General features: G+C 38.9%; 9 protein-coding genes and 4 long non-coding RNA genes across 21 annotated transcripts in view; 7 read left to right on the forward strand and 6 right to left on the reverse strand.

Annotated features, from left to right (window-relative positions):
* The first annotated feature begins 206 nt into the window (after positions 1–206).
* LOC110041672 (sodium/hydrogen exchanger 9B2-like) lies at positions 207–8888 on the forward strand. Its single transcript, XM_020746980.2, has 8 exons — positions 207–920; positions 1953–2140; positions 2775–2881; positions 3858–4010; positions 4783–4891; positions 5378–5514; positions 6313–6393; positions 7658–8888. Exons 1-8 carry the CDS (start codon positions 337–339, stop codon positions 7841–7843), a joined length of 1545 nt encoding a protein of 514 aa, XP_020602639.2. The 5' UTR covers positions 207–336; the 3' UTR covers positions 7844–8888.
* LOC110041668 (von Willebrand factor A domain-containing protein 7-like) lies at positions 7823–21090 on the reverse strand. The gene is made up of 9 exons (XM_089282904.1): positions 20234–21090; positions 17404–17561; positions 16443–16547; positions 14931–15548; positions 14241–14465; positions 13149–13729; positions 11748–11925; positions 10711–11321; positions 7823–9839 (listed from the first exon to the last, which is right to left on the reverse strand). The coding sequence occupies exons 1-9, from the start codon at positions 21088–21090 to the stop codon at positions 9372–9374; spliced, it is 3801 nt and encodes a 1266-aa protein (XP_089139030.1). The 3' UTR covers positions 7823–9371.
* Positions 21091–21213: 123 nt separating this feature from the next.
* On the forward strand, positions 21214–31054 carry LOC110041768 (uncharacterized). Of its 3 annotated transcripts, none has more exons than XM_089282906.1 (8): positions 21214–21333; positions 22903–22995; positions 23434–23640; positions 26407–28149; positions 28662–28793; positions 29403–29480; positions 29996–30074; positions 30404–31054. In XM_089282906.1, the coding sequence occupies exons 1-8, from the start codon at positions 21249–21251 to the stop codon at positions 30618–30620; spliced, it is 2634 nt and encodes an 877-aa protein (XP_089139032.1). In that variant the 5' UTR covers positions 21214–21248; the 3' UTR covers positions 30621–31054. The 3 variants fall into 3 exon arrangements, with proteins under 3 accessions (XP_089139032.1, XP_089139033.1, XP_089139031.1); XM_089282907.1 differs by lacking the exon at positions 21214–21333 and adding an exon at positions 21781–22255 and having other exon boundaries at positions 29403–29485; positions 30404–30538; XM_089282905.1 differs by lacking the exon at positions 21214–21333 and adding an exon at positions 21783–22255.
* Positions 31000–33101, reverse strand: LOC110041669 (EEF1A lysine methyltransferase 4-like). Its single transcript, XM_089282908.1, has 2 exons — positions 32477–33101; positions 31000–31328 (listed from the first exon to the last, which is right to left on the reverse strand). The coding sequence occupies exons 1-2, from the start codon at positions 32915–32917 to the stop codon at positions 31023–31025; spliced, it is 747 nt and encodes a 248-aa protein (XP_089139034.1). The 5' UTR covers positions 32918–33101; the 3' UTR covers positions 31000–31022.
* A 4121-nt stretch (positions 33102–37222) lies between these two features.
* LOC110041788 (beta-1,3-galactosyltransferase 6-like) lies at positions 37223–40074 on the reverse strand. The gene is made up of 2 exons (XM_020747120.2): positions 39232–40074; positions 37223–38384 (listed from the first exon to the last, which is right to left on the reverse strand). Exons 1-2 carry the CDS (start codon positions 39930–39932, stop codon positions 37883–37885), a joined length of 1203 nt encoding a protein of 400 aa, XP_020602779.1. The 5' UTR covers positions 39933–40074; the 3' UTR covers positions 37223–37882.
* Positions 40075–45101: 5027 nt separating this feature from the next.
* LOC110041756 (uncharacterized) lies at positions 45102–55401 on the forward strand. Of its 2 annotated transcripts, none has more exons than XM_020747070.2 (4): positions 45102–45288; positions 45913–45975; positions 50515–51193; positions 51930–55401. In XM_020747070.2, the coding sequence occupies exons 3-4, from the start codon at positions 50531–50533 to the stop codon at positions 52845–52847; spliced, it is 1581 nt and encodes a 526-aa protein (XP_020602729.2). In that variant the 5' UTR covers positions 45102–45288; positions 45913–45975; positions 50515–50530; the 3' UTR covers positions 52848–55401. The 2 variants fall into 2 exon arrangements, with proteins under 2 accessions (XP_020602729.2, XP_020602726.2); XM_020747067.2 differs by having other exon boundaries at positions 45103–45288; positions 45913–45966.
* A 2330-nt stretch (positions 55402–57731) lies between these two features.
* LOC110041750 (uncharacterized) lies at positions 57732–68103 on the reverse strand. 2 transcript variants are annotated; one of them, XR_016205602.1, is made up of 2 exons: positions 66472–68103; positions 57732–59009 (listed from the first exon to the last, which is right to left on the reverse strand). It is a non-coding gene; the product is annotated as an uncharacterized LOC110041750 (long non-coding RNA). The 2 variants fall into 2 exon arrangements; XR_016205603.1 differs by having other exon boundaries at positions 57732–64293.
* A 93-nt stretch (positions 68104–68196) lies between these two features.
* Positions 68197–68619, forward strand: LOC149117228 (uncharacterized). Its single transcript, XR_016205601.1, has 2 exons — positions 68197–68376; positions 68505–68619. It is a non-coding gene; the product is annotated as an uncharacterized LOC149117228 (long non-coding RNA).
* An 8626-nt stretch (positions 68620–77245) lies between these two features.
* LOC149117229 (uncharacterized) lies at positions 77246–80519 on the forward strand. The gene is made up of 2 exons (XR_016205606.1): positions 77246–79836; positions 80076–80519. It is a non-coding gene; the product is annotated as an uncharacterized LOC149117229 (long non-coding RNA).
* A 2097-nt stretch (positions 80520–82616) lies between these two features.
* Positions 82617–99248, forward strand: LOC110041641 (lysophospholipid acyltransferase 5-like). Its single transcript, XM_089282909.1, has 17 exons — positions 82617–82744; positions 83448–83506; positions 85614–85662; positions 86029–86135; positions 87173–87266; positions 87843–87880; positions 88578–88637; positions 88898–88945; positions 89741–89811; positions 91225–91333; positions 92885–92971; positions 93284–93403; positions 94016–94062; positions 94622–94769; positions 95562–95720; positions 96794–96906; positions 97575–99248. Exons 1-17 carry the CDS (start codon positions 82648–82650, stop codon positions 97591–97593), a joined length of 1425 nt encoding a protein of 474 aa, XP_089139035.1. The 5' UTR covers positions 82617–82647; the 3' UTR covers positions 97594–99248.
* Positions 99249–99990: 742 nt separating this feature from the next.
* On the reverse strand, positions 99991–101788 carry LOC149117230 (uncharacterized). 2 transcript variants are annotated; one of them, XR_016205605.1, is made up of 4 exons: positions 101352–101788; positions 100588–100653; positions 100440–100505; positions 99991–100104 (listed from the first exon to the last, which is right to left on the reverse strand). It is a non-coding gene; the product is annotated as an uncharacterized LOC149117230 (long non-coding RNA). The 2 variants fall into 2 exon arrangements; XR_016205604.1 differs by lacking the exon at positions 101352–101788 and having other exon boundaries at positions 100588–100890.
* A 1428-nt stretch (positions 101789–103216) lies between these two features.
* On the forward strand, positions 103217–118050 carry LOC110041640 (lysophospholipid acyltransferase 5-like). The gene is made up of 17 exons (XM_089282910.1): positions 103217–103666; positions 104452–104510; positions 104611–104659; positions 105571–105677; positions 105862–105958; positions 106229–106266; positions 106456–106515; positions 106923–106970; positions 109676–109749; positions 110495–110603; positions 111403–111489; positions 112049–112168; positions 112811–112857; positions 113460–113607; positions 113970–114128; positions 117091–117215; positions 117654–118050. The coding sequence occupies exons 1-17, from the start codon at positions 103567–103569 to the stop codon at positions 117679–117681; spliced, it is 1455 nt and encodes a 484-aa protein (XP_089139036.1). The 5' UTR covers positions 103217–103566; the 3' UTR covers positions 117682–118050.
* An 8040-nt stretch (positions 118051–126090) lies between these two features.
* LOC110041639 (intermembrane lipid transfer protein VPS13D-like) overlaps positions 126091–142276 on the reverse strand; it is an 85374-nt gene continuing 69188 nt past the window's right edge. For 2 of the 4 annotated variants that reach the window (XM_089276873.1, XM_089276867.1), the window contains exons 64-76: positions 142112–142276; positions 141245–141442; positions 140045–140104; positions 138922–139080; positions 138171–138319; positions 137143–137324; positions 136386–136459; positions 135589–135756; positions 134881–135087; positions 133908–134164; positions 133219–133385; positions 132505–132623; positions 130762–131984 (exon numbers count right to left, since the gene is read on the reverse strand). The exon at positions 142112–142276 is cut by the window's right edge and continues 2 nt beyond it. In XM_089276873.1, the coding sequence (XP_089132999.1) occupies positions 131892–131984; positions 132505–132623; positions 133219–133385; positions 133908–134164; positions 134881–135087; positions 135589–135756; positions 136386–136459; positions 137143–137324; positions 138171–138319; positions 138922–139080; positions 140045–140104; positions 141245–141442; positions 142112–142276 (1998 nt within the window). In that variant the 3' untranslated portion in view covers positions 130762–131891. Of the gene's footprint in view, positions 126921–128005; positions 128062–130761; positions 131985–132504; positions 132624–133218; positions 133386–133907; positions 134165–134880; positions 135088–135588; positions 135757–136385; positions 136460–137142; positions 137325–138170; positions 138320–138921; positions 139081–140044; positions 140105–140387; positions 140870–141244; positions 141443–142111 lie in introns of those variants that run through there. The other 2 variants (XM_089276877.1, XM_089276880.1) reach the window with 2 other exon arrangements.

Raw genomic sequence — 142276 nt, forward strand, 5'->3', positions numbered from 1 at the left:
GTTGTTGTGCGAACTTGAAAGCAACATCTGATCTAATATGACAGCTATTTCTATGGTAATTCCGACCAATAATTAGATCTTAACTTTGAGCAAGTCAGGTTCGCATGAGAACAGAGCTAGAATGCGTGATAACAAGCAAAGAAACAGCAACTCTCTGGTCTGTGTCCTGTTTAGCATGGTGTGCTATGTAGCATGGGGTCCTGTGTACATCGATGTTGCGCGGGGAAAACTGGGACAGACGAAGAACGCCTGACGCAAAAAGTAAACAAGAGAAGCAAGAGGGCAGTGAGCTCTAGTAAGCTGTAGTTTGGATTCTTCTCGATCCTTTTGTAGATTATGGACGTCAAAACTGCAAGGGAACGTGATGACGAAGGAAATAACGGAGATTCGCCGTCAAAATCCAACACGGGAAAGTTTAAGAAGAGACTTCTGTCGGCAGGTGTGACCATTCCGCCATCTGGTTTTTTTGGACGCGTCTTAACTCGGGGACTGATTGTTGTTTTAATATGGGGTGTGTTATGGTCTATCATCGGTACAGATGCTTTACCGGATGGAAACATTTTTGGCATATTCATAGTCATCGTTTCTGCAAGCCTTTGTGGTTTTCTCGTGTGTAGAATACCGTATCTTCATCTCCCACCACTTCTAGGGATGCTTCTAGCGGGATTTCTCCTTCGAAATGTTCACGGTATTGATTTGGCTCGTCACATCGATAAACGGTGGTCTTCAACGCTGCGAAGTATGGCTTTAGTCGTCATACTTATTCGTTCAGGACTCGGGTTAAACACATCAGCGCTCAGAAAACTGAAACTTACTCTAGCTAGATTGGCTTTTCTGCCTTGCATATTAGAGGCAGTTACAGCTGCGATTCTAGTGCATCTTCTCTTGGACATGAAGTGGCTTTGGGCCTTTCAGCTTGGGTAAGTATTATCGTTCGGTAGGCAAATGTGAATGAATTGAAATTGCTTGCCCTCATCAGCTTGTAGATACATCTACCTTTACTGAGCATTGTCATGGGACAAGCTTATGACAAGTCTACAACACATATTGTTTTCATATACATGTAAACCAAACTTGCATGTGCATTGCAAGTAATGCCACAAGATTTTGAAACATTTAATTAAAATCCTATTACAATTTATTGTTGAAGCCTCAGGCAAAGTTAAATTATGAAAGACACACAATGTTGCATAGACCCATTTCATAAATGGCTGCCAATTTAAGATTCTTTTGTATGCATTTAAATAAGCCCACTTAACCTGATTTGAGAGTAAAAGTTCTTTTGGATTATCAACTAAAAAACAAGGTTAGTTGGGCTAATTTTTATATTTACAAAAGAATTTTTAATTTGCAGCCATTTATGAATGGGGTCTATGGAGTGAGCTGTGTAAGCTAAAAAAAGTTGTATGCAACAAAGTTGTGCAGTCTATTAGGCCTTTAACTCTTTCTAAAATTGGTAGTGACTATCCCTGTCACTTTTACACAGGGCTCTTAGCCCCTACTCCCCACCCCCACCACATTGGGTGGAAAGCGATAGCAAGGGCTGATGTAGGGGGAGGGTGCAGGAGGTGTGCAACCTCCTTGACATGAAGCCTTCTTCTTCGTATTTGCTTTTAAAATTTGTTCACCTCACTAGTCAGTTATGCCACTCCTTAGTGGTCCACTCCCTCCTAGGAAAAATCCTGGATCCACCCCTGGGTAGGTAGCTGTGTACAGTCAACATGCAGTAAAGGGCAAGAGAGGTACATGTATGAGCATAAGATGAGTCTATAACATCTAGTTACAGCAATAGCAACTTAAGACATGTTTCATATAAAAGTTGCAGACATGTATGTATTTTTCCTTTTTAAAATTGGTAGGGTTTTTTATCCAGTTTACACAATCATACATGGTGTCTGACTCATTTTTTTTTAATTAGTAATTTACATAGCCACATTATTCTTTCCTGTTAGGTTTGTCCAAGCAGCTGTTTCTCTTGCTGTAGTAATACCTTGTTTGTTGGAGCTACAAGAGCAACATTATGGAGTGAAGAAAGGCATACCTACCCTGGTTATGGCAGCAGCATCCTTTGATAATGTTCTCTGTATAAGTGCATTTGGAGTTTGCCTTGGAATAGCCTTTGATTCAGGATCTGCACTGAGTTAGTTATTTGTTCTTAGTTGTCATTAAAACATTTTATCATGACCTCCAAGTCTAACAAATACCAGTACTCCAAATTAGTAAACTACAAGTAGGAAGTATTGTACAACAAAAATATTTAAGGTCAATCAATTGACCAGTATCCAATTCGGCAACTCCCTGCACTTGAGAAAGAAACCTTTGAGTTACCTGTGCCATCTTTCTGATCTTGATTTGATATCTTGTATACTGAGCTACTTTTGGTTTTAATTAAGATGTTGACAGAAATGGAAACAGGGAAAAATATTTTTAACAGTTGAACCTCACTATCTTGAACTTCCCACTATGTCAAACTCAAATCATATTTCCGTAGATGTACATGTACTTTATTAGTCACTTACTCTCAGCTATCTCAAAATCCCGATATCTCGAACTGTTTTCAATTCCCATAAGAGTTGGCTATCTGTTACAGAAATTCCAAGCATACATACTTATTAAACCTTTTAACATGTACATTAAAACAATCTGTATTCACAGAATTGTAAAATGGATCAAGAATAACCAGCTGGACCCCTTTTGAATGGCTGACAATGAACCTGTTATGCAAATTTGTTATTCTGTTAACTTTGCTCATAATTTTTTACTGATTCTTTTAGAGGATCTGATATTCAGTATATTTCGTGGGCCAATAGAGTTGGCACTGGGAATAACCCTTGGAAGTCTTGCTGGTGCAGTGTGTTGGTTCTTTCCCAATAAGAGTGAGGTAAAAATCTCCTTGTTATTACTTAGTGTAAGTTATTTTTCTTACTGTTTTGGGAATTTTCTTCAGATTCCCCTGACATGTAGGCCAGTTCAGATGCTGATCATTTCCTGAATGTTTCTTGGACCTCTAGAGACTGGCACTAGTTTTCATTCTCAAAGAATTGCCTGTTAGTGCAACACAAACAGTTCCTTTGCTTGAGCCAATCAGAATTACCAGTATATATCAGCAACATATGATCCAAGCGATGTTTATTTTGATGCAAAAATTTAGCTTCTTTTGTGGAATTCGAACTAAACGTCCCTCTTGGAGAAGCTTGTAGTGAAATTGCCTGCTGTTTCTTCGACTAAAAAGACTGATTCATACCAATTGCGAAAGATAGAGCAAGAAATATCCCTTCCACATGGACGATAGGCTGAAGATGCAACTGTGATAGATCATCTTCGAACATCCATTGTGGACAAGCACCTTGAGTCTAACTGTCTCTTTATCGCATTTTATGCATAGATGTTTAATTAAATTTGTCTTTGGAGTAGCCCAAAAGTGGTTTTAGCTTCTTATGAAACCTTAATAGTAAAATATGCCTAAAATAGCTCAGTAAAAATCGCATAATTTGCATAATTTATTGCATAACAGCCCGTTCTTATCGCATAATCTGCCCTGAAAATTTTGCATAATTCCTGGTTTTTTATTGCACCTTATCAGAAGGCCTGAATTATTATGGCCACTTAAAGGTGCATCATGTAAGGAGTTGATACAAATTTTACCCTCAACATTGTTTTGTCTTGACTGACAATAAACTAAGGAATTTTATGATTTCCAATGAAGCTCAGTTCTATCTTTAAAATAAGCTCCCCCATTTCCAATATATATTAAGTGATTTCTCCATTCTTCAACCCACCCTAGCCATATCCCTCTGGAAAAACATTCAACACTAGAGGCAAGATTTATGGTAATTAGGTTCTTGCATTCTCTTTAGACCAATGTGGCTCACAACAGACTAGTGATATTACTCTCATTGGCATTACTCTCTGTGTTTGGCAGTAACGTGGCCAAATTTTCTGGTGCAGGAGCTCTTGGTGTATTAACCATGTCAACTGTAGCTGCATATGGATGGACACAGCAAGGAAAGGTACTTGATAAATATGTTTCTGTTAACATGTGTGTAGAGTAAATCACTGAGTATTTTTTAAGACAGTTTCAAATTCTTTTAGTGCCACATGGGTATCATCAACCAGTTGACCAACTTCCTTCGAATTTGAAGCAATACATGTATCTACAGGCTCTGACAGTATTATCTTTACCTCTGCACGCATTGCAGACCTCAACCCTTTTCTCAGTGACAGGATTGTGACTAAACCAGAATCAAGGTTGTCCCAGGGTCTTTCTCCTTCTATTCTGCTTTTCCAGTCTCCTTAGTATACATGTATATTTTGCCGCATATTGGAAAAAATAATGCAATCGTGTACATGTATATTCTTATCTCACTGAAAAAGAGCAGATCTATAGACTGTTTTCTCTGCTGAGCTTGCTCTAATTTTACGTGATTACTCTAAAGATATTTTGGCCATCCTGTTATTAATAAAACTATGTTGGTGCAAAATTTAAGTTATTTGCTTGTAACCTCTGTGCGCTCCATGTTGTAAGTGTGGGAGCCCATTTTTCTCCTTTTAAATCTTTTGTGACATTCTCTGGGAAATGAGAGTTTTATTTGCTAAACCATCAATCCAACCCTCATGGATCAGGTTCCCAACAAACGAATGCTCAGAATGATAAATTTGTTAAGCTCTTTAAAGTCGGCATTAGCTTGCATGAAGTAAATTCAAAGCAAACTATTTATTTTTAAGCTGTTTAATCTGAAGACAGGGTATGATCTTCTTTGTTTGTTTGTTTGTTTGTTTTAGGCTCCTGTAGCCATGGTAATGTCTCTTGTGTGGCAAGTGTTTGAGCCTCTCTTATTTGGTCTTGTTGGAGCTGAAGTCAGCGTTGAATACATGAACACCAAAGTTGTTGGTAAGTTTGAATCCGACATCAGAGCGGATTTCAAATGACCAGTGTCGCGGTCACAGTCTTCGTTTGAAACTATGTTTTTGGAGCTTAACCTTCAAATTCTGATAGTGAACATGGTGTAGGAGACAAGTTCAATAGCTTAATGTCCCTATCATGTATACGAGGTTAACACTAATAGCTTTATTAATATGTCAGTCGCTTTAGCCCAGAGAGAACCCTTTACTAATAGAGAACACAAAGTAACATACCTAAAACGAATTACAAAACCTGAAAATAGTTTTCAAAACTTTGCCGATTAATTGAGCTGAGCTGACTTTGACAAGTTTCTCGATGCATGACAAGCATGAAACTTACCAGTTATATTGATCCTGGTTTTTGGTTTCACTGGGATTTACTGCGCTCCAATTAGCACCTCGCTAACTGAGCTAAACGTACAATTCCTCTATGTGTGGGATCTGGATATTTTCGTTTTTTTTTTGTTCCTTAAAGGTATGGGTATTGTAAGTTTGGTCATAAGTCTGGTCATACGGCTCATCACTACTTATCTTGGTTTGCTTGGAAACGACCTGAACTTGAAAGAGAGACTGTTTATTGCAATAGCATGGCTACCGAAAGCCACGGTGCAGGTAAGCTAAATGGCAAAATCATTTCGCGGATTACTCAATCCCTTAAGCTTTTTTAACATTTGCAGGCACTGATGCCTTCTCTAATCATAGCTACTTGCTAGTGAGGTACAATGAAAATGATGACGCTAGGCCCAAGCCCGCAAGATTCTGAAGGTCCGCCTGCACATGGAATACTTTCTTTGGTTAAAGTTGCGTGCCTTTTAAACAACCCCTACCCAATTCCGCGTTCACCAGCAGCCATATCGCCAGTTGAGACTTTAGCCTTTAGTCTCAGAAGAGAGGCGCCTTTCTCCGCGTGTTTGTTCCCCCGCTAGAAATACGTCTAAATTACGACTGCTAAAGACGAAGCTCTTCAGAGTTCAGTGAAGCCTCTGATTGGCTGCCTATTGAGTAATTTTGAATCTCTGCGCGTAACAGCCAATCAGACTCAACACGGATTTTTTCAGTTTTATGTCATCAAACAGCGGATAAAATGCGCATGCGGAGAGACAGACGTTTGTTTATTCAAGCTTGGCTGTTATTGACAGAAAAACTGGATAAGGCAGGGGAGCTTTAAAGAGTAAGAACATTCATGTTTGGGCAAACAGAGAGAGGTAAAGTTTGGTTAAAGGAGAATTGAAAATATCGTAATTGACCTCTCATCCTGTAGGCTTTTGAGGGCCTATGTATAAAATGCAGAAACACACTGAAAAAGAACATGTCCTGATCAATCCTATATATTCCCTACTGGCAGGGGATAGATCCTTATTAGTATGATCGCCATTTATTAACGAGATTATTTGCTTGCCTCTAATACAGGCGGCCATTGGTTCTGTGTCGTTAGATATGGCACGGCAGAAAGGCTTAACGGGACAGATTGAGGAAGAGTTTGGAATTCAGGTATTACTACCCGGTATAAACTGTTTTTGAAAATTGAAATAATTGTCTCTTGTTAGCTCACGCTTTGTACGTGGACGAACAAGTACAACTTTATACCTGCTCTCTTATAACCTGCTGAGGGATTTTAACGCATTCCAGGGACTTCCGAAGAGCTTGCGAAACCTTGAGTTGGTAAAAGAATGCACAAGCAGTCATACGGATGATCAATTGCGTGCTTTATTATTGTTGTTGAAAACTGATATATCTTTGGAAATCGTTGTCTTCAATTTATGGTCCGATTTCTCGTGTACAAGGAGAATTTTAAATTTTGTTTCTCTTAACGTTTGGAAAGTTCTTCTTGCTACGTAAGGCAAAAAACTACATTTCTTAAAGGTCCAAGAAGTGAGGTTGTACGACTTTGCACAACAGGCCAAAATTAATATTTTGGGTTTACAATGTCGAAATTTTGTATTTCGCCTTTTTGTTACCATAAATATTTTGAATCGAACTCATTTGGTCATAAATAGAGAGATAGAAAACTTGTATCAGGTTGATACAAGCCAGATTGACAAAACTACATGAAAACGCATTGTGTAACTCTGTTAAAGTGGTTCTTTAGAGTTATTAAAACAAAAGTGGAAGGTTTGGGAGAACGAGAAATTCCACAGTTGTTTTTTTCGACTTTCCTCGAGCGAGTGTTTCAATCGAACAATGTTAGACTACGAGCCCGAGTTTTCTACGAGAGAATAGTGAACGAGGTGCAGCCGAGAGTGGACAGTGAGTAGCGTAGCCAATCAGAAAACGACATTCTCGTCATCGAACGTTAATTAACAATTAGATTATGAGCTTGGGAATTCTATCGCATGATAGTTGACGAGGGCGCAGCCCGGGTCAACCATTTACGCCTAGAAATCGAGAGCGAATAATCTAATTGTTTTAGTATAAATCTACTAGTCATTCAAGTCTTTCATCTAAATCTTCTGCACAGACACTTCCAAAACGCAAAGAATTTAAGTGCCCGCTAGTTTATTAACAAGCGCTGACTGCTACCCTCTCACTATGTAGAACAGAAAAGATAGCGGGTAGCGTCGCCAATCAGAGAATGCCATTCGTGAATAGAACGCTAGTTTATTTATACTATCAGCAGATAGAAAACCGTAACAGAGCCAATCAAATTCATGGATTCACAATAGACTACCGACGGTAAATTTACCCTAAACCTCGATAGAAACGCGGAGAAGAGTGTACACTTTCTCACAGGGTATTTTCTAAATATTTAAAATAGATTCTGACCATTGCTGTGCTGGGAATTCTCATCACTTCGCCCATTGGAGCCATAGGAATCGTTTTGGCTGGACCAAGAATGTTAGAACGCAGTCCTCCTCCAGTAGTAGAAATAGATGGCATTCTCAAGGACTCTGCAGAATCTTCTCAAAAACCAGAGAGTCCATTGTTAGAAAGTACGGTCTGAGACTGGTAATTTATTTGATGACTCAAATATATGAATGTTTAAGAAGTATATTCGCGACTATACGCTATTGCTGGTTTTCAGTGTCACGCAATTCAAAATAGATCAAAATAAAAATCAAAACCGGTCAATAGATAAAGTCCAGAATCTGAGAAATGAAGGTAAATATGCAAAGACTCTCGCCAAAATTCTGGTCACAGCAATTTTTCTTATGTGAGATATGCGGAGAAATTTTTTACCCAAATTTATAGGGATTTGTATGGAGACGCCATGCTGGTGCCCATCCGTATGGGCACCAACATGGCGGCCGGAAACCAGCAGAAACATCTGTCACTGAGTTTTGCTACAAAAATGTGAATTTATCCCTCGAGTAACTCTAAAACATTAAAATAATACTTTTTCTAAGACATGAACTGTTCAGATAGCCACGTTCCCCGAAATAAGTCACTTTTTAACCATCATGACAGCTCTCTAGGCCGTCATGTAAATGCCGCGTCACGCAAAAGCTTAGAAATTCAAGCGTAGTGTATCAGAAAAACCAAGAACCCATTCGGAGTGAAAATTTGTATGAATATTAGTTTTCAGCTGCTCTTATACATCATTTAAGTAAAATCTCAGGAAGATCAATAGTTTTGTAGTTCGAATTTTAGTGACGTCATGTGAAAACCAGCTATTGGTTATGTATAATGACTTATGAAAAGTAACCAAAAAATATCGATCTTTTTTTCTTTCATCCCAGATATATTTAATACACAGTATTGCTGATTTACTACACACGGTTTAAGAGTTGTGAAGAAAAAAAGTCTCATCTTCGTTTACTAAGAAAAACAAACTTATCAAATGTATGCGAATATTTTGCATTTGTCGTATTCCATTTAACATGTAAAAAATGTTCCCCTTCTAAAGAAGGAATTATCTTCTACTATAGCTATTAGCTTTTCGCGTCATATTACTATGACTCTAAACGTATAGATAATAATCATCTCAAGATAAATCGTTTATAACAATAAAGAGAGTAATAAAATTTCTAATTATATCATATATACAATGTTGTTGACATTTTCAAAAAGTAGTAAAAAACGTTCTCTGGTTTAAAAGATTAAAACATAAGCTTTCGACTATCAGTCTATAGCCTTTAACGAAAGCCATACACTGATAGCCGAAAGCTTATGTTTTAATCTTTTTAACCAGAGAATGCTTTTTACTATACTTTTATAAAACATCTCCTATTCTAGTTACAGCTCTATTTTTACTCGTTGTTGACATTGTTCAGTAGATACAGCGTTCGTTCTTTGCTCTGCTGTCATATGACTCCCGAACTCGTAAGTAGTAAAGCTTTATTACATAGGCCCTTCCAGTTCCTGGTTTGAAACAGAAATTCTCCATACTAGATACCATATACTCCTTTAGTGCTAGCTAGTTGCGAGGATCACGACACATCTGCGTGACAAAACGAGTTCTCAGTGCAACCGTGCCTTGTTAAAGTATGGAAGGGTGCCTTTCTACGCTACAAAACAAAATGTCAATTGCTTCAAGCGTAGTTATTAACGATCACATCATCGAAGTTATCGCCCTGATGCTGGTTGCTAGCTCCGTGATTGCCATTAAAACGCCTAATTCCCCGCTTCTTGGACTCACGATCCACTCCGCAAATCACTAAAACTGTAACAAGAAGGATTGATAAAGTGACCGCACCGATGATCAGACTAATTTGCCACTTTTCTAGCCTTTTTCCCTTTTCTAAGTCTTTGTTTTCCAACTCATCGTTCTTAACCAGAAGTTTACGATCGGTAGTTACTGTCAAAGAGAAGATGCCCAACTGCTTGTTGTCCGCGTTGTGTGACGCAGGCGTTGCTGTCACGTTGACTTGCGTGACAGTACCGCGAGAGGCGTCTCCTTGAGAAGTCAGGATCAGTAGGCAGAGCGCGGTTTGTGTTGTTTCGAGAGAGACTAAGGATGGTTGAACTCTGCCAGTAATTGAAGATTGATTAGAGAGTACCTGAGGAAAGTTACAAAATCGAAAGTTAAATGGCTGCTTTTAGACGTTACTCAACATTTCATGAGAAAATTGACGCGAAAATGGAAACATTTCATAAACATGCATGCGTTGAGAAACCTTCCATGAACAACGGACGCCAGAATTATTAAAGCCTTGGCAAAGGCATTCTTTGGATATGTGCTATTGATTTGAACAAACTTTACACGGGGGAACTTTCGACTCCAGTTGGCGCACTGGGACTGGGATTGAGCCTTTTACATGAACCAATCAGATTAGTGATCGAATTTTACCAGATGTTCTCACCCGAGAAGTGAGAAGATCTGGGTAGACTGGGTAAGATCAATTATTGCTTTTCTACGTTTTGGGGACTCGTTTGATTTTTAGACAACATGGCGGCTTGATCCGGCAATTTCATGCTAGGCCACTTAAGCCGGCTCGGGCGGGGGGGGGGGGGGGGGAGAGATTCCTATAAAAAAGGATGGGGGTGCTCGTCGTACCTTTTACGGGTTGAAAAAGCAGTTTTTGTACCTCTTGAAATGTTAAGCCCCAAAAGGTACCTTTTAGCGTACCTTTACGGTACCTTTTAGCGAAAAATAAAGTTGTTACTTAACGTACTTACTAACATATGACAGGAGATAATTTGTTTTGTAAGAATTGGTACCTCTGAGGGGAGAAAAAATTTCAAGCCACGCCCACAAAACAGGTACCTGGTACCTCTTAGGTGTTCTTTTCAGAATTTCTGACAAGCACCCCCGTCCTTGTTATATGGGAGCCCCCCCCGCGGGACTTAAGTATATGAGTAGTTTCATAGTGAGGCCAAGCAAAAAAAGATAACACAGAAGAACCACCATCCTACGCAAAAAAAACTTACGTTAAAAGTGAAGGTTTCAGTAGCTGCCAAGTTCGTCACTGTAAAGTTCAACTCTAAACGTGCTCCTGGTTTTATAGACTGCTGATTGTTAGGTACAACAGCCTCAAGACGTATTTTTTTCAGGGCTGGCGTGGTAGGTTGTGTATCGGACAAAACAGACACCTCAATATCAAATAGAGTAACCTCCTTGACATTAACAGTATCTGACTGCGCTACGGCTGTCACGGTCAACTTCTCAAGCTGTCTGTTGCCATCGCGTGACGCAATAACCACGTGACCAGCAGCGCTGGCGTTGGCATCGAGAGCGAGACTAAAGGGAATAACGTAGCTGATGAGTGAAGACATCTTAGTCACGCGGAACGAGAACGACCCTTTGGATCCGAGGTTGGTGAGTGTAAAAGGAACCTTGGTGGTTTCTCCACCACGGAGGGACACAGCTGTGGTATTCGGTTTGGCACCAAAGGACACGATATCGGGGACAAGGCTCACAGAGCAAGTTCCCATGTTTCCTACACGGTCGAGACCGACGAAAATAACTTTAGGATGGCAACAGTTGGATTTAAATGATGCTTGGACTGACGTATTGACTGCTCCTTTGTTGAAAGCTCCGACTGAAAGAAACACAAGAACAGATAGAATATTAACAGAGGCAAGCAATAGAGAACAGTTCAGGTCATCACTTAAAGGTTCTCTCACTATTTACCTTATTACAGATATAAACTTTAAATTCTACGTCAGATAGCAACGAAGTAACAAAAGTCGATCCAAACGCTGCAAAACTAGTTGTGGGTATCAGAAAGTCAAGAACGAAGGGAAGTCTATGGAAGGCTATAAAAGGGCGAACGGAAGGCAGTACCCGAGGTGGCAGGAACTGAGAAAAAGAGGGAAAAATTGAAACATTACAGAATATTTTGGAACTAACGAAGCAAGGATAGTCGCAGGTAATTCACTAAAGAAGGGACGAGAACCGGAAGTAAAAGTTACAAATGGGCGTAAATTTCCCCTTCTCCTCGCCGCTAGAAACGGTTTCCTTTTACCTGTGAGAGTTCCATAACGATTTTCTCGTGAAGTAATTGACAGGAGTCCTTCTCCGATGTCACTGAAGGTGACATGTGCAAACCACGTGCTTGTCACGCACTCTGGTCTACCGTACACTCCTGCGCATGTTCCAGTCTGGCTTGTCACTTTGCACGATGGAGGATAGAGATCTGGGTTCTGTTGATTTCAAACATGGTTTACATTTAGAACAATTAACGACGATGGTTTCTTTTGTTAACGCGCACACGTTTTGCGCATCACGGGAAAGCTCGCCACGTATGTTTACTCGTTTATCACTTTTGCCGCCATGGCACGCTACATCTTTACCTTACTTAGAGCGAGTCTATCTATCTGTCTACATCATCATACTTTTTCAGCGGGAAGTCGATAGGAATTCGATCCCACCCCCAGGGGACTTCCATATGAAAAGGTCGGGGATGCTTGTCGCCTCGCTTAGGAGGTAGATCTCACTTGGGGGAAGGTACGAAACGCTCTATTTTCAGCTGTGAACGTATCTTTTAGGTTTGCACTCGATGAAATGATAAAAAACGCTGTCTGTCTGTTTTAAAGTGATATCTTTTAGGGGCATATTAAAGCTGGAGCCAGATTGGTCTCTCTTACTGGCTTAATTCAAACTTTCCAACGACCATCCTTATCTTTTCACATGAAAGTTCGACTGAGACTCTACCGTGGACTATTTGTTGGGGGTAAATTTTGTAGCCACAGAAATACATTGACCTTCCAGATTTCCCCCGGCCCATTTCCCCGGGGGGTACTTTAGGAATTTCTGGGTGGGGATGTGCCGCTGGGACCCTGGAACCCTTAGCCTATACCAGAGTTAGTTCAGCTGAATTTTGCTACCCTAAACTGAAGTAACCAGCATTAAAACCACCGATTTCCGTCTGAATCCCGATTTTTGACAGTTGATAATATCCAGTAGTGTTTTATACTGTAGCCATCTATCGACGCTGTTGAGGCTGAATTGCAAAAATTTAAACTTGCCGATTTCATTTTTTTATATTTTTGAGTGTATTTCAATTCCTTCAACCAACTGGTCAGTTTCGTGAAAAATGATACCCTGTGCTAGACCCAAACGCTCTGATTTATATTTCCTATGCTGGAGTAAATTTCTTGAAAACCATACCCTTCACAGCGGCACATACTTATATAGTCCGTATATGGCAGTACCCCTCCACCCCCCCCGGGCCCATCCCGCTCCACTTTTTTATCTCTGTCAAGACTCGTGTCTTATCCATGACTTTTTTCTCTCGCGCTGAATAGTTGCATTTAAGAACGGGAAATTTTAGTATAGTTTTTAGCAATTTGGCTATTAAAGATTGTTTTAAAAGGGTTTTTTCCTTTCTCTTATTTTTCTGTTCCGTCCCAGTTCAGTTACTCACCTTCGACGTCACAGTAACAAACAAAACCAAGAAATTAACAACTTGGGTGAAGTCAGAATTCTGAGATGCGAATACCGTAACGGTGCTTGTCACGCCATACGTTGCGTGACTAGGAGCAAGCAGGGTCACTCGTAGAGTAACCGAGTCATTCTTTCCCAAGGTGCTTCGGTCCGGATTTATGCTGTTAAAGTAACTCAGATCATCCGATGCTTTGAAATATAACGTCTGCGTATCCCCAGAGTTTTCAACATTGATTCCCAACTCCAAAGTTTCTCCTGGGAAGATGGCGTTTGAGTTGTTGCGGATGTCGACGTTTTGGGAAAGCTTTACGTCCCCAAGTGTGAATAAAGTTGGTTTAACGCGCTGAAAGCGAGCTCCACTCGTGTCAAATCCTGTAACTTTGAGTCGGAATCTGTCCGGTGAAGGAATAAATGTGACGTAATAGGAATCTTGGTAAAACCCTTCACCTTGAGTTATGTTAAAGGTTTCGAGCTCTCTTCCGTCAACGCCAACAAGAGTCAGATTGCTGACTGCGTCAATGTCTTGGCCAACGAAGTCCAACGTGAGCAACAGCATTTGTCCTGCAATGAGTTAAGAAAATAAGATCATGGGGAAGTTAGCTAGCATATTATCAGTTTTACTGTATTTTTTTCTCTTGTCGTAATAGTGCTAGTTCTATTTCTGACAAATGCTAGTGTTCATTCGTTCATTCCTTAATTCGTTCATTCCTTCATTCCTTCATTCCTTCATTCCTTGATTCCTTCATTCCTTCATTCCTTCATTCCTTCATTCCTTTATTCCTTCATTCCTTGATTCCTTGATTCCTTCATTCCTTCATTCCTTCATTCCTTCATTCCTTCATTCCTTCATTCCTTCATTCCTTCATTCCTTCATTCCTTCATTCCTTCACTCGTTCACTCGTTCAGTATCTCCGTTACTGCTATTCTCTGCATCCATTGATTCATTGTTATTGCACTAACTGCCCTCTAAGATTGTAGACAATGCCAACAAGAGAGGATTTTAGCTCAGTCACCAATCCGTAATTTGTTCTACGAGAAATAGAGTCGTAAACTGGTCAATATGTTACTTTACCTCTCAAGGGATTTCCAACAACCCGCCTTGTAGTCCCTCGTTCCATGTCCTCCACGTCCAAAAGCTGGTATGTAAAGTCGATAGGACTGGACCCAGTTACTTGCAGAGTGTACGGGCCAGTACAGGAAACTGTCAGTTTCAGGGAGCCACTGACCAAGTTAGTAACTTCTTTTATGAGAAGTTTACTGGAACTTGTTATGTCCTTTTCTTGCATGTTTGAGTTTCCTGTGAAACAATCGATGTAACTGAGGATTTTTTGGATTCGGTTGAAGCTGGGTGGCGGGTGAGGGTAATATGAAATAACATATACCAAACCAGTGGATAGGTGCTTTTCGCGCATTCTGATTGGCTACTCTAACTCGGAATAGTGTTCGCTATTCACTTCCCAGCTCTCGAGAGTTGTAACTATTATGGTTTCGTGGCTTCGTGACATAACAGAAGAAGAAATTAGACGTTAGCAGTCTATTAAGCAGCTGTCTCTACTAACACAAAGGTTAGCAGCAAAGTTCCGTTTCCAAGTTTTCAATCCTCTTTTTCTGATTATGATGCTAAATAACTGATGGGTTCCTATAAGTTGTCAAGAATTATATTCACTGGGCTTTTACAAAGTGGGCGGTATTTTTCAGTTTAACTTGAAATTATACAAACACACAATGGCGCTGTCTATTTTAACTTTACTCTCTCGCTTACCTTGAACGCTCGTGATTTGTAATGTAGGTAAACTTGCAGCCGTGAGTATGAGGACCAAACTTTCCAGCGTGCTGTCAATATCCACAAAGTAAATGTCACCACTGAAGGACTGCGCTCGAGATTCGTCAACGTTCAGCAATCCAACTTCTTTCAAATCTGCTGATGAGTTTGAGAAACTTACAGGATCGATAACCTTTACAATCTCAGCTACTGCAGCCTTACTAGTTTTCAATACTTGTCCTCCTGTTTGGGTAGCGAGGTCCTGGTACAACGCTTGACCTTGGACACTTCTCCTAGCCCGGTGTGCCACTGATGAACGCTGGGTGCGGCTTTGCGACAAATAGCGTCTGCGTCGACGACTACATTGACCGGTTAGAATGAATTTGATCCTTGCTTTCTTTTCCTTAGCTAGGGATTCGACTTCGTTTTTTCGCGACTCGTCTTTTACGTCAGCATCGGAGAAGTAAAGGATGTTGCTCTCGGGTAAGCAGTGGAGTAGAGCCTGGTAAAGACCCGTCATGCCTAGCTCTGGGCAATCTCCTCCACCTTTTGCGGATAAATTGTTGACTGCTTCAATCACTACTTTCGCATCGCTAGTCACAGTCACAGGTCCTACGTCTATAAGGAACCAAAAAGAAAAACAAGAAGACATAGCTTTGTTAAATACGTATAAAGGCGCTATCATGGACTTCTGACAAATGACAAGAACAGTTCTTCAGCGCCACCCAATTATACCACGCGTCGTCCCTCTTTCGCTTTGTCCGTCGTGCATGACGTGAAAGAAAACTGCAAGAAAAAGCAAAGGCAGCGTGAAATCCTGGCCCTAGGATTTCGCGCGGCCATTTTTCTCTCGCAGTTTTCTTTCGCGTCACTCACGACGCACAAAGCGAAAGAGGGACTGCTCGGAGTCTACCACCCAACGAGCTAATTGCATAAGATCCATCAGCGAACAATATTCTACTGAAAGATTCTCTTAGCTGTTCCACACTCTCAGGGAAACGTATCCAGCCAGCCAACAACAAATCATTCTCTTTATTTCTAAAATCTCAACAAGAGATAGTATTAGGTTTAATTTTACACGTTAAGTTGGCATATCAGTGACAAATTAAGCTCTTCAGTGGGGAGATGGGGACCCAAAATTTTAGCCCTTCGTTAGGGATTAGGTCACAATGTGCCAAAATCTCAAACCAAACGACACACTAATAGTGTCGTTCTCAATTCATCTGAAATCATTCCTAACAATTAAACCTTTTGCCAGCCAAACAAATATACCTCTAATCCGAGAAAAAGATGATTTTTTTTTTTTCTTTCAGCCAGCCAAGCCGGGCACCCGGCCTGTGGTTTAATTATGTCTTTGTTGACAACCGCACACTTTCTGTTTGGAAGCGTCATCTCGTGTAGTTGATATGGCTAATTTCGAAAAAAGCAAGAGAAATCGAACCGGGTTATTCATACCATCGGTAAGCATCGTTATTGCTAAAAGGCAACATTTAACATCTGTCTGGTACATACCTGGATCGCTAAACGGCACAAGAATATAGGTGAAAGACGCTCCTTTCTCTTCCAAAGTTTTCCGAACAAAGTCTTTGGACATTTCCTTTACGTCACTGATTTCATCTTAAAGGAAAACAGATAATAAGAAATCTTCTTCAGTATGATAGTGTCGGGCCAATGGGTTGTGGGATCTTCTCAAGATCACTTTTGCTCCCGCGTGGATGAGGGGATCAATTATTTGCCGAAGCCAAAGGCTTAGGGAAAATATCGTCATCTGCGAGACACTGACAAATCACGATGTTTTGCGATAACCGACTTAAATATTTGTTTTATCATTCGATCACCAAGTTTGTTCTCGTAATTAAATCGCTCCCTGACAACTCAGCGAAGTGACCATTTCGAGTCACACAAGAGCATGTCTACAATTACGCCGGAGCAGAAACCTATTCGCAGCAAAAATGCAAAATACATTTAGACGGCATTAGGCATGAGCAGACCATTATTTGTAAGTAGTTATCTGCAGGTCAGGTAGTGGGCTCTGGCCAATGAAAAGGGAGGAAAAAAGGCATCGAATGATAATAACCCATATTTTACGATTATCAGCTAGCTTTCATGCATGAGTTAACTGTTGTTGTTATCTATTTTTATCTGTTTTATTATTTTAAGGTACTAGTTTTGTGTATGTATTATTTAGGAAACTATTGAGACAAACCACGTCCAGTCATTACTCGCATTTTGGGACACATTTCCTCCTTACAGTACACGGTCATTTTAAAAACAAGTAGAGCTAAGATCGTTACTTCGCTTATATTCAACACATTTAGAGATCACTTGTATTCAAACTTAAATGAGCTCGAGGTTTTCTGAGAAACAAGAGCGTCATTCTACTTGCAAATATCAGGTAGACTATTTATCTAATCTGTAGTGAAACTAGACATCCCAAAGGTATACCATGAAAACGTTACACGTTTAGACTCACCACGCATGCTTCCAGATACATCTATCACCAAAGCCATGCTGTTCTCAGACCTCAGGTTCAGAAATTTGGCGAAGGTGTCGTCGCCAACTGCAGAACGAACGTCACTTAGAAAGGTACTGGTAGCTTCGATGGCCATGTCAGCGGCAACTCTATGGAGGCTATAAAAAGGGAAAGGACCATTAATATATTAGGCCCCGCACCCACACTACGCCGGTGTAATTTGAAAACGTAACGGAGGTTTCACGTTCTCCGAAAACGCATCAAGTTTTTCCGTCCACACTACGCCGGAGGAATTTAAATGGATCACCCTGCGAGCAGAGCCTCTCTTTTTGCTTTATCGTTTATTTACAAAGCATATGTACCGTAAGAAAAGGCTCTGCTTGCAATTGCAGGGTGATTTTGGATTTGTTTTTGAGGAAAACTCTGTCAGGGAAATCACATGATTATCGTGATGCCATCGTTTTCGAAAAGCTCCGTTTTCAAAATGTTTTCCTTCCACACGAAAACGAAAGTCCGGCGTTTTCAAATTTCTTCAGTTTGAAGAGCGTTTTCGGAAAGCTGCGTTTTCGTGACGGATTAGTGTGGACGGTAGGCCTAACCGTAGAAAGCTGCGTTTGTTAATTTTCTCCGGCGAAGTGTGGAACTGCTTAACCTTTGGTGAACCGCTATTCTTCTTGTCTAATTAACCGCGAATATAACCCACGTGCAACCTATATGTTTACGTTTGTAACGCCTCAGTGCTTCTGAACAAGAGAAAATGGGTTTTGTTCGGAATCAATGTCATCTTATCTACTTAGTTAAGTAAATTCTACTTCTGGTTTTTAGTATTTCTTGCCAAGTTTATTACGCCGTTCTGAGTAGCAGAATTTTTTTCCCTCCCATCCCACCTCCCCTTCGGCAAAGCGTGCTACCATTTCCCTCTCTGTCTTATATTACATGTACAACCCTCTGCCTTTGCAAAATCTTGCCTCGCATAAATTGGTTTTTCGTTAAGACACTAAATAAATCTTATTACCCAAGCGCGAGGACTGTACCAAGAGAATATCGGCCCCAGGTCTGTTAAGAAAAAAATGCTACGATCACTGACTGGAACAACATCGCAAGCTTTAAGCGGGCAATTTGATTGGGAGCCGACTAGACGTATACTCACGTCTAAAGTTAAACACACCAGAAAAGAAAGAGAGTTAGAAGTAAAAGAAAAGAAGTATTTTATGCTGAAGCAAGTTCTTTCAGAAACGTAAGTCATAAAACTACTGAAAATCTTCAAGAGTGATCGCCCGGGATCATTCGGGACAGTGCCCGGTCACTTCGAGAATATTGGACCGGCAATGGAACAATTAACAATCTGATTGGTTGATTTTAGTTATTAGCCCTCTGAACTAACTTCGTCATATAATAAAAACACGCATTGACAGGGAAAATGGTTTACTATACAAATTATTTCCAGCTATGGTGCGGGTTGGAAGTCGTACTTACGGGGGCCACGATTGGTTAGCAAGGTTTTAGCACCCATATAGACTCTCAATGAAATAAACCAATTGCACCGACTACATTTTGCTTTGGGGGTAAGCCTATCCAAACTCTCTCCTTTGCAACTTTGGAAACAATACAAAGAAATGCTAACAACGGTAAAATATGATAAATTGTCAAAACATTACGTGGGCAAGTTTGAATGGAATTGGTTTACATAAATGACGGGTTTTGGGCAGCCTGAGACGTCGCCTGAGACATGTGTAATGAGGCATGGAAAAATAATGGAGCACTTTAGTAGAAGACATACTAATGACTGCTCCCCCTACCTCCTTATCTGCACTGACCCCTAATGTTCAAAACACTTAAACAATTTATAAGTAGTAATTAGTTCGAAAGGGTTTTAGTGGCTGCGAAAAATCTTTATATTTTTTATGTTTGCGTTTTTGTCAGATCTGCATAAGTCGTGTGTTGTGTAATAAAGGTTTGGATTATCGAAGCAAAAGCAGAATGAAGGGAGGCTCCAAAAATAGGGTGAAAGGTTTCGACTTTGACCCCTTTTCAGCAAAAAAAAATGTTATTTGAAAATAAAGCTCTTATACAACAATGGCCCATAACAAAGGTACGTCATGTCTCTTGTAGCACGAAATACTTCCTACTTCCTGTAAAAACGTTAACGTTGCACTTTCAGTTTCACTTGAGTATCTGTTTACAACAAGTACGTACGGTAATAACAAACAAGAGAACTGTCTAAACATCCTAAATTGTTTAACTTTTCTCTGCTCAACAATTTCTTTAGGAAACGAATTATGCCCATTTACCTGGGGATGTTTTCATCAACAACATGCGAGACTGCCCATACAAGGAGTTTTACCAGGCGTAAATCTATCCCTCACTGCGTTTTTATGTGGTGAAGAAATTTAACACTAGGAAAGATTTCCACCAAGAAATTTTCATATTTTTTTCTTGCTTTTTCCTGGCATGAAACACAAATGCTATTTGTAATAAGAGCGCTTATACCCCCGGGCGCATACACAACAATAATTATTATTAATGGCCTATAAAAAAATGTCATGTAATAGAATACTTACTTCCTGTGAAAACTTTGAACTTTATGTACCACTTAAGTATTTTTTTTTTTGCAACGAGTAAGCAACTGTCTAAACATGATACAATGTTTAATTTTTCTTTAGGAAATTAAAGGAATTGCTCCTAAAGCAAGCGAGGCAGCTCATAAAAGATGCTTTTATGGGTCTTTTTAATTTGTCAGGCGTAAGGCTTTCTTTCATTGCGTTTTATGTGGTGTAGAAACAAGGAAAGATGCCAAATAAATTATCATGTTTTTCTTTCTATCCTTTACCTGGCATGCGGTGACTCACGCTTGGAGGAGGAATCTTTATTAATTCCACCGGTAGCTGGCTTTAGGCGACTGTCGTCCGTTTGGCCGCCATGACTACATTTTCCAATGTTTACCGGCTTCTTGATGTCTTGTCCTGAGCGATATCCACTGGTGAGTTTCACCGTGATCAAGTTATTTTCGCATGTATCGGTGGACAGATTGGATTCTTCCTCTGAAAGGCAGTCTCTACAAGTTGGTTCTGTTGTGCCTGCAATGATAATTTCCTGCGAAATATCACTTCCGGGTTGCCCCAGAGCATTAAACGGCGATGCATTGCCGAGTTCTATCCAGTTGGAGCGGCTGTAAAAATCCTGCAGTGTGTGTAAGGCATTTCCAGCCAAGTTCCTCGCATGTTGTGATTTATTGCCATTATTAAGCGATGTTATCAGCTGTTGGCGCAGGTCTTGGAGCCGCTTAGATCCCTGCAAGAACTGCTCGCCGTCAAAATGGACAGCAGCGATACTGTTCGATGGAGAAGAGTCCATTTCCACGTTGGCGCTCTGAATCTCGTTCATGGCGTTGATGAATTTGATCTTCGCAGAGATGGAGTCTATGGTAGTTTTGGCCGCGTTTGGGTTCTCTGACAAGTCACGTAAGATACCAAAAAGAAAGTTTGTCAATGTCTCATTCCTTAGATATTGCGGATTGTCTCTGAAGAACAATATTGATGTCTTCAACAAACCGTGTCTTGTGATCAATGTATGATCTTTCGTTTCGGATTTCCCCGATGCCAAATTAATTCTGGGAAGAAAGGCTTTGGCAGTAAAGGAGAGGTAAGCCACCAAAAGAAAGAATATTAAGGGAATTGAAGACTTCATGTCTCCTAAACTGCAAGTGTGCTACCTGGTTCAATGGCTGAGTATAGCTGGCTATGTGCGTCAAGCGTGCAGCAGGATTTCCTTAAACCATCAATAACCAATCAGGCTTTCAAGACATAATAAGCGCACTGAAGCGTCAACAATGCCTCGTGTCGTCTATGTCTGGATTTGACTATGACTCATTTTTAAAGCGTTCGATCAAGAAAATAATCTGCATCCGGAAACTTACGGGAGTAATTTTGAGTGAGTAAACATTTCAATGCCCATGATGTGGATACCACTTTCGGTCGGAATTTGCTTCTCTTTTAAATTTCAATTGTTAAAAGTCGTATGGGTCTGTAGGTGCTGTAATCAAAGGATGAGGGACAGACGGCACTCAGGTCGGTGCACACAAGGGGACAAGTCCACGGGACAAGTCCACGGGACTAGTCCCTTGAAGGGTTCACACCTGAGGGAACAGTTGGAGGGACTTTTCCCTTGCAGTGTTCACACATGGGGACTAATTGCACAGCCGGGAACATAGCAAATAGGGGCAAAAGGTATCATTCTTTCCCCTCTGTGGCTTTCCCGAAGTAAAATGAATGGAATTAAAAGTAGCATTCCGGAAACTGAAATCAGCACAATAAAACTTTAGCTTATTCGGCTAAATTATTCAGCGCTGTTTTCGATTTCCGGATAACAGAGTTGCCGATTGTTTTTTTTTTTTTCGTTTCGTTAAACTCTATCGGCCTCCCGAGCTCGTAGGGAATTATTGGAGTTTGTCGAGTTAATCATACGGATCTGTTATTGGATTTCAATTTGGTTACGGGGACTTGTCCCACGAACAGCTCACAAGAATGGGTTTTAAGGGTAAGTCCAAGGACTTCTACCTTCAATTCCAACCGGCCAGTTTGAATTCCTGTGTGACACGCAGGGACTAACTTTAGGTTCCTCAGGACATGAATTTTTGACAAAACAAGCTGGGAGCCAAGCTGGGACTTGTCCCCTCGTGTGTGTCGACACCGACCTGGGACGAGAATCTGTTTATCCCACAACCTCCTATTCAGTTCCCAGTCCTCTAAGAAATCCAATATGGCGGACGAATGTCAGCCTCTAAGACTTGAGGATTTATGCATACTTTTCGTGGGTACAAATGGGAGCCACTGGAACCCAGAACAGCTTTTTGGTATGTTTGTGTAGGAAACATGTGCTTTGTTATGAATTAAGATACTATACGGGTCCGAAGGCCACACGAACATTTCCGAACATTTGGAAATTTTGCCAGCGATTTTTTCGAAGGTTACCGAAGATTTCTGAAAATAACCGAAGATTGGTGAATTAAGTACAATTTAAGGGTCAAATATGATATCAAACATTATGTCATCGATATCATCACTGTGACAATGGAATTATCAATGGTGATTTTACGCTTTTCTCAGGGCTGGAAATCCTAACAACACCACAGTTTACAAAATAAAGTGTATTTTTCTTACATGTAAGGTTAATATAATATTAATATACAAACTTTAAATCAAAAATAATAAAAACATTTATCAAATGATAGCCTTTTCGTTCCATGCATGGCCACTAAAGTAACAATCAACTGATCAGAGGTAATACATGTACATTATGTGTCATATGGACTTAAATACTTGTAGTGAATTAGCTGGCATCAGTTTAGAATGGTGTTTTTTCTTGTGTTACACATACATGTGTGCACAGTATATGTACAACACTTTGGCGGTGCATTTACGCTCTATTGTTAGTAAATATTATTGTCTTCCTAATGCGTTTTGACTTGTGTTACTTATTATGCTTTTCTTTAACTTTTAGGAATCCCTAGACACTTGCTTATTCCAGTTTTGAAGAAGTTTCATCCTTTTGATGTTGAAAGGCTTGAAATCTCTGGTGTTTTCCAAACCATGGGTTTGTAGGACATTCTTATCTCTGGTAGCATTTGTAACCATTGACTCTTAATTCTACAATGGTTAGTTGTCTGTCAGCCAGCTGTACATAAGAGGTAGCCTGTCAGTAACCTGTTTGGCTGACAGACAATCAACACTCATTGTGGGGTTACCGTTTTTGGAATGCTTGACTTACATGTCTGCCTCCAGCTAAGTTATCTGAGAATTCACTTTTAAAATTTCATGCTCATTATAATTACGCCACAAAGCTCTATATAGAATAAGCAATATTACATGCTCTCTAGCAAGTACACAGATTAAGCAGTTGACGGTAACTGTTGTACTGAAAACCCCTTGAGACAAAGTTTTAAAGGCTTCAAGAAGATTCCAACCTATGATATTGCTTAATTAAAGTTTCTTCTTGAGTTTTTATTTGGTTTTGTTTGATTACAATTGGCAGGAATTAATACAGACCCTCTTTGGAAGGGATTTTACTTTGATTCCTGGCCTAGAAAGAATAAATGGCCTGCGGTATATTTTAAGACAAAGGGAATTGCAAAGGGAAGACAGGGTTGGCGAGTTTGTTACCTCCAGAGACATCTACAAGATGCACTCAACAGTCATCAAATTGCCCTCAGTAAAGAAACAAGCTGCTCATCATCTGAAGGTACAGTGTTTTAAAAGAATTATTTGTTTATTACCTCAGATTGTTTAGTTACTTGATTATTAATTTTTCAAAGTGGATTTGGAAGAGTTGCTACATATAGTTGGAGTTGCAAGTTGCAGATTTGCTTTGCAAGTTGCAACTTACAAGTTGCATTAAGTTGCCAGTTGGAGTTGCAAATCATCAGCCTGTAATCATCATCATCATCATCATCATTATCCTCGAAGACCATAACATCAGGACACCAACAACTTGCTTCAATCACACAGACTCCATTCATGATTGTTGCTTTAACAGTTCAAGTGTGTCCTGCTAAAAAAGGTTCTCTTGGATGGAGGGGTAAGCAAGATGAAAAGAGGTTTACTGTACATGTACATCACTGCACAGCATTAGTGGTTCCCACTTTCAACTGTCTTGTCAGGAGTGTGCAACCCAAGGAGACAACCAAAAATTTAGAAGTACTATATCAAATACGAAAGACCGTGTTTGACCACATTTCCAACCACCGAGGAGAGAGTTGAAAATACGAGTAGCAGCAGAGTATATTTGACAAAGTTTGAGGTGTTTGGAAATGTGGTCAAACACTGTCTTGAGTGTTTGATAATCTTCTCAATCAAAACTAAAACAAAGGAGGAAACGGAGCCGTAAAATCATCACAATCTATACAAATTAAGATCAGATATCCAAACACTGTCACGGTCATGATTTCCTTTGGTTAAACTTGATGAATTATTAATGAGTTTGAGAAGCTATATTGATAAGACTTTGTAGGAGATGTCATACTTCTTCATTTCGTTGCAACTAGACTAGCTTCCAACTCCCAACTCCAACTGGCAACTCTACATATATATGCAAAATACCAGGTCCTTTTAAAATTTACAAATCATTCTTTGCTTGTTGGCTGGATTAAATTTCTTCAATCTTCACTTACAAGTTGGCTTGAAAATATTTCAAAATGTTGAAGTAAGCAATTTTTAATTAATCAGTTTTTGTTTGCTTTTACTCATTGAATGTTACTTGTCTTTGCGAAGCAGACATTATTATATTATTTTGTATATTTCTTTAACGTTTGGAACAAATGAAAAATAAAACATAACTGGTTCAGTGTTTCCGCCAGACCACGCCATTGCAGGAATCCCATGTTGCAATCAGAGATGGCCCCCAGAAAATCAGAAAAAGGCCCATTTGGCCCTTTCCTTTCTCAAGGTTATAGGCTTAACACAGGCATAGTATTTTAAAAGTCAATTCCCAGGGCTCGAATTTGCAACCAATATGGTCACCAATGCAACTAGCATTTCTCGCAAAAATTCTGGTTTAGTCGCTATAATGGTGACTACATTTCTCTGTGTTGACGATCAATGACGGTTATTTTGCACACATTATGTCCTCCTAGAAAATCATATTGAAAAATCTTTGCTTCTAAAACATTCATCATAAGAAGAGAAGTCAATCCATTTTTTTTGCTTTGCTGTATTGATTCTCTCACATTGGAAAACTTCCAAGTTTGAAGTGGCCCTATAATGCATTGCAAACCCTCGATCATTGACTACATCAGGTATGCCCCTGGATTGTTCTCTTGTAATACGCGGATCCTCAGTGTTTCCGCCAGAGCACGTCATTGCGGGAATCCCGCGCTGCAATCAGCGATGACCCCTAGAAAAACGAGAAAAGGGCCAATTTGGCCCTTTCCTTTTACTAGACTTCGGGCTTAACACAGGCATAGTATTTTAAAAGCCATCCCAGGGCTCGAAATTGCAACCAATACGGTCGCCAGTGCAACTAATAATCCATCCCTGGCAACAAGAAATTCTGGTGTAGTTGCCATAATGGCAGTAATGGCAACTACATTTCTCTGTGTCGACAATCAATAACAGCTATTTTGTCACACATTTTGTCCTTCTGGAAAATCACATCGAAAGATCTTTGCTTCTAAAACATTCAACATCAGAAAAGAAGTCAATCCGTCCTTTTGCTTTACTGCAGTGTTGATTCTTGGAAAACTTCCAATACAAATGGCTGACCGTGTATGAAATTGCCATATAATGCAGTGCAAACCCTTGATCATTGACTACGTCATGTATGCCTAAGGATTGTTCTCTTGCAATACACAGATCCCTCATACTAGTATCTGATTCAAAAGAAACTTTATTAAGTAGAAACACTTCAAAAAGCACTTATTAAATTTTATCATAGACCCTAACAAACTGCTTTATTTTCCTTGGTACCCTGATGCATTTTTTCCTTCTGTAGCTTTCAATTTATTGGCCCCTTTCCTAAAAAATTGGTCCCTAAAAAAGATTTTCAGGGGCCACTTTGGCCCTCAAGTAAAATTTCCTGGCTGAAACACTGGATCCTTCATGTCTGAACAGCCAGGCATGAACAAAACAACAAATGCCACATTCTGATTCAGAAAAAACTTTACTGAGTGGAAACACTTCAAAAAGCACTTACTATTAAATTTTATCATAGATCCTAATAAACTTCTTTATTTTCCTTGGTACCCTGATGCATCTTTTCCTTCTGTAGCTTTCAATTTATTGGCCTTTTTCCTAAATAATTGATCCCTAATTTAATAGGTCTTCAGGGGCCATTTTGGCCCCCCAAGTAAACTGTTCTGGCTGAAACACTGCTGGTTGAAAAATTTAAATGAACTCAAATTTCAACTGCAAATAACAAGACAAGTCTACATGTATCCCTTGTTTACTGAACTTATGAAATTTTATCACAGATTAAACTTGCTTGAATTGTGTTTCTATCCTTTTCTTGCAGCAAGTGAGAACCTCCAAAACCTTGTGTCCACTTGTGGAAAATATGCCAGCTACTTACGTCTTTATAACTCAGCATGTATTTTGATGGCTGAGAATTGGGACATTTGGCAACAGCTTGCAGAGTACATAGAGTTTCTTGAGGTATTCATTCTCAGAGACAATGGTGTTGATCCACTCTGTTATCTTCTTCAAGTGTTAGCATCAAAACGATTGAAATCCGTTGGATTTTGTTTCTGCAAAGTTTCAAGCATCCAAATGTGGGACAAAATCATTGACTCCTTGTCAAAAGGAAGCTATCAGAAGAATGTAACTGACGTAGCAGAAAAGCACATGATTGCCAGCACTCAGACAACTACATGTGCAGGTGAAGTTTTGACTACAAGAGGAATCAGTAAATCAAATGAGTTTGTTAAACAAACCTTAAATCAGTTTAATTATGAACAAGAGGAAAAGAGTTACTCAAAACAGGATCCAGTAGTTGAATCTGGCATGATATCTGATAACTGCAAGTTGAATGAAAATGTCAGCTGTGATTCTCTTTATGGGAGTGATGATGTTGACATTTATGAATTCACAGACAGTGGTGGTGCTCTGTCTGACGTACAAGAAAGTATGGGTACGTTACGAAGCACTTGTAAATGTAAGACAGAAGCGAGACAATGTGATGGCAGTATTGTGCAAAGTGTTCATATAGATCTCTATAATGATGTTTTTGGCCACTGTGCTAACTGTGGAAATCCAACTGAAGCCCTGATGGAAAACAGGCAACAATTCGCAGATGAATCTTCAGAAAAATGCAGAATTTCACCTGGAATTTCCAAGTTGGAATGTCCATTACCCAGTTTTTCAAATCCTAGTATGTGCTTCTTGGTTCATTTTGAGTTGACAGCATTTTGGCTCCACCCTGATCTTCTTGTGTTCTTTGAACACACCTTACAAGGATGGTTGGCACTAGAGACCCTCGTCCTTGAAGACAATGCACTTGGCTTTTTGTCATCACCTGGCAGGGAGTTCATAAATACCCTCTCCTTTCTGTGCACTAAAGGAAGGCTACAGTTCCTTCAAATCACCAATAATCCTGTAAATGATGAATTTGCAAGACTCCTCTTTGAGAAACTAGTAGCTGCATTCTGCCACAAATGCAAGAATAGAGGCAACAATGCTAGATCTTTAACAAAACTTAAATTTTCTTCCCACCAAGTTTCACCAGCTGCCGCAGTCTATTTGGGGAGAGCAATAAGAGATGTTTGTGTGTGTAAATTAAGTAGTACCCAGTCTGCTGCAAGGATTTTGGAGTCTGTGTCTTCAAAGAGTGATTCCAGTACAGAAAATAAGGATATTACTGCATGTTCATGCATGCAACCAGGTTGCGGTGAGCAGAAATATTTGTGTATAGGTGGTTGTGTGAGTTGTGATCAAACAAGTGCATGTGATAACGTCCAAGAACCTCAAGTAAGAACCAAGGGAAATGCTACACTGGAGTTGCACATCATTGGTAATAAAAAGATGTGTGGTGAATCAAGTGAAGATTCTTCCCAGGACAAGAAGCCTTTGCCAATTACTGTTTGCAGTTCTAATACATTTGCTGCTATCCAAGTGCTGAAGTTAAGATGTGTGGTTGGAGAGCGAGGCGCTAGGTTAATTGCAGATGGGCTCCAAAGAAACAGCACCCTGTATTCCTTGAGTTTGGCAAACTGTGACATCAACTCTGCTGGGCTGGCAAGCATTTTTCAGGCATTGTCAGGTGAGAAATGCAGTTTGTCTGGAGTAGAGTTTCAGCTACAGGAAAAGATCAACTGAAGGCCATTTAAAAGAAAATGCTGATTGATAAGCCATGAAATTTTACAGTGACCAAACATTATGTAGTTCTAAGCCTGTACTCTACACACAGATACTTATAGGACAAGATACAAACATGTAGTAATAGTATGGTTGTAGGTAACTGTTATTTGCACCAAATACATCATGTCATACAAGGGCTTTTTTTGTTTATCTTTATTTTTCTTCAGTTGATCAATTTACCTGCTCTTTAAAGGTCTATGTCATGCATGCAACCTCTGGATCTCTGTAAAACATGTTGAATGTTGTACAGAGATCAATTTACTTTTGTTTTTGTCTTGTTTTTTAATTTTTGCGTGCACAGTAACTTAAACAGTTAATGAGTTTCAAACACTAAAATTAATGGATCTCATTAGAGCTACCTAACTGGCGTGAAACTGTAGTCTTTCACGTAAACCTCCTCTTGCTTTTTTATAGGCAACAGATATGTCAGACAGCTGTGTGTGAAAGGTAACCATTACGATCCGAGTAACAATGACAGTCTTGCCGAGATGCTAGCATCTAATAACACATTAACTGACCTGAACCTTGGTACTTGTGATCTCAGAGGTAAATGAGTAGAAGACACAATTTGAGGATCATTGTAAATATTTCACACAGGCGTCTCCAGAAAATCTAAACCCTTTAAAGCCCATCGTCAAACGTCAATCACAGATTGCAAAATATTTTAAGTCCACAGAGCTGCAAGACAAAGGCCTACAAGGGCAACCTCTGTACACATTACGTGCCTACAATTCTAGGAATGTTCTCATCCTCACGCTAAATTACTATTAATGTTAGGAATGTGATTTTGTTTTTGTGAGGTAGCACTCTGGTGTTACATTTCTTATATTTAGAATCTTGCTATCTTGATTTCACTCGCTTATCTCTAGCTTTCCACTATCTAGAACTGATTCATTGTAATTTTCCCTTGGATGTACTTTTTTCAGGTACTTGCTATCTGCTATATCGAGTTGCCAACATATGCATGTTAAACTATTTTTCTTTTCCCTTAAAAGTTTGAGTTAGCAGGGTACAACTCTATAATTTAACTAAGTATCTTTTGGTCACAAATTTGTACACAGTTTCCAATTAACCAAATGCAAAACCTCTTAACTTAATAAGCAGGTACCCCTTCAGGTTAATTTCACTGACAGAAGTTTCATTATCCCATGGCAGGTTTAAGTGAAAAGATGATTAGCGCATTATGTGTTAATAACACTCTGACTAGTTTGAAGTTGGCACGAAATGGATTGCGTAAGGTTGATTTTTGTTTTCAAATAGAACATTATTTCATAATTTGTAACAAAATAACAGAGCACTGCACTGAAAAAGAAACTACCAACGTTCACGATTCAATTACAGTTTTATTTTAAGGAAGATTAATTTTTAGTTCTTTGTGGGCATAAATGTTGTAAATAGCTGCAGTCTTCCACTATAGCTAAATTATATGAACCCATTAATCAATTGATGTAGTGAAACACAAATTCTATAGTACCAAATCAGTTAGCTCGGAGCAAATGTGACACACAGAGTCTAGGTATCATGTCTTCATGCTTTCTGTCAAAATGTAGCTTACTGCTCGCAGCAAGAAAAAGGCTGCAAGATTTTAACATGTCAAGTCAGACTGAACTGATGAGACAGTTGCAAGAGTTATCAAACATTGATGAAATTTAAACATTTTCAAGTAGCAACAGTATTGTGGACATCACTATTGAGGGTACAACTGTGAAGCCCAGAAAACTGAATATTATTCTGGTTTGTTTTTCAAGGTGATGCAGATATTTCTGCTCTGTCTCAAGTTTTCTCTCATCCAAGTCAGCTCTCAAAATTGGCAAAGTTAGACCTGAGGTAGGCTTTTAAAAATTAACATAGATTTTTACGATTTTATTTGTTTTCTCCTTAGTTTTAGTTTTGATTGAGAAGATATATCCACATTTCGGAGCATCTCAGAGTTCATCAAAAATACTCTGCTGTTCGTCATATTTTCAACTCTCTTCTCAGTATTTGGAAATGTGGTCAAACATGGTCTTTTGTGTTGGATGTGTTACATGAAAACTGCTCTTACCACAGTGGAATGTGGTGAACACAGACACTAATGGAACACAAAATAGATTCATCACATTTTTCCCTCTCTCTTAATATCTGACTTGTATTGAGTCATTCTTTTTATTTCTTAGCTTCAACCACATTTCACCAGAATCACTGTCAGTTTTAGGCTCATCACTCCAAAGCATCAGACCAAGAAAGCTTGATGAACTTAAGCTGACAAAAAGAAGTCTTCTCAGTCCAGGATTCCAGCAAGTTATATTGAGTCTCCAGTCAGTGGTACGGCATGTGACAGCTGAGTACTTGGACCGAGCCACTTTATTTGCAGATTTCATCAGTCAAATGTGACTGAAGGAGCCAGATCGTGGCTGCCAGTCTGTTTAAAACTTAAATAATTCATTTTTAATGACTCCTTTGGAAAATTCTGGAACTGTCAACAGTTCACCATTTACAAACTTTATAACAGACTGTACATGAGTCTTGCAGGCAAAAACATAACAACAAAACTGGCCAACCAGTTTCAGCAGTCAATTCTGTGGTTTTTGTTATTGTTATTGTTTTTTGTTTTTTTTTTCTCACAGTAGATCGACAAAGAGTTTCACTTAATTCTCAAGGTGACTTCCATCAGTCACCAACAACAATAAATTATTCTATTCTATCCCTACCCAGATATTCACATACATACTGTTGAGTGACACTTCAGGATTGAAACAAATATTACTACATGTAGGTTAGAGTGCTTTTAATGTCCTACAAAGCTACATTAAATAAGAAATCTTCCATATCTTCTCCCAGTTCACAAAACAAATCAATTTTCTCCTGTTGATTCTTCACATGATTTATCTTATTGTTCACAGAAAGTTCTATCTTCTTATCATCATCACTCATTGGTTTGTCTTTTTCCATAACATAGAAAAAGAAGTGAAAAGAATCACCAAATGTTTGAACAGAAATCGACCAATTATATTGTGACTTTGCAAGAAAAGGCTTTCTAAAATGAGGCTGTGAAAATGTCACTGAAATGAAATGTCCTCCCTCCTTCAAAATTTTGGAAACCTGTACAATGAAGGAAAACAAACATCAGTTCTTTTACTAGACTACCATTACACAGAAAAGGTCCATGTAAACTCTCTCAGAGTGAACCAGATATATCTGTATAAGAATGCCAAAACACAGTCAAAGCACTCTTGAGTACAGCATATTGTGCTTCTCGTCCATGGCTCTCTGGGATTAGAATGTTCACAGCCCTCTATTTTCTCATATTTTTATTCAATAATTGGTTGCACTGATAGAATCACGAGAGAACTGGATGCTTGTGCAAAACAGGAGACTTGACAGGGTAGGGGTGGGAAGTGAGAAAAATAATCTTTGTTTGGCTCACTTCACCCCCACCCCCTTCCTTGTGCATCAAGCTCTCTTCACTTGCTTTTTCTTTCGCTTTTGCTTTGAGAAATAGAGTGCTTGTGAACAGTTCAGGTGGTATGGAATTTCATAGTACTGTACTACAAATACATTGTACAGTGTAGGTGTAAAAATCATTTTTCTAGGGCATAATCACCAACAGAAGTATCAGAAGAAGTCACCTAAATGTAACAAATACAAAAATCAACATTCCTCCCCCTCCCAAAGCATACCCCAAGCATGTGCCTCAGGAAGCTGGGATTTTGGTTATTATGGTGGTGAATTTGGCACCATCTTGGGGGTGGGGGGGGGGGGGGGGGATTTGAATAAGTTGTCTGAAATTATGCTGAAGATTACAGGCATCAAGGGACAACACCAGTCATTGTCACATTGCAGAAAAAAAAAGCAACTTCAAAACCTTTGTGCTGTGTTTAATGGTAAATGGAAATGGTAAATTTAGTCACTACTGCATGTATATTTTAGTAATATATAAAACAAGGTGTAAAGACAACCAATTTTCGTAACTGTAATCAAAGGACAAGCCTGAAGGTCATCTGACAGACTGACTGGCCATGGAAAATCTAAATTTAAATTATTACTATTTTCATCTCTTACAATACTTCTGTAACAAACCTTTCCCCAAAAAAACTTCATTTAACTGAGTTCAATATGGTCAATAAAGGTTATGGGAAAAAAAGCAAAGGACAGATCATCCAGCAGACAAAAAAGTGGAATGTCCCAATTGCCTGATACACAAGTTACCTAATATGACATAATGCAAGATTGTGAGTACTGTGTGATACCTGTGTGAGAACACAGTCCATGCGATCTCGGATTTCTTGCGACGGATTCCAAAGATCCTTTTCCTCCACCATAAGAGCATCCAACGTTGCTTTCTCGATAACAACTTCAAACGAATTCGGCGAAAAAGTCAGGTTTGTGATATCCATCACCCGCCACTCCATCTCAACCAAGTGTTTGTATTTTCGTTTCATGTTTTCGATAACCACTGGCGAGAAGTCTATATTTACAATATTTCTGTACCCGTCCTTGTACATTTGTTCGCTTAAGGCGCTGTTTCCGCAGCCCAACATCAAAATTCTATCACTGTTTCTCAGGTGTTTGTGAATTAACTCTTTGAAATCATCATAACTTTTGCACCACTCGAAGTTGTCTTCTTTCGTGTAGCGCTCGTCCCAATAATCTTGCAGTTTATAAGCTGCATTTTTGTGTGGTAGATCCATGAAATTTAGTAACTAAAACACGAAAACAGTCGTGTGAAAATCCTCTACCGTTATCCACTACAAGGCCGCCATCTTGGTTTGGCGTATTACCGCTGGATTTTCGTAGCTGGCCCAAGGACTCTCCTAACTAGTGCCGTGGCCCTAAGCATCCAACATGTGCGAGATATTTTATCAAAACGAGCAACACTGTACGGGTCCGCAAATGATCCCAGGACCGCAAATGATCCCGGACCGCAAATGATCCCCAAATTGGATCGCAAATGATCCCGGATCGGAAATGATCCCCATTTTGGACCGCAAATGATCCCGATCAAAAAATAAGGAATGGCATGGATGGTGGGATAGTGTGGATAGGGAATTGGCGTACGTGGATACCGATGTTTTTATTTAAGCCATCTTATAATTATATTGGCTTACAACTTGATTTTTTCTTTTCATACTTTCGACTAAACTTTGTTGCTAACTACGATGTTATGAATAGCACCACTCAATCATCAAAACACGACTTGGCTTACATTTCTTTGCAATTCTCAGTGAAATTATGATCAGTGCAACATACGCTACATATCCTCCTTTGTTACACATTGATATTTCGGTGTTATAGTTAAATCACATTTTATCAGCCATTAACGCCACTCGTCTAAAGTTTTAAACTAAAATCTAACCATGAAGCAACTATTAGGGACCGTTCATTTTTTATAAGGTAGGGGGGGCTGGTGGGATTTGGGGGGGGGGCATGCGAAAAAAAAAGGCCTTCGAGGGGGGGTCATCCCAAAAAAATAAGGGAAAAAGGGGGGGTCACGTGAAATATTTTAGTAAAACTTTAAAATGGCATAATGTTTGAATATCAAAAAGATTGCTATAGAATAAACATAGAAGGCAGGATATAAAATTTATTACAAACTTTCCTTCTGCTTTAAAAAAACGTTTGGCGACAAAAAGCATTTGTAGCTACTGAAAAGAAGTATTTAACACTGTTATTTTCGAATGCAACTTTCACTGGCACTCATCTTCATCTCCGCAGTCGTCGAGTTCTTCGTCGCCGCTTGTGCTGCTATGGGAGTCTCTTTCACCAATGCTGCAAGAAGCAGCAATGCTTTCCGTCAGAGTGTACTCTTCAGGGTACATGAAGGTGTAAACATAATCTCTGACTTTCCGCTCAAGGTTGGTGGTGATTCTGCTGCTTGCAGCATCGGTGAAATAATTCCCTTCCAAGAGCTGTGCGATGTATGGCCCATCTCTTCTAAATATCGACGTGGCAACATCCTCAACTTTAAGACACTCTTCCGGGACGGCCGTTCTAGGAGGGTACACAAGGCATTGTGGAAGATCATTTCCTAGCGGGTTTTCAACACAGATTCCATAAACTCGTTGGACGTTGTTTTCAGTCCGCTTCTTCTTTCTTTCATTTGACTTTCTGCGGTTTTCTTTTTTCCTTCTCCTTTTGTTGATGTGCTGTTTGAGTATGCCTTTGAATATGCTGTTATAATTGCTCTTCTTATTTTCTAGTTCTTCCATGTCCTGCGTGACCTTCGTCAACTTAGCTTCTGTACATTTGATCTGTTTTACATTAAAACTGTGGGCAAATTCTTCGCCCTGCTTTAAAGCAAGCCCATTGGACTGAAAGAGTGTGGAATCGTGTTCCTTTACATCTTTCAATATGACATTCAACTTTTCCACCATTGCTCTGTGCTCTTTGATGGAGAAGTTCAGTTTTCTTCCATCAATGGGCTTCAACTGGTACCCTTGCATGAAAAACTCACTCGCCCTTTCTGAACAGCCATCCGCACCTAGAAAAATTGCTTCTTTTGAATGTAAGATGTCAAACTGCCTGCATCGTTCAGCTGTAAACCTTTTCTTAAACGACTCGTCGCTTTCGCCATTATTGCGCATTTTGGAACGAGCCTCTTTCATGATGCTCATGTAGTAATGCGCTCTTTCCCCGATTGGATTCAGTTAACAATATAAAGAAGAAAGAGCATGGAAGTGGCAGGCTGGTTTTATCTGACCCAGAGAGCGTTGCTCTATTTGCAGATAAGTTTATTGTCAAATCGAAGTTTGTGGTGGATTATCTTCAGCATCTTGAAGTGCTGGAATTTAAAGGGAAAAAGAGAGCAGAAGAAAAGGCAAAGTTAAGTAGGGAGGAGGATTATCCTTGGACTGAGTTGTGCGAAGATCTAACCAAGCTTAAAAAGCTACGTGTTCCGGAACTAAACAAGTACTCAAACCACCACGGGCTGAAGCAGCATTTGAAAAGCAGCAAGAGTGAGAAAGTAAAGGCAATTGTAAGACATTCATGCTTGTAGCAGAAGAGTCCTCTCAGAGCTGGCCAACCAACACTGAGAAATGCCAGGACATTGACACAAAATGACAACAGGGCAAGTGCTGACAGCAGTGAAACGGATGAAAGTGACAATGATGAGTATGACAGTGATGCCATTGACTCTAGGGGAGAAGATGACACAAGAGACGTCATTCTTGCATTCATCAATTCAGATGAGGAAGATGCCAATGAGAGGCCAAATGCCACACGCTCAGGGCGAGCCATAACTAGGAGATCCGAAATTGACTTCTCTTTCTTTTGATTTGTTTTTTAAACAACAGCTCTCTCTCGTATAGAGATTGTAAATATTGTCTTCATAGTGAGCACAATAACGTGAAATAGGGGGATAATAGAGAAATATTAAAAAAGTTGAAATCTAAATATTGTTTGTTCAATTTTTTTTGGGGGGGGGTCATCCCAAAAAATGACCGCTATAAGGGGGGGCCATGTGAAAAAATTGGTAAGCTGAGGGGGGGTCATGCGATTTTTAAATGGTGCTTCCCAAATCCCACCAGCCCCCCCCCCCCTCCCTCATAAAAAATGAACGGTCCCTTACAGAAGACGCTGTCACCTGAGTAGACCCACAAGCCTACAACGCCTCATCACTCTGTAAAACATCTAGTGTGTAGCACTGGAAATTTGAACAAATTTATTTTATAATTTTTCCTTGGTCGTATTTTGGCTTTAATTCCTCGGAAATGACTACTCGAGTATTCTAAGAAGCCAAAATTCCAAGCTATAGTTATGAAGTTCAGCTTCATTACCACGCTAGGCCAAGGCTTGCACTTCGTTTTGACAATTAGCTGTTTGATAGATGTTTGATACTTTCGCGACCGGGATTTCGAGAATGTTTACAAGTATGTGTTTTTCTAAGACTTCTAATTCAATAGATCGTCTTCACGTGACGTGTTTTTATCTTCATCAGGCATAAGAGGCGGTATATTTATATCTGTTTACAATTAGCGTGCTTCGTTTGGAAACCAGAGCATTTTGAATTTCAGAGTTATGGAGTTTGCGTGACACAAGGCTGCGATCGAGTTTGTTGAAAAATATATATTTATCTCATGATTTTGAGCCTTTTTAGAAGTTAGAGCGTTAGGAAAAGTGCTTATGTAAATGCTTGTTTGTTTAGTACTGATAATCAGTCGTCTAGAAAGCCAAAGTAAGTTCCAGATGTTTACACTATATTCCGGCCGCCATATTGGTGTACCACGGATGTACACCAACATGGCGCTTTCTTACTGAATTTCTGGGAAACATTTACGACGAATATCTGACGTTTGGGAAAACGCACAGACCTAAAACTTGGAGACGTGTCTTATTTAGTTATCTTCTATAGCGTACATCACAACTTCTTAGCTTTTTCCATTGGTTGGTTTTCGATTTATTATTTCCGTTATTGCGTGACAGTGAAAACGATCTGTACCCTTCGAAGAACAAAACAGCAACTGTGGAAAGATTTTTTTCGCAAAATGATAAAACATGTTTTTTAGTTCATTATTTTTCTACATGCTCTCACCTTCCTCTGATATAAATCCATGCCATTCCCGATTTTTTGATCGGGATCATTTGCGGTCCAATATGGGGATCATTTGCGGTCCGGGATCATTTGCGGACCCGTACAACACCGCACCCTGAGTTTCTGGGTGAGGGCTTATTTGGACAGAACAATTTTGTCGCATCCTTACTGATAAGTGTCGAGGGGGAGGCTTATTAGAAAGGCGACGCTCATTGGAAGCAGGGCGCTAAATCAAATCATGTTTAATACGATATCATGGTACTTTTTACGCAATCTACCCTCAAGATCCCCTGCTAATAGAGTCACTTCGATCGAAGCAAATCTACCTTCAGGGTGTACGGGATTGCGGCCAAAAATTGTGTTTGAAGAAAGAAAATCCCTTTAAAAGAGCAACCGCCCGTTTCGACTTTCGCTCGTAGTTCTTACATCAAATGTTTCTCTATGAAGGATTTATTCAAAACAGTTTAGTTTTGTATGTGAAAAATACTTTGACACTTTATTGATCTCAAATGCAATCGATTAAAAGTTATAAAAATATATTACCTTTATGATATTTACTTTATGAAATTATGTAAACAACTTTTATGTATATTTATATGTAACTGTTGAAAATTATTTAGGTCAATGGTGGATCCGAAGATACACTGTATTTCTAATTGAATTTCTTAAAATACTGTATTTTAAGTATAAAATTCGTTCTTCATATTCTAAATTCAATTTACCTTTCTGAAATTGTATAAAAACTTCATGTTACTTTCTTTTAAATAGCATTTATTTTGCTGAACATTAATTCAGTATATTACTCATCGAAACCATTCTATACTTCAATAACGTATACGATATAACTGAACGCGTAAAAATATCGAAAAGATTTTTTTGAAAATGAAATTTTCATTTAAATGCTTGCGGTTCTTTTTCTAAATAAGTAAATATTGATTAGGTAGTCAAAACCTAAAAGATCGCGAGCCGGGATATATAAAACCTAGGACAGATTTGAGCAAATAAAACCAGTATTGAAGAATTCTGCATGACTGGGAAGATTTTAAATCAAGCTCTAAAGAGATAATACTATGGCTACTGTATATGTAAGTCAATTCTAATGTGCTGGACAGATTCGTGTTCCCTACATCATGTTCCTTCCTCGGTGCATACTCCCCAAGTTCCATAGCGGTTTCAGCACGCATGGTTTTGGTTCCCATCCGTACGGAGGGCCTCCCATGGCCCGCCAATCAAAACGCGTGCTCAGCGGACACAGGTTGCTGATTGGCTGAATGGAAGGAACCCAGTAGGTTGACTGGTTGTCTTTTGAAGCGCTTTTCCAGTAAATCAACATTTCGTGCAAATAAGAGCCGTGTAGACTGATGTAAGTGCCGCAAACTTCCCGTAACAACTTGAACTCAGGGATATGCGCCGTTACGTCGTGAAATATCCGTGGATCGTGAAAGTAGATAACGTTTTTCACATCATTCATCCATATCGCGATTGTCTGGTCGCCAAACGGGTGGCAAAGTAATTCGTCTTTTCTGCCCATGAATTCTTGTACAAGGTCCGCTGACAGGATAAGAAAGCCCTCGTCCACTCGTACCAGTCCTTCTACTTCGCAGTGAACATAACCCCAATAGAGCCTGAAATACATGCAGAGAATTGAAATTGTCATCAGCCAAACGATTTTTGAATTTTTGAATCATATTCACTTCCGAGTCCGACCCGGTTAGTTTTTAACTCCCTCGTGTTGTTTTGCACTGATTAATCAGTGAAATACATTTTGATTTAAGACCGTTTAGAACGTTGAATCGAAATGTTTTGAAAATGGTATTTCTCTGTTGATTTTACCAGTTTTTGTTTAAACAAATATCAGGTACCTCTGCGGTCAAAAGCTCAAGAGGTCAACACAAATGAACAACACCGCAAACTGAGAAAATCTACTGGTACCTGCCATTTACGAGGCGTAATTTCGACTCTCGGAAAGGGATTCACAACATTCCAACGAAGTTGAAAGAAGTTTGAAGTTCAGTTCATCAGTTTAAGGCTAAGAAAGTAGTTTCTGTCACCTCTGCGATTTATTTTCCAATCAAACTTTCTCACTAGGGAAAATGATAGCAAATGATACTTGCTTTTCTGTAAAGATAATAAATCACATAACTTATATAAGATCTTGATGGGACATTCATTCGTTGAAAATAGCTTTTCAAAAAGTAATGTTCAGCACTTTATCCATTAAGCAACACAGTTACAGTTGTCCGTACAGAGTCTGAAATTTGTTTTATGAAGAGAGTGGCTTGCTAATATCTTTTATATTTAAATGAGCAAAAGGAAAGTAATCATTGTCATGTATCTCGAAGAAAACAATAACCAGCAGTGAACAAGTAAACAAGTCCCGATATCAGCCCGGATTTTAGTAGAATGGTAACACATAAAGAATCTCATCATTTTTGTATAAGTTTACTTCATATAGGTTAAATGTATTCTTACCTTTTTTGAGGACGAAAGGGAATTTCAAACAACAGCCTTTTCAAGCACACAAAATAGTCGTCATCCATTCTCAAGAAGAAATCAAAGTCGTATCTCTGCACCGACCATTCCATTAACCACAAGAGCCGAAGACCGAAGTTGTATCCTTTAGGAATCGGCATAAACTCCAGATCACCGTATTTGGCGCTTTCGTTAGCGAGAACGCTTTGCACTTTCGGTTCCATATCGGATAAGCTATCGGTAAAGAATCGGCACACGACTTCTTCCGAATTGCATTGATTCATCCATGTTCTTCTTATCCCTTCGCGGCGATCAAATCTTATGGGTGCGCTCAAAATGGTGACTATCAGTTTTAACCGCGTCTTCTTGCCGCTGTATTTCCCTCTTGTAAGAGAGCTGTGGTTTCCACTGCTTCCGGTATTATCGTCCTTTGATCTTTGATCCAGGTTATTACTTAAAAAAACTGTCCTTGGTGCTGTTGATGTAGTCGGAAAGAGAAGAAATGAAGACATCTTGTTATACGCTGTTTCTGCCATGTTAGACAAGTAACTAACTCCATCTTTTCCTCTTTCAATTGTCTCAGCTTCAGTTCTTGAGTAGGAATTTTGATTGCAAAACCTAATTAAATAAATAAGAATTGTAAAAAGAGACAGTTGACAACATGACACAACCGCTATGAACACATGCTTTCTCCAACGCATCCTCTAAAAACGTTTCATTGAGCCTTTATATAGACTGTGTTTCTGACATGCTTTTTTCTCAAGATTGTTCAGTTAACTTTGAGACCATCGTTAAGCAAGCGAAATTCCGCAAACACAGCGCCGTTCAAGGTGTCCTATTTAGTAAATCAAATCCAAAATGTAAATCTTTGGAATGTTTTCGAACGGGGAGTGTATTCATTGTATTCACGGTTTAAATCACTCCAGCGGGTAGCGCAACCTGCGTCGAGTACCTTCACGGGAAGTAACCTGCCCTTCATTTTGTTCGCCGCTTTATTGTTTTATATAAACCAATTAACGTTATTAGAAATTTGAGACCTTTGCTTGTAAAATAAGTCGTTACAGAAACGTTTTTCCGACTTCAAGGAAAATTCTGCAAAAAACGCGCGGGCATTTTTTCGATCTGAATTCCAGACAATTGACCAAACACAATGCTGGTTGTTTATGGAGAAACTCTTAAAGCGTCATGTCACCTCAACTGATCCATGAAAAGAAACAAGGTGCCAAACTAAATTGTTTAACACTGTACCGACACGTTGCTCGCTCGCGACCCTTCCCATCATCCCCGCGACCAGAACATTCCCATCAATCAGTGCGCGCTGACCTATTAGAGCCTGGGACTAATCATCCAAATCTTGGAAATCTCTCTCCGCTTCGAACTGAGATTCACCGCAGAACTGCCAAACGTTTAGTTGAAGAGTCATGTTACGATATATAAACATTTGCTGGGATGAACATTTGGTTTTCGTTTCGGATGTTGACCGAAATGTCTTTGTGAAGTTTATATGAAATAATTCATATATGAACTGCGGTTGTAGATTAAAGTGAAAAATGATCATCGCAGTAAATTTTCCAATTTAAGCAATTGGAAAGACGAAGCCTGAAAAAATCAGGGCTTCAACGGGATTCGAACCCGTGACCTCCGCGATACCGGTGCGATGCTCTACCAACTGAGCTATGAAGCCACACATTGGGAGCGAGGTCAATTTATTGAGTTCATATCTTCCCATGAGGAGTGAAATGATGTGAAGTTTATATGAAATAATTCATATATGAACTGCGGCTGTAGATTAAAGTGAAAAATGATCATCGCAGTAAATTTTCCAATTTAAGCAATTGGAAAGACGAAGCCTGAAAAAATCAGGGCTTCAACGGGATTCGAACCCGTGACCTTCGCGATACCGGTGCGATGCTCTACCAACTGAGCTATGAAGCCACACATCGGTATCGCGGAGGTCACGGGTTCGAATCCCGTTGAAGCCCTGATTTTTTCAGGCTTCGTCTTTCCAATTGCTTAAATTGGAAAATTTACTGCGATGATCATTCTTCACTTTCGAAATGTCTTTGTTCCTCAATCGAGACTTTGCCTGGTAAATTAAATTGTCAAAATGTGAGCCACTTGAACCTTTTTCCTTTCCAGTTTTTGCATTAATTATCAAGTTTTCAAATTTAGTTTAATTTTCCCCACTTCACAGTATTTTTTTGTAATATTTTATAACTTGTATGCGCATGCTCAAAACGAGCCAATCAGAGTGTGATGCTGTCGCTTGCTCGTTCAAATGCCTAAAAGCGACTAAGCACACGACTTAAGGTAATTCCTCTAAAATAAAAGTGACAATAGATTTGTGTTCAAACTTTGTCCACTGAATATTTGTCGTATGATAACTTTAATTTTGAAATAAAAAAGGGGGGTGCCCATGCTCATTAAGGAGCAGTGAGGCATTGAAAATGCCCCATTTTTGCATTATTTATTGCTTATTATGAGAACGCATTCCCAGTAATTGTAACATTTTTGTAAGTCCGGACTCATAAGAACACGCATTAAACTACAGTCAATACATTGTGTCGGACCACAAATAAACGTTTAAGTTTGATTCAGACAGAAAGCTAAATCCTTGATTAAAAATTTGAACCAAATTTCTTGACGTGGTTACCGACTGCAAAATAGAAAAGACCACAGTGTATTTGCTATTTTTCTTATTTATTCAATTTTCAGCAATAGAAATTAGATCAGTCTTTTCTCACGCAAAGCTTATGATTAGTTGATTACAACGACTGAAAAAAAATTGGGGTGCCCATGCTCGTTGGTGAGCTAGAGCCATTTTTCAACTGACAGAGCTCAATATCAAGGCAAATCCGTCATGTTTTCAATATGCGCGTGAACAAGCGCGCGCTAATGACGCCACTGTGATAAATTATGCGCAGTAAGGATGCGCAATGCAAATGTGAGGAATGACCTTAACTGCAAGAAACAGTGTCGCAAATTGCGTCTAAATCTATTTGTAATGATCGATGATTATGGACTAGACCAAGAACACGGAATGGTCCAAAATACTCTTACAAAATTGAACCCTAACAGTTACCCGCACCCTAAGAAAACAAAGAAACTTAATTACTATCAACTGTTTACTATAGATGGTGTAGTCTGCCTGTGAAATATTCTTTATTTGAGGGAGAGTGATTTAAACTTTAACGAGCGAGCACTGCACGAACAACTAGTTTGTTCATCATCATCATGAATTACATGATCTGTAGATAGTGGTTAATGATTACATTCGCATGCATGTGCAAGTTTTTGTAGACTCCCTTTCCCCGCCTTGGTTTAACCCTTATATGCAGAGTGGGGAAGGGACAGTTTAGGGACTGAACTTTTGTGTTCTGGATTCATATTCCTTGTTATAATAATTCTTCTTATTTAACTTCAGCTACTTTTTATTTTCAGTTCTTTTTATTGTTTCGAAAAGATCGTAATCGTATTACGGAAAAGGGAAATTAGTATAAAATTTTATTGGTAATCTTGGATGGGGGCAAGTTCCGATTTCTTGTCATTAAAGCTTACTCGTCGCCGCTGTTACGTTTCCTGTGAAAAAGGCAGTCAGCTGGAGATAAATATCCACGGTATAAACAAAACGATACGATTCGTCAGGGATGCCTGGCTTAACTCCCTGAATATCGATTTCATTTGTTTTCCGATCTTGATTAAGGAGATGGCTGTCGAAGGGAGGCGCGGTGGCCTCATGGTTAGTGCGCTCGTCTCCGGATCGAGCGGTCCGGGTTCGAGCCCTGGCCGGGGACATTGTGTTGTGTTCTTGGGCAAGACACTTTACTCTCACAGTGCCTCTCTCCACCCAGGTGTATAAATGGGTACCGGCGAACTTAATGCTGGGGGTAACCCTGCGATGGACCAGCATCCCATCCAGGGGGGAGTAGAAACACTCCTAGTCGCTTCATGCTACAGAAACCGGGATAAGCTCCGGCCTGATGGGCCACTTGGCTCGCATGCAGACTTCACCTGTCGAAAAAAGAGCTAACAAGTTCCAACTTGCTGCCGCAGCCCTCCTGAAGTCCACTATCCATCGCTCCAATACACGGAGGGTGACAACTCTACTAAAAGTTTTCAAACGTTATCGGGCAGTAGCATTGTTTAGAAAAGCATGTGTGATATTTCCGATGTTTTTGTTTTTGTGTTTTTCAGTCAGTTTTGTTATCTCTTTTTATATATAATTATACTCTTATTTCCCAGTAGAGTCCTTCCGATAGATATATCACAAATACTACTCTGTTAATTCGAGAGTAGATTGTTATGAGAAAATTCGCCGTTCCACAGACATTTCTTTATTATTTGGAAAATTATAGAAAGAACCTAACGGTAGCCTCTTTTCAGTTAACAGCTAGAAATCTAAAGTTATTGTTCTACTTTGTACTTTGCCGACTCTTTGTACACCTGAGCGTGTGCAACGCTGTTCCACTAACTTTCGTTTGGAAAACAAGTAGTTCGTTATCGGGTCATTTGAGTTTCTTTTATTAAAATCTACTTTCCGTTCCCCCAGAGACTAGCGAGCTGAACTACTTTTCACTAATGAAGTTTTATTAGTTTTCTCGGAGGTTAGCCAGCTGAACTACTTTTCACTAATGGAGTTTTGATGCTTTCTATTCATAGGATAATTTTTCCTTGCTGTCGGTAACACCAATTCAGAATTTCAAATTTAAGTATCTCACTTTTAATTTCCTAAGTTTGTTCTCTCTTAATCTCAGCCTGTGTAATTTTAATCCTAGCACTCTATTTTTAATTTTGGAAGCCTCGTGGTGTTGATTAGAATTCGCTTCCTTAATTAAGTACTTTCCACTCGTATTGTATACTTGAAGTTACATTAGCATATTGTAGACACTTGACGTGTAAAGGATGATATATAAGCAAGTACGTTTGTAAAGATTATTCGATTTTACAGCGGCTACTCCACCGAGTATGTCAATTTCACCCTCGACGTTAGAGTGCAGAATAAACTACTGTTGGACCAAGTTATGTCTCTTCCTTGACGTCCGTAGTGAAGACCGTTGAAGTAGATCCTCGTGTACCAGGAAATCGTGACGAATTTCCGTTCCCGCAGCCAAGCAGTGCTCTCCAGAGTTAGATTCCCCCCAGTTGTCAGTTCAAGTGTCCGTTCAGTCCGAAATTTACAGTGTTGCAGGAAAAACGTATCGTCACAGTAGTTTACCGAGAAAACCTATCGTCACAAGATAAAATTAAAGTTCTCAGTGTACGTACATATGGGTTATTGACCCAGCGTGAGGTCAAGATGGCTGGATAATTGGCCAAGTTTTGGGTCGTTTATGGATTGAGATAGAGTCGAGGTCCCAACACGTCAAAAAAAAAAAAGAAAAGCAATGATAATAAATAAATAATAATAATAATAATAAATGGAACCAAGCCAATATCCAGCTACGTATACCGAACACACTTGGTCAATAAAAGATTTATTATATGGGATAAAGAGCGCCAAAGCCAATTATCTAGTTTGCCCGCTCAGCTCAGGGGTCTATCCCGTACTAGAGTATACCAGGAGCCATAATCGCTCCTGGTACACCAGGAGCCATAATGGTATACTGGGTAGCCAGTCCTTGTAGATTGTTTACATTCCACGACCTCACAATTTTTTTTTCGCTTTCTCAAAAGTTCCGTTCCGTAATTTGGACGCCTTCCGATTCGCCTGATTGCCTCCAACAACTATCAAACGAAACGCTTGTTTTAGCCTCATCGGTACTTTAGAATTTATGGCCTTCGTCGCGATTTAAGGCGCGAGATTGGCACGAGAAGGTTCGCATAACACGCAACGACACGCGAACACGCGCAGTCCACGCGCAGCGCGTACGTTTTTGTTTTCCTCTGTACAGTGAAATCGCGGACTCATCTTCGCCATTTCCTGAAAAAAGAGATTACCGACGAAGGACAGCAATATGAAATGAAATACGAGATTTTGGTTCCTTTTAGAGTTCATTGTCGTCGTCAGCAATACTGTTAAATCTTCATTAACTACATTTGCTTCTTTTCCCTTCAAAGGTAAGGTTTCAGCGTGATTTATTGCGCAATGAAGTCCAAAGTATGTCCGTTTGATTGTACAGTCTCGCAAAATTATATTGCGTAGCACGTAAAAGATGCCGTTATTTCTGGTGGTGGGAATGTTTTCACGATGAATTACTTTAGCGAGAAAGTATTGATGGTATGTTGACAAGTGGCCTTGGATATTTCCGCTGCTGAGGAGAGGCCAAATCATTTTTTTGCTGTGTTTCGTGAGTGTTGCTTATTTTTGAAGACCTTACACGATCAAAAGAGTTCTTCATTATACCCTGGATTCAACCAACCGTACGTCAAATTATCCATTTAACCCTCTGGCCTTTTCTTATTGTATGGAAAGGTATTTAAACTTAATAAGTTGTAAAGATAAACTAATATTTGTACGTGCATGTATGTAACATAAAACTATTACATGCTCTGTCCTATTTTGGCGGTAACTTGAGAATTCAGTTGTCAAATGTCCCAAACCGTAACTATTGAACGTTTCTTACTCAGACGATTCGTGCGAAATTTCTGTTGCTGGATATTATGTTTAAGTTTGCATTTGCAATTGGCAAACTAAAGGTTTCCGACATGATATTTATTATGAAATGTTCAATTGTTTTCCAGACGAGTTAAAGATAGCATATTGGGGGCAACTTCTCAACATATCTCGAAGCCCAGGTAAAACAGGTAGTGTGCTAAACATTGTAAAAATTCCTATTTCTGTATGGCACTATCATTTTGTGGGTTATTGACAAAACATGAGCTATTTCACAGAAAATGCACCTTGCAAAAAGCATTCCCCCATTGACCAGTTTTCAGAGTCCCAGAAATAAAGTCAGTAGAATACAGTAAACAAAATCAGCATTAAAAATTACACCTATTCCCCCATAGTAGCCAAGAAGTAGAAGAATCACAGGCTGTTCAGAAGCAATTTGGAATGTATTGATTTGAATGACTGAAGCTTGCTTCCAGCCAGGACGTCTGCTCAAATGAACAATTATTTATAAAGCAACAAGTTAGAAATAATAAAATGTCTTTATGAATGGAGGTGTCCATAGGACACCTGGATGCCCATGTGGTTAAAAACGTGGATTGAAGTGTTGGGCATTTTTTTGGTTGGTGATATTTGGTGATGACTGCAGGTCAACGGGTGGTAACATCTGTTTAAAAAGTTGTGGTTACAGGCTCAGAGCTACCCTATATTTTCTAAGCAATGTAGAGGCTCTGAGCTTGGCCTGCGACAATTATTTTAGAGACTTGCCTAAAAGTTGCATTTAAAGTGCCACTGAAACGAAATTTTTGTATGTGAGGTTTTTGCTTAGTAATAAAGTTTCAACCTTACTTGGAAACACTGCAAACTTTTTTTTCGCATGCGGTAAGCGAAAACTGCTTTTTCAGCCGTTCGAAGTTGGCTGGTTAAGCCCAAAATTGGTGGCCATTTTGGCGCAGCCAAAACAGCCTAGTGACATCACTGGTTGTATTACTCTCATGCTGCACTGAAAATTTAGAGTGATTATGGGAGAAGAGATTACTGTTCGAAGCCCCCCAAAAAACATCTTAAGGACATCTCAGAGCTGTAAAGCAGATAATCACAGTAGCCTTAGACATGAAGAGGTCGAGAGTCGATCCTGGGGCTTTCCAGTCTATTTAATTGGATATTTGCAGGATATTTTATGTAAGCAAGCAAACGAGTGGGAGTTCTTAGATCGCAAAATGATCGGGACTCTTGGTGAAATGCCAGCACTCAATTAAACAATATCTACACTCATAAAGTAAAAAAGACATGAAAACAAGAGAAAGCGGCTTTTGAAAATATTATCTGGACTGCTGCTGCACGAATCGCAGCAACAACGCTTCGAGTTTTCGAGTTGCTTCGCTTCGAGGAAACCGGACGCTTTGTGAGTTTCACGGCAGACGAGATTGTGCCACCACCTTTAGTCCAGTTGTATCTGCTACATCCTACAAGTTATCACAACAGCAACAATTTAAGAAACCCTCTTCTTTTATATGAGGGAGCGAATTTAAACTATAAAGGTAAACTAAGCTGCCATGACCCTACAGGTATGTTTTCAGGAAACGAGAGAAAGCGTGACAATGTCGGCAGCGAAAGGTCATATATGCAAATTAGTTCAAATTCTGTTTAATGAACCTTTGAAAGGAGTGTAAACTAGTGACGTTTTAACGAATTGTTTTGAACTTGGATATTATTAAATGAAGATCATAGACATAAGTATGTGCTAAAGAACTCAAAGTAATCCATCGGCCGTGAAATATTGCAATTGGGAGATACGTGTAAAAGAGAAGCGAAATTCCCGCTTTGTTTACGCTGATACGTATGCGGCGATAAAGCAAACCCTGCTGCGGATCACAATTTTCAAAGATACATTTTGTCTACCACAAGAACTCTCACTTATTAGTATCATAAAAAGATGCCCTCAGTGTGCAAAGAAGTACTCGACTCAAAGCTTGTGGACCGTTAATAACTTCGTCATTGTGCGGATGGCTGATGCGCTTACGGCTTTTAATGCAGTAAAGTTGCCGAGGATATATTCGAACCTTGTTAATAGACCTAAGATAAACGTGAGAATCCAAATTTCAGAACCAGGCTGAAAACAGACGACGAAATGTCGTGTTTAGGTTTCAGGACGTGATATAAAAGTTGCCACACTCGTCTTCAAAATCTCCAATCGAGTACTCAAGATGTTCGAAAAGCATACTGAGCTGTTATAATCTGTAGCATTTATTCTGGTGAATCTACACTCTCTGGCACCCTCCAACATTTATGATGTGTATTTCCTGTCAAGGCTGGACAGAAATTACAAGGTAGAAAACTAGTAGGTATCGACAATATGAAGAATAAACTTGAATAACTCAAGTGAAAACAAGAGAGAATCTATAGCGCTTCTTGCGTAAATACAACCAGTGACGTCACAAGGTCCTTAAACTCGGTTCCAGAGCCCGGACACAGTTTTGCTCCAAAAAGTCGATTTCAACATCTAATAAAAGCACTTTCCGTTAGGATTTGGCAGAAATAAAGTTGACCATTACTTTAAGCACGTTTGAAACTATAGATTGGGATAAAAAAAGAGAGTACGAAAATTTCGTTTCAGTGGCACTTTAACATGCAGCTGTCATTGATAGTAATAGTTTACAGGTGTGGATCAGCTGAAGCACATTGTTTTTCAAAGTGGGCTAAGCATTCCAACCAGCATTGAAATTTTATAACGTGGCATCGACTTTGCTGATCTATCATCTCAACATGTAATCTGTTCTGACTCAGTCAAGGGTGGTAAGGAGTTTGGTGTTTAATGTAGAGTAATCCACACAAAAATTGCCCTGTACTATCAGGTTTGCGTGCACAAGTACCATGCACTCCTTAAATAAACCTATTTGTTCATTCACACATACATACAATACAACAATACTTTATTTAGACATGTCACATCGAAGAGCTGTACAACTACAGTACACTTCATTGATACACAAAAAAAAATTATCATTTATAAGGTTGAAATAAAAAAAAAAAAAGAAGAAAGAACTGATTTACATGTTTTTTCACAGGTTACATGTATTTTATAAATTAAATTACTACTTTTGTGTAGTAGTTTTGTGTAGTGTAGTGGCATTTATGTTATGGCTCTGATACCAAGTGGAAGGCAATAGGCCCTTTGCAGCTAAGCCATCACATGACCTATTTTTCATAATATTATGGGCTATGACTTGACGAATACCAGAAATGGTAAAAGCATGTCGAAAATATCAAAATGGCCAAGTTCGAGACCCCCATCTTTAAAGAATAAGATTTCATGATGGTCTGAATTTTTAAAGGAATAAGAAGATTTTGTATGGAGAAAGTTATTGGAGAGCAAGGCCTTGCTCTCCAGCAACATTTTCCATACAAATCCTCTAAATTTTCCAAAAATTCAAACTGTCGTATAAACTTACTCTTTACTTCCAGGGGTCTCAAACTTGGGCATTTTGGTATTTTCGATGCACCCTTTCCATTTCTGTCATTCTTTAAGTTATAGCCCATAATATAAAAAATTTCCTAGGAGAACTTTGGTCACGTGACCCCAGCTGCAAAGGGCCTATTCCATAAATGTGCCTCTCTGTAGCAGAAACTGTTTTAAAAAATCAGTACAGGGCTTGGCTATGTTAATTTGCCTTCTATATTTTATCATTTTTTATTTTATTTTTGTAAGTCCATAGTCTTTGCTGAAGGGTTAAAGAGACCTTTCAAGTACCCTATAAGGTTTTGTCTGTACATTTTGCTGTTTATTGCTGTGAAGACAGAATTTGTTTCTTAAATTTTCCCATTGACAAAGCCAAACAGATTTCCCTCTTATGGATTCTACAAGTTGGCTCATTGATGAATTGGGCTAAAAGCATGAAGTGTTGAAATACTGTAGGTTGGTTCTCATGGCAGAGTAAGCTGGCACCCATATTCACATGAGTACCTAAGGCTAGAGGCTTAAGGGGATTCCAGAGGGATGCTCCCCTAAAACATTTTTAGAAATTAGACTTAAATTCTGTGATGAAAATATATAAATTAATGTTTTAATTTTGCTTTCAAAAACTGTGAATAATTTATACAGCTATTTCTCACTAGCACAATGTGACTTCAGGAGAAAAAGTATTTTTACTGATCACAGCCTTTGTGAATGTGACTTTGTTATATTGTACTGTATTCAAAGGTTGTTGCAATTCAGTGACCCTTTTGGCATGTAAAACATGCAGTGAAAGGTCATTTCATTGAAAAGGTGTACTTGTGCGTTGTGGTCGCGTAAAATGTCATGTGCAAATGTTATGTAACAGCATCATTGATTGAGAGAGGGTCCTGGTAGCTACTTTCATAATGTAATTAATGCGTATGCAGTGCAATCAAACTGCACACTGCATTTGTCTCCTTAAGTGCAGGTGGGTACTTTACTCAGAACACATTAGGTTCCACTACCTAGGTCCTGGCTTATAATAAACCCCTGGGTAGTGCACGACACTTCTTTTGTGGTATCTAAATTCTTGGAATTTCAGGGAACACATAGTATACTGTAGATCAACCAACAGGGTGGTGAAATGACTGAGTTATCTTTCAAGTCTCTGTATTTTCTTACAAAAGTACTTTGAGAGACTAGCACAGAATTCAAGGGAGAAAGGGTGCACAAAAGAAAGGAAGGCTAGCAGTGGTAGTTTTAAATGGTGATGTCAAGTGTGTTATTTCTTTTACAGGCTGTACTGTAGCACCATGATTGATCCAAGGAACATGCCATGTGCTCGGGTGTGTCTGTCACGGCTGCTGCCAAAAGAACTTCCCCCAAATGCACAGGAACAGTATCACAACTATACTATCCAAAGGAAGAGTAGTTTGACCCTATTAAATGTAGCAAAAGACCCAACTGACGTTGTTGCGTCTTCTGTAAGTCCAGGGGACTTCTCGTTTGAATTAAGAGCAAGTGATCAATCGCACACTAATGCTACCTCATTAAATGTACCCAGGAACACCATTGACGGTGTTGATACAAATACCCAGCATCTTCTGAACAACAGCACAAATGGGTACAATGCTTCTGCACAGAGTTCTCCTTCCAACCACTCTTGTATATCGACAGTAAATGATTGGGTGGACTTGAAACCTGGTAATGTACCTACCAACATGTCTACTAAACGAAGAAGTTCTGTGGCTTCATTGTCTTCTAGTCATTCATCAAGGAGCTCAAAAGGCAGGGAAATTGTCGCCTCTGTTTCTCTGACACCTGTAACATGGAAAAGACCAAGGTATACCACCAGACCATATGAGGACTGTATGCCTGAAACTGAACTTGAGTTGGATGAAATGTCAGATGTTACAGATGATTCCACACTGTCAGAGAGTAAAGATAACTTTCCTTATTGTATGAGAAAATATCTGGTAAGTGCATGTAACTTCTTGTGTGATGTATTTTCTTTTGTTAGATCGAACAGTTTTGTTTTGTGACTACCGTTGGACCCCACCAATCCTAACTTGGCTATTTCGAATTCCAACTAATTTCCCTTGGATTTGCCCTTCAATCATTTACTATCGATTATTTCAAACTACAACTATTTTGAGCTATTTTTCGTTTCCCCTGAGGGTTCGAAATAGTGGGATTCAACCGTATAGAGTTCTTCTGTAACAGTGTATGTACCCAGAGCTAGGATTTATCCTTAAGCATTTTATACCCTTAAAGAGACGGACAACAGTTCAACAGGCCTGGCAGTGCTTTACTTACGGTTTGGTTTGTGTAGCATGATGCAGTTACATGTAGGTGTAGAACTAGTTGTTTGACTTGTGAAGTTAAAGATATTACCAAGTCACACTCTAAAATAGAATGTCTTACTCCAGAACATACTGTATGTTCACAATATCCCTGGTGAAGGCTTGACTAACCATAGAAGATCTCTTTTCCTCTCATACTCAGCCAGTGTTATAAAAAAATAATAATCAATTTGTAAGTGTAAATTACTACTTAGTACTGGGATGTGGAAATGCATAAAAGATCTGAATGCATGTCCCAGGTTCACTGTTTTGTGTCACTATGCCTGGCCTCCTACTTAAGACATCCAGGCACAGAGCTATCTCAAGTGTCATTTTTATTTCTATTTATTTCTATATTTCTTCACATCAGAAACCTAAAGACTTTTCTTATGAAGAAGTGTCCGTGACATCAAACCTATCTACGTCAAATGCTTCTGAACAAGTGATGGATGAAAATAGAAATGCTTCAGGTTTTGCTTCACTCAGTGACCATGTCATGTATGGTTGTGAAGATATGTGGCCTGATCTTCATTGCTATTCACCCCCAGAAAGTCCAGATACTGAAGAAATTGAAACCACTACTTTAAACGAATTTTCTGAGGAAACCAGTGCATTGGAAGATCTGAATACAAGAACTCAGACTTGGACAGAAAGTGGAAAGCCAGGTACATTTTCATATTCCTTGCATTCTGACAAAGAACATTTCACTGGTGAACAAAATAGGCTTCTCTCTCCGGAGCCAAAGCTTGTACCACTCGATGGAAAAGAATATAAACACTGTAAAAGGAAAATGTCTTTCAATGAAACTGGCTTTAAAAGAAAATCCATATCTCCAAAGGGAGATCTTGTCGTCAAAGTCGAAGATGTCAGAGAGAAGTTAAAACCATGTGCCAGTGGGGGACTTACTGTTGTAACGAATTCTGCAACAGTACGATACACAAGTTCTGGACGTAAAATTGCTAATAACTATGCTGAAAAAGAACTTGCCAAGCTGTCCTTGGTGCGTGCACGTGACGCAGAGAAGAAAAAGCGTAAAGTACAAAGCAAGGTTCCAAAGGGCTCTACACAAGTGAGAAAACACCCAAACAAAAATCCTACTGGAAAGAGGAACAATCCCCTCTTGCGTTATGAGAACTTAAAGTTTTCTGAACTCAATACTATTCCCAGAATGTCTGTTAGGTACAAGGTAGCTTTTACAAAGTGGCCATTTGTATTTTCTGGTGCTTTGGACCTCATCAATCAAAGGCTTGTAAGTCAAAATGCATTCTGGGATTCAGTGAAATCCTGATGAAATTACATGATTGAAATAAATATTGTAGCTACAAATGGAATTTACTCTAATAGACGATTTACATGACGGCATCATTTGACTACAACTACCAGAATCCTTCACTTTTTCTGTTTCTTATGTTAATCAGGGCAATTGTTATTTAAACCCCATTGGGACTTCCAAATTTAAATAACAGAGAAAAAACGAAAGGAATTCTGGTAGTTATAGTCAAATGACGACAATGTGCAGATCTGCTATTGTTTGGTCAGTCTTGTCTCAGAAACCACAATCTCAAGAATTTAGCAAATCTCAATAAACATCTGCAAGATGATCAATTGAGACAAGTCTGATCTTTGTACCCGTGGTTACCAGTAGTACTGTGTACAACTTTTCCTCGTCTGTCCCCACATTGGCAGTGGCATACTGCACCATAGAATTCAAATTAGTTCTCAGTATCTGTCATGCTCTTGTACCAATATCTTCCCACTGTTGAAGAGAGAACATGTTGTAAAATCCGATGATCACAGTGTCAAGACAATCTAATGATCACAGCATCAAGAACACGACTACTGTCATTATGTATTTTTCAAGACCCAAAATGATGGGCTAGTAAATGCAAATAATTTATGTATATTTGGTGTGATATCTAAAAGGGCCTGGCACCCCAAGATTATTGCTTTCAATTAGTCATAGTCGTTTTCTTGAAGAATTAGCAAATTTGTGTCTCTTCCAAATAAACAAGAGCAAATATTTTGCTACTGTTGCTTGAACTTCTCTCCCAAAGCATAGTTAACAAAGTACAACACTGCTACAATACACTGTCAAGCAGTGCACCAAAAATACATCCATGAGGATCAAAATGTATTTTAGCATTAACTTACTGTTCTCTCATGAAGAGTGGGAAGACACTTGACTCATTGTTTCCAAGGTAACCACTCTGTAGTTGTAATCAAGTGCACATGAATTGGAACTTCACTATTGAAAGTCAATTATTTAAAGAAAAGCAACTTGATGCAGAAAAATTATTTATGATAATTATTATCCTCAATAATTATATTTTAAATTATTCAAAATGCATATCTTGGTTATCAATGACCAATTCTGAAAAATGTAAAGGCTCCCAAGCATATAACTTTATTGGGATTTTTTCATTGATTTAATATTTTAATTTTAATTCTTATTATGCCATGTATAGGTTTTGTTTCATCTCTAAAATGTCAGAGAGAATTTCACAATATTGGAAAAAATCGTAATTTTCTGGCTCCAGCTGACTCCAGTAACCGGAGGTGACATTTCACCTCCTTATCAATGCACACAAGCGTGCACATAAATTAGGTAATGGGCCTTTACACTCCTTTCATACATTTTCCTCTTTCATATAGTTCCCTTGTCCAGTGCAATTTTTAAAGGACAAATGACAAATCAGGATTTTATTAAAATTAATATATTTATAAGTTATTTCCAGCAGAATGTTACAGTCACAGAAAGTTAAAGACATCTTTTTGGAAAGTTTTCTTGTACATAAGCATCCCCCTGGAGTGCAGAGGAATTTGAAATCGCAGTTTTTCCGAATATAAAGTTTATCTTTGTGTGGAACAACTTTGTGAGAAGAAAGTTTAATTAATACATCTGTAGATGCTTGTTTTCTCTTAATCCTTTGCTTGCCAAGTAATCAACATATAACTTCTCAATGCAACATTAACACATTGTGAAGCAAACAGGTGATGAGAATGAAGGAATGATCAGCTACACATAGTGGAACTCCAGAGCTTCAGACTTTACTTAAATCGAACATTGTGGCAATTATGAAACATTATTATTTTTTTGAAATATGTTGGTCTTGGTCTGAAAGGGTCAGAGCGGTAGCAAGTGTACAAAATTTCACTATTTATTACAATAACGGCAGCTTCAAAAGATTTTAAATATTGTTAAAACATTGCGCTATGTGTAAAGACAGTAAAGTATTGTAAATAGCTGAGAATTAGAGTCATACAAGGAATTTTGGGTGAACCTGAAAGCGTCAAAGGAGAAAACAGAAACTTCAGTGTATTGTAAATAGATGAGGATCTGTGCAACATAAGGAAAGTTTGGCAAAGTGAGCTTTTCACTTACATAAGTGCCAAGGACGAAAAAGTAAATTTCACTCTGCAAGATATTGAAAAGCAGGCACCATCTTGCGAGAGTATTACATGCAATGGTGACATGCGTAGTTTTTGATCCCTATTCCGAAAAGAAGAGTCTCATTCTTTGATTTAAATGACTGACACTAGAAGAAAGGATTTTAGTTGTGCTTTTTATTTTTAATGTGACTCCACAGTGTAGTACAGTGTGAAGGACAGCTTTTAAAGGGTAGATGTTGAACTGCAATACAGTCAAGGACATTACTTAAATCTTAAAGTCTTGACCTAAAGTCGGGGATTCATTGTTGGGTTTTCTTGAGATAGTTTTAGCTATTCAGTATTCAAAAGAATACAACATTAATACGAACACTGTTGTATCTGCTTTGCAAACTTCAGAAGAGTTCACACATACAATAAATATATTTTTACAGGGATATTTTTCAGTAAAAGAATATGTTTTACCGGTTTTGTGGTTACCTGATAATGACACTGAGTAAGTGAACACACTTACACCGGTTTTTTTCTTTTTTTACCCCTACTTTTTCCCCCTCCTGATTTCTGAATTGCGATCTACTTAGCCTTGGTAAATTATCAAGCCAAAACATACTTTGTCATTATATTTTATGTGCCCCGCCATCTCCCCGCCTACATGTATAATCAAGTCGCAAACCCCACAAAAAAGAAGGTGCATGTCTCCCATTAACCGAGGAAGTTAGGGATGAACCATTATTTTATTTTTTTTGAGGGGGAAGGCGTTGAGCAATTTTGGGGGTCATGAAATTTTTTTCTCACCTTTAGGTTGTGCATAAGTCTTTTGGTGGGCAGCTCGTGCAATATATATATTTTTTTAACATCAAAAAACAGGACCTGGATAGTAAAAAGTATTTACTCTTTGCTCCTTTTTCCCCGTGGCTCTCCTCGGCCTCGCAAGAGTGTGTTTGTTTGTTTGATTTTTAGCAGTTTCAACTGTGCATTAATTTTTCGGGTCAATTCCCCAAAACTACTACAAAACGTGCCCTAACCGCCAAAATAACCTCTCGACAACGGCCACTTGATCAACGACTTGCGAACAGTGTATACAACTACAATGAGCATTTTTCCGAAAAAGAACAGGTGTCATATTACACCCTTACCTCCCCATAACGACCACCTCTCTACAAAGGCCACTTCCCTCTGTCTCAAGGTGATCGTTGTGAAGAGGTACGACTGTAGTATTTTTATCCGATGTCTGTTTGGATGAACGTTTCTGATGAGACTTAAGACAGTTTTATCCAAGAACATTGCTCGAAGTTGGATAGAAATGTTTAATCGTTTCAGTACAGCGACACAAATGTTTGATTGATTGATTGATTGATTGATTCATTCATTCATTCATTCTTTCTTTCATCATTTTTTTCCTTTTTTTTTATCAATTGATATCAAAGGAAGGCGGAGGCAGCCTTCCCTTGATCCAATGTACCTACCAAATCGTGTCCAACATACCCAATTCATACTCATTACGTACGCCGACGAAGAAAGCTCAGAATAAACTGGAAACGAGCCTGTTGTTTAATTTGCGACGAGCTAACGCTCGAAACCTCAGCTTCACAAACTCGCTGACGTTAATGTTGCCTAGTTCCTTATTAGGCCTCAATATTTCGCCGCTGTCAATCGTTTTTCGGTCACGTGGTCCAGGCCGTTCGCACCGAAATCAATTGACCGCAAAGGCCTGGGAGAAAGCCGTACAGGAACTAGATACATGCACTGAATGATTATCATTCTTGGTGAATATTGAAAGCAATCCTCCAAAACTCGTTTGCTGGCTCGACTGAGCAAAATTAGGCTCGCCACGCCATCTTTTTCTCTTTCACGTTATGTGACGAGCCCCGTAAGAGGTCTTCGTAGGAAGCTATCTCGACAGCTTACATAAGACAATCAGTTGGAAAACCCCCTTAATTAAGTAGACACTCTTGGAAGCTGAAAAGGTGTCCCTACTCCTGGTACTAGACTGTTTCATAATCCACAGTTTGAAACTGAAAACGTGAGTGCACGAGGTATAAGTAAAAATGCGTTTGACACGAGTTGTGTTCTGGTAAATCGCTGTCCCTTCAGATCGTTACATAGGGCGCATTTCAAACATCTTTCACATTGGTATCCTTTCGCCTTATCCATGGTAGAAGCAGTCCAGTCTCAACACGTTCGTCGTTACCTATCAGGAGTTAAACGACCGTGAAGTACACCGTAGGGCCTGGTATCGGGTTTTGGTGATGTGGTGACGTCACATCTCACGTCGCATTAGGGAGAAACGGGATGGGAACGCATTGTTCGAGTATGCTCATAGCTTCACAGAGATCAAACACAAAATTCAGCGCCATAAGTGTGATAGAGATTGAGAACTGATAATCCAGGGTGGATAAAAATTATTGAATATGCAACATACGCAGCTTAATTTTTCATTGATTGTCTTCACTTTAAGCTTGAAAATAGAGGATTTGAAAATATAGTAATCAGTTATAAGCGGCAGTTTTGGCAGAAACTGCGCACGCAGCAAGTTTGACCGCTGTTGAGGTATTAGCCCCTTTGTTCATTGCAAGGCGTCTCCTCTTAAATTCCCTTTCATAAAGAAAATTCACGAACAGGAGACATAAACGAAAGTTATTTCAAGGCTCTTTAAGAAAATATTTGAAAAAATAAAGACATTGAGTAAAACATGGCAATGAATTGCATTTTTTGTGCTTCAGTTTACCTTCCATCTTTTTGCCTTTCGATGAAAGTAGTACATCCAAAGCATAACACCAAAATATGACTCAAGAAATGGGTTTATTTGGTGGTCTTCACAATTAAATATTACAGCATTTATTAATAGACACAGATTACTTCAACTTTCTAAAAAGGATTCTTTAAATTCCAACGAGGTTTTTTTCTAATTCTCACGATTATCATCTCTCTACTCAATACCATAAAACGATTTCGCACCTCGTCGAATACACGTGGTGGGTACTTGACACTAAATCCAAGCGTTTCACTCTTAAATCCTTGATCATTCCTTAATAATCTGTATACAGTTCAGCTGTGAGCAAAACTGACCAACCAAAAACAATTATTTAGCATTAGCTTAGAAGTTGCCTTCGCTAGTGCAACTTATGGTTATAATTCAAATCGAGCTCTTTGTATCACCGCATTGAAAGTATCAAGTATGTTTAAAATGACAATTATTTGTCACCATCTGCCTCTATACAACTAATTGTAGCTACCTTGAACTTTATATTGTTTTCTTCAGGGGAGCTTGCATGCTCTTCAACTAACGTAACCTATCAGCAACTTGTAGCTAAATTCCTCGTTATAGTGTACTTGGTGATCTAGTTGGAGGAGGGGCTAATCTCATTACGTTTAGTGATTTTCAATCACCCACTTACTCTAGCTGCGAGTTCAGTCTGAACTTTGACACTCAAGTGAAAAAATTCTATAACTGCCACAACAAAAAAGATCATTTCGTACACTATACACCGCGTTCCATACTCCGCTTTTTGTTATCTGTTACCGTCTTGCTAAAAATGAACTAACTGTACTTTTCTATTTATTTTCTTTTTTGGTTTACCTTTACTCTCCATTGTTTGAGACCATTTATCCTGAGGTTTCGCTACATTTAATCTAAAACCGCTTTGTACAGGAAAATTCCTGTAAAAATCTGAACAATATACACGTTAAATTCTTGCCTAAGGTCGAATAGTCTACGGGGTCCTACAGCCATGAATTAACGTAGACCTAAGGCAGTTCAAAACTAATGCATGGCGTCTTGAATTGTTGACACCCCCTCCCTACCACTTGTACTTCTTACATCGATGAACGTGCAAGAACATACAAGTAGCAGAAACGAAACGTGCCTGGAGTATACGCCACTACAGGGTGAGCTAAAACTGGACTTTTGTACCTCATCTTTACTTATAAGCAATCGCTGTCTTCCTACGAGTTCTTATAATGTTATCGTGTTTTTAACGCTGCCTTGCTACCTTACTTCACAAATGTGTTTCTCACAATACTCGGCTTTCCACGTTCACGATGACGCACTTGTCCAGACAATCTGAAAGAAGAAAGGAACAGTGATGAAGAAAAACTTGTAGCTAGATCTACGAAACGAAAGCACAATTTTATTACTACTTGTTTCTCGTTTCTCTTCTGATTTCTCCGGTTGGAACGAGAAAGATGATTAGAAAGAACCGCGATGTATGTTTTCTCTAGTTTTGCATCTTATCAATAAAGGTAACGAAGCCTTGATGCAAAAAGAGAGGTTAGAATTTCCACAAAGACAAATATCGCGAAAGCGCTTTACAAACTTGTTTCTCGGCAGGAATTTAGAGTTTTCTTTGGGCGCGCTGAAACAAGAAATATCCACGCAGGCAATCTCTCTGGCCACGCAGTCGACAACTGACTGAAACCGGTACTTACTGGCGAATTTATTGACCTTGTCGCAGGTGAAACAAGGTTTAATAATGGATGCGGACTGGGCGCACGCACATGGTCCAAAAGCCAGTTTAATTAAAATGAGACAAAAGTGATAATCACGGTCCAAAAATATCGCCGTGTAGAATGTATACTTCCTTTGTGTTTCGACATACGCCTTGCTATGAAATAACACGCGATATCAAAGATGATTTATCGGTGACAGCTTGCTGTTCGAGAGGCACGCTAACACGGCCGGTGCAACCCAACTAGGGCAGGCTCAGTTCTAAATATCTATACTTTCTTTGATGTCCTCAAGCCAAACGATGGGGTTTAATAAGTCAATACTAAGCTATGTGACCGTTTTTCTATTTTTTCTTTCCTACGAAGATGGCATCACACATTAAAACACAGTCAAACTGTTTAAGGTAATCAGCTCAAAAAGGCCATAAATAGACGCAGGCATTTTGGTAAAAGGAATGCCGTGGGTGTATTGTTTTAAAGAAAAATAGAAAGTTAAATTAAACGAATGCAAACTAATAACATAACACTTGCACATTTTCGCGAAATTAGAAAAAAGGGAGGGCAATTATACCCTTTATACTTAAATAATGGACTTTAAAAAAATAGAGGGCAAAAACACACCCTTGACACTTAGATAATAGACTTTTAAATCATCCTGTCTACAGTTACAGTTTTGTCATTTCTTGAAGTTATTTTTAGTGACGGCCTTCATAACGGTCCGACACAGTCGTAATCACTTCCTGCGGAGAAGTAATAAAAAATTACAACAAAAGCGAAGTAGACCCCGCAGAATTTCACGTGGAATAGGAAAACAGAATACCTGGAGAAATTTAAATTCTAGATGTTGATTGTTAATCATCTAGGCGGAAGACTAAAATTCTCCTCAGTGGTTGTTATTCATTTCTTTCGATGTAAGTTATAGGAAGTTAGTTTTACATCAAGACACTGTATTCTTAGGTTGATCTTTCTCCCGGCACATTCTACCACATTCTTGGTAATGGTTGGTATTGTATGGAGAAATCGTCTAATGATAACTCTTCAGAAAATAGCCTGTGTAGGAAAGAAATGACGCTGATTTTCGATTCTTTGCCGTTGATGAGGGAGTTCGCGGGTAATTAAACTTTTCTCAACCGGTTGTAAAGGCTAGTCAGCTTGTCGAACCTTCTTCTGTCATTACCGTACTGACATTCCCTTACCATCTGACGTACCATGTATCTTAGCGTAAATTAATTTTCAGGTCTCAGTTTTGCTTTGAGACAACAACCACCAGAAAACGTGTCCTTCACAGAACATAATGTTTGCTTCTTACTTTGGCTCCATGCCTTTCCTTGTGTGTAGAGGGCAGTCGCAACGATTACATCTCCGCAGAGTGTGTTGAGTAACTAAACACCTTTCAGAAAGTCGACTTATCGGTACGGAGTAATCAGGTTCGAAGAAACAATGTCAAATTTATAAGATAAAGTTAACGCATAATCCGTCTGAGCCTTAAATCTTTTGATTTAACTTGTCTAGTTCCTTTTTGTTACGTGCTGGTACGCATTTTCTGATAACAAATCGGTGTATCGTAATCTGCTGTGTGCCAGAAAGAATCCTGACAAAAGTCTGACTATGCGGCTTCCCAAGAGATCCAGCAAACATCGACCAGATTTTGCTCGCACGGTTTGCTCTTGAAGGCTTTTGGACCAGCAAGAACAGAAGGTCGAAAAGGATTTAAATTCTTTCAAGCTCTAGGAGTCAATATTTTCATTTTCATTTTTAGGATTATGCAGTGAGAAAGTTTCTTGTGATACTGTATACGGCTAGAAAAAGGGCAGAATGCCATGGCAAAATGCCGCTATTTTATATACCTGAGGATAGAACCTGCTCTTGTTAACTGACAACGAAAATAAAAGTTCGAAATAATGGTATTTTATATAAAAAGCTGTTATAGGTAGCTCTTTATCACAGGTGTTCAACGCATGCTATAAGAGATGGTATGGATTTGAAATTTCCATGTAAACTGAAATGCCTTCATATTTCCTCATGCAGCTGAAATCTTACTTGCTGTTCTTTTTCTATCTTAGGCGCTTTTTAAAGCCGTGTTGTTGAGAGTGATGAAATGCTTTATCACATTGGAATTTTAACAGGAATCTGTACAGGTTCTATTTTAATATTTCTTATCCGCTTTAGGTAACTGATCTAGTAAGTAATCAAGATACAGTAATGAAATTTTTGGACGTCAAATTCTGCTTGTTACTAAAATTTACCAAGTTACAATCGAAGTCTTAATTTGCTTCAACAACCAAAATATCTTAGTAGGGACAATAAAAACACCAAACTAGAGAAGCTTATACAGATTTCTTTTAAAATTCATTAACAAACTCTCATTACTTCCTTATCTAAAAGCTGAAAAAAAATCATGTCTTGCTGGCACTTTCGCAAGTCATTTGAGCGATTTTTACTTTAACAATCAGTCACGTACAAAGTCAGGTACAATAGAATTTCAAATCCCCATCGACTCTTACTGTATGAGGAATGTTTTCCATACTTAGGAATGCAGTGGGGAAAATAAAAACAGAAAAGTTTAGTAAAAGATATCCCGATTGAAATACGAGTGATTTGATGGCGTTTTATTCTGCTCGACATTTTCGTGCCTTATGTGCATGGACACACTAGTACTCTAGGGTTTCAGCTACAGGATTGCATGTTAGAGCAACGCTGTGTACAGCACAATAAAGAGCAACACATGTAATACTCCTCGATAGCACCGCCTGTGAAAGGGCTTAATTAACACTCAGAGCACTGTTGAGTAATTACACACTAGGGTTTCAACAACAGACATGAAAATTAGAACAAGTTTGTGCAGCATAGTAAAGGGCACCGTTACTACTCAGTACCTTTTATTTGCATGGTTGCACTTTAGAGTTTCATCCACACACTCAAATGTTCAAAGCACCTTCTATAGGATAATAAACAGTACCACTTTATAAAGGAACCCCAGAGGCCCTTTTCTTTGCACGCCAAAACTTTCATCAGATCAATGACCCATGCAAGATATCTAAACGTTCTTTCGGCTTACAGTGCACCATGGTCAAGTTAAGAGACAGGAGCATAACATCGACTAAACTTAAAAAAGACTATAACTCAGTAAAGTAACACTTTCTGTTCTATACGGTCTTTTCCATAGTCGAGTAAGGTATACTTTACAGAGTCTACTCGAGGCCAGTTGCCTTACATCACACAAGTATCAAGGACAGAGCTAGCAGAATCTGAACAGCGCACAAAAGAGCAACAACAGCTCGAAATATTCATTCTCATAACTGGCTGCTATGCATTTGAAATAAGTTGGTACTGAGATTTTGTCTGTGGTGCAAAACCGCTATCCCTTAGCTGACGAGCGGCTATTTTCTCATTACCTGCCTACTTGACTATACCTTAACCTTAATAGGAGAATTCAAATGTTGATTTCTCGTGGGAGAATGATGCTTAAGCAGAATGAATCACCTCCGTTAAACTATGCAAGCTAAACCTACTCCCGGTTTCTTATTGTGACGTTCACCTGGCAAATCTATTTTCGAACTTCTGAACGCAGTGAAAACAGGTTCATCGAATTCGAATTGATACACAAGAGGCGGACAACATGCATTTTGGCTCCGGCCTGTCTAGGTACCCACCACTATTAATAGATCGCCCGAAGCAATGTGATTTGCATCAGCTGTCACGCTTTTATTGCAGTAATAGAAGAGGCTCTTTAGTTCTCTTTGAGCACTACGCGAATGTTGATTGAAAAGATGGAAAATCGAAATGTTACTGATGAAAACGAGGTGGAAATAAGGGACTATGCCCCATCCCAAACCAAGGAAGTGATGTTAAAGAATGCAAAACCTGGTCTCTCCAACTCCAAAGATAACATAGCGTGATATTACATGCAAATGTAGGATCCACCCATGCTTAAAATCGTCCCGGTCATTATCTTAAATATCCTACCGTACTGCATAAACGCCTTTACAGAGCCGATGCTTTGGACAATCCAAACCACTAATTATATCGAGCATTGCCAAAGATTCTATTTTAAGCAAGTTGCCAATTAGATATTTCTATAGGTTTCCTGTTTTTCTGGCTGTCTAGAGGTTCAACCATCTTCGTGTAGACACAACAATAAAAATCTGTTATTTTAAGCCTATTCTGTTGTCTAAAATCATAACATATCTGAAGAAATCATTTACCTTTTTAAAACCGGCTGCATTGAAAATAGCCAATTGCTGCTTTCCTTTTGTGTCCTTTAATAGCAATTAAAATAGCTCAAAATATACAAATTGGGGTTACTATAATAAAGATGCTTATTATGTAATCAATGTCCCGATAATGGAAGGCAAAAGGATTAAAGTTAGACCCGTTCAACTCATCACGTTACAATTGAAAGCATTCCAGGCACATGTTTCAAAATTATAATGTGATATCTGAAGGAGACCGGAAGATTTACAATTGTAGATAAAACAAAACCGGGAGAGGAGTGTCGAAGCTTTGCATGTGGTGCAATTGAATTTCTGGAGGAAGCAACTCACTGTTACAAAACAAAGCGTTTCTGAAACTGAATGGCGCTTTTGTTTTTCTTTTCTTTTCATTCTGTGTAAGAACGAGTGTATTAACCAAGGAAAATCAAGCAGAACTTGCTTCCAAAATTTCCATAAATTGCATTTCAAGCCGCCTGACTTGTCACCTCACAGACTGACAATATACAAAATCTTTAAAGCCACTTACAACTTTCATTAAAATATGGCAGTTTCCTTTGATGCATCAAGAATATTACAGGTTAAGCCTTACAGATAAAATACATAACTGAAATAGCATTAAAATTATTTTTACCTGAAACAATCAGAAGTGATATATCCACAAGGCCTATTTTATGATATTTGCATCTTCTATAGAGTAAACAAACGTTTTAAGGTAAGCCTAGTGAGAAGCGGGGCTCACCAGGTATGGATTTTAGAATATAAATGGATCATTCTGCGCTGAAGGTAATAAGTAAGACATCATTTATAGAAAATTGCCTTTTTGTTAAAACAGACCAAAGAAACCTTGGAGAATACTGATACGTTTCAGAACAAGCACTAAAATACACTGTTTTACATTCGCAGTTTTCAAATCACGTGTTTATGGAGTTTTTGAAGGAAAATTGGCAATTGCAACCGTTTTTTCAATCATTAGTTTATAGTTTTATTTCTAGTAACACTTTTACGAGAGAGGCAAAGTCTTGCAAATGCAATGATTGAGCAAGGATTTAACACCCTCAACATGCTTTCACTTCGTAGGACTCCGAGTCAGACACACCTCAAGACCCTCAAAAATCGTGACACTGCATTTCAAAACTGATATCCGAGTTGGGATTAGTCAAGCTGTAATCCCACTCTTTGCATATTTCACCCCAGCAATTTAATATTCGATTCTTCGGCATAATACAAAAAACGCCAAACATTTCGAAGTTACACTGAAATATTTCAATTGGCTTAAAACTAAAGATACCTTTCGTGCCAGTAGCTGGCTAGGCCAGGTGAAACAACGGTGAATCTTTGTTCCAAATGTCTTGAAATCATGCAATATATAGAAACAACGTTATTGACATATTAACATGAAGCACGTCGGTTGACTGTGTTCCTAACTTAAAAGATATCTCTTTGCTTGGAATGTTTTCGTTGCTCTGGGGCATAAATTAAGCCCAGCAGTGCTGGGTGTTATTGAAAGCCGGAATCAACCACTTGAACACTTGAAACTCGAATTTTTAGATCTCTACAGCAACACTAGAAAATGCCACCTCCACAGATGTGCAATGCAAACTGATCAGACTGGAACCGATAAACGTAAACGAAACATTTGTATTGTTTGGTTCGCTTATCGTTTAATATTTTGAGCGGAGGAAATGGCACTACTGACATAATCTATCATCCGATAACTGACCATTTCCACATGGTTAGTCTCTGTTCCCAGAGCCGGCGACCAGACCGACACGTAATGTTTAACGGTAAATAAAAGCAAAAAAGAACGAAAAAGGCAAACTGTACTCTAAATTAACAGAACAGTACCCAAAAATAAAAGATTACAGTCCGAAAATCCGCTTTAAAATAAATCCAGTGAAAAGTAAAAAGCAGTATTTTACCATTATCATACCCTATATCGATTCTGTCTAAAAGATATCGTCTTCGTGTACCATAAAACCATTTAGATGAAACATAAGAACTGCCTTGATTGTGCTGGGAAAGCAAACGATAGAAAACCATCCTTAACCTCGAGGACACTGTCTTTTTACCACAACCATTGCGTTGATTGATAGTTGGCCTCGTGGCCCATAATTAACAGGGGCGCCATATTGGATTTTGGCAAAAACTGCCTTGGCGCTTATATGCTCCACGAGCCACTGCTTCAAGAGACTTGTTCTTACGTTTATTGAAAATGAAGCATTCCAGCTTTCATTACTGAGCGGAAATTTGTGAAGTTAATAAAAATCACCTCGTGCAACGTTACGAAATACAGTGATAAACGCGCGAGACAACACAAACGGCAGCATCCTTGTAACAATTTCTGTAGCGATCCATTAACACTGAACAGTAATCGAGAAAAGTCATCCCTAACACTGAATTTTCCATGAAGAGGCATCCTGGAGGTTTGAAAATGAAAAATAACCTATAATCGGTTTATTTTGTCGAGCATCTAAGCACACAAATTTGGGTGGGTGCACCCAAAATCCACTTTAGCATACGTTTCCATACGTCTTCGTCCGTCAGAAATAGTCAAACTTACAAGTAAAAAAAGATGCAATAAAAAAACCTATCGACACCTGGAACAAAATAAGCTTTCAAAGGAAGAATTGTGAATGATTATAATGACAGGGCACCCGATTTACAACTCGTGACATGTTGAAATTGATATCATAGTTTGCTCTGGAGCGAGAGAATAGGCCAAACTACGGCTACAAAGCTAAAGGGGCATATAGCACTAACACAACCTTGTGGGGAAATAACACTACATGGTAAAATTGTTAGATAAATTGCGTCTAACACCTTGAAATTAGAATAAACGCGCTGTAAAGAACGTTTGAATCCTACCGGAAATCTTTGGACGCCGATCCACACGAAAGCTACCGATGAAAAATGGATGAACTTCAAGGCCAGTGAGTCCAAACGTTGAAGACAAGGAATATTCCACGACTGTCAAAGATAGGCAACATTAAATGTCCAAAGTTCTGCTTCGTGTCGTTCTTTGGCTTCATTATCGCATGAGTAAACTTTCGTTACAACGAAGCTTCAATGCTACCTCTTTTACAAGACTAAAATCTCTCACGAAGAGGTCGTAGAGTGCGTTTGCATTTTGTTTCAGGTACCTTTTGGAAATGCCGCGACGATGCCCCGCAGAAAGGTATCACTTTGTCGCCAGCCCAAGGTGTTTTCTTCAAGAACAGATCAAGCGTGGTGTGAGCTAAATAAAACCTAATCTTCCCAGAAGCGAGAGTTATGTTAAAGAGATGCCAATCGAACCAATCACACTACGAATTTATGTGTATTAATAACCCAGTGTCGTTTGAATTTTGTGTCACGAACAACAGGAATACGAGGGGAAAATTTCTTTACGCTCGTTCATGCAACCTGAATCGTGAACTACAGTGCCTTTGTGAAATGAATTTCCGACTGTGTCGAATTTTTGACTTCAAAAATTTGATTTTCTTGTTTCGTGACTTTACCAAAACGAAATGCTATCGTCGTGGCTTGCTGAGAGGGGGCAGATATTCAAGCGGTTTCGACCAATCATAGCACAGGAAGAGGTCACGAAAAAACCAATGAAACTCCCTCCAGATCGCACTTCAAAGAAACCGGTATTTTGTAAAATATTTACTTGATATCGATAGATTTATGGTGTTTCCACGTGAGATACAGGATAATTTGCCAAGAGCTTCATCATATTTGTATCACTTCGCTAGAAGGAAACTATTGCAAATGGAACTTTTAACTGAACAAGAAGGGTTTTGAACTTGCCTTAATTATTTGTCTCGCGTAAATGATCTACCCACCTGAACAAACAGCTAACTTTCCGCTAGCTACTAGCACTTTCTGTGCGCGTTGGGTTGACTGTTCAGCGAGGGTCATTCGGGTCATATATTAATGTCTTCTGCTGAATGGCAATTAAATTTCGAAGTCGATAACACTACTGGAACTTGAAACAAAAAACTAAAGAAAACTAAAGAAAGAAAGAAATAGATTTCCAAAATTTACTGCCGGTAAACGCTACAGGTAAACTGCTTGAATCTCTTGCCAAGTTTTTGACAGCAATAAAATTTAAGTTCTCTGTTTCGTTTAAGTGCGCTCAACTTGGGTGCTCTTTGGTTCATCTGATGAAGTTTTATTTTTGATTCTTTGAAAAGATAGTGAAACTTTAAATATCTTAAAAAGAAAACGGCGGAATTTATAAATAGCGTTTTAATGTGGGCCGCCTCAGATTAAAATGCGTAAAACAACAAGCTAGAAAAGCAACTTACCGACCTGTCTGTCTGCTTTAAAGCCACATATTGATAACCAAATTATCATGAACAGAGGAAAAAGCGTTTTCTGTTCGCTTGGTCTCAGTTCGCGTGCCAACAGAAAAACGTTGTGATCATCGGAAGAAATGCTTTGTTCCCGTACAAGCTATTTCAATTGCAGTACCATTATTATCTTTTCATGTTCGTGCAGAACATTGCGTGTCCTTCACCCTAATGACAGGTTTCTTAGAGCATATTCACGATATGTCAAATGCGTGACTTTCTACAAACACCTGAACACGCAATGCGGTCCATTCTGCGCCCGCGATGCGTCAGCCGACAATCACAGAGCGCATAGTCAATGACGTGTAATTCAAAATGGCGGAGGAATGAGGTGGAGGAATGGCGATTTTTCGCCTGTCTCATGAATGTTAGTTTGGCCTTTCGGAAGGCACTGTTAGAGCTGAAGAGAATCATAAACTCGGATAAGAGAAATACGGTAAGTTGCGCCATGTCTTATGAACGGAAATTTTCCCCAAGTGGACTTTCCAGGCTGACTATTACACAAATTCTTTGACCATCGAATTGTCGAACAAACTCTGTAAAATTTTTGTGCCTTGTTTACAGCTCATGGAAAAACAAAAAGAACAGCAGCAACAGAAACTGGCGTATTAGACCATCACAGATTAAGACCTGTATGTAATTTAAGACTGGAATTAAAAATCTCCAATGTGTTATGGTACATTTATTTGGCTATATTTATTGTATTGCCACTTTTAGTAGCAACTTAGCATGGTTATCTCGTATATCTTAGTTTTTATCTTAGTTTTGTCATAATATTTCTATATGAGATAATTAATAATTGTGATACCCTCTATAATAAAGGTATCTTATCTTAAAAATTTCAAGGTATTCAATTGGTGTGTTTTGAACATCTGTGGACTGCAAGCCTTTTATCAGCCCAGCTATGCCCGAGTTGTATATTCTATATTTCTATGCAACAAAACAAAGACAAACTGCAGCTTTGAAACATTTATATTCTTTGTTGTAATCTGACAAATTGAAGTGCATAGCTATTCTAGGTCTAATTGGGAATAGTGTCATTCATTGGGCAGAAATACATGTATCTCCCACAAGTGTCACTATCATAGAGACAACGTTTTCGCTTAATCATAGAAACTATTACTCATTAAGTTTAAGAATTTAGGTTCTAACCAATATTTCTTTTGTTTAGTCTTGGAATTTCACTACTTGGATGTTCAGTTCTTTGAAAAGTTCAGTGATATAGAAGGGTTTCATTAAGAGCTGGGCACAGGGCAAATTGACCGGCTGTGAGGATGATTTTTCCCTACTGGTTTGACAATCTAGTGGAAAGTTTCTTTCATAAAGAAGTTCAGTTCAAATAGATTCGACCACCTGTGAAACCAGTTGCCCTCCTGCTAAAAATGTCATTGAAACCTCTGGATATATTTGTGGGTTCATTCTTTTGTGTCTTTGTGTTGATCAAATTCTCAAGTGTGGTCATTTTAATGTACATGTGAGTGTTGTGCAGTGCTTTCCAATGCTGAGGCATGGGAAGGGTGGATCCCAAATATCAACGTAAAAATTCTATTTACCTGTGTACATATAGTTGTTTTTAGGACCACATGAGAGAATTTTGTGTTCAATCACTTTGGCTTTCTATGTATTGCAGTGGTTTATTGACCATATTCAAACACAAAGACATTATGGAATGGGCAGTCTGCTCATGAACTAGGTGGTAAATAAGCAACCGTCATCATCATAATATTCACCATCTTTATTCAAAAACAACGTTATTGCTGCACAATGTGCCTGGGCCTGCCAATAGCTAGTGGTGGTCTAGGCAGGCCAGTCTATCATAGTCTAATTACGAACGTACTTATTTATAAATACATGACAACAGGAAAATTTAAAAAAGTAAATATTTAACTAGAAAAGTGAGAAAGAATGAAAGAAGACTTAGCACCTGTTCAAAGAATTGTGTGTGGAAAATTGAGAGGCTGTTGGATTTATTAGACAATATATCTACATCTATTTTAACCAAATGAAGTCAGCTCTTCAACAATCGTTGCTAGCACGTTGGAACATGCACTGAGCGGCCTGTGTTTGACTCCTTGTTGGGGTGTTTGTGTTTTATTTGATAGGAAGGTACTTTAATCTCAGCTGTAAGACTGTCCCAGGAAGTGTCTCTCTGATGTCGTTTTCTGCTTTATTATCTAGGGCATGAATCTGTTATACTGTACATTGATATTTTCTTTTGGAAGAGAATAAATAGAGTTTCGTTGACAATAACTCTTCTTTTCAATTTGTTTGGACGAATTTGTGTCTTTTTCGGTTTTCCTTTTCTTTGTTCTTTTTCACTAAACATCGAACCTGAATGGTTAACGGTGTGTCGTCCAAAATTTCCACTGATTCAGAAACTAACTCTGGAAGAATTTGTTTGATTTTGAATCTGAGCAACACAAAAATCTGTCTTCTATACACCTTTCTTTTTGATAACCAAAACCGTACTCTTGCGATGTGTGGTGAAACGTCTAGACGTTCAGTAGCGTTTTTACAGAAAGGCATGAAAAAATCATAGGTTTCACCTGAAACGTTTAGTTTTCAGATAAAGAGCATAAGAAATTGAGAATTGTTCCTTACAGCATCACAATATTCTGTCGAGTATTACACAGTTGACGTAACAGACATCTGCCGATAGGAGACATTTCTTTGATGAATACGTACCCCAAATTTTCAGCATTGGCGTTATAACAAATGTCAGGACTGATGACAACAAGAAAGGAGAACAATCGCGTTTGGAGCTTGGGATTTGAGATGGTACGGGGATTGGAGTTACCGCAGACATTTCGATGCTTTTATTGTTCAGGAAGGGGTTGGGGGAAACAACTAGAAGCGATCTGTAGTTATTAGAACTTATATGCACCTCTACTTTCGTCGTTCTCGCGTAGTAAGCGGCGAGTCGAGTAATTCTCCAATCAGTCATAAAATAGCAGTCTAGCGTCTTCTTCGCTGCGAAACAAGGCTTCTTAACGCAAGGACCATGTACCTCTTTATGCGAAAGAAATTTGTACGAAAACCTTTATTGTTTCATGGAGCGCACAACTGAAATACATGTATTCAGTCGTCAATACTCTTGTTTTGGATGTGTGCTTTAGTTTTCAGAGGATCTTATTTATTTATTTCCTTGAGACTGTCATTTATACCTAACAAACACAGGTGAAAAATGTTACAATTGAGATTTTCAACAACACGTTTTCAACAGAGAAATAGGTGAACTTTGTTACAACGTATTTTCAATGCAATGTTATCCTAGTCTGAATATCCTAAGAAGTGTTTGGTAGTATTCTGTAGTTAGCTCAGTAATAAAGGTTTGAAACAGACGAAGGAGTTAATGTAGAGAGCACATAATACCTTAAAAGGGTCCTGTTTCAAATCACTTGAAGGAAATGGAAAGAGCACTGCACTGAAATGTATCTTCAAAACTTAAAGAACATACATATCGCTTTGGCAAAATTTCATGAGGATTACCCGCACACCTTATTATAAACAGTTTTCTCCCCGTTAGTATATTTAGGAGTGTGCGATGCGGATTCGGTGGAAAGCTGACGGGTTTACAAATGATATCGTTCTTTGCTATGAAACTTACCTCTTCTTACCTCTCTTTGTTTATAAGTGAGATTTCTTTGCTGGATTAATGTTGCTGAAGCTGGGCGGGTCTAGTGCGCTCTGCATGCAAGCAACACGAACCACTGACGCCTGGCATCTCAAGCCTTGCTCCAAGGTCTGGCCCCGAAACACCGCAATTAATTATCGCATTTTATACAGGTGCGAACCTGACTTTCACTCCAGTAAAACTACGTGCTACATTTCCATGTTTGTCAGCTGGATCTTTGTCTTATGACTGATTAAAATTAATACCTGTCTACGAGTAAAACACCAACTTGGCAGCTATTAAGCTTGCACGAGGGAATAAAAACTGAAACTTAAGCAATTCTGCCTACACATTTGCAAATGGTCCACGTGACTGGCAGTTTCTTTGTCATCGGGCAGTTTCCATCATGGTTGATTCCGAAACATTTTTGAACTGTATCGAAAGAAAAAAAGAAGATTAATTCGTTTGAACTAGAAATACAGTCACCTTTTGGCGAATTCTGCAAGGGCAGCAAGGCCGTATGCGTGGCAGCAATATATGGTAATTCTATAATCACAAGCCATCTTTTTCACTGACTTAGTTTTATGAACAATCAAATACAATAATTCTATAAAACAAAGCTGCTGCTGGGTACAATTTCAGACAAGTCGGTTCCATTTTATGTCTTTCACTCTCAAGCTTGTCAAGAGTTTTCGCGATTAGATCTAAATGACCTATGACATTAGACAAACATCGCGGTTTCTTTTTTGCAAATTTACGACGAAAGATTCTCCACTTAATTAGCCGAGAAGACACTAGGTCACGCGAGAAAAAAAATTCAAATCGCAAAACTCCAAGGCGTGTAAAAAGTAGCTAAGCCTGGTTACATCAAAGGTTCCTAGGAACTTTTAACGGAGATTAATTTTCTTGGAAATTTTATTCCCTCAATCTTTAACCATAAGCAGTTCTAGATTCTTGGCATAAAACAAGTTTCATTAATAAGCTGTATCGTAGAGGCCCACACGTTTATGCCCGGATTTCCCTTGACACTGAACAGAACCAGCGCGTTTTATTGTTTTTTTGAAATCAGTTTATATAAATTTCGTAGATAAATATTCTTACGTATTGTTGTGTTGTTTTAAACAGTGGGCGAGCGGTGTTTTAAGTAGGCCGCGAAAACGCCTGCGCCGGGAACTTAAAACTATACAAAGGAAGTCCAAGCTTTGATTACGTTCTAGGATAATCTACCTCTGTTTTCCCTTTCCATTCCGTGTTTCGACATAACAACTTAAGTTAGACAGTCAGACAAAGGCCTCTTATTGCACGAAACGCCGTTCAATAAGGGTTAGCCGCTTGATATCAACATCAATTTTAACAGATCACAACGGTTTGATATAAAAACGAACACATTAAAACTTTGGAGCGGTCGATTGAACTCATGAACACCCAGCTTTTTTTTTTTGCCTTGCTTTCTTTCTCATTTCCTTTTCCCGAAATATTATTTCTAATTTTTCACCGTACTTTTAGTCCACTCGGTTTACTTGATACAAACATTCTGGATAGACGAATGACAGCAGGTCTCTTGGGTTTCAAAAGGAACTACGAACTTGCAGTAGAAGTGCTCGCTTCAGCAATCTTTTTGTGTGTGTGTTTCGCTTGTGAGCCACGCTTTGTGGAGAAACCACACAAATATTGTACCTTTGCCAAAGTCGACGGAAATTGTGGCTTCATAAATCGCCGACTCGTTCCATTTGAGTGGCTAGTGACAAAAAAGGTGCCTGTCTTTCAATGGCTTTCTAAAGCTGGTCAGTATAACGCTCAAAAAATGTTTTTCTGCGCACAGCACTACTCGAGGTGAAGTTTATTTTTCAGCCGTGTTTGAGTAATTCCACCCACCCCACACTTCCTTTAATAATAATGTGTCGTCAGGGAAGACAGGTTTTAATTAAAAACCTTGTTCCTTTAGCTGCTCTGTTGGAGGCTTTTCTAGAAATGCTAGTTTCCTGCCGAGTTTCATCAATAATTTTCATTTAAAGTGATTTGTTGGTTGGAAATGCTCCGACCGATTTCAACGATTTTCTTTCGTGTAAGTTTACTATTTTTTGCTCAAGAAATGCTGCGGAACCAGCTGAAAGTGTGGTGTTCCTTTCAATTTACTTATGGTCCTTCTAATACAAGTTCTTATTTGCACTGTGGGCGAACCGGGAGACTTCCTTGCATAAATTGGACTAAATTTGCTTTTGTTCATGTTTGTTATGCATGGAAACCAGGCAGAGCTGCGTGATTTTTCAAAGTAATTATCGAGAACTGGGGACATACTTAACATGCTAAGTTTATCAGAGTACAAACCACTTTTAATACGCCGACCAGCTTTAATTTTCTTTATGGATTACGTCTGCTTTAAAACAGGCAATCTTCCAAATGGTTTGGGAATTGTCAGTTTGGATAGCTAAAAAAAGCCTGATCTGTCACTAAATTTCTCAAGTCATTTATCAGTTGGCAAGAAAACTGCTTGGCTATTCATATATTAGGTGCACTTTAGCCCATTCAGAGCCGCCTTAAGTTTCGCTCTATTAAAACAGGTTGAATTTTGTCAATGTAGCTTGGCATAGATCTTCGTCGTCTACAGGCACCAGCGTAATTAAGTGCGAACCATGTAAGAGCCGAAATAACAAAAGCAAGCTGCAAACTCAGGGCCTTAGCCAGAAAAAATTGTGACTGAGGCAATGTCCCTGTTTAAATTCTCTTCCTAAGTATTTAGGGTGTTTTTGATGACAATAAACAGCAAAAACGAAGAAAACGACTGAGGCAGTACCTCGGTTTGCCTGTTACTATAGCTACGGCCCTGAATTTTGGTTGTTTAGTACTAGTTGTGGCGTGAGTATTTCACGCCTATATTACACTTTATGATAAACTTTGGATTCGGTGACCGTTATGATCCTTTAAAAGCTGTTTCATTCGATTATTGAACATGGAAAAGTGCGTTTCATTTTTCCCATGCGCTAATTCTGTCACAGAGCATACAAAAAACCCAAACTTTGCTATGATTTGACATAAAACACTCCGGGTATTTGAGAGCAGTTGGCACATGGAGAGAATCATCAGTCGGCTGATGTTTCTGGAACGGTTGCCAAATTCCCGTTTTTCTCTAAGGCTTCCTTGTTTGTCAAATGAAAACATTTCAAGTTCAGGATAGGGCAAAAATACGACGATTTCCTGCTCAAGGCGGTTGTTCATCGTATCGTGCATCGCTTTTTTTTTTTTTTTCTTTTTTTTGCGCCAGACAAAAATTTGATATGGGCTAGACGAACTGCTCGAATTGGTGAAAATTATTCAGACAGCTGTACCTGTCATTTTCCCTTTCCCGTCATTCTTCACGCATCCCCGCTGCACGCGAACTTATTGCTGGAGAGTTAGGCTTAGGCCCCGTACGCACTACGCAGCGCCGGAGGAATTTGAAAACGGAGGTTTCACTCTGAAAACCCATCAAATGTTTTCCGTTCGCACTACGCCGGAGGTAACTAAAAACGCAACCATCACCGGTCATTTTGGATTTGTGTTTGAGGAAAACTTGGTCATGGAAATCACACAATTATCGTGAAGCCATCGTTTTCGAAAAGCTCCATTTTCAAAATGTTTCCGCACACGCGAAAACGGAAACACATAAAATTGCCTCAGTCATATTTTTTTTTCTGGCTGCGGCCCTGGATAGGATTTCAAACCTCGGCCAGGTTGCTCAAAAGCCCGTTACTGAACGCTAACCCAGGATTAAAAGTTAACCGAAATATCGGTTTTTCTTGCATAAATTTTTTTTCGCTTCTTACATGCATGTTTTGTTTAAAACTGTAGGACAAACAATATAATAAAACAGAAAACGCACCGAAAAAGACGAAAAGATACAAAACTGAAATTACAGTTGTCGCTAATACTGGGTTAGCTTAATCGAGCTTTGAACAACCCGGCCCAGGGACAAGCCGAGTCGACTGCAGCCGAAGATTTCATGGGACAACGTGGCTGGAGTAAGAGGATCGACCGCGCCTCACTGACCCGCTGCGCTGGCTGACTTGTTGTAGGAGGTTCACCGCTCGTGCGTGTGACCACTGAATCAAACTGTTAATGACTTTTGGGTGTCGTTCAAGCAGTCGACCCTGAGTTTTTCACCCGCTATCTTTGGCTGCACCACGTGATCATTTTTTTTTTTTTTTTTTTTTTTTTTACACCACGAGATTCGTCCATCGTTCTCACACGGATCGCAACGATTTGCAACGTTTTCTCGTCGTCTGGGTATTTAATTCGCTAAAAATCTGTCATCAAAATACTAGCAAAACGGATTTTGACCTTAAGAACATTCTTAATTGAATTTATCGGCTAATATTTGAGTTAGTTACCTACAATAGCTCGCAAATGTAATGTTCACATGCGGAGGTTGTGTGTACTGAAGGTCGTTAGCAAATAAATACTTTTTGTCACGTGAATCAACTCACGCGATGCCAACATGACACTTGAAAGTTGAATATTGGGTGTCGCTATCTATTGTACCCTGGGTGCCAGAAGTTTTTCTTGCGCGGTTTCCGATGTCGGTCCTGTATCGCCGCTAGTGCCAACGTCTTCGGCCACCGAAGCGAAGCGAAGTATTTCCGTCCGCCGCGCGCGAGAAAAATACCTCTGGTAACCAGGGCATGTCTATTGGGATGAGAAGTAAGAACTGGCTGGCCCGCAATAGTAGACTACGAGTAATCCCTCTTTCGCTTAGTCCGTCGTGCGTGACGCGAAAGAAAACTGCCAGAAAAAAGATAGCCGCGCGAAATCCTGGGGACGAGGAGCGCGCGAATAGTCTCTCTTTCGCTTAGTCCGTCGTGCGTGACGCGAAAGAAAACTGCGAGAAAAAAAAATAGCGCGCGAAATCCTGGGGGCGAGGAGCGCGCGAAAGGAGGGACTACCGCCATAGCCCAACATTCTCGTCCCCATAGCAGTTTTCGCTCCTCTTAGCCGGCAGGGCCTTGCGTGCCAAGGCCCTGGCGGCTAAGAGGAGCGAAAATGGCTATGGGGACGAGAATGCTTAGCCCAACAGTTTGAATTAAGTGTTGCTCTCACAACGCAAAAATATGATTATAACATAACTAAAGCAAAGCGCGCGCTCTGATTGGTTAATTTAGCGTCTACTATTTAACAAATGGTAAACGCCATAGCATGCACTATTGAGTTATGGATGCACGCGGGAGGTTGCTAAGCACGAAAGAAGCGTAAGAGTCGCACGAGGCGATAGCCGAGTGCGACTCTAGCTTCTTGAGTGCTTAGCAAACCTCCCAAGTGCATCCATAACTCAATAGTGCACGCTATGACATTTACCATTTGTTTTATAACATAACATTGAGACATTGGAACAACAGAAGTCCTTTTATTGAGCTACATCACAAAAAAATGTTCGTGTAGTCTTACATGACAAGAGGAAACAAGCGCGCGAAAATTCATTCATGACAACCGACTGCACACCAGTAGCTCGATAAAGTTTCATCTTCAGACAACTGTGAAGACAGTTTCGCATTTCTGGCAGAAGAACGTCGGCCATTACTTTGGAAACAATGTCTGTCAAAAGATTTGCTTTGTAAACATTAGCACACACGTCAGCAGCGTACACCCATGGGCAAATAGTAGATGCTAAATTAACCAATCAGAGCGCGCGCTTTGGTTTAGTTATGTTATAATTGCCCATGGGTGTACGCTGCTGACGTATGTTTTAATGTTTACAAAGCAAATCTTTTGACAGACATTGTTTCCAAAGTAATGGCCGACGTTCTTCTGCCAGAAATGCGAAACTGTCTTCACAGTTTTCTGAAGATGAAACTTTATCGAGTCACTGGTGCGCAGTCGGTCAAGAAGCTAGAGTCGCACTTGACTATCGCCTCGTGCGACTCTTACGCTTCTTTCGTGCTTAGCAACCTCCCGCGTGCATCCATAACTCAATAGTGCACGCTATGGCGTTTACCATTTGTTAATTGCCTTATGTTAGGAGCGTTGACAACGCGTTGTCAACATTTGAGATACGTGTGACGTGTTGCAGGAATGTTTTGGACCCGGAGCAAATCGAAGCGTTAGAATCGCCCTTCGCAAGCCGTGGCCCTGATCCTGATGTTCTTGCGAATCTGCCAACAGGTTTTTGAAAGATTTAAATTTATCAAGTGTTTTGTTTGGCAAAGCTTTCCACCTCCAATCCGACTGCGAGCGCATTAGTTCACCGCTCAACAGCATCGTTCAAGTCAGCGAATAGATGAATTCACTGAGCTTGGCCTGTCTGCCGTCCATTTGAAAGACTGAACCGGACTTTCACTTCAAACTGGACATTCACCCGAAACTTTCCGCTGCTATCGGCAAACATTTCACCTCAGTTGGATGTTCTCCTATGTAAATACGTAATGTAAATTCTACAAGGTGCCTCATTCGCCGTCTTCTTTTTAAAACTTCTTTGACAGTTTCACTGAATGAAGATATACCCCGGGGTGGGGGGGGGGGGGGCACTGCCATATATGGGCTATATAGGTATGTGCCGCTGTGAAGGGTATGGTTTTCAAGCAGTTTACTCTAGGATAGGGTATATAAATTAGAGAGTTTGGGTCTAGAATAGGGTATAATTTTTCACAAAACTGACTAGTTGGTTGAAGATTTTATCTAGACTCAGGAAACCAGGAATTGTCACTCAAAAATATAAAAAAATCAAATCGGCAAGTTTAAATTTACGCAAATCAGCCTCAACAGTGTCGATAGATGGGTGGATTTGGGGAGTTTACTCTAGTATAGGGTAGCAAAATTCAGCTAGCTCTGAACTAGCTCTGGTGTAGTCTAAGGGTTCCAGGGTCCCAGCGGCACACCCCCACCCAGAAATTTCCAAAGTACCCCCCCGCCCGGGAGATATATGTTTTTGCCTCGTTACTTGAAGAGTAGTAAAATAGAGCAATTTTATTCAGGATATCTCCCGGGGTTATTGACAACAGGCGATAATAAGAGGACGTCAAGATGAGAAATCCTACACCGAAAAATCACTCGGCCCTGAAAGGGCAAACTCTTGGGCTTAGGCAGTCCCTCCTTTCGCGTGCTCCTCGCCCCCAGGATTTCGCGCGGCCATTTTTCTCTCGCAGTTTTCTTTCGCGTCACGCACGACGGACTAAGCGAAAGAGGGACTAATCGTAGTCTAGCTCCGACCGATTTCAACGATTGTCTTTCGTGAAAGTTAATTATTTTTTGCTTGAGAAATGTTGCGGAACCAGCTGAAAGTGTGGTGTTCCTTTTAATTTACTTATGGCCCTTGTAATACAAGTTGTTATTTGCACTGTGGGCGAACAGGTAGACGTACTTGTATAAATTGGACTAAATTTGCTTTTGTTCATGTTTGTCATGCATGAAAACTAGGCAGAGCTGCTTGATTTCCAAAGTAATTATCGAGAACCGGGGGCATATTTAACATGCTAAGTTTATCAGAGTACAAACCACTTTTTATACGCCGACCAGCTTTTCATTATGGTTTACGATGGGAATATTACAAGTCTGCTTTAAAACAGGCAATCTTCCAAATGGTTTGGGAATTGTCAGTCTGGATAGCTCAAAAAAAGCCTGATCTGTCACTAAATTTCTCAAGTCATTTATCAGTTGGCAAGAAAACTGCTTGGCTATTTATCAGGTGCACTTTAGCCCATTCAGAGCCTTTTTTAATGTAGTTTGGAATAAATCTTCGTCGTCTACCGGCACCAGCTTAATTAAGTACGAAACGTGTACGTAAGCTACAATCGTATCACAACCGTTACCCAAAATATATCGCTTGTTGTCAAAGGGCTCAAGACGATCTTGTTGAGTTTGATGGAAACGATATTATGTCGAAATGATAGAAGTTGCTTCATTGTTGCCATTTGCTGTTCTTGGTGAAATGAACATTGTTTATAGTGTTCGTGTCTGATCTTTTGTCTATACCAGGAACATTGACGCGACTTCTTTTGTAATGTCTTCGCGCAGGCTTGTGAAGCGCGTAAACATCTTGCTGACTCAGCCAATTTTGAACTTGTTTGTGAGAAATTTTACTTTTTCCCTTCTCTTTGACTGCTCGGTTCACAGCATCCAAGCCACCGAAACTTGCGGGATGACTTGGATCCAGATAAATGCTGGCCGGTGTTTTCTCCATCACAGAACTCGGAATTTTGTACGATAACTCTACCCCAACAGCAGGCTAATACGCAACGAATGCAGTTTAAGATGTGTTCCAATCCAAAAGTGGGCATAGGAGGGCAACAACCCATCACAGCTGTGTTAACTACCAAGGTAGAAGCACAAATGAATTTTTTTCTCTGGGTGTTGACTTATATACTACTCACGGATCTGAGTGAGAGTGGGCACGAGAAAATTAACTAATTGTTCCCATTCTTCCTCGGTTAATGCTAGCCGATCCGCGAAGTTCAAAAATACGATATACATTTATTTCATCTCGGCGTTTTATAATTTTCAATCCATCTTCTTGTTTTTAGCGTTTCGTAATTGCAATTCAATTTCTTGTTTTCTAGATTGCTAAAGGTAATCGCCTGCAGGTTACCGGAAAAACAAGATGCGAATAATGACCCACTGCTGAGATTTATGAAACAATCGATGCCCGATGCAAAGATCCAAGAGGACCTTTCAGAGTTATGGTACTTTGGCCGTGTTATCTCATCTTCGTCCGGCTTTCATGCTGAGTTCAGTTCCGACGAACTGTCCAACCGACTAGAAAATTACAGTTTGCTTTACTTAGTAGCCACCCAAGAAGAAACTACCAGGATGATTACAAGACTGACGAGACAACATTTGTATGTTAAAGAGTTCAAAGAACTTTAACTTTTGAATTCATCATGTTTTTTCCTTTCGTTTTACAGTTGTGACTTTTTTTTTGTTTAATTAAGTTTTCATTGTTTTCATTGTATCTTTGTCACGCTTCTCTAGTTTTATACATTAAATAATTAACAGTTCATGTATCTTGTCATGCTTTTCTTAGTTGTTGTCACGATCCATGATTGTCTTGAAGATGACAAATGATTCTTGCTCCCGGGTTTCTTTTGGGTTACTTTTCCAACTCTTCTATCCCTCTCGCATCGCTTCGGCAAAGTTCTCCAAATTAGCCAAGGACGCTAGCTTCTCGTCAGGTAAATTCAGCATATTCAGGGAAATCGACTTTCGGTAAGCGTTGATCTGATTGCTTAAATGGATTATTCCATTCTGGATAATGCTGTCGACTGTGGTTTTGATCAACATATTCATCAACACACTTTTTTTTGTCACCATCTTCAAGTTCTTCCATAATCTCCTCGATCTCTCTGCGTTTGTCGTGACGTCATTGTGTGATTTTCAGTTTTCACACTCAAACTACGTTTTTTCACTTTCAGAAGCCATCTTGGATTTAGAAAACAATAGACTCCATTGTTCTCTAAACAATAGTACATTGTCTTCCTCGTCCCCTGATTGGTTAGAGAATGATTAAGCGCCCCTTACTACTAATATTATTCTAAACTTGTTAACGCATGTAGCAGACACTAACCAGGGGAAGCTTTATATTTTGAAGGCCCTGGCTTGACTATTCTTTTAATAGTCCCCGACCCTGAGTTTTTCACCAGCTATCTTTGGCTGTACCACGTGATCATTTTTTTTTTTAACACCACGAGACTCCGGCGTCCATCGTTCTCACACGGATCACAACGATCTGCAACGTTTTCTCGTCTGGGTATGTAATTCGCTAAAAATCTGTCATCAAAATACTAGCAAAACGGATTTTGACCTTACAAACATTCTTAATCGAATATATCGACTAATCTTTGAGTTAGTTACCTACAAGAGCTCGCAAATACAATGTTCACATGCGGAGGTTGTGTGTACTGAAGGTTGTTAGCAAATAAATGCTTTTTGTCTCGTGAATCAACTCACGCGATGCCAACATGACACTTGAATATTGGGTGTCGCTGTCTATTGTACCCAGGGTGCCAGAAGTTTTTCTTGCGCGGTTTCCGATGTCGGTCCTGTCTCGCCGTTCGTGCCGGCGTCTTCGGCCACCGAAGCGAAGCGAAGTATTTCCGTCCGCCGCGCGTGAGGAAAAAAACCTCTGGTAACCAGGGTATGTCTATTGGGAAGAGAAGTAAGAACTGGCTGGCCCGCAATAGCGATATACCGACATATCGGTAATGAACTGCACGTTTTTACTATTATTATTATTATTATTATTATTATTATTATTATTATTATTATTATTATTATTATTATTATTATTATTTCATTTCAATAAACTGCTCGATTTTTGATGCCAAATTTAGTAACGGCTTGCCCCCTGGCATACCTTTTTTTCGTAAAAATTGGCAAGTTTGGTGTCCATATTTTCCGTACTTTGCAACGGATCCTTATAAAACTTCGCATATTTATTAAATCTGGCATGACACATTGACCTATGGAAGCGTCTTTGTTTGTTTGAAAAATACGAAAAATTGTTGATATTGCGTGACATCGGTAAAAAGTACATTATGGTCACGCAAACGTAAACACAAGTTGGAAACAAATTATCTTTTTTCATGTCGTTATGTCTATGTTGTTGTGTTGTTATGTATCTACAGCTCATAAACATTGCCAGATAGACCCGCACGTGGTACAGAACGAAGGTTTGAGGCCATAGGTAAGGGTAAAAACTCGTGACGATGAAACACCTGACTGGCCATTTGGACGGACCCGTGAAGTAAACGTGACACGTCAAAATCAGATTTGTGAAGCTCTCAGAACCGTTAACCGTAAATCCCCTATAAAGCCACAAGGGGCTTGTTTGTTTGAGGCACCTTTAATCAGAGGGGCTTCGGGGGGGGGGGGGTCATTAATGGAGAGGGAATCCGAAGAGCTTATTTATTTTCGGCAAAACGCTACTAGGTTGATAAATAAAATGCTGTACTTTATTTTGTTTTTAGCATATTTCTTACAAATAATAATTCCCACAGCGTCGAGAGTTGTGGAACTCCTTGGGCGAGTCCCCTTCCCACCCATCGACGAGTCTTTCTATTTTCAACCCACTCCCCAGAGTTAACTTTTCCTGAGTTCCAGTCCCCTTAGCAAACTCACGCCACCAAAATCAAAATGGCGGATTGTGGTGGTTTCGGCAATATAGACTTTCTGGTGAAAGCCTCTGGATTGGCGGATGCTGGGCTCCGTCTAACCATATCATTATTCTTAGGTAATCTTTATCTTATTACAATTTCTGGTGTAGATTTTCATAAGTTTTGCTGATCAGTGATTTAAGTTTTCGTCGCGATCAACAGATCAAACATCTTCAATTCGAGATCAAACAATCGATAGAATCTTGAATGAATTAAAAATGGTAATAAGATCAAGCTGTGGTTCGCGAAACATTTGCTTCACAGGCTGCAAATTGTTTGCCTTCATTGTTTGATTCATTTGTCTGTAGAGTGGATGAACCACGGGGGTTGAAGTGTAGATCTCACGAATACACTTGTAGCTAGTGCTGTGAGTCATGAACTGAATTTCTAAGCCGGAGGCGAAGCAAATTGAATTAAATTAAGTAGAAACCACAGTGCAATCCCAGTTTAGTGGTACCTCTCAATAACTTGAACCGCAACTCACTTCCCTTGAATTTGTTTCATTGTGAATTTACCCCCGATCTAGTGGGCCAGTTTTGATTTCACTTAGAAGTTTGATAAATAGTGGTTCCACTCTGTGTTTACGTGGGCAATCCAATACCAAGGGCTTTTTGTACACTGCTGTTATATCAGTACCAAAACACCTTCATTTTCAGGTTTCAAAGCAAAATTCATGTTTTTATTTATTGTATACCATGAAGATTTTACATGTATTGCCATGTAAAATGTAATAACATTTCCATTGAACTTTAGCTCATTTTATTTCGATTTCCTTTGCAGCTTACCCAATGGCATTTATTTACCATGCATTTTTCTATAGAACCAAACCTGTTCTTCAGGTATGTTTAACATAGCATCATAATTCATATTTTTCATAGGGGGGGGGGGGGGGGGGGGTGAATAGGTTTTCAGATCAACAGATTTGGCCTTAAAAAGCGCATGGATTGAGGATTTTTGCAGTAAATCGAGCAGATTTGTGGGTTTTGAAAACTCAGTGGATCATGGATCAGCTGTGAATTTTGGCGCAGATTCCGGATTGTGCCTGTCTTGATGTTCAGATCTTGGGTCCTAAGCGAAATTTGGATCATAGATCTTTCTTCAGCCTTGGTCAGTATGTTAGTCAGTTCATCCAAATTATTTCTTTTTTCGAACGAAGCTCAATTAAACTCTGGTGTGAGACCGTTATTGGAATTGTACTGTGTTATAATCATGAAGCATGTTGCCTTCTTTACTGCTTGTGCGGAATTAACAATGGCATTCACATTATTCACATTTACCAGTTTACCTTTGAACTTTTACACTTCTGTTTTCGGATGTGGTTATGGTTTCAGATTTGAACAAAAATATTGGCGGAGCAATGGATTTGGTGAAAAAAAGGCACGGATCGGCAGATTGGCATGCCCCTATTCACCCCCTCTTTCATGTTAAGTACCTTTATCATGGTATCTTGACTTCAGTTCATTTTAATTACAATAGCTTTCCTACATATACTTTGCACTCTTCAAATAGCTTCTGATCAATAGGACAATCTTGAGATATTGAGTACTAACATCAGGTGCCAAAGCAAGCTACAGGTACAAGACACAAGTCACAGGTCATAGGGTGCAGGTCACAGGTCACTCTGGTAGTTTGGTCAGCTTGCACTTAATAAGCACTCTGGTTAGTCTGAATGATGCCCAGGTTAGCCTGGAAAACACTCAGATTAGTCTAAATAAGTAAGCTCTCATTTATGATAATGGTTAAGACCTTGTCTCCTTAACCTGTGACCTTTGAATTTTGTGCTTGAATTGGATTAGAGAACTAATTAAACAAAAGACACAACTTGTTAACCCCTAATACCAACCTTGCTGTATTTTTGTTTAGCTCCCTAAACCTTGGTCCCATGTTAGAATTTCGTAAAATTATCAAATTAAAATCAGGTACATGTACATATATATAAATACCTCTACGCATTCCCTTTCAACCGAATTGTTCAATGAAATGCCTGCCAAAGTCAATTAAAGTGTCAACCTAGACAGCCCCCAGTACATTTTAAACTGGAAATTGTGTGCCTTTTTTCCGTGAAAGCGAAGTCCACCAATTCTTGATATACATGTACCTCTACATGTATAAACCTTCTAAGATGTTCTATGGAGCATTGATCTGCCAGTTATATCTAGAGTATCACTACTTGTTGCCAGTCAGTATTTAAGTTAACTGACTGGAGGTAAGCATTTTGGTTGTTGTATTTGTTATCATGGTTATTTTTTTCTCTATCTACCTACTTGTTGGTTTTTCACCTGAGGTGGCTAGGACCTAAATTTCTGAACATTTATTTAATAAGGCTTTTTTACTCTTTTGCTAGTATTTAAGAAATAGAAAACATGTACCGTGTTTCTCTTGAGTTATAGAAACATGAGTGGAAGTTTGGGAGAACGAGAAATGCTGTGGGAACGTGAGCCGCAGGTGAGTGTTTCCACAGCTTTTCCAAGTTCTCCCAAACTTTCACGAGTGTTTCTATAACTCGATAGAAACATGGAGAACATGTTTTCTTTTTCGTTTAGAAAACACCGCAACGAAAGAAAGGAAAACAGCTTTTGATCATCAAAATGTAAAGTCTCTTTGCAAGCGCCGTTATTATGTCAACAGCTCATGCTAGTTCTGCGTTTCTATTGAGTTATAGAAACACAATTTTTAACCAGTCAGCGCACATATTTTCGTAGGGCTGTTTTCTAATAATATGTACTGAGGAACTGGTGTGTCAGCTGCATGTAGGTTAAAATGGTGTCCTAAAAGACCAATATGTCTCACATGTAGGTGTGGTTGGATCTTTACACATACCTAGTGTCTGCTATTTTGACTAATTAGGCAGGATTTAAACAGGATAACCACTATGTCATACAAATACTACATTTTATGTACATCAATATTCATAGCCATCTAAAGTATTTGAAAAATCTCTTGCAGCATATATACTTCACCTGCTGCGGATTTTCTTTAGCACTTTTCCTTTACGGTAAGATACACTGTACACACTGTACATGTAATACAGAAAAAGATGCCCACTCTTAGTATTCAAAAGAAAAATACAGTTGGTGATTCTTGGCAAGTCAGTTAATCAGCAAATACGGCTGTAGCTCAGGCTCTATAAAAATATATTTTGTGGGCTAAATTTGTATGTATTTATGTATGTATGTATGTATTTGATATGTATTTTTAAACCTGATTTTGATTTTTAATTTCCTTTATTTCAAAATAACATTGAGTTATAATGAGCATTCTACAAAGGAAAGTAATTTTAATTTTAATCCCATGTCAAACCCAGTTAATGCTACTATTATTATTATTCAGGCAGTAAGGGATATATTTTTGTTTTTATAAGGCTGGTGTGCTTGCCACTCAGTGATAACTATTGTTGGTTCCTACCTGCTCTTGCATGTTGTTGGATCATCCATGACCATGGTTGTGCTCATGTTTCTGTTTAATATGGTAGGTGTATAAGGAGACCGCCTTCTTATTCCCTCTCAAAATTTGAATACCTCATCTTAAAGTAATGCTTAAAGACCCAGTACTGACCATTACACTTTTTACACATTTGTTGTTATTTTGGTGTATGTGATCATCATGGTGAGGCTTCTATTGTTTTCCAGTGCTCACATGAGTGTGCAATGCATCTTGGCCAAATCTGGGTCGTTGAATTGCACACTTTTTACTTGTAGCTTGGCCAACAGAATCTCTCTTAGCATAATTGATTCTTGCCCAGTTTGGGAAATACATGTGACTTGATCACAAAATATTATTTATGTTTCTCAGTTTCATGGACATCTTTGTAGGGTCACTGACCCCTTAGTTACTCAATTTGAAATTTTCACATGCAAGTCTGTACAACCACAATTGTCCAACCCCAGTTGTCCAACACACAATCACAGCTGTTCAACCACAGCTTGGATGTCTGTGGCTACATTATCAGTATATATACATAGATCTGCATCTTGAATCTCGATTGTGACCTCACTGCATGGTTGGAGATCTGATATGGAGTCTATTGTTCCATAGGATTTCTCATTAGAACCATCCATAGTAAGCTGAAATAGTCACATTAGAGACAGTTATAATAATATAGACAATTAGACAAAATACTTCCAAATCATAGCAATTAATTACTGCCTTTTGAAAATGTCTGACAGTGCACTGACATCATAATTCTCCCTCCCCGCCCCCCCCCCCCCCCCCCCCACACCAAGCCACAGTTTGGGAAAACTTACAAACATTGGTCTAGTGGCCCAATATGTGGAAAATTTGAAAGCCTAAAAAACCAAAACAGTATGCCCAGCATTCAAACCAGGCAAGATTTTCTGAACTTCATGCCTGTAAAATAGTTTAACATCAAACAACAGTTTTGATTTGAGACAAAACCTTTTGTTAGCTCAGATTCGTTCCCTTTGTAAAGGACCAAAGTTCTAGCACCTACATGTACCCAAGTTAAGCGTCTCAGCTTATTATAAACTTTCTCTGTGGTCATGCAGGGTTATTTGTTGAGTGGTTATGTGTACTATGCATCAGGAGAATATGATGTCAACTGGACAACACCACAGTGTATTCTGTGTCTGAGGCTGTTAAGTATGTTCCTTGTGACTTTTATTGTAAAGTTATTTTGTGCATAGTAAGTATTTTTTTACCCCAGCGTGACTGTCTTGTTCCTTTTTATTCAGGTTATAAAATTAATGATAGTGAATATCAGACATATTAAATAAATATCATAATGGTCTGAAATGTTTCAAGCATAAATCAAACTTGAATACAGCTTACTTTCAATGAACTGAAATAATTTTTTTTTGCATCATACTAAAATCAGTTATATGTCATGTAGTGTGTGCATTACCAAGAACTTTTCTTGTTTTAATTAGTACATAATTTGTGGGCAGTGGCCTCGTGTTTAGTGCTCTCGTCTCCAGATCGAGCAGTCCAGTTTTGAGCCCTGGCCAGGGACACTTTACTCTCACAGTGCCTCTCTCCACTCAGGTGTATAAATGGGTACCAGCACACTTATTGCTGGGGGTAGCCCTGCGATGGACTAGCATCCCATCCAGGGGGGAGTAGAAATACTCCTAGTTGCTTCATGCTACAGAAACATATGGAACTTATACTATGGAATGCTTACAGTGAGTTGTTTAAAATTAACTCTTACACTTGCAGGTATTGCTTGGGACTACTATGACGGCAATCAAGACCAGGTAACATTTTTTTCTCCGATTCTAACCTGCTTTGACTTTTTATTTTGATTCTCTTTTCTCTAAATTAGTCTGGAATGACCTCCTGACAGATAAAGTTACAACACTCTACAAAGTCTAGCAACAATATGTATTTTATTCTGTACACCTGTCAGTTCTCAAACCTTAGCTCTGAGTCTCATGCTCATTCAAAAAGCTGGTGTTATGCGTACTTTTCCTAAATACAATATATTAGATTTGCCTAGCTATATTGTGGAGGTGCGGTGGCCTCCTTGTCAGAGAACTTGTCTCCGGATCCGGTGGTATGCATTCAAGCCCTGGCCAGAGACATGTTGTGTTGTGTTCTTGGGCAAGACACTTAACTCTCACAGTGCCTTCTTCCACCCAGGTGTATAAATGGGTACTGGCGAATTTAATGCTGGGGGGTAACCCTGCGATGGACTAGTATCCCATCCAGGGGGGAGTAGAAATACTCCTAGTTGCTTCATGCTACAGAAACTTAAGATAAGCGCTGGCCTGATGAGCCACTTGGCCTGTATGTAAAATTTACCTTTAACTTAATTGCCACAGCATTATTTTAGCCTAAGATTTAATACAGAAAATGAATTCAAAGAAATAAACAATTCTTTTGATCCAGAACATTTCCTTTCCCTGATTCAGCCAATAAAATGATACAATATTTTGAATTATAACTCTACAGGACAAATTATCTGCTGATTTTAAGACCACTGCCATAGCAACACCACCAACACTTCTAGAGGTATGTGCACTTCACTTACATGTACATGTTCATACATGTATACATGTATGTGTGTATTTAACTAAGAAGTCTTATTAGATTTTCTGTGTCCAGATGAACTTTACCCTGTGAGCAGAGCACTTTGATCTTTCTTGACTTAACTTACAATGATCAGAGCGCCTCGAATTGCAGGTTTGGCTGAGTTATAGCAAAATTTTAAACTATTTTTTTTGTATTGCTTTTAATAAAAGTTGAACTGTTTTTGGTTTTTCCTTTCTAAGATGATGGGCCTTACCTACTTTTATGGAGGATTTATGGTTGGTCCTCAGGTATTTGTGTATATCATTTAATGTATTTCTTTTCAGTGTTGTTTTAGGTATCACAGACATTTAAGAAAAAAAAAATTAGCAAAATCATACAATGTTTTGATATCATTTTACAGCATTTCTGGTGAAGAAATGAAAACAAAATTATTTTATTTCATCCCTTGAAAATGGCATCGAGATGACATACAAAGATTTTGTGATATCACTAATTTTCTTTGTATTTTTATATTTAACTCTCTTACACTGTACTCTCAAATTCAACTTTGGAATTATCTTAGTAATTTTAGATAATTATTCTGGCTCATACTTTTAGTAAGAACCTTCAAACAAACCTACTTGTAATTACAGTGTGACTATGCTAACCTGCACTACCAAAGCAAACTCTTTGAATACAAATTTGCCAGTAACATTAGCGTGTTAATTAAGATGATATTCCACGAATTTAATGCTCCTGGTGTCTGGAGCTTGCCTTAGAACTACCTGGCACAGCACATAAATTTGTAGACTCCTTCTTCTGGCTCTTCAAATAAAAGTTCGATCATTATTACTTTTTATCCTTTAATCTACTGCCTTGCGTGGTGATCTATCATAACTTCAGAATATAAAACACGTACAGAAACATAAAGAACCATAATCCACTAGTTCATAATTATGGCTTGAAGAACATTCTAAGTAATTTGAAGTTTCTTTTCAATATAAATAAGAGTTCACAAGTCTTGTCTTTAGAGCGGTATAGTAATACTAAGATTTTCAAGATTAGTCATTGAATTGTTTTTTTGTTTGTTTGTTTTTATCTAGTTTCAGATTAAGGCGTATTTATCATTTGTGAATGGAACACTTTTAGATAAGAAAGATGATGACAATGGACGGTAAGCAATGAGAGACAAGTTAATATTACCATAGATGGACTCAACTAGCATGTATGTACATCTTTGTTACCATCCAAATCAGATCATCTGCAGGGCTTTCATTAAGCTTTGAATCACCATACCCATATCAAACTTGTTACTTTGTGGGTGAATTGTTTTAGCAACAGGCAATTTCACATGTAGCATCAAGGGAAAATCAAGCATACTCAGCCATAAATATGGGTTACTGACCAAGTGTGAGGTCAAGATGGCTTGATATTGGTCAAGTTCTTTTTTTGCGAGTTTATGGACTGATCCATAAACTCGTAAAAAAAAAGAATGAAGCCAATATCCAGCCATCTTGACCTCACACTTGGGCAATAAAAGATTTATTATATGGCTCTCAGGGAAATTTTTCTTGCGGGACACAGCGCATAGTCCAGAGCAGGCAAAATAGCACCATCTTGCCCGCTCGGGTAGCCAATCACAGCGCACGATTTGATTCATCTTGCCCGCTCACAGAGCTAGCCATATAACAGGTGTTACGGGTTACAGCCCTTAATGACAGCCCTGATGTGATGATGCATTTGGGAGGTTACAATAATTGTGCTGTTTGCACATACTACCAACCAATCAGACCTTTGCATGCGGCAAATTGAACAACTGTAACCTTCCAAATGAATTATCATGTCATGATCTGAATTGAGCGGCAACAAGGATGGAAACACATTAGCCGAATCCCTCTATTTTTCTGTTTTTACTATATGTACATGTATATTATTTCTGCTGTACTCATCCTTTTGGAAATTAATGTAAGAGGTACAAATGGTGCCTTAGTGCATGTGTAATATTCTGGATTGAGAAGCATTAGTTTGGGTTCAAACCTGGCCAGGGTCATCAAGATTCCTGAAGGATCCTGCCCAACATGTCAGACACATTGCAATGATCCTGCAAAAATTGCTCAGCTCTACTAGCCTTTGGCTACAAACAGTGACTGAGGCAGAGGGTTCATAAAGGTTATTTATCTTGATTATTTATATATTAACTGAGATCCTCAAAGATCCTGCAAGCTAGGTTTAAGTTCCTGGTGGGAAAAATGCTCCTCAAATCTGCGAGAAACGTGATCTTTGCCAAGATCTTTGTAAGATTGCTATCATATCAGATGTTGTTAGATCTCTCTAAGATCCATTGAGGTCATGGAAGGTTTTCAAGATGGTCAGTTTTGCGAGACTGCATTTTGAATTGCAGGTTTGATACATTTACATGTGTAAGTAATACTAGCTAAGAGTCCTATATTGTTTTTGTATGTACCTGGTCAGTTTTTATTAGTAAGAGAGAAGCTTTTCAGTCATAAAGGGCTGTAAGCCATGGCTTATTTTCCTTGCATAAATGGTGATATTATTTTGTTCTAATTTGTATTTTTCTGCTGTGCAGCGTTGCAGAGGGTTTGAAGCGCATGTCTCTAGGTATCATGTACCTTGGTCTTTTTGCCGTGTTGGAGCCGTGGTTCTCAGCCAATATTCTTTTATCTGACGAATATCAGGTTTGTAAATGTCAAATGTGTTGTCTTAGTATATAAAACAGTACTAGACTGTAATAGTTACTGTAATGTTCAAGTTATCACCCTCCTTTTAATAAATGCACATGTTCTAATGAGCACTTCCTATTGAGTGCCATCTTTCAGTTTTTTTTATAAGCACCTTTATTCCATTAAGCGCCCCCTTCCAATAAGCAAACCCATTACATTACCTTACATTGTATATTGCGACTTCATTCAAGAGATTGACGTAGAAAAAACCGACTAGCCAAGTGAATTATGCAGCCTGTTTTCACATCTGAATTTAATATTGAACATATTGATTTGAAATAATGAATCAAACTGAGTTATGACTACGGAAACTCTTACAGCAACAGTCAGTCTTCAGATAGAGTTTCCGTCGCGTTTTCGTACGGCTGTATTAAGGCACTTTCATCACATTCAGATGGGTATGTCTAACAGGAAATAAACTGCCCCATCACTAATAAGCGCCCCTCTCCAATAAGCACCTTCCTTTGAGGGACCAAAAGTAAATTAACGCCCCTGGCGCTAAATTGAATTTTTACAGTGTACAGTAGTTAGAAAAAAAAATTAGTAAATTAAGAATAAAAGTAAGAACGTTGATTAAGCCTTCGTCCAAAAATCAGACGTTCCTGCCAAAAAAAGTAATAATAAATAAATGAACAGTGTAGTGCATATATCTTATTAGATGTTTTGGTGTGTAGTATCGCTGCATATTACAAACAACGAGTAAAAATATACAGCGATACTACACACCAAAACATCTAACAAGGGATTTATTATCCAACTGCTGTATTCAATAAATTTATCAATGAAAGAGGGAGAGTGTGACGGTTTTGCGTGCGCGCGCCGACCTGTACGGCAAACAGGTTTTCTACTGTACAAATACGGCAAACAGGTTTTCTACTGTGCAGTATCGCTGTATATTTGTACTGTTATTTGGACGGTATTCGCTGCAGTTGGATAATAAATAAATGGACAGTGTAGTACTTAGCTCTTGTTAACCGAGCTTAGTCGGTCTGTATGGGAGAATCTTGACCGTGGTCGTGAGTACAGACCGAACGCAGTATGGTCTGTACTCACGACCGAGGTCAAGATTCTCCCATACAGACCGACTAAGCTCGGTTAATAAGATGGTTATTATATGGCGCAAACAAGAGCATTTGAATTCGTTTAATGTGACTGGTTTATACTAGCTGACATTTCGCTTGCGAACGGCGATGAGCTGAATTTAATTCTGCCAAAGTTTGCTCGTCCTCTTCACTGTTTTTTTCTCATCAGCTTTTTGGCACTTCCATAAATAAAATATTGTTGGATGAAAATAGTAAATGATTTTGCATTTTAGTTTGTAACTTTTTTTTCACTGCAAAAAATTACCGGTCTAGACGCCGTCTAGATGGGAAAATCTAGACCGCTTTCAATATCGATTTGAGCCAATCAAATTCGTGAATTTGATAGTTCCCAGTCCTCATGAGACAGAGCCATATAATAAAATGAGTTATTGATCTTATGCATTTCATTCGATCTCTTGTACAGCGGTTTTCATTCCTTGGAAGAGTGTGGTTCATGATTTTTTTCAACAAAGTGGCTTTTTCAAAGTACCTTGCGGTCTGGCTTCTCTCGGTAAGTACGAGAAGTTCAGTTACTACCTTCTTAAAACTTCTGAATAAACTGTATATGCGTGCAACAGCCCTGTAGAACAAGGTACATGTATATGTAATAAAAACAGAAACTGTTCTTTTGATTTTCCTGAGCGTTGACAAAAAAGTTAGTTCTCGCAAGTACTTAAAATTGCGCTGTTTTGAGAACGTTTAACAGTTTTCTCAACTTTCTGTTTGAATGTTTATCTGCAGCTCGTGCTTTTCTCTACACGAGTTGTTCTTTTGAGAAATGGAGAGGTAGTCTTTAGTTTCACATTCACTTCTCTCATTGTAGGAGGGTAGTTGTATTATTTCTGGAATCAGTTACAACGGCAAAACAGAGGATGGCAAAGTGAAGTGGGATGGACTCAGGAATATCAAGCTCTCAATTTACGAAACAATGTACACATTTCAGGTGAGGAACAAAGTGTGTTCAAGGTCACTTGCATTCACTACATGTGTAGAGTGCTGTACAGAAAATGATGTTTTTTTTTTAAAAAACTACCGATAGTTTCTGCGACACAACGTTTCCCTCCTGTGAATGTTGATAAAAATGATTTTTGATATGAACTGAACGTGATTCACTCAACATTGTAAGGAGAAGTGTGAGTGGAAGGTACATTTGTTCCATGAATACAGGTAGTGTAGAATCTCTTCTTGCGGACACCTCCATGATATACAGACACCAGAGAAATCAGAACTTATTTAATTTGTACCTCTGAACAAGGACTCGCATCTTTTTCCATTTGGGCCATTTTGGGGTCCATAGTATAGAGGTTCCACTGTAATTTGAACCAGATTTAAAAGCTTGTCTTAGAAATCGGTAGTAGACGTTTTTCACACACTCATGCGATCTCATTTAACCAGACAGCGCCAATTTATTAGCGATAGCTTACACGTGTGACCTGAAGAGTTTTCGTTCAGCAACTCCACGTGTGGGTATGACTGTGTTCCTAAACTTCATTCTCATTCGTGTTATTGATATTCTCAATTGAATTGTACTGAAATCGGTTGATTTTTCCTTCAGCACTGTGTTGATTCCTTCAATATCAACACCAACAAATGGGTGTTCAGGTTTGTAAACGATTTTATTTTATTTTAGTCTACTGTGCCTTAGATTGAATGTTTTTCTTTTGTTTTAAAAGCTTTCAGGCAATTTATTTTTAACCGTATAATATTCGGAATAACGTTAAACTGAGCGAATCGTATGTAAAGCAGTTACACCAAAGTGATTATAATAGTATGGTTACTCTCACTAGTTCATTGCAGGTTTATTCTAGCATACTTGCCAGGGTTCTTCAGTCTTTTGCGTTTAAGACGCATTCTGAGTAAAGTGTTTTGCTGCACAATACACCATAAGAACAGTGCTAGGCTTTTTGAACTCTTGACCTTTGGATTCCAAGTTATATGCAATGACCTTTAACCCTCTACCTGTCTCACTACTTCGTACATGCACAATCAGTGTTACATACAAATTGTAATTTGGAGGTTAAATTTTCTGCCTGTATTCGACAGAAATGAACATGTAAAAATTGATACCGATATTATAGACAAAATAGGTATTGCAATGACAAGTAATGGACGAAGTTATTAAATTAAACATGATAAATAGTTTTATATTCGATTCCTGTAGGTACATCTTCAAACGCCTTCGTTTCCTTGGCAACAAGAACTTGTCACATTTTCTGACACTGATGTTCCTTGCTCTGTGGCATGGACTGTTTGTGGGATACTTCGTTTGTTTCCTCGGGGAATTCGTCATCATGGTAATAGAAAAACAGGCAAGTCATTGAAAAACATTAACTGTTTATCTCTTGGCCATTTTCGTATACTCGGTACTGGACTGGAACTAGCTTGCAGTTGAGGCTCAAAAGAGGTTAATGTCATTTGCATTTGAAAAGACTCCCCACGTTAGCTTCAGTTGCAAGCTAATCCCAGTCCAATACCGAAAATACGAAAATGGCCTATTAGAAGTTGGTAACGGTAAATTAACCGAGCGTTAGTCGTTCATTGGTGGTTTGTGTGTGCCTGGTATGATGGGTTGGGGAATTACGTTACTGGAGGGCGCATGCTACCAGAAACTACATCAATAATTTCATTCAATGAAATAAATTCTTTGATCCCATGGGTGCGAAGGAGCCAAGTTGAGAGAGACTTCCAACTTTCAGTGCTGCCTTGGTAAAGGGAAATACCGTGAAAAATCATGTTTTTTTTCGCAAATATGGGACTAGAGGCGTCTCTGTAGTTGTATTTTACGACTCTTAGAAGTTCGTGGAAGCGATCTTCTAATCTCGCCAATGTATTGCATTTTGCAAAGAGTAGAGCATATTTGTACATCTACAATTGTGACTATCATTGTTTTTGATTGAGCTTTCTAAGACATGGACAAACCTGAAAAGTGTGAAATCACGCGCGCGAGAATGTCATAATATTTGGTTGTTAGTCAATGTTGCAGAGAAAAGGAGACAAGTGGTAGTTGTGTTAAATTTGTGCCTGTTTCGTGATCTTCCTGGCGCCAACACAAAGGGTAACACATTGCATTAAATACTTTCTTGTTGGTTTTTTCTCGATAGGTAACGACCATGTGCTACACTGTAACCAAGAAGTCTTTAGCAGAAATGCCTGCTTATGTGAAGATCCCAGTTATCATAAGTTATGTGTTCGTTGTCCACTTCGGGTTGTCGTATTTTATGGTGGCTTTTACTCTGCTTACGTTTCAACGATTCCACAGGGTAGGTGTATATCTGTTATTACAGTTATCAGCGGTTTAACATGCAAACGAGGCGAACGGGTCTATTTGGTTTGTATTGACCCGTACAACTCGTCAAAAGAATACTTGTCCGCAGACTCAACTGTAATATTACGATTATCAGTAGGGTAAGGCGCGACGAAAGTTTGGTGACCAGGTTTTGACGTTCAACTTGTGTTGTTGTCACGGGCAACTGGCTCCGTTTCCAGTGGCAGCTTGTCGGTCTTTGACGTCATTGGCAGCAACGCGCGCGAAATTGCAGGCGACGATATTGTTACTATTGGAAACGAGGAAAGTTGCCCGTGGCAACGACGTAATTTTAAGTCCAAAACTTCGTTACCAAAGCTCCGTCGCGCCTTACTCAACCTGATAATCGTAGCTACAGCTATTGCTGTACATTAGAATTTAGAACGCTATCTAATTGTAATCAGTTTTAATCTTACCCAATGTTAGCAATGTTAGACTACTTTCGGGTGAGCAGGTATGGTGCAGTGCTTAGAGCGCTCGCCTCCAGCCAACGTGGCCCGGGTTCGATTCCGGCCCAGTGCCATATGTGGGTTGCCATATTGTGCCCAATTACACGGACTCTCTTTCTGGACAGAATAGCCTTGTGGTGATTCAAGTTGCTGGACAGAACATTTTATTTATTTTTTTGTTTTACATGTATTCGAAGCTGGTCAGTGCTGACGACATTCAAACTGGACGCCATTTTTCGAATAAGAGCGGTTTTCAAATGAGTGTCATAAAACCAAACCAAAATAACCACACTAGTCAATCACAAAGGACACAGACAATACAGTGAACCAATCAAAACTCGAAGTAATTACATGTAGCTGACGTGAAGCGCGGGAAAACTTGTGCGAGCGAGTCACGATTGGTTTAGTTTTACTTCTGATTGGACGAAAAAGTGGCGCGAGTTTTTCAGCCAATCGTGTAACGTAGTGATACAAAACCAATTACTTTTCGCTCTAACAGAAGCTATTTAGACATTCATCTTCACGGAACTTGCCTCTTTTCCCTTACACCGCGTGTTTTACTTTTTTTTTTTTTTTCCAGGTTTGGCGATCCATTTACTACATCGTACCAATTATTTTAGTCACGTGGTCCATTCTTTACCCTAAACTCATCTATCCAGTGTTTAAAAGAATGACACAAGACCAAAAGGACAGGTAAAAGTCGAACACTAAGACCCAGTCCACATTACGCCGGAGAAATTTGAAAACGCGACAATCACCGGTCATTTTGGATTTGTGTTTGAGGAAAACTCGAGCAGGGAAATCACATCATTGTGGTGACGTTATCGTTTTCTGTTCACACTAAAACGTACAGTCTGCCTTTTCAAATTGCTCCGGTTTGAGAAGCGTTTTCGAAAAGCTCCATTTTCCGGCGTGACGGATTAGTGTGGACGGGTAGACCTAGCCGTCGAAATGAAGCTGCGTTTTCAAATTTCTCTAGCGTAGTGTAGACGGGGTATTAGACTAGTGGAAATTATCTTGCCGCGGTTTTGACCACCATTTTGAAGAGTCTCTGCAAACGTGTTTGGCAACAGATTTCTACAAAAATGTAATTTTTCCAAGGACTTGATTACATCTCGAAAACTGAAGTGAACTACATGAAGCAAAAGGGTTTATCTAATTGAGTCTGAGCAAGGTTAATTTCCCAAAACCGTGTAGTTTTAGGGCAAGATTTCCTGCAGTGTTTGCGAGTATTAATATTTTATTCGTTTATTCTGTCCACTGTGTGAATTTTTTACCTTAAGGTCTTTCCTTCATGAGCCAGAAGTGCCTAATTACTTCATGCACCTCAAATGTTAACACTGTTTTAACTTATTTTGCAGGTCAAAGAAAGAGAAGTAGTAGTCGATTCCAGAAGGGCGTTTTCTTTTAAGTTCCTATTTTATTTCAACTTTTAGAGCTCCTTTTCTTTAATGTAATACCCGTATTGTGTGATTTGAGTGTTTGTAGAACAACACCGTTTTTAATAATTCGTTTTATTTCGTGAAGGGAGTTCTTTTAGTCCTTATAGCTCGTCACACAATCTTTTGTGCCTTTTGTTTGTCATGCCGTGTCTGTCGCGTGACGACCTAAAAAAAAACCCTCGAGCTTAGTTTAAAAACGTGAATTATCACATTGGATGTTATTATTGATCGCTCACAAGAAATTTAACAGGGACATGATTATTTTATATTTTAATCCAAAACTAAAGTGTTAATATATATTTTTTGTAGGAGTTCATCATTTTGACTTATTCCTTATGAAGCTGACTGAAGTTTTTAAATCCTATGTGAGTTATATCGAACTAGTTTCTATTAAATTAGTTTCTGCTTTCGGAATCCCTCTTATTGTCTTTATTCTTTTTTAGTTTTTAGCTGTTTAGTGTTTTTTTCACTTTAGTGAATCTGGACAATTTGAGTAGGAAGCCCAAGCTGTATAATTAACTTCCATCAAATGTTGGCTAAAGTTTATCTCGAAAACAATTTATACTACAATTTCCCCCTTTATTATGCGCTTTAGTCTTCACTTATAATCGTACGCAGCTTTGTTGATTTTTGTTTTCACCTCAATGGTTTTTTCTATCTGAAGAAAGTTTTATTTTGAGGTAAGGTATTTTTGATATAGTGAGTGTTGAAAAGACGAAGTCTGCTAAGTGTCTCTCGGAAGTACCCGAGAGAGGGGCTAAAAGGCCGCGTTCTTTACGCACCCAGTCTGTCCAGAAAAGCCAGTTTTTTCACGCGTAGTGTTAAATTAACAATGTTTGTCACTGCATTATAGCGTAGCTGATTATATATAGCCGCCACAGCACACGTTTAGGAACATTTTGGGCGCGAACGTCCTTAACTTGAGTATTTTTGAGCAAAAATTCCTCTTAGGGGTTGGAAGGGCTATGTGATCGGTGAGTGAGGGTGTTATGCATGTGCGCGTGTCACACCAATCGCAGTGTGGGTTGTATCAAAGAACGAATCAAATTGCCTGTTAGAAAATAAGATGGTATCCACATTAATCTGGAGACGTGCCAGATTACTGTAGTTTGTTCAGTCAAACATTTTATGGCTTACTATTTAGTTATCTCACCATTACCGATGTAACATTGTATGTACATCATAAATTCCCAGTTTCTTTCTTGCTGTACATGGCAACCCAAAAAACTTGTCAAATAAACCAAATCATTACTGTAAACCGTTCTATGAATGCTTCTATCTCCAAGACTTTTAGTTCACCAAAGAAAAAAAACTCTTGCACGCTTGCGTGCCTATGTTTAAAAGACGTGATAAGTATAGCCCCAGAGTGATTTGTTCACGAATTAGTTATTAGTAAAATTTAAATTATACGTTCCGCAGTTTGGCTAAAAGTATTGTAAAACACACGCTTTCGACTTCCTAAACTGCAATATTCAGCGGGTGAATGATGAAAGAGACGCTAAAAATTCTAAAATGTAGTGTGATGAAAATAATACAATAGATTGAGTAGAGTTATGAAAATAAACTTTAAGAATTCAATGATTTACAACCTGACCTTGTTTGCCAAATTCCTTGTGCTAACTGTTTGTGGAGTAATGTCAGAGAAAGGGGCAGATCGTTTACTATGATTTAAAAAGAAAATATCATTATAAGGAACAGGAAAAACTGCGGCCAAAGGCTCCACGGGCCCGTTTCTCGAAGGTCCCGAAAAGTTTTCTCAACCGGAAAGCCATAGCAAAAGCTCAAACCTTATGATAACAGAGCTGTTTTATCCGCATATTCTTAGTATGAAGAGAGGTTCCGTTCATACAAAAAGTGTCAGGCGTTTACACCTCTCCAGGAGTACCCAACGACACTTTAACTGGAAATTTAATATGTGACTTCCCAAGCACTGATTCTGTGCTCCCACGTCAATTACCATTAATAATTAACTTTCCTGGGAAAAAAATATCCGCTCTTCACTGCTAGCAAGATCGACTTTATTTCATAAAACTCCCAGCCAGACATAATGAAAATTTTGAATACCGAGCTAGAAAAATGGCAATTAGCCAAGTAGCCAGCCAGCAGTAAAGGGTAACATTGTAAATGCCAGCAAGACAATTATTGGCGAAAAAATGTTCTGGCCAGCGTTTTGACCTAGATTAAAAACAAACGCATTGTTTAGGACCTTTATTCAACAGCCTATTGTCTGTTGACTATTATTAGAGATAAATTAGCAATATGTGGTTATTTTTGCCGCTATGAGCAAAATCTACACTATGATTATGTTATCACTTAAAAACAATACAACTTACCATTTATGTCTTAAGCGGATCGGACAAGGTGTCTCCCAGCACGTTGTTTTCCGATACTTCAGATGCCTTCCAGGTTCAGCATACGTGTGACAGTTTGGCACTTTACGTTCTGACATCTAAAACGGTTCACACTTATGTTTAAAATAAGATCCCTCTAATCCTTCTAGACATTCAGATCAAACTTGCTTTCACCAAAGAAATGCCTGTTGCAAAATTACTTTTGTATAACGCTGTAAGGGAAATGAACAAAACATAATATCAGCCTTACTTCTACATTGCTAGCCCAATAATGATTGTAATTTCAACATCAGCAACACACTTTATATGTTTACCCCGATTTAGTAGTTTAAAATTATTTCTAATGATTTTTTTGAAAAATAAAGGGTTATGCCAGCTCCTTAAAACAACCAAAGGGAGCTGGTTTAGTGCTGATTAGTAACACCATGTTTACCTCAAAAGTATTGAAAAACGTGTTTTTCTTTTTCTTTGGACAACTGTCTTCTATGAGCTTCCCACTCTGGAATTGCGAGATAAAAGTGTATAAACCACATTAGAATCTTTATCATAAAACGAGTAAAAAAAATCTTGATAATACATACCTTGAATGTTGGTGATTCATCTCAGTCCATGTCACTGATCCATGCCTTACCCAAGACTGCAAAGCACTGTCAACACAACTTTCACAAATTAATTTAACTTGAAAGCTAAACAACCAAAGACACTCACATTCCTAGAGGTAGTTAACCGTAAAAATTTCATAAATACCCATTGAAGGGATGTTCAAAGCCGGAATTAGCAAGGAGTGACAGGCCTGCACAACTTCTAACAATGGAAACTTTTGTACCATGTAATATATGACCCCTTTATAGTTTTGCTCTTACGAGTATGTCTTTTAGGGATTTACCTCTTTGAAGAGAACATTTACAAATTCAAATCACGTCTCCTTGCTAGAGGTTATCCAAAAAATCTGATCGAAACACTCCTTTCAGATATTAAATTCACAGAAAGGGAATCGGCGCTAAGACAAAAACATGAAAGCCGGAAAGAACTCTTGCCTTTTGTAACACAATATCAACCATCAATGCCCAACCTCAAAAATGTTTTAATGGAAAAATGGTACTTGATACAAAATCAGCCTTCTCTCCGGCAAATTTTCAAAGAGCCACCACTAATATCGTATAAAAGAGGTAAATCCCTAAAAGACATACTCGTAAGAGCAAAACTGTAAAGGGGTCATATATTACATGGTACAAAAGTTTCCATTGTTAGAAGTTGTGCAGGCCTGTCACTCCTTGCTAATTCCTACCGTGAATATTAAATATATAGGCTGATTCAGCTAGTTCAGCTCCAAAGTAGTTCTTACCTGAACCTTTGAATTTATCAGTGGAGTCCTCAGAGTTCTCTGGCTGCCAAACCCTCAAACAACTGGTCGGCAAAATCTGATCACGCTTGAAACCGACCGTTTATTACGAGGTTACCCGAGTCTCACCGGGCCTCAGGCAAAAATGTGAAAAGACTGCACGAACCAACAAACGTCATCACCAGATAACCAGTTGTCTCAAGGTAGAACATGAAAGCAGAACAGACGATGATTTTCCGCGACCGGATCAACGGTGGTGAAACATGCAACTGAACGTGGGAAAAAGGAGCGTCAAGGGAAAAGAAACCGATCTAATTTCACACTATAAATGACAGCAGAACAGACTTCTATTGTTTGCTGGTAAATAAAACTATAATAAACAACTAACATTATATTGTAAGCATGTTTTCAAACAAAAGGTCAAGCAGTCACAGAGTGTCAAGTGATACACTTCAGTCAGTGATCGCATCCGGAATGTAATTTCCAGCCAGAACTGATTAGTAAAACCACAATGTAAGCTGTTTGAACACCAAAAAAATTTTTCCAGCTAGCTAGCTCGCAATAAGCTAAATTCTCAGCAAGATTCTGTTTAATGCTAAAATTCCCAGCCAGCTCAACTTTAGTCTGCAGAGCGGATATTTTGCGGAGCGGATCCGACGGGTACTCCTGCCTCTCCGTTTTTAGATACAGATTAATTAAAAATGGCTTTGCGGGCCCGAAAAGTTTCCGGGGCTTTCGAGAAACAGGCCCCAGGATTGGAAATCATACATGGTCCTATGACCATATCACTGACGCTTTACCGTATTAGAAAGTTTTTTGCATCCTGGCGTCAGCCTGAAAACACCTAATGTGGATAATAACTCTCGTCCATTCCCGGGACAACCCGGTGCACCGCTGCCTCGGGGATTATGGAAAAAGTAATTTCCGGAAAATGCATAGACTACGAGTAGTCCCTCTTTCGCTTAGTCTGTCGTTGCGTGCATGACGCGAAAGAAAGCCGCGTGAAAAAAATGACCGCGCGAAATCCTGGGGGCGAGGAGTGCGCGAAAGGAGGTTCCCTCCTTTCCCGCGCTCCTCGCCTCCAGAATTTCGCGCGGCCATTTTTGTCTCGCGGTTTTCTTTCGCGTCACGCAACGACAGACTAAGCGAAAGAGAGACTACTCGTAGTCTAGAAAATGGAGCATTCTTCTAAGCAAAAATCCTTAAGTTATTTACTGTCCCCAAGGTGGCCATGGTGAGGAGGTTGGACTGTTGTTGTATCTCATAATGGTAGTTCAGTACATGTACAATGCTACAATAATAAAGGGGGGGGGGGGGGGGGTCACTGAGTTCTTTTTGAGTTATTACTACGATGATCCCAACGTGTTTACCAATGATTGGTCATTCGTGTGGTGTAGAATCACCTGATTCAAGGTGGAAGGATTGATCCATGAAAGTACAGAAGTTTTGGAAACTAAAAACTGGAAACTGGAAACTAGAAACTGTTGCGAGCCACCTTAAGAGGTAGCTTTTTAAACGTAGCCTGCAGAATCTTTAGGGGAAGCAAACCACGAAAAAGTAAAACTCGCCTAAATGGCTCTAAACCACCTCCAGGAACCCAGAGCCATCAAAATAACGCAGTGCAAACATAAGGAAAGCCATTTTATTCAAATTATTTTCTACACGTAGAGTTTAGAGTAATTTTCGAAGCATTCTCATAAATTGCCTTAGAAACGGCTAAAATTGTAACGCAATCGCCAACAGCATAATGTCACATATTAATCGTATTCAACGTCTGGGCCGCCTGTGGTTTTGAGCATAATGTTCGCTAAATATGCAGGAGTCAATGTTATTTATAATCTACCCATGCTTGCCCTTCCGCATTTGTGAACCGATACATGCAGGGGTAATGTGTATCAAGATATCTTGGATCTTGGCGACCTATTTCTGGCAAAACTTCTTCTTTGTAACATACTTTTGAGCAAGTGAAAGCTAAGCTGCGACACGTAAAAAATAAGCCATTTTCGCCATAGGGAACGTGACGCGTAACTAACTGCGTGACAGAAACATAAACAAAATAGGCGCGAAACCTTTTGAAAAATTCAAAGATCAGTTACGTAATTTATGCGCACAGGCTTGTTGCTCGGTTCATTCTTGTCTTCGAAGCGAACACAACTAGAAGCATCTGGCCACGCAATCACAACGATAGTTGGCGTTTTAGATACATCCACAACAGAAAATGGAGGCAAGCAGCGAAACTGAAAATGTAATAACTGTTGTAGCGAGGCGGGCAGGAATTATGGAATCTGTTCTTCGACTTATGATCAGCTTATTGGCAGGTACGTATTTCACAGCAGTGTTTGTGTTTATAAACTTCCTTGTTTGTTGAGTCTAGGCCTAATAAAGACCGAGACCTTGAACCAACCGTTCCTTTCACGACTAATAAAAGGACGTTAGGGATGAATGGCTTCGAAGAATGATTCCTTCGGCACAATCGCCCAATTCGGCATTCGCACAGTTACAATAAATTTGAACTTGGTGACTCAAATAACATGTCTTAAACGGGTATTTTTTAAGGGCTTAATCGCACGAACTCTGAGGACTCTAAAATTGAGGCAAAATAGAGACGTAACTATGAGTGAAAAAAAGTGCCACCTAAAGATCCTTAACAATATTGTTTATCCAATACCACTCATGCGAAAGCGAGTGTGTGTTGTGTCACTGCGTATTTTCCATTCAAGAGTGAGATTATCGTATTCAGCGTACGCGGTAAAATTTTCAGCTATCCCGCGAGAATGTTAAGTTCAGGTATGCCTAAAATACATGTCATAATTAATCTCGGCAAGTTTATACGGTGAAGTTACGGCTTGGGGCAATGTTTTTGATTTGCCACTACCCGCGCGACCTACCACTGATTGAAGTGTGCATATGAAGGGTCACGATATTGAACTCAGCACAAAACAAATCAACAAATCTTTCTCTCCATCTCTTATGGGAAACAAGTGATTTACTTGAAACGTTTGGACTATCAATAGCCGATTTATTTGTGCTTTTTTACATTCCAACAAAGATTACCAATCTCTATGGAATAACTCAGTATATTTCAATGCACCTCTTTCATTAGGTTTGCCTCTGGCATTTATTTATCGAGCCTTTTGTTACAGGAAGAACGCTTCTATTCAGGTGAGAACTAGCATACAATATCAGTTCTAATTGCAATAAATATTTATAGCTATCACCAGCTATTGTATTGTTTTGAAGCTTTTTCTAATTTGCCTTGTAGCACCTATTTATCAGTGTGTGTGGACTTGCACTGGCTTTCTTTTGCTTCGGTGAGTAAACTAAAATGGTGTTAAAGATCGGCTATAAAGCAAGGGAAACTTTAACCGGCTTTAATGTGAAAGTGACCATGTCAAACGTGTCACGCAAGTTACGCCATCATTGTCATAAGGTACAATAAGAGCAATTTGTGTGGCTTTTATTTGTTAACTTATATATTTGTTTACTGCCTATTTCTTTATTTACTTGTTATTGCTAAAAATTCGACCGCAGTCTACGGCAGATGAACTTCCGTAAAGTTCCGATAGTATTAAACGGAATTTCGAAAGTGGCCATAAAATTTCAGTCGTTTGCAAATCTCGAAAGTAACGATACTCTGAAATTAACAACTTCCAAAGCAACTTGACTAAATTGAAACATTCTATAAAACAAACTATACACAGATGACCCTCATTCCCAAAGCAATATAGCGGTCAACATTGATGTGGCACCGCCAGGATTCCTCTTCGGCAAGATTCACCCAATCACCCAATCACCCCTTATGTATTGCAAAAAAAAAGTCATTACATGTCGGCAAACATATGGTACTCGTTTGAGCTACACGAAAGAAGCGTCCTCCCTGCCATTCCCTCCTCCTTTTCTCCTCCATTCCTCCTCCATCCCCCCTCAATCCCCTTCCATCCCCCCTCCATTCCCCCTCCATTCCTCTTCCATCCCCCCATCCATCCCCCCTCCATTCCCCTCTATTCCACCCTCTATTCCACCCTACTTTCCCCCCTCCATTCCCCCCTCCATTCCCCCTCCATTCCCTCCTCCATTGCCCCCTCCACCCCCCCCCCCTCCATTCCCTCCTCCATTTCCCTACCCCAACGATAGGCGCGGCCCTTTGAAACGACTGCTTAATCCGGAAGTAACAAGGGTCGTTCTTTCGGAAATAAGACACGCTTTTTTCCTGTCGTTTCAGGTTGGTCATGTCTCCACTCCGTGTTCAACGTTCTCTTGGCTTACTTGTTACTTCGAGTGGGTGGTCCACAAACCTTGACTGTTATCCTGATGTTTCTTTTGAATGTGGTAAGCCTCAAATCCAGAGGATAATCTATTGACTTATAACAGCATCAGCCAATTGTCGGACATGGGACTGAATTGAAAGATTTAAAATCATCTGTAATTATCTTGATTGAAGGCGTGAATACAAGATGGGGCAAGTAATTGTTACGGACAACTCAGACAATATTATTTTGTGTGTGTTTTTTAGGGTTATCTGATAATTGGATATGCGTTTAAGTCTTATTCGCAAGATTACTCCGTGTCATGGACAACAGCTCACTGTGTCTTGTGTCTTCGTCTCACTGGTAAGCTAGCGACATCTCTAATACGAGACATTCAGCTAGCATAGCAACCATATGGTGCATAGACCCATAGTGTAATAGCCTCTTCTCTCTGACGTTTGTTACAGTGTGCACGGCATCTTAATTTCCTTTTTTGGCTGTTTGTTTCCACGTTACGTTTTGCTAAATTTTGTTATTTACGGCAAGCCTTCTTACCTGTTTCTTTGTTGTCATTAATCTTTTTTTCGATATGTAACATTACAATATATAACCCTGCAATATCTCCACTCACAGGCTTAGCGTGGGATTATTATGATGGACATCAAGACCAGGTAAGTTGGAAAGGGTTGCACAAAGCAAGAAAAGTTTTTACTTCATCACGGAGGTATAAAACCCAAACATGGTATTACAAGAACTTAATCTCTATAAAGAGTTTAAAGGTGGAAGGACTTCCAATACAGAGATAAATCATGAGTTCTTGTTCCACGTTTTGTAAGTCCTGATCATTTGTATGTTTTCAGAGGAAATTGTCCGAGGATTTTAAAAGAACTGCCATCTGTCACTGTCCATCGTTGTTAGAGGTATGTAAAATTCGTTGTTGGTGAGCAATCAGCAAATTATTCACTTTTACTTGTCCAGAACGTCTTCAAAAATTATTCGTATTCCCCAGTTTTTGTAACAGTGGCTATATATAACGAAGAGTTAAAATTCATAAAATGTCTCTTGGAACGAGAAGGTCTGTGGTGTCTTTCTTTGCGCAAACGTCCCACAGATGAATGAACGAACGAACGAACGAACGAACAAACAAACTAACGAATGAATGAATGAATTAGGAAAATAATTATATTGATTCGGATAGTTCGATGCTTCCTTCGCTAGAATTACCAATACAGTGCACATATTTGGTGTCTTCTTATTCAGTTGGTCCTACCTAACATGTAATATGAGCATCACTACTCCTTATTTAAGTTTTTTTTTCGTCCTGTAGATTGCCAGCTACACGTATTTCTTTGGAGGATTTCTTGTCGGTCCTCAGGTAAGAAGTAATATTTAAGAAATAGAAAACATGTACCGTGTTTCTATCGAGTTACAGAAACACAAGTGGAAGTATGGGAGAACGAGAAATGCTGTGGGAACACGAGCCGCAGGCGAGTGTTTCCACAGCTTTTTCGAGTTCTCCCAAACTTTCACGAGTGTTTCTATAACTCGATAGAAACACGGAGAACATGTCTTCTATTTCTTTTAGAAAACACCGCGACGAAAAAAAGAAAAACAGCTTGTTTACTTTGATCATCAAAATGTAAATTCTCTTTGCACACGCCATCATTACGTCAACAGCTTGTGCTAGTTCTGTGTTTCGAGTTATAGGAACACGATTTTTAACCAATCAGCGCGCGTATTTTCTTAGGACTGTTTTCTAATTAGTTTGTTGAAATGTTCATGCTAACTTTTGTAGCTTCTGTAGCAGGCTTGGGTCTCTATCTGTTTATAATTCAGTCCTTGGTAAAGAACGATAGATATCTTTCCAAAATCGAGCTAATTGAATTGGCTGAATAATCAATTTATAAGAGCGATATGATTACGTTAGTGATGCACACGCGTTCTTTGTTTTTTGTTTGATTGTTACTTTAGTGATTCGCGCTTTCTTTGTTTTTTGTTTGATTGTTACTTTAGTGATTCGCGCTTTCTTTGTTTTTTGTTTGATTGTTACTTTAGTGATTCGCGCTTTCTTTGTTTTGTGTTTGATTGTCAGGGGTATCGAATGGTCTTTGCGAGCAGGCGAGCAGTGCGTTTATTTTTGCGAGCGCGAACAGTGATTAAATTTGTTTTGCGAGCAGCGAGCACTTTAGAAAATACATATGGCGAGCAGCGAGAACCTCGTAACTTTTGCAGTAACCGGAATCTCTTATTTGTTTTAAAAAAGGAAACGTTGCTTTACGCCAAGTAATCTGGCTGACACCACTCAAAAAGGTAGTAGGCACAAAACTAGGTAAAACATTAAGATCTTAGCGCTGTTCAACCAATCCCAGAACCTTACAGCCAATAATACCTTGTTACGTCACGTAGCTTCACGTGAGTCAGGCGCTCAAGGACATCTAAAAATTCCTAACCCAACCAGTAACCCAAAGCTGTGAACACACCACGAGAAGAAGCTAAAAGCTACCGGACTTTGAAGCATGATTCACGAAATGTGGAGCGATCGAGCACATTTTAACGAGAATCCGAGCATACGAGCGCTTGCAAAAATTTTGCGAGCACGAGCGAGCGAGCACTCATCTAATTTTTTGCGAGCAATTCGTGCAAAGGCCAAATTTTGCGAGCACTTTAAAATTGAATGGGACCATTCGATCCCCCTATTGTTAAATTAGTGATGCGCGCTTCCTTGTCTATTATATATCTACATAAGAGATACGCGCTCTCTTTGTTTCGTGTTTGGTTGTTACGTTAGTGATGCGCGCTCTCTTTGTTTTGTGTTTCATTGTTACGTTAGTGATGCGCGTTCTCTTTGTTTTGTGTTCGATTTTTACATTAGTGATGCGGGCTTTCTTTATTTTGTGTTTGGTTGTTACGTTAGTGATGCGCACTTTCTTTGTTTTTTTGTTTGATTGTTCCTTTAGTAATACTCGCTTTCTTTGTTTTGTGATTGATTGTTATGTTAGTGTTGCGTGCTTTTTTTTTTGTTTGATTGTTACGTTAGTAATGCGCGCTTTCTTTGTTTTGTGTTTGATTGTTCCTTTAGTAATGTTCGCTTTCTTTGTTTTGTGTTTGCTTGCTCCTTTAGTGATGCTCGCTTTCTTTGTTTTGTGTTTGATTGTTCCTTTAGTAATGTTCGCTTTCTTTGTTTTGTGTTTGATTGTTCCTTTATAATGTTCGCTTTCTTTGTTTTGTGTTTGATTGTTCCTTTAGTAATGTTCGCTTTCTTTGTTTTGTGTTTGCTTGTTCCTTTAGTGATGCTCGCTTTCTTTGTTTTGTGTTTGATTGTTCCTTTAGTAATGTTCGCTTTCTTTGTTTTGTGTTTGCTTGTTCCTTTAGTAATGTTCGCTTTCTTTGTTTTGTGTTTGATTGTTCCTTTAGTAATGTTCGCTTTCTTTGTTTTGTGTTTGATTGTTCCTTTAGTAATGTTCGCTTTCTTTGTTTTGTGTTTGATTGTTCCTTTAGTAATGTTCGCTTTCTTTGTTTTGTGTTTGCTTGTTCCTTTGGTGATGCTCGCTTTCTTTGTTTTGTGTTTGATTGTTCCTTTAGTGATGAGCGCTTTCTTTGTTTTGTGTTTGTTTGTTACGTTAGTGATGCTTGCTTTCTTTGTTTTTTGTTTGGTTTTTACCTTAGTGATGCACGCTTTCTTTGATTTTTGTTTGGTTGTTACGTTAGTAATGCGCGCGTTCTTTGTTTGTGTTTGATTGTTCCTGTGATGCGCGCTTTCTGTGTTTCTTGTTTGGCTGTTACGTTAGCAATGCGCACTCTCTTTGTTTTGTGTTTGATTTTTACGTTAGTGATGCCCTGTTTCTCTGTTTTGTGTTTGATTTTCCCTTTAGTAATGCTTGCTTTCTATGTTTTTTGTCTGATTGTTGCGTTAGTGATGCGCGCTTTGCTTGTTTTGTGTTTGATTGTTATGTTGGTAACGCGAGATTTCTTTGTTTTTGTTTTATTTCTTCGTTTTTGCGTTTTGTTTTTCGTTGTGTCCGATTTAAGTGAATTATATCTTTAGTTGGAATGTCTCATTTCAGTACCTATTTTTTCCAGTTTCCGATGAAAAAGTACTTAGCATTGATAGAAGGGAAGCTAATTGATAAGAAAGACGATGCCTCTTATTCTCGGTGAGCACGTTTATTTGGTTCAATCGTATTAGCAATGGTGGTAGGTCCGATTGCAGTTCGTTTCGGTCTTTAATGATTGTAAAATAACTTTGTTGCAGAAGTCAGATTTGCCAATCACGAGTGTGATTGTAGTTGTCTTTAGCAAGGTAAACCCTCTCTCCAAAAGATTATGTGACCTTCTTAAACTCATTAATAATTCATCACGTTTAAACAAAGGAAATCATGACCGTGACGGTGTTTGGATATCTGATTTTAATTAGCATAGATTTTTACGATTTTCTTTCTCCATTTTCTCCTTAATTTAAGTTTTGATTGAGAAGATATATCAAGCACTCAAGACAGTGTTTGACCAAATTTCCAAACACCTTGAAGTTCGTCAAAAATACTCCGCTACGCGTCGTATTTTCAACTCTGTTCTCAGTGTTTGGAAATGTAGTCAAACACGGTCTTTCGTTTTTGATATTTTACATCTAATTAAAGAGATCGCAGAGGTGATGATTTCGAATCCCGTTCAAACCTGAATTGTTTTTTCTCAGGTGTAAGTTGTCTACATAGCTTCAGTTGTGTACATAACTGCAATGATCATTCACGTCTTTAAATTTTTCTCCGCAGTTCAAATTTAATATATCTTAGACATGTATTGACATACCGTGTTCTTGTCTTGTATACACACAGTGACTCATCCTTAAATCTTGGACGTTGACTATGCTAGTCTGTGATAATGTTTATTTTGTGTTTTATTTAGGGTTTTAGCTGGTGTTAGGCGCTTCACACTCGGGTTGATTTATCTGGCCTTGTACACCGTACTGCAGCCGAAATTTAAAGAGAGTTTTCTTATAACCGAAGAGTATGATGTAAGTTCCAAGACGCTGTGAAGAAGCTATGATCCGTTTCTTGGCGTTACGAGTTACCTTGGCAATAGTGTCACTTGTTATGAACACCCTTTATTTTAGCTTAAAGTAAATATAACTCGAAAACGGGTTTCGGTACCCCCATTTTTATTATTGAATTGTAATCAACACGACATGACTCAACGTTTAATTCAATGGTTTTAAAATTTGAGGTAGCTGTTTTGTGGCCACCTCAAATTTCCGAAATATAAAGTGGCTTTGAACACCTCACACAATTTTTCTAAAAATTAGCTAAAAGTTATATTTTAACATTCTAACTACAAATCGATAGTAAAAAGGGGGTTTATTGGACTCGTGTTTGAGTTGTAAACATTTAAAGTAAAAATTAAGCTTGTTTTTACGGGTTATTAAAGTAATCTTTGCGTCACGAAAATGACCGTAACGTTTTAGCCAATGTTTAGATTGGTTTTGTTGATATCTGCTGAAAAAGAGAGACTAAAATTAAAATTAAAGAGTGGCTAAAATTAAACTTGAAGCTAAAAGTAAGCTTGTTTTTACGGGTTATTAAAGTAATGTTTTGCGTCACGAAAATGACCATAACATTTTAGCCAATGACTAGATAAGTTTTGTTGATATCAGCTGAAAAAGAGTGGTAACATTGTTTCATCAAAGAAGATGCGCTGAAAACTGCTGGAAACTGTTGCAAGCCCCCTTAAATGCATCTAATTTTATGCAGAAATTTTGTTTCTTTTTATTCTTTCGGAAGAAAATTAACTCTTTTCCTGTTTATTTTCTCTTTCAGCACAAGTCGTTCTTTTATAAGCTCTGTTACGCCATTGGAACTACCAAAGCCAGTGTTCTGAAGTACCAAGCAGTCTGGTTAATAGCTGTAAGTACTGCTGATAAATGAAATAATCAATATCCATTGCAACCTTTGTCATGAAATTGTTCGTTTGAATCAGCAAACGTGAGACAAGACCCTGTTTGCAATCGCTCTAATTATTGAATTTATTCCATTGATATTTGTTCCACTCTCAACGAGAAGCAACACGCAGAAACAATCATCATACATAACAAAAACTTATGACCATTATCCCTCATGCTAATGTTGACCGGCGCCAGTAACTAAATGAGGGAATGAATTCTATTTGTTATTAGCCCATTGTATTTTTGTTTACAAATTTCTGAATTTCATCACTCTGTAACTGTGGATAACAGTGAAAAATCTATACACCAGGCCATCAAAATATTGTCGTAACTGTAAGAGGGAGTTAGTTTCATTTGACTGTTTCTTAAACATGGAATTTCCTTGCTGATCTTTTGGTCGGGTCAAAGGAAAATGGCTTTAAAAGTGTTAATGTAGTAATAAGGCGGGTTTGTACAACAGCTCAGTGACCACCGTATTTGTCCAAGTTCTCATTGTCAATGTTTGTTTGCTGTCATGACAGGAAGGTTCTTGTATCATATCAGGCTTGGGTTATAATGGCCGCTCAGAGGATGGTGTAGTCCGATGGGATGGATGTAGCAATGTCCATCTACTTTTATTTGAAACCGCTTACACATTCCAGGTATTAAACCAATCATTAATCACCGACGAGCAATGAACGAATTATCCGCACATAAACGAAACCTTTCTCGCAGCCGCTCGAGGAGAAGGGAAATGCCACAGATAATGGTCTCCAAGGAAACTAAAAGATACACAGCGCTAATGGGTCTGGTCTGTCTGCTCGTTTTTTTCCAAACTCATTTCCCATGCCATAGGTTAGCGGCTTATCTTTCCCTTCACCTTTGCAAAGAATAATGGATTTCACGAGAACGACTTTAACAGCTCTTACTTTTCTTTTCAGAGGGTCTGGATAAGGTTTAACCAATATACATGTACGTTGAGAATTGGTCAAATTTTGACGGTCGGCTGAGAAATGAGGCTTTTTTCCACTGATTGCTGAGATCCGAGGTCTGAAAAATTTGGCTAGAAATGGTCTGAAATGTTAACTAATGGCTGAAAAAATCATCGAAATTTAACTGATAACTGAAATTACAGCAACCCCATCCAGACCACCTTCCAAGATACATCATTTACATGTAAGACAAGTTATTTCTTTGTGACAATCATTGGGTTGCCCTTTACTGTGTACATGTACCTACCTTCTCAAGTGACATTTGCATCATGTTTCCTTTTCCTAACAGTCTTCCCTTTGTTTTCCCACTAGCACGTTATAGATGCTTTTAATTTGAACACTAATCAGTGGATGTTTAGGTAAGAGAGTGTCCTTCATCAATATTTGCGAATATTCTTTCTGGATTCAAATTTTGATATGGTTATTTTTAGCTGTCGCTTTCTTACCTGGAGGTTTTCTGGCAGGAAGTAATAGCAGGATATTTAAAACTCACGACCATTTGGTTTTTCAGTCCTTTGATGGACAAGATATAGTTTTAGCCATTCAGAATAAAGTTTGTCCTTAACCAATCAAAAGCGAAATTATAGTTGCTGCCTTTTCGCAGTTACGGCAAAAATTATCGAATCTAACTCTGTTTTTATTCTTATTCATCTTTACCGCCCCTGCCCCCTTCCTCTCCCCACTGTATAGACGTTATTATTATATTTTTATTATATGTTAGCGTTCCTCTTCTTCACCATCCTTTTTTTCTAATGTCATTTCTGAGAATTTGATGTTAACATGATTAACATCAACATGGTTAAAATGGTTAACATTAATATGGTTAACAAGATGGTTTCCTTAATTCTCCTCACCTGTTTGCTTGATAATGTACCTATATTGCAAAGAGGAATTAATTGTTGATCACTGCAGCTTTCCAGGATCTCCAGAATCTGATAATGTCATCTTTTTTTTTCACTAGATATTTGTACAAAAGGCTCCGTTTCCTTGGAAATAAACTTCTCTCACACTTTTTAACGCTCGTCTTTGTGGCGCTGTGGCACGGTATCGCTCCCGGCTTCTTCCTGTGTTTTATTGGAGAGTTCGTTATCATTGTTATGGAGCAGCAAGTGAGGAAAACGTAGTATTATAAACCAATAAAGTAAGGCCATTGTGCTCCATCCACACTGAAGCTGCTAAGTGGTGTTATGATCAGTTTACTCGGCGTTCAAATGAACGTTTGGAGAACGTTTCCCTTGTCGAACAGTGTTCTCCAAAATAACATGAAGTTTTGTTTATTCTCGATCATTCGCCATTCACGATGTCGCAAGTCTTCGTCTCGCATACACTCTCGCAACTAATTTTACTCGATCTTATTTTTTCGCGCACATACAGGAATTTCCGGTAACAAACGGACGCCAATTGCCTTTTTTGTCGTAAAGACGTGAAATAACCAGTCACTTCTTGTTATCTTCTCTTCTTTTCCATCCAGCTCTTGGGGCTTTGTCGTCGTGTATTTCAGACGCCATTCGCAGCTTTCCCGCCGTTATTGAAGATACCCATCATCCTCTTGGGTGTTTGTTTGCGACTGACAGGCGTCGCGTTTTTCTTGATTCCGTTCCTGCTGCGGAGACTGGACTTTACTCACAAGGTAAATTCCCGGATGTAATCGACATCTTCGGAACTTTCAGTGTCCTGAAACGAGACTATCAAATGTTTGTCCATAAGGGACCATTCATTTTTTATGAGGTAGGGGGGGCTGGTGGGATTTGGGGGGGGGGGCATGCGAAAAAAAATGGCTTTCGAGGGGGGGCCATCCCAAAAAAATAAGGGGAAAAGGGGGGTCACGTGAAATATTTTAGTAAAACTTTAAAATGGCATAATGTTTGAATATCAAGAAAATTGCTATAGAATAAACATAGAAGGCAGGATACAAATTTCTTACAAACTTTCCTTCTGCTTTAAAAAAACATTTGGCGACAAAAGGCATTTGTAACTACTGAAAAGAAGTATTTAACACTGTTATTTTCGAATGCAACTTTCACTGGCACTCATCTTCATCTATGCTGTCGTCGAGTTCTTCGTCGCCGCCTGTGCTGCTATGGGAGTCTCTTTCACCAATGCTGCAAGAAGCAGCAATGCTTTCCGTCAGAGTGTACTCTTCAGGGTACATGAAGGTGTAAACATAATCTCTGACTTCCCGCTCAAGGTTGGTGGTGATTCTGCTTCTTGCAACATTGGTGAAATAATTCCCTTCCAAGAGCTGTGCGATGTATGGCCCATCTCTTCTAAATATCGACGTGGCAACATCCTCAACTTTAAGACACTCTTCCGGGACGGCCGTTCTAGGAGGGTACACAAGGCATTGTGGAAGATCATTTCCTAACGGGTTTCCAACACAGATTCCATAAACTCGTTGGACGTTGTTTTCAGTCCGCTTTCTCTTTCTTTCATTTGACTTTCTGCGGTTTTCTTTTTCCTTCTCCTTTTGTTGATGTGCTGTTTGAGTATACCTTTGAATATGCTGTTATAATTGCTCTTCTTATTTTCTAGTGCTTCCATGTCCTGCGTGACCTTCGTCAACTTAGCTTCTGTACATTTGATCTGTTTTACATTAAAACTGTGGGCAAATTCTCCGCCCTGCTTTAAAGCAAGCCCATTGGACTGAAAGAGTGTGGAATCCTGTTCCTTTAAATCTTTCAATACGACATTCAACTTTTCCACCATTGCTCTGTGCTCTTTGATGGAGAAGTTCAGTTTTCTTCCATCACTGGGCTTCAACTGGTACCCTTGCATGGAAAACTCACTCGCCCTTTCTGAACAGCCATCCGCACTTAGAAAGATTGCTTCTTTTGCTTGTAAGATGTCAAACTGCCTGGATCGTTCAGCTGTAAACCTTTTCTTAAACGACTCGTCGCTTTCGCCATTATTGCGCATTTTGGAATGAGCCTCTTTCATGATGCTCATGTAGTAATGCGCTCTTTCCCCAATTGGATTAACAATATAAAGAAGAAAGAGCATGGAAGTGCCAGGCTGGTTTTATCTGACCCAGAGAACGTTGCTCTATTTGTGGATAAGTTTATTGTCAAATCGAAGTTTGTGGTGGATTATCTTCAGCATCTTGAAGTGCTGGAATTTAAAAGGAAAAAGAGAGCAAAAGAAACGGCAAAGTTAAGTAGGGAGGAGGATTATCCTTGGACTGAGTTGTGCGAAGATCTAACCGAGCTTAAAAAGCTACGTGTTCCAGAACTAAACAAGTTCTCAAACCACCACGGGCTGAAGCAGCATTTGAAAAGCAGCAAGAGTGAGAAAGTAAAGGCAATTGTAAGACATTCACGCTTGCAGCAGAAGAGTCCTCTCAGAGCTGGCCAACCAACACTGAGAAATGCCAGGACATCGACACAAAATGACCACAGGGCAAGTGCTGATAGCAGTGAAAGGGATGAAAGTGACAATGATGAGTATGACAGTGATGCCATTGACTCTGGGGGAGACGATGACTCAAGTGACGTCATTCTTGCATTCATCAATTCAGATGAGGAAGATGCCAATGAGAGGCCAACTAGGGCGAGCCACAACTAGGAGATCCGAAATTGACTTCTCTTTCTTTTGATTCGCTTTTTAAACAACAGCTCTCTGTCGTATAGAGATTGTAAATATTGTCTTCATAGTGAGCACAATAACGTGAAGTAGGGGGATAATAGAGAAATATTAAAAAAGTTGAAATCTAAATATTGTTTGTTCAATTTTTTTTTTGGGGGGGGGGTCATCCCAAAAAATGACCGCTATAAGGGGGGCCATGTGAAAAAATTGGTAAGCTGAGGGGGGGTCATGCGATTTTTAAATGGCGCTTCCCAAATCCCACCAGGCCCCCCTCCCTCATAAAAAATGAACGGTCCCTAAGTAACATAAAGAAAGTCTCGAAGGTAGAAAGCTCTTCTTTATCTTGTTGATAAAAGGATAATTAAAGATTTGTTAGTGTAATTGGATGAAGGTAAGCTCTTATTTCACCCTAAAGCCACGGTGCAGATTTAACTTTACTAGACTTAATGAGAGGGGGTAATCCTGAAATGGATTATTCGGCGAGGTTCCGTCCGAATAAAACGGTTATTTTTCTTAGGCTGGAGGTATACAAGTATAAATGGTTCGGTATTGCACGAGGTGAAATACGGAATTGGCATGGTTGGAATTGTCATCCAGGCTTTGAAAATAGCTTCCAAAATCCTTTCGAACAGACCCACTTAACATCTGTTTCAACCAGGTTACTCAAACGAAAAGATAAGTAAATGTGTCTATATCATTAGCAGAGTAATAGACATTGGATGGAGTCTTTCTACTGGAAAAGGGATGCTATTTTCAACGGAAGGTATATGATCAGATAGGTTTTCCTTAAATCTTCTGTGAAAACTGGTATAAAACTGGGAAAGGACTTGGATTTGGTGGCCAACCTTGCCGTATGAGACTTTCCTTTACTCCGGGCTGCAATAATCCTTTGTAATTCACAACAAGATGTTTGCCGGGTATTAAGATTATTTTAGGATATTCCTGGGAGCAATTCGGTTTACTTACAGCATCTCTTTGCTTGTCTCTTTTTTTCATTTTTTGTTCTTTAGGCGTGGCTTTCTCTCTATTACGTGGGCCCTGTTATATTAGTTACTTGGTTTACTCTTTACCCAACGTTTTTCAAGCCATTGGCAAGAGTTCTGAAGAGAAAAACAGAGGATTCGAATAAGAACAAGTAAGACAAGAATAATATCCTGTCCTTCTTAAAACGTATCTCCAAAAAAGCCTAGCTTGAAATTCCTAGTATTGTTTTTTTTCTCTAGAACTACCAGCAACTATACATTGCTTCAGAAATGTTTTTACTTTCTTATGAAGTGATACCTATATTTATTCAACACACAATTAATAAGTGGTGTTTTTTTATTACTTTCTTATTGCTCGGAACTAATTTTGTTCGGTACGCCATCTGATATCACAAGGTTAGAGCGATTGTTTCATCACTGCTTGTTATAATTTATCAAACTAGCTTTCCATCAAGAAAATCATCTTTTAGCTTCAATGAAGTTCATTAGTACTTAACTTGTCACGTTAGATAAAGTACATCACATCACAACACATCACGTTACATCTCATCATATCAAATCACATTTTTCCTTGTTCTTTTCTTTCAAAGATTAAAAGAACCAAAAAAGGAAGAGTGAAGAAAATTGACCCAGTTGGTCTTCCCAAGTCCAAGCGACCGTGTGTCATGTGGCTTTTATGCTGTTGAACAGTACATGAATTAAAGATAATATTTTTAAGGAATCATAACTTATACATACAAAAGTATTATATTTAATATCAGTCTTGTTGAGACTAATGGAATAGCTCTAATTACAGACGTATGCGGTTTGTGACGTAAAATAACAAGCACTATCAGACGACAGAAATACTCAGTTCGTTTTCATATCTTGATTAAACTGTAATAACTATTAATCGAAGGAAAAGTTGTAATTGTCTTTTTCTATATATTGAATTGAGTATGCTAATTTAAACAGTTGAGATATTAAAGTATCGGGATTTTCGTTGTAGATTTCTGACTGTTGTTAACTGTTATTCCGTTTGGCCAATTTTGCTCGTTATGCATCTTTCCCACAGAGCAAGAAAATTTCATGAAAAATGCAAAGAAACACTTCTGTAAAAAGAAAACAAACAGAGCAACTGTAATCCAGAAGGGCTTTTTCAGTGAACAGCACTAGCATAAATCAAGTACAGAAATAAAACGTCACACAGATGAAAAATTGAAAACTAGAGGGTGGGGGACTCGGGGACTCACATAAAAGCAACGGTGGTGCTAGTCGGAATTTAGGTGCCAATTTTTCATTTCAGGGTTGCCACGGTCAGGGAAAAGTCAGGGAAAATTAGAAGTTTTTTTATCAGGTCAGGGAATTTCTAAATCCCTGTTCAAAGTCAGGAAATTTTATGTTAAAGTTGCCGCAAATTATTTGACTGGATATTTTTGTATAGACCGCCAGGGCAATTTTGTTTTAAAATTCTCTGAGCCATCCTTATTTTTGTTGATTCATGGCCAAAATAATCATACTGCACGGTCAGTGAAAATTACTTTACAGTCAGTGTCATTTTTTTTTTTTTTTTTTTTTTGTTCCGGTGAGTGGCAACCCTGCATTTGCACTGCAATGCAAATTAACGCGCGCACGTTCGTTGTTTTCCCAGTCACATAATAAATGAGTAATCGTATGAAGGCTCGAGCAATTAAGGATTTACCCTACTCTTGATATTTGAAAATTCTTTCAAATTCCACTCGCCAAAAAGCTCGTGCAATTTTGAGAGAACTCTCAATAGACCAGTTTCGTATTCTCGGTATTGGACTGGAACTAGCTTGTAACGGAGGCTCATGCGGGGGAATATCATTAAAAAGAGACAAATGTCATTTGCATTTGAAACGACTCCCTGCATTAGCCTCAGTTGCAAGCTAGTTCCAGTCCAATTCCGAGAATACGAAAACGGTCTATTATCACTCGTGGTGTAAATCCTTATAATTGTACACGCATTCATACGATTACCTATACAACATTTATGGCTTCAACAGTTTTACTTTCTAATGCCTATATAAACGAAACCATCCGTAATTGGCAGCCCGGGAGGAAAAAAAGTTCGTACACCAGGATTCGAACCCGCGACGTTTAGCAGTTCAAACTCTGTCAACCTGCAACTGATGAATTACTCATTACGACCTGGTCACCCACTTTGACTGGCGACAACCGCGGGCTCAAATAATTCGCACAGCGAGATATGTATTCAAATTGATTTTTTTTTCTCCTGGAAATCACTCAATTTTTGCACCAAATGACTTGTTTTACTGGTCATATTATCTATTCATGAATATAACGAGTTGGCCTGAAAACGTTTTGATTGTTTAGTTATTTTGATTTTCATTTTGGGCAGATTAAATGAAAAATAGTGTAATTTACGGTGTGTCATTCACTTGTCTTAAGTTTATCTGGACCTATTCACTTACACTGGTTCCAATTGGATATTCTGTCCAAAAATCAGAGGCAAACGGAATGAACGCACCAAAGGAAAATGGCCACGCGCACAAATCCACCCTCACGAAGTCTTTCTTTTTTCTTCTTCGCGCATACTATCGCGTCACACTCAACAATTCCCCTCTATATCTTCTATTGTCCTTTCGATGTAAAGTTTTGGCCGTCAAGTTTTCACGAAAACTGTCCCAGCTGACGCTATGTTACTGGGACAAAATCTTCGGCGTATGAGAAACACGAGAAGACGTTTTCGGGAGCTTTCCGGGCTCACTTTTCGGGCCCGAACAGTTTTAGGGATTTTTGAGAAACGTGCGTCGAAGTATTTCCTAAACGAAGCCTTGATTGACGCTGTCACAGCGTCTTGTTACTCGCAGGGTTTGTGTTGATCTTTTCAGGAAAAACTGAAGGAAAAACGGAGATTCCTGTCGTGAAATGTCATTTCACTGTTGTCTCTTTATCTCAGTTTCAAAACGAGTCCTGGTATAAACATAAGTTTTGATATGGAAATAAGCTGAATTCAATTGCAAGACATCGTGCAACTAAATTCATTTCCATATGGTTATACAACAGGACTCATTGTGAAACAAAGGTATGAAAAACAACTCGCAAATGACCTATTCAACTGAAAAAATTCTCAAGAACCTCGCGATGACGCTCTCACGTGCAAATCTGAAGAGGTGATATTTTTCTTCCGCATCGTGCATCTAATTTGCATTTTATTTTTTCGTTCCTCGTGGTCGAGAAGGTTTGACTTCTTCGACGGAAGAAAACTTCTAAACAAAGACGCCGTGGAAGCCGTCACATAATTATAAAGAGAATTGTGGAGTATGTTTCATTGGAAGACCTGATATGGACCAACTACTCAAAACTGGTTCATCCTGCTTCGGAGGCTGAAGGAAAAGGTAAGGGCAGTTAATTTGTGGAAAATAGCGACAGTGAACTCAAAAGTAAGGTGCCGTATATCTGTTGAAACGAAGGAAGCGAATCTTATGTTAAAGCTTCCAACTCAAATAATGTGAAAGCATTATTTTCAGTCGGATGTAAAGTTTTTCGAGGAGGCATTACTTGGACAAATTACTCTTACATTTGTTTCCAGTAACGAAGTTCCTTTGGGGACAACCGAAAATCTCAATTGCATAAGTAAATTGGAACCGAATGTAAAGAAACTAGAGATGAAAGAATTGTTTGCTAAGTAGTTTTGAAAATTAATTTCTAGCGAAGAACTGAATGCAAGCTGTAAAATATTTGATGCCTGAGGTTGCTTTTGGGTTGGCCGTTGTACCATTGGCGCTGAAAACATCACTAAACAAAATCAATCAGATTTATTGGAATAACAACTGCAGTGGTTCTGTACTTGCGTTTCACACTTTCAAGTAGTTCACAATACAAGCATTTTGCAACAAGATATCATTAGCAAATTCTTAGGGTTTTTTGAAAATAGGATCGAAGACCGATGTATGTTTGAAGTTTCTGTTTTTATTGTATAGCGTTTCTCTTGCGCAGAGAGCATAGAGCCAAAAGAACTTGTTCTAATGATATTTACTCTTTCAAGCATCGTTAATCTCTTTTTAAGGTAAATTACCATTAAAGCAACACCTTGATGAGGCATGGCGGGTACATACCACTCATAGACATTTAGCATTCGAGGCTAAGTTTTCCGATGAATCTTTAAATAAAAATAGTTCCATAATATGTACATGTGACTACTGTTACCATATCAAATGCGGTGCGTAAGGTGTTGATAGCTTGCATTTAACGCTAAAAATGTAAAGCCAACAACCCTTCAGATTTAAATTGTTCGATTACATTTTTGAGAGTAATCCAAGAGGATTTTCTTAGTTCAGCATCATGCTTGCATCATTGTGGTTTCTACTTCGTCTGCAATAGTGCTAAAGGGAAACAATTTAAGCTATAAAGTAAAAGTTGTCATTCCAGCATCACTGGGAGATCGGAGATCGAAGTAGCAGCTCTAAAGAAGAAGATTTCGTAATAGAATATGCTTTGGGAACGATTAGAAGCATGTGTACATTTCTAGAAATCCACGCAATGCCGCTTTTTGAAAACACAGTTGATGACCAGGCACTGGCGTCACAGTCCCCATCAAGCTCTGCTGAAACAAATATGGCAACACGCGGGAGATTTCAAAGCCAAAAAGCTTAAACGAAATTGCTATGATCTCTATTCAAAGTTGGTGAAGCAATGAACTTCTAAAACAGTGTTATACAAGCACCAGCTCATGAGAGCCAAACTGCTTCTTAGCCACGATTCTCTTTAAAGTACATTACGCGTAGCAAGTTGACAAACAATTAATTGATAGGCTCAAGATTTTCCAGCTCTACATTTTTGTTGTATACCTCTGTTACAAGCAATTTGCTGTGAGGCGTCAACATGAAAAATTCAAAATATTAACAATTCAGTATGGGAGCGATGACTAGTTTGTCATCATTTATTAGAGAATACTTGCTTATCCCCGAATTGTTTCTATCAATTTCAGTGAAGAATCTTTATAACATCCCGTCATTTAAAGAGTTTCAGAAAGGTAAACTGCAGAAACAAAGTGAAAACTTCATGGAATAAATATCAAGAAAAATAGGTTCGCAATGAGTACGTAAGGCTAGTGTTACAATGGCAATGTACTAAAATATTGCAATGAAACAAATATACCTGCATATAATAGTGCATGTAGAGATAGGTTAATACAAGATACTATTCTCACAGGGTGTTATTTACACGTGTCATTGTGGCCATTCAACGTTTTTAATCGTGCTCTTTGTTCAAGTATAACCTAAAGGCTGAGATCGGTAGTGCCACAGCTGCCGAATGGAAAGCAACTGCTAATTGTGACCTTTTTCATGTCTTTACAGAAGAAGAACCAGTAGAAGAACATTTTGAGGCGGATCGAACGCAGCAAGAGTAAATCACAAGCAAAGAAATGAGAGAAGGCAAGCTTTAGCAAACTTTGAAGTTAATTCGTATGATTACGTGAAGACAAGCAAGTCTGTGTATGGTTTAACAACAGCCACGGCCAATGTCTTGAGGTTTGGCAAGAAGAAAACAACATGTTCATCTCTCTGGGAATAAATACGTTTAAAACATCAAAGCAAACTATGTTTGTCATCCTTGGCATGGAATGGAAAATCCCGATACTGATTTCAAACTTTTGTTTCAAAATGTTTGGGACAAAAATGACCCAGCCTTGAGAAGTTTGTTTCTATAACTGATCGAAAAAGAGAAACAAAATTATGATGACCAAAATGGGACAAATTTAAAAGCTATTGAGAAACATTTAACTATGCCAATGTTTGGTTGCGTGATTTGACATTTCTATAACAACTGAGTACACTCTAAATTTCCAAATTTCTTTTGAATGCAGTTCCTTTACGTTTTTGCCACTGCCTGTATCTCTACAGTTTAAACATGCTATTGTTATCACTTTCGATTTTTCGCAATCTACGTGTATTTTTAGAAAATTGCTGGTGTGATTAAAAAAATATTTGCTCAGCAATCGGGGCATTCTAGAACTGTTGCATTTCTAATAAAACTGCTTATATGTTTGCATGTACTGTGCGTGACAAAATTAATTCGACATATTGAGGCTTTCCAAAACATAAAATTTGATTCTTTACAGAATGACTTTAAATCCTATTTTTTTTTTAAGAATGAGTAGCTAAACTTCAGGAAAAAATGAGTGTTTTTAAACGTGAGTAACGACTGCCTTTTTTTTTGTACGTGTGTGATTCAATTTGCTTTCGCCCAAAATTTCGTTGAATCTACAACAAAGTAGGATAGTATTGTGTGAATCGCTATAACTGTAATATCAAAGCTCAGCTGTGTGCATCCACACTCCCAAAGCAGGAATTAACTTATTATGAAAAATCCGACAAAACAGCGAAGTAATTAATTAAGATGCCAGGGGATAGATATTATTCCATTTCCAACGAATTCTCTGAGGACTTTTGAACAAACAAAATTTAGGGGATTACCGTTTTCTCCAACAAAGGATTAACGCTCTAACACGAACGCCTACAGTTTGAAGAATATCTTTTTAACTTTTATTTTCCAAATTGGCAAAATGAGAAACAGCTAGCGAAGCAACGTTAATATTTGCGTTTTCCTTAGCTCTTTTCTACGTTTAAACTACCATTTAGGAAGATCTTTTTTGTGTAAGGGTCAAACAAAAAGTTGAATTTCAAATTCTCCTCTACATCTTTTTTACCGATTCTCATATCCGTGTGAACTTGACAACTGTTGATGCAAGAAATTTACCACGTGACTGGGTCTTTACAATTTTAATGGTATGATCGGAATGTAAACAAAAACATCCACGTCAAATCCACTGACCTTGAGTGTTTGTTTTTCTAATGAAATTAAATGTTTAATTTTTGGAAAAATAAGAAAATACATAAAAAGTTATTGAGTTTTGAAACTAAACTAAACTAACTACCTTTAATTATACACATCTGTATCTGTAATTTCACGCCTTGTCGGCGCTCGACGTATACGATGAGAATTGATTTTCTTTCAGTTATTTGTTTGCAACGTATTTATTTTTGCTCTTGCAAAAATTTGGCGATCGACAAGCTTTTCAAAGGTTTTTTTTTTCATGAAATGAAATGTTCTCCTTTTTCAAGTCTTGGCAAGACATAGATCCAGATGTGTAATTACACAGCGTATCGGCGCTCGGTGTATAAAGACGTCATCACTCTTTGAAAACTGTGACTTTTTATCAGTTGGATCACGTTTATTCTTGCACTTGCGAAAAAGATGAGAAACTGGCACTGTTCTCGAGATGATGCCAACAACGAGATATGTTTAATTTTAATGAAATGAACTCTTCGTGATTCGCGAACAAGGCTGTTATTTCAATGCGAAGGGGTACAAGTGACCTTCACTCCAGCTGATTTTACGCTCATAAACCTGCGGTTTATATCTGACTTATCGGTTCTGTAGATGTGTTGAATATTTGGCTCTTTATTTGTCGTTAACCATTCAGTAAATCGTATGTCAATTTCCAATTTTGAATCATTCGATGTTCTCTTGAGAACTGCTCGTTTGCTTCTCTAAAAATTATACATTCAAATACACCTGTTGAAATTTGAAAATCAAACGATTACATCATATTGTTGCCCGTCAATCGTTAACTGAAATCGCAAAGAAAATGTCTCTCGTATCACTTGACTTCTGCGAAAATCAGAATTGCTCGTTTGTTTCTCTAAAAATTATACATTCAAATACCACGTGTTGAAATTTGAAAATCAAATGATTACATCATATCGTTACGCGTGAATCGCTAGCTGAAATCTCAAAGAAAATGTTCCTCGTATCACTTGGCTTTTACGAAAATCATAAAGAAAAGGATTATCATTTGTCTAGGCGAACTACATCTGTTGACAGGGCAGGTTAGCAGTATTAGGCCTCAAAAGACAACCCACGCAATTTACCTCGTAATTTATGTGCGCTAATTTGATGAGCGTTTGGTTTGATCAACATCTATTTTCTCCTTGAATTTACAATATTTTTTCAAGGTAAAAAGTTTAGAGAAGAACAAATTTCACTGCGTTACATGAAAACATTGTCTTGATGTACCAAAACATTTTAATGGACGAGCACTGAACTAAAACCAGGTGTAGTGTTGTACATAGCCTTGGAGAATTTTTTGAAGGTTTCCGTATTTTAACCCATACATTTTTGTTCTCTCTCAGTGTCTTCAACAGAGTTTACTGAACGCTGTGGATCACAATCCAGGAGACAGACTCAGAGGAAAAGAGTTCATAAAGAAGTCAGGAATATAAGACAAGATAGCTGCAGGTTAATATAACTTAGGATAGTTTCTTTTTGTTCACCAGAAAGAATCTACCAAATTTTGTATCAAGGAAAACCTTGCGAGAACCAACTCTTCAAACTAAAACTAACAAAATACCAAGGAAAGGAATAGAACATTGTCTGGAGACGACATAATTTTTTTCTAATATTCTAGCATCCAATTGTCTGACATAATAAATTCAGTTCATTTTTGTGGAAGTCAACAATTGCTTGCAAGGCTGTCGTAAGCATTTTGTACTGAAAAACGCTTTTCCGAAGACTGTTGATATCAATTTTGCCTTCATCGTTTTGAACTTAGTCTAAGCCTAGAAAATATGTTTGAATTCTTACAAAAGAATCCTACAAAATAGCTTACGCATTTTTTTGTTCGGTGTAATCACAGAGGGAAATATTACAGCCACAAAACAATGCAACGGAGCATGCAATCAAAACATGTATGAACATGCGATGATTACATGTTCTGCTGTGTTCTTTTGTGGCGGTAATATTTTGCTCTTTGATTACACAGAAAAAAAATGTGTAAGCTATTTAGGAGTATTTTGCACGAATTCAGAAATCAATTCGCTCTGTGGTTATTTTAGTTTTTAGTTTACGACAGTCGTTGGGGAACTTGCCGGGTCTAAAAACTTGACGTAAAAGGCTTAAGATTGCAAATGATTTGTCTGCTTCGTCAAATTATTTCTTTCATAAAAAGTCAAGATCTTTAAATACTTGTTGCAACCAGAAAATATTCATCAATCCAAAATCTTTTGCAAGCTTTATTAACTAGAATTTATTAGTTTTTGTTTCTATTTACAAGCGATGTTTGACTCAACCATTTAGCTTGTGGAGCAGCAGTATTCATTTGAAGTATTTTCCATTTTCGCCTTAGTTATTTTTCTATTCTTACTTGAAAGCATTGTATAATCATTACTTTTATTCAAGCTTTGTCATCTGGTTTAATGATTATTTAATAAAATGAAAGCAATCAATAAAATGTTTTCACAACTTTAATTGTGTATTTCATCTATTGTCTTTTTGACTTATTCAATAAACAAATAAATTTAAAAAAATTGCGCTTTTAAAAGGGGCCTGGAAACTAGTCGGAATGTAGGCTATCTCTTTTACTATTTTTTGACTATGTAGGGTTGCCGCGAAGAAAAAAAATTCTGCGCTTTTGAACAGGGTCTAGTCAGAAATCAAACATATATTTGGACTTTTGATGGGAAAAACCATTTGCACAATGCCAGATTTTTCCCGCCAAAAGACTTAGTATATTTTTCACTCAAAACCAGACACCATTGAAAAGCTCAGACTTTTTTTTCTAAGGACAATTTTCCCGCAAAAAGACTTAGTTTTTTTCGACTTTTTTCTTGGCCCCTTTTAAAAGCGCAAACTTTTCCCGCCAAAAGACTTGGTTTTTCTTCGATCTTTTTCGCTACGAGCCGACTACTTAAAGGAAAACTGCTCCAAACTAGACTCTATTTCTGTTCTCAAGTCAACACGAGCTCTGACGATTCAAGACATTTTATTTCAACATTTCTTTGCTTCGCTCGTAACGTCTACTCTTCTGGCTTTTGTCAACGGCTTTGAACCTGAAAGAGAAGCAAATAAAAACATCAAAACATTTAGAACAGCACACTTGCTTTTATAAAAGAACCCTACTACAAAGAACTTCTAGGCTGAGATTGACCAAATTTTTTAATACTCGTGAAAATCATTTTAAATTCATTTTCTTCACTCGCTTTTTTTAAATTTTACAATAATACCACATTTTCTGAGAATTAAAACAATGCAATATTAAAAATATCCTAGAAAAGTAACTCGGCTGAGCCAAAAACGTTTAAAAGTTACTGAGGCGCTCTTTAAACTGAAAAGATGTTTCGAGACAAGCTGAAACAGCCACTATATTTTATCGAGTACTATATTTAGCTATTGAAAAGTGAAATAAGCCTTCGAAGTCAAAATCAGTTTAATCTCCAAAGTAACTAAATTAACATACAACAACAAATACTCAGTATAAATGATTCAACTGTAGAATTTTCTTCGTTGTAAGTTCTTTTATGATACTACATTGATGGTAAATCATTTCTCAAGCCGCCTGTACTTCCAGTAGAATGGGCCAATTATATGAGTAGCACCTTACACTTGGCGCTTCTAATCCTAAGTTCAGAATAAACTTTCTCCCTACTTTTGGTCATACAACATTCAATGGAAGGTTCTGAGAATTTGGTTCTACATCAAGACAATATTTTCTCAGCTGTTTGTGCTTGGCAACTGGTGTCGATCCACACCAAGAGCAGTTTGAATAGTTGGATTTCCGACACAGTTATGCCTGGTAAAACTACGCAGGCCATTGATATTGGTTAAATCTTGATAGATGAGGGAATTCTTTGAACTCACCAATTGTTATAAAGAGGCCATTTCTCTCTTCCAATACTTTGTGAGTTATTCCATCATCATAATTGCAGTTTGTTTTGTTTGCCCTGCGGGCTTTTCTTCCTTCCGTGATTTCTTCTTTTTTTACCCAAAATAAGGGGGGACCCGGGTCCCCCGGCCCCTACCCTGGATCCGCCACTGATTTGAGCAGGTCAAGAAAGGAATGTCATGTCTTCCATCACAGCGAAAACTTTGGTTGTAAATTACAAATGTACGATCAAAATCTGGAAACTGTACTCACCAGGGATAGAAATGTTCCGTATCCTAATTATGCTTCCTTTAAAATCGCCCAGTAGACTGTTGAAAAAAGAAAAATATCTTAATTATTGTCTGTAACTGAAGATAGCAGGGTAGGGAACTAAATGACAAGACCATATTAGTCACCAGGACAATCCCTTCAGCGTGAGCAGCGTACTGTCCAATGGTAATTCTCAAAATTTGATAATACTCTTGGCTGTTTTGTTTTTTCTTCCTAATTCTCATCACCATCGTTACTGTGGGGAAAAGTCATTGCTGATCATTCTTTGGTCTCAACAGATAAAAATGGCCTTAGCTACTCAGCAAGAGTTCCGCTAGATTATATCACTTGTGAAGTAGGAATTAAGATCTTGATTCAAGTGTCATATGCTCTTGCGTTTTCCGCGCTAACTGGAGACAATGAGTAGAAACTTTTATAACAGCAAAAGAAAACAATCCTTAAAGAATTTAATTTTACTAAAATTTACATAATGTAACAGCAAATTTAAAATAGTAACAATAACGTCAAAGAGTGTTAAAATCATAGAAAAAAAATCATCGTATCAAATGAAGCAGAGATGGCGGTCTCTACAGAGTCTTCAATCAGTTCTGACAAGGTTTGTTTTATCATTTACCTAAATCCCACTATCGATCAATCCGGTACTAAATTTATTTTGTTTAATCACGTTTGAGGAAATAATGCTTGGGAATCTCGTGGTGAAATGAAATACGTTGGTATGATTCATTTTGCCAAGAAGTCATTAAATATTTCTGCTAACTCGACTCGACGTAACTCGCCGATACGTAACGAGACGAGACGTAACGTAACTCCACAGTACGTCGATATTTCATATCAATTGATATAAAACAAATTGCTACTATTTCAAGGAACTAAATATAACCACTAAATGATAGATCAAATAATATTGTAAGGCCATTTACCGTGCAAAGACGAGTTCCAACAACGTGGCAAATTCAGTTCAGCACTTTCAGCGTTCCAGTGGTTCTGCCGGCCAAACATTTGGTTGACTTCGCTGAAGTTTTCAATGTCATGTTAATTGCACTTCTTAAACAAATAATGCGGTATTTGTTCCTTCCCCGAAGCTTGGACTTTGCTCAAACTTTCAAACTTCGCGTGCATCAGACTCCTGCACAACGTGGTTTCACGAAGGAACAGTTTCACTTGTGCAACAAATCTTGAATAAATTAATTTTCAAAAATGGTTACCATTCTTAGCGATTGGTCAAACACAAACAATAACATAAGCGCCCAAATTCGTTATGCATGTGTAACTCCGGAACTTTTTCATGGGTAACTGGTATTTAAAATTTCTTGGGAAAGATTTCAGAAACATTGGAAACGCGAACGATTAGAAAAGTTCCTGAAGAATCCGAGAATTGTTGAATTTCCAGGGGAAAATTTTTAACTTTCAAATTCAAAATGGAAATTCAGAATTCAAAATTTAAAAATAGACCAGAAATCCTTTGAGTCTTTTTCTACGTAATTCCCTGTTTGATTTCCCTATTTTTTAGCTGCTTTGCAGAATTACATTTTTTTAACATTCTAAAATAATTTTGGATTAATTTTACATCAATTTTCGTTATTTTGTGCCTTTCTGAGGAAATCGTAAGATTGAAATGGTGGACCTTTGATGACAGAAGTTTTCAAGACATCGTGAGATCATCTCACTTGTACGAAGACAAAGAACACTTTCACTTCGACCAAAAATTCCGGAAACTTCACAAGAAAAGCAAATGGTTTGGAGAGTTTCTGAAATATTTTTTCAGGAAACTCGGGGATTCCGTTCCATTTAATTTTACTTCCGGAATTGGTATTTCGGAAATTCAACAGTTTTCGGATTTTTCCGGAAACTTTCCCAGGAAATTTCCCTCTTCGAAAGTTACGGAGTGCTTTGGCCGAATAGAAACGCCCTCGAGATCTGCTGAATTTCTGAAATGCGCATGTTGTTCAACCGAGAATTCAATCAGAATATCAATTAAATTCAATCAATTCAACCAATCCCTGGCGCCCACGTTGGATGACAAACAAAAGAAGCCAGTAAATCTTGTTTTTGTCATCAAATATGGCAGCCATAACGACACTTGAAAACCAAGAGAAACGTGCTGGATAAAAGTGGCCAAACAAAATAATTCCTTCTGGACAAGCCCTGTTTAACACTAGTGGGGGCTATAAGGGTCTTATAAAAGTGTGGTCGATAGAGTATCTGTAGTATATAAGGGGACAGGTGTTGGAGAGGTGACGTAAAGGCATTTGAGCATCAGGCAAAGTGGTGTATTAGTGCCCCAGTTTTTACTCACATAAAACTACCCGGGGTAATAGGGGCCATACAACGTGTGGCCGATACAGTATTTGTAGCATAAGGGGACGGATGTTGAAGAGTAGAGCAGCAGGCTAAGTGGGGTATTACAGTGCCCCAGTTCAGTTTTACTCAATGAAAACTAGACGGGGTAATAGGGGCCATATAACGTGTGGCCGATATAGTATTTGTAGTTTAAGGGAACGGAATTTGGAGAGGTAACGGAAAGGCGGTAGGGCATCAGGCTAAGTGGGTTTCTACAGCGGCCCGGTTTTTACTGGGGCGCTGTGGGCGGGGGTGAGAATTTGATGTTTAGGCTGCAGAACGCCAATCACTGTCCATCGCGCCACGAGAAATCCTTTGTTCATCCATTGTCACGAAAATTCCTCCTCGAATTTCGAATCCACGGAATACGAAGCCTGTTATCCAAGAAGCACAATCAATTCCCTTTCTTCATTTTTATTCTAAATAGCCATATTAAAATATTCAACCTTCAAATCTGTAATAACAGTTGTACAAACGGCGCATTTGGTCAATTGAATTCCATTCAATAAATCTATCGTCTTTTAACTGAATGTCAATAATTTCATTTGCATTTTCCCTGAGAAAAATAATCTATTCCCAACTACAATAATTCTGAAACCCCCAGAGGTGCTACTGACCTCTTCTGTAAGGTATTTGCGTCACGCGATTTTTATTGTGCCATACAAATTGATCACGGAAGTTAACCACTTGTAAGTGCTAAAATCACTAAACTATTGTCTAACTTGAAAATGGCAAAATTATATTTCATCTTCGCACTCGTACCTAAAATAAAATTAGTTTCGCTGAAGTACGTGTACGTTTGATGAAAACTGATTGAAGACACATCCTGTGAATTGTATCTGTGCATTAAATAAGAATTCAAACTTGCATGTGCTTACGAGGGCGAATAGTAGGAGAATAAATAGTACAATATTCCCTCTTACTCATTCATCTACAGAACATATTTTCTAATACATTAAATACTACAACGATTGATGTGAAAAAATGGTAAAATTCCAAAATGTATAAGATTCACCTTAGCTTGCAAGCCTTGCCTCTCTTTTATCCAGAGAATCATTGAATTATTTGTAAACGAAATTGTTGGCAATGCAACATTGCAAACTTTCATGCCATTTACTATTTTCTCGCGCACGCTTGTAAAGTGAACAACGCTACACTCTGCTCAAACGCTGCTAAGATTGGCAGTTTTAAACTGCTTTGAACATTAAAATGCTTGGTGACAGTCTTATGAAAAAAAAATGAAACTACCAGTGAAGCTTATTTCCTGTTTTCTTCACTGACTTTCCAGTCTTTGGGAAATTGGTTTCATTTAAGGAATTATAAATGGAAAATGAGAGAAACCCATTCAGAATTCTCTGAGTGACACCAGTAAATCAAAATGTCTTCTCGTTCCAGTCTCTTCCCCAGTGCGCTGCTACTAGTGTATGAATCTGCTTCCTTCGCAAGAGCCGTTGTGTCAGTGGAGTCCGAACTTCTCCTCAATGCGTTTGTTTCTTTATGAAGCATTTCACCTCTAACTTGACTGTAGCTACACAGGGGAGGTAGGTTCTTTAGGCTCCACTTTGACCGTCTGCTGTACCTCATCATAAAGATTCTTGGCATAGTTTATCTTCTGCGCCACCTAATTAACATGAAGGAATTGGCAAATCTTACTATCACGTACATTGCAACATTTCGGCTGTGTCTGGCGTTGTTTGGAAAGGCTTTGTTCGCCATTTCAACAAACAAGCAAGCAAGAAACAAAGCAAGAAAGCAACATAAAACAAGATTTGTACACGTAAACAGTTTGTCTGGTAAACCAGCCATAAATAACCATAGAACGGTATGCCAAACATTCTACAGATATATAGGTTTTTTGATGGACCAGCTATATTGCTTACAAACTAGGGACAGATAAAACAAGCAAACCAACAAAAAAAAAATATGCAAACGAAGGATTTAAACAAGTAGCCATGAACGTGAGTCGTCTTTCCAATAATATGGAATTCCAGGGGGTACTAACCCGTGACGAACTAGCATACCATCCAAGAGGGCGAGAGTAAAAATACTCTTAGACAGTCCTTGCCCCATGTATGGAGCGCCGGCCTGAAAGTCCACTTAATTACCTTAAAAATAACGCAAATGAAACGAACGGTACAGACCTTTTGTGCGACGGCGTTTTTATCACATCTAACCCTCGGTCTTTTACTGGGGTTCTTGGATGGTGTCGGTACACTGCTGTTATCAGCCTTCATCACAAGCTCAATGTAATCCTTGCCGTCTGAACAAGCAAAATGAAAGTACGACTTGCTTCCACTTGATTCATTCTCACTGGTTGCATCATTGTATTGGGGATTTTTGTGTTATCCTCTGGCGGGCACTGTTGTCCTCCCCACCCCACCCTAACGAACAAGCGGCTCTACTGCCAGCTAATGATACAGATATTACAGTGTGGTGACACGTGACTTCAAACATTTCCCCCTCAGAAAAAAGGGGGGGAAATGCATGAAATTGGTTACTTGCTTTCTTCACCGTGGTAGGCAATGCTTAACTGTAAACCTCGTCCTCACTTAAAACTATTGGTGTTGCTGTGATTGAAATTATATTAGGCTGTATAGCTACGCAGAGACATCCATCGCGGCCTGCGTTGGCATAGTGGTATTCAATCTCAAAATATCGTCAAAGGCAACTCTACCCGCTTCTTACTAGCATAGACACGTATGGTGGCCCATTCTATGTTTTCAAGCCATGTTTGTATGCAAAACAGTCGCCAAAATGGCCCGACTTGAAACAGAACCAAGGCTTGAGTCCAAATACCATTGGCTCAAGCCCCACCCCCAAGCAAATTAACCCAACCCACTCCGACATGCACTTACCGCTGGGGAGAGGCTGGCATTCATAAAGCTCGGAAAAGCGCACCAGCAGAACAATAGCTTCCGGAGAGGGGGTCCCACGGGCACGTACAAAGTACACCCCTTCTGTAGTGACGATGGCTTTCAGGCGGTCCTCTTTGTCACGTCTAACAGTCTCAGACAACACAAACCTAGCAAAACAAGGACAGGTTAGATTGTGATTAACAAATCTACGACCGTCTAGGTAAAGTTTCGGAAGTAATCAGGCAATTAGTTTGGTTTTGGTTTTGCCATGGTTTGAGATTGGCAGGCTGAATAGTCTTATTGGTAAGTAGTTGGTTTGGTTTTGATTTTACGACACTCAATTGAATTTTTAGCAGCTCTATTCTTCATATGAAATTAGAATGTAAGTAGCATAAAGATGTTCGCAATTAATGGTCGTCTCAATCATGTTCCATAGAACTCTCTTCAAAACAGAAAACCAAACATACAAGCGAGATAATGCCGATAGCTATGATCTTGGTACACTGCCACAACTGAAAATGTCATCTTTAGGTGTTTCTTTTCGGAAGCAAAGCCAAAAACGCCCCGAAAAACACTCGATTTTCTCGCTTTCTTGACAATTCTCCTCCACGTTTTCACAGTCTTAATCAAGACCAGCGACATCATTGCAGTCTGTTACACCAAACAACTGTTAACACATATTTCCTTACTTTTCGTTAAAATTTCCTTCATTTAACTTCAACATTATTTCCTGGCCCTCAGCGTGGGTTGAAGTGAACTTTGGGATAGCACCACTTGGTCCAAAACAATTCCTTCGCAGGCGTGCTTGTTTTGGCGGGAGATACCTGGAGCTGCGTGTAGCCTGGCCGCGGACTGCTGCTGCGGTACCAGATGCAAAGTCAAGAACACCAGCGGTGGGCTTGGCAACTGTTCCCACGATTCCTTTACCTATACCAGTTATGAAACCCTGAAAATGGATGCAAAGTTTTGTTTTACGGCGGCAAAAAACCCTAGCAGATTAACGGTTTACTCGTATTTAAAAGGTTTTGTTTTAATTGTTAACGCAGCCCAAAAGTAAAGTACGACTAGTTGAGCTACCCTATTTGATGAATCAAAAAGCCTAAATAGCTTTTCGGTTACCCTCAACGGCAATCCTGAGTCTAGGAAGCCTGATTAAAATCCTGGTTATCGAGAATAATGCTAAGGGTATCCTGTTTGTGGTTAGCCCTGAGTAATGGTGACTGTAACCTGATAAACACATGAAAGACACATTGACTGATGATTTGATTCAGAGACATTTCACTCATAAGTAGTTTGGTCTATCACAAGTTAATTGGCTAAAATTATCTTAGTTAATGTCGATGGTCCGAAATTTTACTGCATGTAGAACCCGAAACAGGACAAAATCAACAGCGTATTAATTTTTTCCCCACACAATTTTAAAACGTTTTGAAGCATACAAGCTATAAGAACAACGGCATTCACCAAAAGGGAATCATGTCTTGATGAGCCACGAAATCCACTGTTGCGGTCTTTTCTTATATTACTGCATCCATTTCCGCCATTTACCGCCTCCCTAAAATTCATCATTTAGCAAGGAGGTAAAAATTTATCTTAAGGTTTGTTCTCCAATAGTAAACTGACAGACTGGCACACGTGTCAAGCACGTGAAAGTGAACTTACTGACAGTCCAGCGTTATGCGCGCCCTCAATTGGCTGCGTCACAATACTGGTGAGTCCACCAACAAGGCCCATACCCAGGCCCTTGACACCAGCCACAAAGTGATCCTTGGAGCTACTGAACCTCTCGGCCCTCATCGCGTCACGGCTCTCTTGGAATTTGCTGTCCATTGACGCATTCCACAAACCATCAGACAAGGAGCCTGTGATCTGCAAAAAAAACAACAAAACAAAACAAATGAAAATGCAAATAAAATTCCAATTATAAGCCACGGTTTGATATTCGGTGGGCTTCTTTTCCAGGAGGCTCGTCGAGGGAGCTTTGCATCGCAAGGGATTTTGCGTTTCAAGTGTTTAGGCTTAAGTAAAAAGGATGTTATGTGTTAAAAGGGTGTTATGTGTCAAAAAGTTTACAAATGTATTCAAGAATATCACACCATCAACCCCCCCCCCCCCCCCCCCTCCAACATAACGATATGAAGGCGAAACAAATTCTACAGTGGTTACAAGAACATTGCAGGTCTGTGAGGATACTCCAATGACAAAATGCAAACCAAGCTGTATAACGTTTCCTCGATCTAAATATAAACCCACGGGTAAAAATTACGTCGAGGGAATCGGGGCATAACCGAAAAGAGTTTTGTTTCTGAGATTTGGGGTTGGAGAAGGCCACTTTTTTGAAAGGCTTATTCAACAGTTTGTTAGACTTACTTTAGCCGCGGAGTCAGAGACTCCATGAGCCACGTTCAAAAACAAGCCTCCCACATTGCCCCTCTTTACCAGTCCTTCCAGGCCAGATGACACGTCATTTAACAATCCCATGGGATTACCGAGGAAATCAACTGAGCCTACGATAGCTGCTGCTTGACTGCGGATTTCCTGTTAAACGTAACCACATTGATTACTGTAATTCTATGAGGTGACACTGAGCAGTGTCTTTTTTCTTTCACCTTTTTCTCTTTATCTTTGTACAACTAATAAAACTACATGAGAATATTGATTTCCAAAGCACTAAATTCTCTTAACAGAAAACTATACAACAACTTACGGAAATATGTAAAAGGGACTGAAGAGAATTTCTGTGCTGATCTTACGGTTAACACGGACACAAACTGAAGGTGACGCATAGGTGAAGCATAAGTTACCAAAAAATGACTAATATTTCACAATCAACTACTTTTGTTACAAAACGAACAGAAGAGAGAGCCAAAAGACTCTATGGATTCGACAACTTGAAGTAGTGTCCCTCAATTAAGGAACCCATATAAAGATCATTACGTTTAAGAGTAACAATGTCTTCCACTGGCTCTCACGATTAGTCTAAATACACCTACTGAACGTTCCTAATCATTCCCAAGACTTACTATGAAAGGCTTGCCGGTCATATGTTATTCCACGGTAACGGTCATACAAGAAGCTAAAGAAACCGGCTAGGCTGTAATTCAGTAATTTACTGAAAATTACTAATTCGATGGTTTGCACCTAATGGTACTGAGTTCAAAACGTACCTCAGTGTAATGTTTACTCATGGAGTCCAGGTGAGAGGACATCGTGTCAAATGGATGAGACCGTGAGAACGATTCTACAACATAAAAGGGAAAGAATTATGTTTTGGATAGTAAACATACCCATGAAATACCAAAAACATACTGCCAGGACAATTTTTTGGTGACAATAAAGAAGAATATAATGTGATGCTATAAAATTCAGAATGATGACGTTATTTCCTGAACTTACGAAACAATAAAAAAAGAGCAAAAGAAACCGTTGAAATAAGTGTGTAGAGATACGAAATTAAATGATTCAGCGCATAGCTAGGTTTCAATTTTTGCCTTACTCCCAGTCAGACGTTTTCGTGTTTATATTCGTCAGCCTTTGGTTATTGGAGAATTCCCTTAACATTGCTCATAATGAGGTTAAGGAGACATCAGCAGCAGCTTGAGATCAGTCCATTTTTCTCAACCTTTGCAAATATTAGCACACGTGGCTTTAACATAAAGCATGTCAAAGGTAACTATGTGTTCGCTTGGCTGAAAAAATGATGTGTAACAAGTCCCATGCAATCAGAATTGGTTCTCACTTCCATACGAGCAAAACCAAACTAAACCCTTCTTTACTTAGACCCTTAACTTTGTCCGTGTTTAGCACCGGCTTCATGACTTTGTTTCGAGTGTTTTGGGGTTCATTTCGTTATGTGGGATAACACTAAATTGATTTAAGAGAGTGGCTACAAAGTCTTTCCAACATCCAGGTTTGTGTACCAACCTAAGTCAATAGTAGCATCCTCCAAGTTAACAAGAATAAGACCAAGGCTGCTTTTGAGACTCTGAAGATCTTCCGGAAGCCGGCCTGCACTTGACACTGATAACTTAAGCTGAGTGGAGTTCAGCTGAAGGTGCTCAAAGTAATAGCGCTTTGATGAACCTGATGAGCTTGGCAATGTCGGCCTAAAAAGTAATCTGGATGTTAACAATTTGTCTCACTGTTGAGTTCCGAATGTAATAACTTGCACAAATGTGAACAAATCCCGAAGGTAGAGATCCCTCCCCCACCCCCCCTCTCCGAAAGTTACGACGGGTCTGATTGTAGCGAATTCAGTAAACGTAAATCAGAGGCGGATCTATGGGAGGGGCCAGGAGGGGCCCGGAGGGTCCCACCCACACCCTTATATAGGGTAAAAAAAAAAAAAAAATTCACAAAAGGAAGAAAAGCCTGCAGGGGCAAACAACCTCCACCTCAACCTCCCCCCTACTCCTCCTTAGCTCAAGGTCTGTATGCGCCACTGTAAATAGCAAATACATGTATAACAAGCTGTACCAAACTGGCCTGATGTTTGTTAAGATGGTACTTATTCCAAAGACAATATATTACTCTATTCGGATATGAGAAAAAACAAAAAAATCTTAATTGACCCAATGGGGGTTTACAAGGACTAATGTAAATAAAATCCTTGCTGCGGGCCATACACTTTTTTTACCTTCCTACACAGAATATAAACAAATCTTATACAAAATATAGACTGATTCCTTCTGCATAGTATTATTATTTTATTACTCTTTTTCATCATCGTCACTCATCCACGTATGGGCCACGCTTTAGCTAACTTGAAATCGGCAACTTTTCGAAAGAAGCGATAGCAAAAGGCGGCTACATTCGAAGGTATCTAGGGCTTTTTACGTTCATAACTTTACAGTTGTCAGTAGCTAGATAAAAAACACACTAAGTACTTGGAACGAACTTAAATTTGGATTCTGCTCATAGGACGCTAAGACGAAAGATAGAAATAGTGAAACCTTTGTGTGGCATAAAGACACTCGTCGTCCTCTTGGTTTGCAGCCGTGATGTCATCATCCTGCTGTACATAACCAAAGAACTGAAGCAGCTTCAACAGCAATAATTCCTCAATCTGGAGAGTCATTTTACGCAGGGACACGTCCAGCGTCTGTAACGATCAGAAAAGACATTGACAGCAACATTTACAACCCGTCTTCTCTCTTCCAAAACGTCTGCGTGCCTCCAAGAGTTACCAAGATAAGCAAGATGTATTCTTACTTAGTATAAATCTACCAGCGAACGAATGTCGTTCTGTTATTGGCTACGTTAATCATTATCTGTACTGTTGTAGATACTGAGTAGCCTAGCAGCTTGCAGTTAACAAAATGGCCGCGTCTTCTTTGCGTTTTTAAAGTATCTGTGAAGAGGATTTAGAAATTTGGTAGTCAAAGCAATGCCCGGAAAGATAATTAAATGAATTTACGTTTCATTTGAACTTCTAACAATTGTCAATTATCCTCGCGTGGCGCGACCTATTTATATCATTATTTAATTAAAACGGGAACCTGGCTCATTGTTTAAGTTTTGAACGACTAGCAGATTTAAACTTAAACAATTAGATTATTCGCTCTCGATTTCTATGCGTGATAGTTTACGAGGGCGCGCTATAGAAATCTAGAGCTCATTATCTAATTGTTTTAACGATATCAGTATTTCAAGTCTAAAAAGTAAGCCGACGATGACAACCACCGTAATTGTCAAAGTGCTCACCTTGAATATTTCGACATTAGGAAGTCTGCTTCGTTCTTTAGAAGCTGACACGAGAAGTGTTGGTTGTTGTTGGGCTATGGTCTCTTCCTTAGAGCCCTTTTCAGGGAGGGAGAGGTAGAGTAACACTGGAAGCTGACTGGCGAAGATTTGGTTATCAATCTACAAATAGAGAAAAATAGAAACGTGACTGGAAACGCGCACTGACAGACAAGGACACCCTTTCCAAAAATGTCTTTCAGAATGTAACCTTACATCACATGGGGAATACTATACTCGTGAGAACGAGAGCTTTGAAACCTGACCAGCATAGCGCACAATGATTATCATGAACACACGACTCATTCGTTCACTCTGTGGCCTAACCAGTAAGATACTTCGAGGCCATATCGTTCAATCGCTTCCTATAGAAGCAGCAGGTGTGAAGGCCTGGTAGGAAAAAAGATGGCGACTGGTACATTTACCCATAGTTCTTAGCGTACGAAAACTTAAGCAATGTTCATAAAAACGTACAGAAAAGTTATAAAATCTTCAAACCTAGGCTGCACAATGTCCTTAGTACAGAGACAAGTATTGGAAAAATTTGGCTTTCTTTGTGCCCTATAGGCTTTGTTAGGTTCGCAAGGTATTGTGGTAAAATGTACATCCTTTTTCCTGCGGTGGATTACCGCGCAAAACCAAGTAACTAAACCGTAGTAATCTACTGGACCTTCTACTCTATAAGATTGAGCAACCACTAGTGCAGGCGCCAGAATTTTTTTTGTCATAGCTTCGTGTTTGGTGTTAGGTTTTCGCGTAATTAGTTTCCTTTGTTTTGTGGCCTTTTTGTACATGTTATGTTCATTTGCATACTCTATATGTTCGGTTCGCGCGTAATTTATTTTAGTCAGTAGCGGTTTTAGTTTCTGGATACACCTTGTTTAGATCTACAAGTTTTACAGTTCGTCTTTGGTTTTGGTCGTCACATTCGTCTTTTTTCGTGTTCATTCTACGTTTGGGTACAATTAAATTTGACTAGATATGGATACGTGTAACAAGCGTGTGCGACAATGACTAGAGTTAGTGAAGTTAGGGTAAATAAAGAACTGTAACAACGCCCGTAACATACAACCCTATAAACACGGACCTGAATGCGTCCTACGCTGCCTTCTAATGTTTCCACCTTGGAAGTTCTTAAGTAATCCACCTGGAAATAAAAAGCATATTTCCAATCAAACTCTTCTCCGCATCAATCCAATGGAAGGGTGCTGTCTTAACTACCTTTAAATACACGTAAGGAGAGTCTAGAGACAGGCCCGAAAATCCGACTTCGTCAAAAAGACTCTGTTCGGGAGAGCTATTTTCAGAAGTAACGTCTTAAAGTTCCAGCGAGTTCAAATGTTTGTGAGATCTGTGAAAAGTTTGAAATAACCGTCGATTAACCAAGGCGGCCGATGGAATTTACGTAAAAATGAGCATTTTCAACAGGCCAGTGAAGTGAAGTGAAAGACTTTATTTAATGAGGGTGACCCGTGACAGTAACTTAAGTTACTGATAAACTTGGGGCCCTCAGCTTAAAATAATTAGAATGCTAAAAATATATTATTTACAATAAAATGCTAAAATACGATATTATTTACAATCAGTCCAGGAAAACGGAACCTTGCGTTGATTTCATTTTTGCACAGTTTGTAATTTATGCTTTGAGCATTTCTTCGAGGTTAATATCATCTTGAAGAAACCTACAAACTGATTTCAACTGATCTGAAAGAGTCGTAACTCTTTCAGTACACAAATGTTTCGACAAACAAAGAGGTTAAAAAAAAATTATGCTATGGGTGGAAGTTTATCAAATTTTACCACAAAAAACCTTCATCGAGTAAGTAAAGGATACAATCAGCTGGCCTGACCGCACAGTCCACAGGCCCCGGGCTAATGGATACGACTTCATTGATTGGTTAGACCGAGAACTCTGAGTAAACATAATACAATGTAAAATTACAGACGTCACAGCTGACGTCACAGCTGACGTCAAATAGGTCGTGATAGGTAACATCACATATTTAGGTATCGGCTGCTGCTTCTGGGAATGTCTGCGATATTCAGTTAAGCTTGTACTGATACTGTCTGATTAGGACTAAGAATTGGCTCCCAAGGATCATGAGATAAGCTGCACTGATAAACAAATAACAACAACTAAGTCGCCAAGATGGGAACTCTAGTTTTGCAAAAAAAAAAACAGGCCAGAGTAGATATCGTGAATCCCCAGTAATAAACTCAAGGACTTGATGATTCATCGCAAGAAACACCACATTAGACCAATTTTAATTATTTACGGGTGGTATACCTGTATTTGCTCCAAATTAATAAAGACGAGTTCTTCTGGAACAGAGTTAATAACCGACACACCAATCCCTCCAACCAAACGAATCTGCACCTCAAGAGCAGATGAGTCTCCCTCGGTGCCCAGGCTGCTCACGGTTGCTTGGCGCATAGCACCTTTCTGTTCCACTACCATCCAGTCCTTCTCTGGTTCTTCCTCAGACTAATAACAAGTTAATGATTAGTTTATTCTCTTAGTATCTGAAAGGGATACCTCAACGCTATGGTGGCTTATTGGATCAGAACATTTCCGGTCTTTTTGCTCACTTATATTTTGGCGAGAAAATAAAAGACCTGATGTAATTTTGATCTCGTGTAAGTGATTACGAAAGCGATACTTTCAATACGCTCTCACATAAACAATTCAGTAACAGTAATTTAGCTCAATTCCCAGAGAATGTCAAGAACTAAGGGAAATAAAATGCTGAAAATTGTTAACAACATAAGCAACCTTGATAACGAAGACGCAAACTTTTACGCTGCGATCACCTTCATTTTTAGAAATTGTCAAAGATGTTTTTTCTCTTTAGGAATTTTACTCTGCCAGCTCAAAGGAGCTGGTGTTTTTCTATCTCAGTCAGATATTTTCAGGTTTCCTACAATTTAAAGCCAATTTTGTGTTTTGGCTAAAATAACTCAAAATGCCGTGACTGCGCTCCTTTAAAGAAGAGAACTGCGGACTCAGTCCGGCCTAGTGGACCGACAATCACTGTCAACTGGTATTTGTTCCATGGGCTGTCAAATTTTCAAAAAATAAAAAATAAGGGAATATTAAGATAATACCAGGCGAACGTTAGTCTTCAACGCATGCCTTAGTCTTTGCAGTCCATACCTGTTGTAAGCTGTCAGCAATCTGCAGGACTCTGGTTGGTCCATCTGCCAGGATCTTGACTCCAAGACAACCAGAGCCAGGCCTCAGTTTACACGTGCTGATGCACTGTTCAACTGGAATTTGACTATCTTTAGTGATGTTTGCTGGTCCAAGCACTGCGTCCAC

The sequence above is a fragment of the Orbicella faveolata genome, unplaced genomic scaffold, assembly GCF_042242905.1.
Source record: "Orbicella faveolata isolate gen_17 unplaced genomic scaffold, um_ofav_v1 contig_12, whole genome shotgun sequence".
Lineage (NCBI taxonomy): Eukaryota > Metazoa > Cnidaria > Anthozoa > Scleractinia > Merulinidae > Orbicella > Orbicella faveolata.

Excerpts from the sequence above, each read along its gene's own strand:
- LOC110041672 (XM_020746980.2), top strand. The coding sequence starts at position 337 with ATGGACGTCAAAACTGCAAGGGAACGTGATGACGAAGGAAATAACGGA. Across the intron at positions 2,141-2,774 it reads TGATTCAGGATCTGCACTGA|AGGATCTGATATTCAGTATA; the intron begins GTTAGTTATTTG and ends TGATTCTTTTAG. Across the intron at positions 2,882-3,857 it reads TCTTTCCCAATAAGAGTGAG|ACCAATGTGGCTCACAACAG; the intron begins GTAAAAATCTCC and ends CATTCTCTTTAG.
- LOC110041668 (XM_089282904.1), bottom strand. The coding sequence starts at position 21,090 with ATGAAGTCTTCAATTCCCTTAATATTCTTTCTTTTGGTGGCTTACCTC. Across the intron at positions 17,562-20,233 it reads CGTGAGTCACCGCATGCCAG|CCTCCATAGAGTTGCCGCTG; the intron begins GTAAAGGATAGA and ends CCCTTTTTATAG. Across the intron at positions 11,322-11,747 it reads TCGTTATGGAACTCTCACAG|TCGGAGCTTTCAACAAAGGA; the intron begins GTAAAAGGAAAC and ends TGTTTCTTTCAG.
- LOC110041768 (XM_089282905.1), top strand. The coding sequence starts at position 22,162 with ATGGCGGACGAATGTCAGCCTCTAAGACTTGAGGATTTATGCATACTT. Across the intron at positions 22,256-22,902 it reads GAACCCAGAACAGCTTTTTG|GAATCCCTAGACACTTGCTT; the intron begins GTATGTTTGTGT and ends TTTAACTTTTAG. Across the intron at positions 30,075-30,403 it reads TTGGCAAAGTTAGACCTGAG|CTTCAACCACATTTCACCAG; the intron begins GTAGGCTTTTAA and ends TTTATTTCTTAG.
- LOC110041669 (XM_089282908.1), bottom strand. The coding sequence starts at position 32,917 with ATGGATCTACCACACAAAAATGCAGCTTATAAACTGCAAGATTATTGG. Across the intron at positions 31,329-32,476 it reads TGGACTGTGTTCTCACACAG|GTTTCCAAAATTTTGAAGGA; the intron begins GTATCACACAGT and ends TTCATTGTACAG.
- LOC110041788 (XM_020747120.2), bottom strand. The coding sequence starts at position 39,932 with ATGCGTTGGAGAAAGCATGTGTTCATAGCGGTTGTGTCATGTTGTCAA. Across the intron at positions 38,385-39,231 it reads CCCTTTCGTCCTCAAAAAAG|GCTCTATTGGGGTTATGTTC; the intron begins GTAAGAATACAT and ends CATGTATTTCAG.
- LOC110041756 (XM_020747070.2), top strand. The coding sequence starts at position 50,531 with ATGATTGATCCAAGGAACATGCCATGTGCTCGGGTGTGTCTGTCACGG. Across the intron at positions 51,194-51,929 it reads ATTGTATGAGAAAATATCTG|AAACCTAAAGACTTTTCTTA; the intron begins GTAAGTGCATGT and ends TCTTCACATCAG.
- LOC110041641 (XM_089282909.1), top strand. The coding sequence starts at position 82,648 with ATGGCGGATTGTGGTGGTTTCGGCAATATAGACTTTCTGGTGAAAGCC. Across the intron at positions 88,946-89,740 it reads GATTTATGGTTGGTCCTCAG|TTTCAGATTAAGGCGTATTT; the intron begins GTATTTGTGTAT and ends GTTTTTATCTAG. Across the intron at positions 91,334-92,884 it reads TTTTATCTGACGAATATCAG|CGGTTTTCATTCCTTGGAAG; the intron begins GTTTGTAAATGT and ends TCTCTTGTACAG.
- LOC110041640 (XM_089282910.1), top strand. The coding sequence starts at position 103,567 with ATGGAGGCAAGCAGCGAAACTGAAAATGTAATAACTGTTGTAGCGAGG. Across the intron at positions 111,490-112,048 it reads AAGCAGTCTGGTTAATAGCT|GAAGGTTCTTGTATCATATC; the intron begins GTAAGTACTGCT and ends CTGTCATGACAG. Across the intron at positions 114,129-117,090 it reads GACTGGACTTTACTCACAAG|GCGTGGCTTTCTCTCTATTA; the intron begins GTAAATTCCCGG and ends TTTGTTCTTTAG.